The sequence below is a fragment of the Ischnura elegans genome, chromosome X (assembly GCF_921293095.1).
Source record: "Ischnura elegans chromosome X, ioIscEleg1.1, whole genome shotgun sequence".
Taxonomy (NCBI): domain Eukaryota; kingdom Metazoa; phylum Arthropoda; class Insecta; order Odonata; family Coenagrionidae; genus Ischnura; species Ischnura elegans.
In genome coordinates this window covers 104,867,883-105,012,061 of record NC_060259.1, presented here as the reverse complement: position 1 = coordinate 105,012,061, position 144,179 = coordinate 104,867,883, and the positions used below count along the sequence as shown (strand labels likewise).

At 37.0% G+C, this 144,179-nt stretch overlaps 2 protein-coding genes and 1 long non-coding RNA gene across 6 annotated transcripts; 2 read left to right on the top strand and 1 right to left on the bottom strand.

Moving 5' to 3' along the window:
* The first annotated feature begins 38,466 nt into the window (after nt 1-38,466).
* LOC124170526 (potential E3 ubiquitin-protein ligase ariadne-2) lies at nt 38,467-59,580 on the top strand. The gene is made up of 8 exons (XM_046549302.1): nt 38,467-38,681; nt 39,177-39,386; nt 40,466-40,763; nt 41,262-41,493; nt 46,518-46,635; nt 52,682-52,906; nt 53,876-54,088; nt 56,816-59,580. Exons 2-8 carry the CDS (start codon nt 39,177-39,179, stop codon nt 56,969-56,971), a joined length of 1,452 nt encoding a protein of 483 aa, XP_046405258.1. The 5' UTR covers nt 38,467-38,681; the 3' UTR covers nt 56,972-59,580.
* A 5,174-nt stretch (nt 59,581-64,754) lies between these two features.
* On the bottom strand, nt 64,755-66,850 carry LOC124171693. Its single transcript, XR_006867911.1, has 3 exons — nt 66,674-66,850; nt 66,475-66,570; nt 64,755-65,151 (listed from the first exon to the last, which is right to left on the bottom strand). It is a non-coding gene; the product is annotated as an uncharacterized LOC124171693 (long non-coding RNA).
* LOC124171692 (isocitrate dehydrogenase [NAD] subunit gamma, mitochondrial-like) lies at nt 66,849-108,825 on the top strand. Of its 4 annotated transcripts, XM_046550948.1 has the most exons (11): nt 66,851-66,972; nt 67,489-67,545; nt 75,122-75,225; nt 83,197-83,312; nt 83,875-84,065; nt 84,148-84,281; nt 85,738-85,969; nt 95,048-95,234; nt 95,329-95,410; nt 103,910-103,956; nt 107,975-108,825. In XM_046550948.1, the coding sequence occupies exons 1-10, from the start codon at nt 66,895-66,897 to the stop codon at nt 103,917-103,919; spliced, it is 1,191 nt and encodes a 396-aa protein (XP_046406904.1). In that variant the 5' UTR covers nt 66,851-66,894; the 3' UTR covers nt 103,920-103,956; nt 107,975-108,825. The 4 variants fall into 4 exon arrangements, with proteins under 4 accessions (XP_046406906.1, XP_046406904.1, XP_046406905.1 ...); XM_046550949.1 differs by lacking the exon at nt 103,910-103,956; XM_046550947.1 differs by lacking the exons at nt 103,910-103,956; nt 107,975-108,825 and adding an exon at nt 99,524-100,698.
* Nucleotides 108,826-144,179: the final 35,354 nt, after the last annotated feature.

The following is a 144,179-nucleotide window of genomic DNA, read 5'->3' as shown; positions in this document are numbered from 1 at the left end:
TTTGATCATCTATCGAAAAGTTATTATTCAGCTGTATTTAAAATTTAATGCTTAAGAAAAACGTAAAATATATTTCGTCCTAACTGAAGGATATAGTTTTAGGCATAAAACTATACCAAAAATCAATTAAGGACGTGTATCTAAATTTCGAGACTTTCGAGAGTCTCATGGAGGTAGTATCGTCTCGTCTCGTCAAAAGGTGGTCTCGTCTCGAGTCTCGTCACGAATTCTACCCTACGGTCTCGTCTCGAGTCTCGTCTCGAAAACGAGACGAGACTCGAGACGAGACGAGAAAGTCTCGAGTCTCGCGGCAACACTAGAAACGATAATGGAGTTGTGTTGACAAACAGTTCCAATAAAGCCAATTTATTAAATTCCTACTTCAAGAGGGTGTTCAGAAAGCCTTCTGAGAACTCACCCGAGACAGTGTGCAATCTGTGCATACGAAAGATGTCGCTTATTGACATTTGCGCGCACGGAATAGAACATATATTGAAATCGCTCAGTCCAAATAAATCACCTGGTCCAGACGAAATCCCTTCTCGCCTTTATAGAGAACTAGCCTCAGAATTTGACCCCTTCTTGCAGTAAATATTCAGTAAATCCATCAAGCAACACGATGTAACCCCCTGCCAAACACCCTAGAGGTGGCTTGCAAGGTATTATGTACATGTAGATGAGAAGTACCTAATGACTGGAAAATTGCCAATGTAAGGCTAATATTCAAAAGTGGAGACAAGGAACAGCCATCTAATTACAGACCGATATCTTTAGCGTCCATCTCATGCAAAGTCCTTGAACACAGTCAGCTCAGAAATGAAACACCTAGTCGCGCAAAACTTTTTAATGAGAACAACATGGATTCAGGAAAAGTAGATCATGCTAAACACCGTCATCTTTTTTTTAGGTTTTCGCCCACGATATTTTGGTCTCCGCAAAGGGCAACATTCCAGTGGACGCTTTTTTTCTTGATTTCAAAAATGCATTTGATAAAGTACCCCGCGGAAAGTTAATACCTAAACTGAAATCTTACGGCCTATATGAGGATGTCATTTCCTGAATAAGAGAAATTTTGAGTGACCGCGTCCAAAAAGTAGTATTAGACGGCGGTTTTCAGATGATATCAGATTTATTCAAGGAAAACATATAAATTTGTTACCCAAACACGTACTTGTAAAAGCATAATGAAACTTTCTATGATGTAGAACGAACAAGTACTGAAGGACTCACTGCAACCGTGGAGGGTTAGCTGAACCGCGTGAAGGACGGCTGCGACCTTCCGAAGATAATAACTTGTTTTAACGCTCCATTTAATAAACAAAGGTCCCTAATTATAGTATTTTTGAACGGAGTATTTATTTACGCTTCAACAAAATGTAATGACTACCCTATGAAGTCCTAAGTACAAAATGAAATTTAAGTGGAAACGCTGAACATCGCATTACATCAGTCAATTTATTTCGAGCGCTGCGTTTTTTAATTGGGTGAATGGGATGTGAACGACAGAATAACTGAAAGACATGCTATAAAATGAAGGTATTTGGAAAGAATGACGGGGCAGTAAGGCGTGTCATCACATTTAAAAAATTGTAATTACATTTGTAAAATACGTTTATTTGCTGACGACGGTGTCATCTATCGCGGAATTAGTGATCACTCTGACTATGAAATTCTATCATCTGACTTAAACAACGTTCATTTGTGGAGCCAAGAGTGGGGACTCAAACTTAATCTGAGCAAATGCATGGCGGTACATTTCTTGCGGAATTCGTCCAACTCTAACCACGTTTATGCAGTGGATGGCATTAATGTAAAGGCAACAGACGAAGTGAAGTACCTGGGAGTTTCGATAACCTCGAACCTCACTTGGGGAACACATATAAAGAATATTTGCGGCACAGCCCTGAAGAAATTAGGATTCTTCAAGCGTATTGTGGGAAGATTTTCGGATGAGAAAGTAAAGGAAAGGTGCTATTTCGCTCTCGTCCGACCGCACCTTGAATATGCAGCGAGCATATGGGATCCGGTGCAGAAAGACTTAATCCGCGAACTGAATAAAATTCAAAGGAAGGCTGCGCGTTTCGTCAAAAACTGCTACGGGCGTACAGACAGTGTTACCCAGATGTTAAGCGAGTTAGGCTGGGAGCCGTTGGAGACTCGGAGGCTGCGCGCTAGGCTTAGATTGCTTGAACAATTGAGAATAGATATCTTTAAGAGCGACACAGAGAACATAATATTAGAGCCACACTATATTTCCAGGTCCGATAGAAGTGATAAATTAAGAGAGATGTTTTGCCGAACAGATAGATATGCGAATTCGTTTTTCCCCCGAACCATAAAGGACTTTAATAAACGCTAGTCCCAACTTCGTTTGAGCACTTAATTTTTTTTTTTTTTAGCTGTAAACGGCTGGTGTCCTAACACCCCCTGCCACACGCCTTTTAGGCGGCTTGCGGGGTATTATGTAGATGTAGATTTATCTTTACAAATATTCACATTTGTATTGTGAATGGAGACGAAGTATACGGCTGAACGCTCAGAATTGGAATCATATTAGATGAATACAAACTTTAAGCTCATACCGTAAAATACTCCACGCGCTACAGGATGAAATCGACATGTAGGAAATACTTATTTTATAAAAAAAATTTGAATGAACCTGAAGAAAACAGGCAATGTACAATTAAGTTATTACAAGAAAGAACAGTACATAATCAGATCAGAATCGTTCGGTATTCGAGTCGCGGTACAAAATGTGTAAAATAGTTCATTGCGTGCATAAAAATAATGTATAGAGAATTAGAAAATGTGATGCGATTTTCCCATCGTTTTCATCATTATATAAATGTTGAAATATGACATGAAATATCATTGGCATAGAGTTTCCTCCACAGCAAAGGAAAAGAGGTTATTGACTATATAAGACTGCTACACAACAGATGGCATCTTGCAGCACTTCAGAGGATTCATCAGTGCTCCTGCTGCGTGAACTGTTGGAGAAGATATCGGTGATGCAGAATGAGCAGAGTGAGTTAAAACAATTAATTAATTCGTGGAATAGCGTCATTCATGATCACACGAAGACGCTAAGTGAGCAAACAAAAGCTATAGAAGCAGTCCAATGTAACCTTAGTAAAGTGAGTGATGGATTAGATAAATTATTTGGGGAAAACGTTGCCTTGAGTAAACGAGTTTGTGACCTTGAGGACAAGTTGAATACTTTGGAGCAAGAGTCACTCAGGAATACTATCGAAATACATGGTGTTCCGATGTCAAATGACGATGCTCCTTCAGCAATCGTGTGTAAAACAGGTCTTGCCTTGGGTATTAAACTCGATGGGAGTGATATTGAAGCTGCGTATAGGGTAGGGAAGAAGCATTCCACCCAGTCTAAGCATCCGCCGCTAGTTGTACGTTTTGCCCAGTCAAGCATAGCGGAAGAATTTGTTCGATCCAGGAGGGTGAAGAGAAATCTTTCACTCTCGGACCTTCACCTGAACACAGGGAATGTTAACGCGGCTAGCCCAATTTTTGTAAATGAAGCTTTAACACAAACAAACAAAAGGTTGTATGCCCTAGCAAGAGACCTTAAAAGAAATGGTAAGGTGAAGTACTTATGGGTGCGCGGAGGTCGTATATTTGTTCGCAAAAGTGAAGGCGGGGATAGAAAAAGCATTCGAAGTGATTCTGATATAGAAACCTTACAATGAGGAAGCGAACCTTGTTTACCAGGGACGGAAGATCGGAATGGAACAATTTGTGCATTGAATCAACAACTTTCGATCTATTATCAGAATGTGAGAGGTTTGAGAAGTAAGTTAAAAATGTTCAACATCTCGTTAGGTGATCTTGACCATGATATAATATGTATAAGTGAGACATGGTTAAATAATTACATAAGTGATTCAGAAGTATGCATGAGTGGCAGATACAAATTACACCGGAAAGACAGAAATGAGACTTTGACTGGAAAAAAACTAGGTGGTGGAGTAATGGTAATGGTGAAGGATACGTATAAGTCAATGAGGTTAAGAGAATTAGAGACATGTGATGAAAATATTTGGATCAAGGTGCAGGTGAAAAATAATAAATGGGTGTATTTATGTGTTGTCTATTTCCCTCCAGATGCTATGCTTGAAGTATATACTAATTTTTTTGACAAATTGACCTATAGTGAAATTATTAATAATGAAATATTTATCCTTGGTGACTTTAATTGCCCCTCATTCATGTCATCTATTGAGACGAAAACGCCATTATGTATTGAGTTGTTGATGTTCATGAACTTATTGGGTCTGAAACAGAAGAACAATGCGGAAAACAGTTACGGAAAATTTCTTGATCTTGTTCTTACTAATGTGGCCGAGAGTAATATTGAGGTGATTCGCTGTACGTTGCCGGTGATTAAAGAAGATCACTATCACCCAGCAGTAACCGCTCATTATGTCTGTGGTATTACAAAAAAAACAAAAGATGATTTTGCCAATTCATATAACTTTAAAAGAGGTAACTACTTGAAATTATATGAGGAGCTGCGGAGTAAAGATTGGAACGCAATTTCATCTACTAGTGATGTCGATATTGGTTTGGAAATGTTTTACAGTTACCTAAATGAAGCGATTGATATATCTATTCCAAAATGTAAAATATTAAAGTACAAGTATCCTTCGTGGTACAATTACGAGGTAATTAAAAAAATAAAGAAGAAAGATAGACATAGACTACTGTTCAAGAAAACTGGGTCAAGTTATCACAAATCAAAATACAATACTTTGAGAATAGAAGTTAGAGAAGATATTAATAAAGCTCTAAGTGTTCACTTGGAAAATATCAAATATGAAGTTGTCAACGGGAACTATAGTAGTTTTTGGAAATTTGTGAGAAAAAATAAGGCTAGTGGTCATATCCCTGAAGTGCTTACACTAAATGGTTGTGAATTTGCCTCACCAAGAGAAATAGTTAATGCATTTAAAGAATATTTTATGTCTGTTTATGTCACTCAAGTAGATCCCTCTAAGATAAAGTATGCTAATGAAACCCTTTCCCAAAACAATGATAATATAATCATTATTAGTATTAGCATGGATGAAGTGCTTGAAGCAATCCAAAGTTTAGATACCAAAAAATCTATTGGTCCTGACAATATCCCTACGTATATTGTGAAAGGCTGTAAAGAGATCTTAGCTCAACCTTTATGTCAGTTGTTTAATAACTCTTTAAAAAGTGGGGTATTTCCCACAAAATGGAAAACTGTCAAGGTGTGTCCTATTTTTAAAAAGGGAGAACGAAACGACATAAAAAATTATAGACCTATAAGTATATTGTCTGTTTTTTCAAAAATATTTGAGGGTATTTTATGTAAGCGTATTAACTTTCTATTAAAAAATCGGATAAGTGATACACAACACGGCTTTATAGCTAATAGGTCAGTAACGACCAACCTAGCTATCTTAACTGATTATGTTATGAATTCCATGGATAGCGGTTCTCAGGTGGATGCAGTCTACCTAGACTTTAAAAAAGCCTTTGATACTGTACAACATAACATATTGCTAAGCAAACTGAAAAGTATTGGCATTGCAGGCTCTTTGTTAACTCTTTTTAGTTCATTTCTAAATGAAAGAAAACAATACGTAGTGTATCGAAACGTGGTGTCTGACAAATACTCTGTTGTATCTGGTGTGCCTCAAGGCTCGAACCTGGGTCCACTTCTGTTTTTGATATTTGTTAATGACTTGCCACAATGTATCCATCATTCAAGATGTCTAATGTTTGCAGATGATGTTAAAATATATAGAAAGGTGAACAACTTACAACATTGTCTCCAGATACAGTCAGATTTAAACAGTCTGGTCACCTGGTCTCATGAAAATGGTCTATTTTTTAATGTTGATAAGTGTTTTGTTTTATCTTTTTCACGGAGAAAAAATGTAATCAAATGCAATTACCATATGGAAGAATCCAAATTGAATAGGACTAACGAATGGAAGGATCTAGGGGTCACCTTTGATAGCAAAATGTATTTCACCACACATATATTGAATATTAGCATAACTGCATGTAAACTTTTGGGCTTTATACACCGTATGTCAAAATATTTTGACTCTGAGATGGTACTTAAGACATTGTATTACTCTTATGTAAGAAGTAAGTTGGAATATGGGTCAGTTATTTGGAATCCCTATTTAAAGAAACATATTGTACTGCTAGAGCAAGTTCAAAAGAGATTTTTAAGATTTCTATATTTTGTATTATATCATGTGTATCCGCTTTTCGAGAATTATGTCTGTTATAGTGATTTGTTAAGAGTATTTGGTCTCCATACCCTGCAAAATAGAAGAACCATAAACGACCTGCTATTTCTGCATGATGTCATTAATAAGGGTCAATGTTATGAATTGCTTAAGGAAATAAAAATAATAGTACCAAATGTTAATAGCCGGTTCAAAAGAACATTTTACATATCTAAGGTTAAAACAAATTATTGTTCCAATACGCCAATACGAAGGATCTGTGTACTATATAACAAAAACTTCAATGATTTAGACCTGTGTCAAAAGAAAAACTGCTTTTTAAAAGATGTTAAGAATATGTTTCGCGACTGTGATAGTATTTAGTTAATATTTTTACCATTTGTTATCATGATTGTTACTTTTTTTGTGGCTGTGACCAATTTATTTTCTATTATTTGTAGTTATAATCATGTATTGTTCGCCCTATAATTATGTACATGTTGGGCGAACATTAAACATAATAAATAAATAAATAAGATTTTGAAAAGTATTTTTTCAGGCTTATTGGACCCTTTCGAATGCTTATGTCATCTGTGAAATTATGATTGTTGTTACTAAAAAGTGGTTGAAGGTTCAGCTGTGGAATAAAGAGTCAGTGCATCTAGCAAGAGGAAACTTAAAAAGTGAAGGAGATATTCGATCGGTACATGACATGACGAATAAATTTTGACAGTCGGAAAGAAAATTAGCGACTTGCATTTTTTTAATCTTTTGGAAATGGCATTGATTGGTGATTCTTAGAATTGTTTAATTGTTTCCTGATAACACAAGGGAGACTAAAACAAATTATGTATAGTGAGTGCGAGGTCATGTGAGCATATATAATAATCATTTTCGTTGTCCATCTCACGAAACTACGTCGAGGGCAGGGGAAAGTATGAAATTTTTTTCGTAAAATCTATTTTTGGATGGTTTGTTTCGTAACGTAATAAGTAAAACCCCACCTCAAAAATGCCATAAATAACTGTTTGCATAAAATATCTTTCATAAGGAAGAGAAATGACCCATATGGCATCCATAATTCTGGAGGAGTGGAGTAAATGTTAAAGGTCTGTCCGGAAAAAACGGGAAGTTTCCGCCAATTTCATTTTTACGCGGGAGAATAGATGGCAACAGTTTACTTTTTATGAATTTTAATTTAGTTTTTCATATAATTGCAAAGTATAAAAGTATCTGTCGAGTAAAAGTCACGGAAATCCGTTGCACTGAAGATAGGGGTGAATTAACGAACAAACTGAACGCAGTCCAAGCATGTTGCGATGCGTGCTAGTTAAAGTTAAATTTGAAAAATTGGCAATGGTGAATTCTTGAAAATAACCTGCCCGCAACGAAGATATTTCATTCAAGGTACAAAATTTGATACTGTAGACTCCAAAAGGTTAAGGAGTTAAACTCAATAATGATCTATAGTGCAGCAAACATATTCGGGAAATGACAGGTCAAGATAATCGTAAATTAGGTTTTTTAAAGGGATACTAGGAGAGTGTGACGACTAAGTGAGAGAAATTAGCTACTTATCTCCCGTTAGACCCCATTCGGAATACATCTTCATGTATTTGATACCCTGCGAGCCACCACTAGGCTGTTTGGCAGGGGGTGATCAATAACTACCAATGTTGTCATCCTCATGAAATAGGCTTTAAGCATAGAAGTTAGAACGCGTAGAGAGAAGAGCTGCCAGGTTCTTAGTGTAACTAACCTCTTAGAACAACTCGAAAGGAATCTCTGTCTGACCGTTGACTGGAAACTAGATTTAACCTAATGTGTTAATCCAAGGGCAGTTTATTTTCCAACGAAGGTAGCCAGAAGGTAGCCTCTTGCTTACTGGATGCGGGTGATTGATCACCCCCTGACAAACACCTCTGTAGAAGGCCTGCAGAGTAATATGTCGCGGTAGATATTGGCTTCATTCTACTATCTCCCTAGGCCATAGAAGAGCCTCGATAATAGCGTCAATGATATAAATCTACTTTTACTACGGTTGAATGTGCATGTATAAAAATGATGTAGATTATATGCTTTCATTTATCCATTGCTCCATTGGGGAGCGCGCTAGTGGGGATTCTTTTACATGCTGCATGCTGGTGGTTGGTCATCCCCTGCCAAAGACCCGAGAGGCTGCTCGCATGGAGTCATGCAGATGTAGAAGAATAAATAAAGTAGTACAGGTCGGTGAAAACTCACACCCTGCCAAACACCTTTGAGGAACCTCGTAAACAGAATTTCTGAAACACGTGGACAAGCTAAAAATTGGAGTGGGGGGAGAAAAAGGAGCTTTTCGCGTTCCCCCCTCCACTCACAAAATTTCGGCGTTGCCAATTCAGCGGAGGCAATGGGCGTAAATTTGATCACTTTTCGTAAAATCCTTATTTCTCATCGTAGAACCTCGATCAAAAGACGCATTTAATCGCTCAACGGCAATGAGTATGATAGGTGTAATTGTTTACCTCCAAGTACTGGCATTAGTAAAGTAAAAAATGCACTACGACAGGTCATATCGGCAGCGGTTACCTCATACGGTGACGCCCGTCTCCCGAGGACCCGGATTATCTCTGAGAGCCCGAGAAAGGGTTCGGAAAAGGGTCGCCCTTCGGTCCAGTATACCTGACCAATACTTGGCCCCACGAAACTACCACTAACCGGATGAAATAATAACAATAAGTTTTTAATGATAATGTTAAACGGTAAAATCCACACTTTGATGAGAAAAAAAACTTTTCTCATCAAAGTTGCTTACTAGGCTAACAGATGAATGCCCATTTGTAAGAATTCTTTTCACTTGGTTTTTATCTAAAACACAACCTTTCTGTGAGTGGTTAGTTTTTCCTACTCATGTGAGTTTTTTTATATCTAGCACTTGCCTTTGGATGATTAATTTACCAGGCTACGGATATTGCTTCGGGTTGTCATTTATATACAGCCGTAAATACTATGCAATGATAGGGCGCATAAATTGAAAGACCTTCGTAGAATTTCTTTCTGGGCTTGGGCTTGGCTCCTTTTGATTTCAAAAATCGTTATTTTTTCAGGAGATGGCCTCAGTGGGCTTTGACACTCATTCTGGGAATAAACAGTGAATGAATCGTTAGATGCGTGATTTTTTTACTTGAAAATTGGAGATTTGGAGGACTTAAATATCGACTGCTTATCGTAATAGCATCGCAAATAATTTCAGGATCCTCTAATCATCGACCCAATTGCTCGAGCATCTCAAATTTTGTCGACGAATGCAATTAACTTGTTGGTTCGCAATAGCCCTCATATAGCCCCTTAGAGAAATAACCTCGGTAGGTACTGACTTTCTCAATCCTCACTCCTGCAGACGAGAGATAAAATACCTCCTTATTAAAATGAAACGGCGTGTATAAGAACGACGAGGACATTGCGACAGCGAGGCCAGCATCATCTCTGGGGAAAAAGACAAACTACTTCACAAGGAATGAAACGCGTAGCAGCATTACCGCGAAGTTCAAATATAGATTTTTGATGTCCCATTGCAATAGCATTAGTGCATATTTAACGCATAACATTTCAGCATCGATAAATGCCTTTTATGACTAAATATTTTTTATAGTTTATTATTTGGACAAGGATTCCGAGTGTGAAACTATTTCGTGTTTCGACTCATTATTATTTATTGGCTCTGTATTTACTACTAAACTATTTATCATTAATCATGATTTAAAAATTATGGATTCTTAAATGTTTTTATTTTTTACGCTTAATCCTATACCTTATAGCATTCCATTATTTACCTTCATTGTAATTGTCATTCTTGTGATGCTTTTGTAGGGCCACGATTTGTTGTATTCCTGAGTTCCGAATCATTTAGTTTTAATTTACTTCTAATAATGTCAATTTTTTGCTAGAAACTCCTGTTGATGCCGTAATAAAAATACTTATTTGCAATATTAACGCTTATTCCTAGGTGGATGATTGATTAGCTCCATCTCAGTCCAATAAAGCTCCAATGATTACATTATTCGTTTCGTGTTGAATATATGAAACCTTCTCAGTCCTATAGGTTATTAGAGAATTTTCGATGAGTAAATATCGGATTAATACATTTGGTGCACCGTCAAAAGCCGCAATTTCGGTTTCGAGAGGAAATTACGCCCGATGGATATGTTAGGGAGGAATTTCCCACCAGAGGGCCACCAGCTATTTCTCATCGTTTCGGGATTCCCGCCGTCGCATATTCACAATGTGAGAACTTTCGGTAAGATATCCAAATAATTTATTTTAATATGAAAGGGAGACCATACATGTCTTCTGATCACTTTTCAAACCACTAAAATTGAAAATAAAATCGAATTGATGAACAATTATAAAAATTTAAACCGATTAAGAAAAATATTTTAGCAGTCCAAAATGATAGGGTAGTTCCCTTCATCAAAGAAAACGAGAGGCATTGATTGCGATTCGTTATCCACCATAAGTGTATTCATAATATGAAAATCATTTGGTTTTAGAAATCCCAGTTTAGACGAATGGCAATGGTCAATTTTAACCGCATTTGAAAAAGTTCAGGTTGGCGCCCTTACGATGCCACTCCACGTAACGTCACAGAGACCTAGTTTTTATACGAGTAGATAGGAGTTTTACATAGTCTGAGATTGCCAATGCATGCATGAGGCACAAAGCTCAGGGAAACATGTCTTAATAATCACCTATTAAAACTGCCTAAGGTCGGAAAGTTTCCTTCGTTTGATAGGGTATTAATAATCCTTATTAAAGCCAAGTGCTACCAGCTAGCGGGGTACTTGGTTACCTTCTAGCAGCCTGCGTCGTATCAGCGCTCAAAGCCTTGCCCAAAGGTCACACCACACGGCGACAACTGGATCCAGAAATACGTCGCGCGGACTTTTCCCAGCATTCCTACTTATTGTTAGCCGTCGCGTTTCTGCGCGCTTGAATATTTTTACTTTTCATTTAATCGCGAAAAATAGGTATCGTCATTAAAAAAATCTAAAAGCGTGAAATGCGTACTCCAGGAGTAATAATTTTTCGATTTAGGCAATAAAAAATAATATGAAACCAGAATACTTTTCAAAAAATAATGTTTGCATTCAAGTTTAACATGCGGTTTGTTACAGCCATCTTTATCAGGTGATTTTCTACTTATGTAGTTGCGAAAAATGTGTTCATTGCTATGCTATTCCACAAAATTTGCCTTAAAAAATAGGGCCGGGACTACGGACATATTGACAAGCTTTATTTCGCTAGTGTTATTAGAGTCACCTTGATTTGCGTGACTGGTGAAAAGATAAATTCATATTATAACTGTATTATAATTAAATCATTAATTTGCTCATGAATGGAAACCCAACGCAGCGTTTAAAAAATAGAGATTTATGGTGTATAGAAATAAATAAAATATCGCTAAATGCAATATCTACACATTGATACAATTACATACAAAATAGGATCAGTATTAAAATTAAATAACACATAAATGGTGTCGGAATAACGGTAGGAACATCAATCGGTAGGTTTACCAATCGACAGCGAAGATAAGGGAAATGCAAACATGGGCACAAAATTAATATATTTATGAATGATAATCTAAAAACCATTAGCTACTCAGACAACTTTTGATTATTTCTTTCTTGTATATCTGTATATCTCTCCATACTGTTTAGTTGTGAAAAGAATGGATAGTTAATTCTATATTAATTTAAATGAAAAGTATAACAACTATTAGCACTATAACAAGATGTATTTAAAGATGAGGTTAGGTCTTTAGTGTCTATTTAACTCTTAATTATGATATAAAGTCTGTTCAGTTTACATGCATCTTCTTATTAAGTTTAAATACATCTTCGTTATCCCAGGGTAACAATGTGTAATTCAGATAGCAACTCATGGCAGCTGTAATCACTGACCATGTAATTCATTTATCTGCTCATTGATGTGATTAATGCCCATTGTTGTGTGAGAAGTAGCAATTTAGTTCTTTTTTCATTTGTTAAGCTAAATTTCCTTTTTAAAAGTTGCGTTATTTGTTTATTGGCATGTTTAACGTTCGTTTTTCTGTTAGAAAAGAAATTCAGTTCTTTTCCAATTCATTGTTAAATGATAACATTGTAAATGCCTGTTGTTAGCAATGCATATGACCACTTCCCTTATTTGTTTGGTTGATATGATTGCTATATTACCATATTAATAGGGAGGTTACCTATTATTTTTTTATTGCCTAAATCGAAGGATTACTACTCCTGGAGTACGCATTTCACGCTTTTAGATTTTTAAATGACGATATCTTTTTTTCGCGATTATATGAAAAGTGAAAAGTGTATATATATTTTCAAGCGCGCGAAAACGCGACGGCTTAGTATGAATGCCGGAAAAAGCCCGTGTGTGGTCATTCTGGTTCCTGCTGTCGCCGTGTGAGGTGACCTTGGGGAGAGCCTTTGAGCGCTTATACGACGCAGGCTGCTAGCAGGTAGCAGAGTACCCTGCTAGCTGGTAGCGCTTGGCTTAAATAAGGATTATAAATACCTTATCAAACGAGGAAAACTTTCCGACCTTAGCCAGTTTCAATAGGTGATTATTAAGACATGTTTCCCTGAGCTTTGTGCCTCATGCTTGCATTGGTAATCTCAGACTATGTAAAACTCCTATCTACTCGTATAGAAACTAGGTCTCTGTGACGTCACGTGGAGTGGCATCGCGTGGGCGTCAACCTGAACTTTTTCGAATGCGATTAAAATTGACCATTGCCATTCGTCTAAACTGGGATTTCTAAAACAAATTAATTTGAATATTATGAATACACTAATGGGGGGTATCGAATCGCAATCAATGCCTTTCGTTTTCTTTGATGAAAGATCGCCAGTTACACAAGTCAGCATCACCATTTTTGCATAGATGGAACACTCACTGACAAATAACTTTTATATAAGGTTATAATTAGCTAATACATGTAAAATGAAATCATTTTATGGTTTAAGATTTTCAACACACCAAAATTACAAGCCTGTAATCCGTGTTGTTTCGAGTGCTTCTCTTTAATAGGGTCCGGGATTCCAGCAAGAGACAAATTTCGACTAGGGAATCAACCTATAATTTCTCTGTTAATAAAAAGTATTCAACGCTCTTTTTTTTAAATAATGCCAATGATTTAGCAATAATTCGTCTCACTGCTCTTATTTCATCTCCAAAACCACAATTTGTAGCACGAAAATTCAATGGTACGCGATAAAAAATATGTTCATTCCATCGATATCATATGCTAGCTATTCATTATATCATAAAAATGCCAAACAATTTATATTTTTATAATACTTACTCATCTAAGAAGCAAACAACCCACCGATGCAAATATAGAACGATAATAGATGGTTTTTACTTACATGGGTGTTAGGGCGGATCGCAAAAATCGATTTTTTTCAAATCCATCTGGCCCAATGAGAAAAAGTTGTGGGACCGATCAAAAATAAGGCCTGAAAAATTTGAGACCTGTACGTGAACCCCTGACCCTCGCTCAAATGCAATTTAGGAGGGGAGGGTCAAAATTCGAAAAATATAATATTTAATGGTCATTCCCTATAGATTTTGCCGAGTTACTGCCCTTTTATGATAAAAATTTCGTGCATTTTGACGTATCTGCCACTGTTTAGCCACAAAATGCCTAATTTGAGTCCGCGTCCGCGAAGAAAATATTCCAACGCCCACGCAGCGTCGCGGATACCAGAGCCGCAGGCCGATCCCTTCCCCTCCACGCTCGCTTCTCCCCCTCTCACGCCTCTAATGCAGCAAAATTCATCCCGCGCATGCTGCTAGGAGGTCGTTTATCTTTGATAATATAAATCAGAAGATGGTAGAAGGTAAAAAGCGATCAAATGGGGAAAGAAACACTCCAATGGCCGTAACAAGGGACCTCGTCACAGGCGATGTAAAAAACGATGCATAGTGAGACGACTTGTCCCTTATTTGGCGCCTCGTCGGCGTTAAAAAAATCGATGTTACCAACTTTTAGAGAAGTGATGAAATATTTTTAGATCTGCGCACGCAGGAAAGGAGACTACGGTCTATGAAGACACCTCTCGAGTGGCTATGAAGGTTTGGGAGCTTAGGTTATGCACTTCTATTCCGGTATTGTCTGATAGCTGTGACTAAATGGATTAATAAGGGTGAAGGCCGCCGGTGTACCCTCCCCGCTACCCTCTCGAACACCCCAGATGCACCTAAATTCACACCAAGTGCGTCTTTCTTCGTTAGTCTTACCAATATTTGATGTATCAGCATCGTCCAGTGAGGAACAATCACGAAGGAATTACTCAATTATTTTCCAGTTCCATTCAATTCAATTCCAGTCTGTATTTCTTATGTTAGTGTCATTCCTCGTCTTTTGCTGCTGTCAACGAAGTTTTGGTAAATTCTTTCGCGAATCTCTCGTCCGTATGTATAATTAAACGAATATTGAAATTCAAATTTGAACTTTCATCAATAGATTTTTAAATTCCACAGCGCTAAGCTCAGATATAGCCGAAGGAACCGGAGTCTCTCTCCAATATATCATCAGCGGGTAGTCCTTTACGTCGATATTAAAATCCAGCATTTAAAAAAATCTCGGATTGGTCGCCAAACGCATCCTTGCAGGAAACGCAAATTGGGTCCCTAGATTACCCTCCCAACGTTTATGTCGCAAATCCAAGTCAACATAGTGCAATTAGCAAATAGACCACTGTAAGGGATGAAATACGATTTGATGCTTTCCCGGCGAATGATGTGGGTAAACTCTTTTCGGGGTTCAACAAAATTTATCCCTTAGGATGAGCCCCCAGTCGGAGCTTGAAATGTTGGCCATTATGGAAAAATTAACCCGGTGGGAATCCCACACTGCAGGGGATGTTGGAATTATGCTTTTAGCAAAGGGATGATGCCTCCTTTTTGGGCGGTATTCGCTTGGTACCATCATAATCGAATCCATTTTAATTCTGTGTATCTAATTTTCACTCGGAAAGGAATCGATAACCGCAGATTTTATAACTTTTTCTAATCCTCCGATGGGGGAGGCAAACCTCCAAAAGTAGGACCCTGTTTCTTCAACTAACACCACACATTCCCCTCCAAGCTTGTATTGATAAGTCCTCTTCCCTTTTTTCATCAGACAAGAGTATAGTCTTTCATTCCAAAAAAATAAGGCCCTTTGATGACACCTCTCTTTTCTTATTCACAGTAATTATCATCTTTTTCTGTCTACGTAAGTAATTCTGGTACACTAGCTTTGATGTATCTTACGAAGTTATGACTTTTGCGTCAGCTAAAGTTGCGGGAACGATCATTGCTGTTGCTGGTTCTTGCATATACCTCTATCACAGTTGGCAGACGCATTTTCCCCGAAGAAGTTCCAATTTGAGATTATAGTCCTTAATGTTTATTTCATGAGGAAAGTAGAGATACAAATCGGCTAATTTCTCGCCAGTTTAATTTTCTTCGGATGAATCGATGAAGAAAATTTTTGATACTATTTTTCCGTACAAGAATTGACGATGATGACTCAATGCTGTCCTACAATTCCCTTTTTTCCTCAGTTGTCGAGTTTATTTAGGGTTCAATCCAGCAGCCATCATCTTTCTTTTCGTCAGATTGTCTCTCAAAATACTTCTTCATTGGGGGGACCTTATGCTCCTCCATGCAATTACACGCAAAAATATCGCATAATTTAAAATGTTCCTTTAAAATTGTTTGAGTCTTATACTTCAATAAAACCCTACTTTTGGCCTATTACGACTTTCCGTAAGTTTTAGTACTTCCTGTGGTACCGCTAAATCCATTTAGTCACATTCATAATGGAAGAGAAGGGCGTCACCATAGTTCGCACACCTTCATAGCCACTCGAAAGGTGTCTTCATAGATCGTAGTCTCCTTTCCTGCGTGCGCAGATCTAAAAATATTTCATCACTTCTCTAAAAGTTGGTAACATCGATTTGTTTAACGCCGACGAGGAGCCAAATAAGGGACAAGTAGTCTCACTATGCATCGTTTTTTATCTTCTACCATCTTCTAATTTATATTATCAAAGATAAACGACCTCCTAGCAGCATGCGCGGGATGAATTTTGCTGCATTAGAGGCGTGAGAGGGGGAGAAGCGAGCGTGGAGGGGAAGGGATCGGCCTGCGGCTCTGGTATCCGCGACGCTGCGTGGGCGTTGGAATATTTTCTTCGCGGACGCGGACTCAAATTAGGCATTTTGTGGCTAAACAGGTCTCAGTTTCAAACCCAAGGTGAAGCCATGCGAAACCCATTAAAAGAAATCTTCGCGGTGCGAATTACCCCTGAATTCTGTGCAGAAAGCTTAAGCGTGGTCACTAAAATGTGATCTATGAAATCCAAAATTAGGTGCATCATTGAAAACCAATTTAATATTTTACCTTTGGCTACTTTAATCTTGTAATTATTCTTTCATGTGTACCGTTTTCCTCCTATTACAACGATCGACGAGTAGTGATGGGCAACTTATTTCAGCAGAAAGAGAAGATAATTTTGGTGTTCAATCTTCTCTAGCATTAATATGAAATTTGAATCGTTTTTCTATGTTACAAAATGTTTGTTTGGCAGCCATAGTGGTCCTGGGCATTGAATCCATAAAGTGGCGTGATCTCAGAAGATGCTCAGCCTCAATGAGTTTCCATTCTTAGGCCCAGTGCAGGATTAACTTCCCTCAGTTTTCGGAATTCATACCTTAAGGTGACTTTCAGAGTAAAGGAAGATGATAGCAGCATTTTCCACTCTGCCTTCACGTGATATATTCCTAATCCTACGGCGCCACCCTCAAGCGCACGTTCCCTTGCTGCCTCATTACATCTCGTATTTGTACATTTTATGCATTAATTCTTTCATTGTAAATATTGGCCGTCCTGGTTTTCAAAAAATCTGTTATCGCTATAATATCTTCCCAATTTTGTTGTTGTGTACTTCGCTCAAAACTATCTCATGGCTTTCCTTTGCTTGCCTTGGTGATTGCGAGGTAGTGTCCTGTCGTCTGCCAAATCGGAGGTTGAATTCTGCTTGACGGGTATTTCCGCTATCCACAGTATGGATGTACGCTGTCATTTTTTTTATTTTTACGCCCTAATGTATGTATATGCCAACACGAGACGCATGGACTACTATATAAAATAAGAAATATTACTGATGACTTCAGCCTTGACTTTGGGAAACCCCTCCATATTGGAAATAAAGGAGTAAAACTTCGTCGTGATCACTATTGTAGTGAACCTGACAAAATTTTTAGTAATAATATAATAGTGAACCTGACAAAGTTTTACTCATTTATTTCCTAAAATAAGAAAATTTCCATTTTAGGCTCCTGATTAAATCATTACATAGTGATTGAACTATCATAATTTCGATAAGAATGGTGCATCATCACTAAGCTGTTTTTATTTTAAATTCTAAATTCAGTTTAACAATTGCTCCTATAGTAATTTTTGGGTATTTTCTGTTGTTGACTAAGTGTTACCCAAATTTCACTTTTTTATTATTAATTTAAGGCATTTTCACGGTGATATTTGACTACCGAGTTTGTATATTTTTGTATAGTTACAGCAACGTTCTAGGAGGTATTCATTGCTATTGAAATCTTTCTAAATTGTACTAATTTATTTAAATTGTGCAACTACCCCTTTTGTAAGAAGGTGCTAACACCGTATTGTACTAATGTTCACAGCTCGTCGGGAATGTAGTTTTTTGTATTTAAATGAATTAAAGATCGTAGCACTTTTCCACAAGATTTAATTTCCACAAATTTTCCACAAATCTTGTGGAAAAATGCTACGATCTTTTATTTATTTAAATATGTCTAACTTCCACCAATTGAAGCCTGAATCTGTTGAACTTAGTTTTTTTATATTTACTCATTTTATTGGGTAATATTTTTCAAATATTATGCGTTACACGAGCGTTGCGAGGAATATGGGATGAGGATCAATCACAAGAAGACCAAGGTTATGTGGTTTTGTAAAGCCTCAAGAGCGAGGAATGTTAGACTTAAGATAAAGGTGGGTGGTGAAAAACTTGAGCAGGTTGAGCAGTTCAACTATTTAGGCAGTACGTTAGAGGAAAACGGATACAGTAATAAGGGTATTAGGAAGAGAACTGCATTGGCAAAGGAGGCGTTCATGTACTGAAAGGAACTTCTGGGAGGTTCGCTATGTAAAGATTTAAAGAAATGGTTAGTGAAGAGTCTGATCTGGAGTGTAGCGCTTTATGGTGCAGAAACATGGACACTTAGGAAGGAGGGCGAGAGAAGCCTGGAGGCATTCGAGATGTGGGTGTGGCGAAGAATGGAGAAGGTGAAGTGGACGGAGAGGAGGAGGAATGACGAAGTGCTGGACATGGTAGGTGAGGAGAGGCAGCTTTTAGATGAGGTACGGAGGAGTCAGAGTGTATGGATGGAGCAAATGCTTAGCGGGGATGGGATGTTGAAAACTGTGTTGGAGGGAAGAATGTTAGGTAAACGAGGGAGGGGAAGGAAAAGAATAGGATTTTTAGATAGAATGAGAGGTAGTAGGTCTTATTGTGCACCGAAGAGGGAAGTGCATGATGTAATGCGGAATTCTTCTTAAGCGCTCCATGGAAACCTACCTTAATCGGTAGAATACCCTATTCCAAACCATTTACTGTGATTTCATGTTTGTGGTATCATTCCGGGTATACCAGAGCCTAATTATACTATCCGTCTGCTGATCAATTATCCCATTATGATGCTCATCTGCTGCACAGCCATCTACATCTTCAGGATTTCCTCTAATCTCTTTTATTGACAAGATGCATGATATCTGTGACTGGTTTTTACTGCAAGCGTGCTGCCAGCCCATTTCAAATGAGAAATGCGACTCCCACGGCTGTTTTCTGGAAGTTTGTAAAATACCATATTTTCAACCAATTCTAATTCTTGGTTTAGCTAAATGCACATAGAAAATTAACAATGCTGATGACATTTTTGGATTTTAAACTATGCAATAAATACGGCGTTTATCATTATTGTAAGGGAGAAATTATTTTTTTCATTTTTCAAAGCTGAGACCATAAATCGGTCTTTGGCAGTTTTCGTACGTCCATGGAGGGCTCATGTATCTGACAGTGGAAAAGCAAAGATACAATGACACATAAGACAACTTCGTTTAATTTCTGTGCTTTTACCCATTCTCATTATTCTCGAAAAATTGTTCTTCCCCTGCCAAATAATGTCAACAATCATAGAATAATTTTCAGAATGGAAAAAAATTAAAGATTTTTCGGTGTAAGGGTGCCGAGTTTCGCTTTCCTCAACCTTGACGCCCTCTCCCAAGCAAAAAATGACAAAAATGGTGATCTTTATTCTCTTCATGTTTTTTTTTAATTTTCATCTTTGGAGGCACATGCCCCGCACTTGCAAACCCGTTTCTCCATTATTAGCATTTTTCATAATCAATAATTATTTCCAGTGCTACATTTTGAATCATTGCATTGATAATACAAATATATTCATAGCGGTCGGACATCTTCCATTTTAGTTTCTCGTGCATGGGCTAAAATATATTTATAGAGAATTTGGATCGGCGCGTGTTCAGTGATAACCATGGACATGAATGGCATTTTTCACTTCATCATCATTTGTCAACAATCCAAAGATTGGTTTGACGCAGCTCTCCATTCCTCTCTCCCATCCGCTAGCCTTGTCACAGTGACGTATTCCTCTCTTTCACATCCTTAATAACCTATGTATGTAACGCATTCGGGGCCGTAGGAGCCAGACTCCCCCCCAAATTATTTGGTAATTTGTCAGAAGAAAAAAAACAAATTTTCCAGGGGAGGACCCCTACACCCCGCTTCACTGGAGGGGGGAGGGATTTCCATAGCCCCGAATCCGGACTGCTGGCCCACGCAACGAAAAACTCGAAACTCCGCCCATGGCCGTCCCTCACCCTTCTTCCCTTCCACCTGTCCCTCTACGATTGCTTTTATCAGGTCATCATGCCTCATAATTAAGCTGAGGACATTTAGGCACTAAAATTTCGAAATTGGCACTTTAAATAGGCGCTAAGAATGCTTTTTTTTATCATTTCGGACAATACTGTCGATTCTGGAATTGTAAAAGGCTAAGCCCTGTAATGAAGTTTTCCGGGGGCCAAACAAACAGAATTTGGCATACGCCTACGCCTTTGGTGGTGAAATACCCACACAGGTGGGACTTGAACCCGTAATCCCAAGATTATCTGGGGAAGAATTTACCCCGAAGCCAACAAGGCAGGCGAGGAAAACGCCTAAACACACGCAACCTGCATCGCGCCAATGGCCCCTTATGTGTACACCGGTGCTTGGATGAAGAGCACGGGGGAGGGGGGGGGTGTTGTTGTGTTGCATAAATTTATGCGTTTTCCTGTAACTTTCTGTCGCTAATATCTCGAAAAGTATCGAGCGCAGGCAGCTGAAACAAAAACTACATCTCATGCGTACCCATTTCCTATCACGTGGCAAAATTCGAACGAGATCTGGTGGTGACACTTGAAAGACTTCCCTTGCACGTATGTATTTTATTAACATGCACTAGTAACTGAAAGTCGTGTTGCACCGGTAAATGCGAATGCGGGGTATAAGAATGGGGTGAGGCCCATGATGAAATTGAAGAGCCTCGGCGCCTACATTTCAACTTCATTAAAGTGTTCATTTATAAGTAAAATGAACATTTTAAAGTTCTCTTGCGCTAGTCAGAAAGAAAGGCGGGCAAAAAATCGACGAATTAAAAACTTTTGTTGACACAAAAATAAAAAATATGGGACGGTAAGCGCTTCTTACAATTTAAGGCCTTCGCATCGACAATGTAAGCGATAAAAATTGGCATTAAAATTCGGTTACAACTTGATTTTTTCTGTTATAAATAGCCCTGAATGGATTTCTAGCATCGTAAAAATGATTTCCCTAGTGAGAAACATTCAAAATTATTGGTAAAGTGCGTGCTGCGCCCGCTCCCAGTGGGCTTTCCCCGCTCTTTTCAATGCAGGTCCATAGAGGGATAGGCGCGTTTCTAATTTTAAAATTTAGAAAAAAAGACAGGGTCTTATGTGCAAATTTAATTGGAATGTTCATGTATAAATTGAGATCAGAGGTCCTCTTTAAGCACAACATTGGAAGTAATTACACTATCCTCTGTTAAACGCACATGATGACTCACACTTCCGTATCAACAGGAGACTTGAATGTGGAATCAGCCGCATTTTGATAAAAGTTATTTAAAGAATGCGAGATATTGTTGCAAATGAACAAATGTATCAGTTTGTGCGCCGTTAACGTCAGGAATATTTATTTATATTATCGTTTATTTTTTGTTTTTTAAATTATTTAAAAACCAATTTTAGGAAACAATAGCAATATTTAGGAAGTAAGATATGCCCTCGCATGTTCTCTGATAAATTCTGTGCATTTTGGTACCTCATTTGTAGAGTTTGGATGTGTATAAGTTGAGAAAAAGGTATCTATACAGTAGAAATAATATAGAAGATATGTCGCATCAGCAATGACAGTTCGTATGGACTCTTTTTTTAGTAATAGAGCCACATAGTTTTCCCATAAAATAGCTTCAACCTAAACCAATGTACTACCATCCAGGGTTTCTATGGATAACGTCTTAAAATTCTTGAGCGAAGGATTGTCCCAAATCACTTGATGTATCGAAATGGTCACTCTCCACAGTTCAGATTTTCCCGTAGCCGTTGCAAGGAAGTGTTTTCTTGCCTTTAGCGATGACGTGATTGATGGTAGTGAACCAAAGTTGCATCCGATAAACCCAGGTTCTGAGTCGACATCGACATTCTACTCTGCAGCTTTGGATTCGAGAATTCAGTTTGGTTCTTCTTCATCCAGATATTCTGGTGCCCACAGAAAACCTACTCATACACCATGATAGCTCATTTTTCTTATAGACAGAGTAGATACGGAGCATAAAAGATGAGCAAAACCGGTTACAATGGTGTACTTTTAAATTCGAACTGATGTATCGGAGGCGCACATTATTTCTGTCACATATCTCGCGTATTTCTAAAATTTTATCAGCCGAGTATAATGCAGCATATAGTCATGCTCCCCATACTATAAACACTGGCTGTTAAGGCAGAGCAACTTAGGGCAGAATCTCTTTAAACTCGGTAATACTGAGTGGTGCCTTAAAAAGACAAGTATTTGGCAACCAAGATATTCGCATGTAGGCACCACATAAAATTAACATAGTTGTTTTTCTCCTCTTCATACAATAATTCTCTGGGTAATAGTTCTTTAATGTTTTGATGACATTATTGCAACTTTGATAGATTAAAAAAGAAACTGAAATAACAGACAAGCTCCGCACTGAAAAGAATTTTGGCGACGTTGGAAAATGCTTGCTTTTTTAGGCCCTTAAATAGGCGATGTTAGCAGAAAAAGGCACAAAACAGGGAAAATAGGCACATTTAGGCCGTGAATATTGCCTTAATTTCGCTATAAATAATCCTAAATGCACTTGTAGCTTCATAAAATTGGATTCCTAAGTAAAAAAATAGATATTTAAGGCAATGTCCTCAGCCTACTCATAATGTAGCCAACAAAGTTGTTTTGTCCACTTCATAAGGTTCATAGAAGACTTCTCTTTTCTCCCACTCTTCTGTACTTCCTTAGTACGCATTACTTAAGCGGTCAATTCATTTTATCGTCATCGTTCTTCGCTAACACTACATCTCGAGTGCTTCCACTCCTGACGTCTCTACTGCTGTCAACGTCTCCGCTTCACACCCATAGAAAAACATACTCATTACTCCCAATCGCCGAGGGCCCCGAGCCTAGGGGGGGGTGGGGGCACAACAGTGGCGTCTATCGTGAAGCATATACGAAAGGCGTAATTTAAAAAATACTCCGTTTACTTAAAGCAAGGTTTTTCGCCATTGTAAAATTCTACGTTTTCATTATTTGTTTTATTTGCAACATACAGAGTGTAAAAAGATAGTACAAAAATAAATAAAGTAAAGGAGATAAAAGAGTACCTGATGCTTTTTCGAAAGGGTTATTCGAAAAGGTTATTTTAGAGGTCTTTTAGATTTCAGTGCAGTTTCAAGGAACAAGTTCACTAAATAGATAATAGATCCATAGTAATTAATTAAATTTTATAAGCAGTGAAAATCTCATTTTTCATAGTATTTTCTCGTACAAAATTGCTATTTTTATTGACTCTTGTCTAGTTTTTAAGAGCCAGAATAGCGTCAAAATCCGTTTCCGAAAAAGTTCTATTCTAAAATTTTCCGGGTAAGGATCCCCGAATCCCCGATAAGGCCCTTTATGAGCCCTCAAACCACCCCTGCATACTCCATGTGTAGCATCTGATGGATTCTTTCCCTACTTCTACGCTTGTATTCTTAGCCGTGAGAAGATTTTTCTGTTTGTACCTTAGCCTGCGCTATTCTATTCACCATTTTCTTCTTGCTTGGTCCATCGTTTGTAATTCGGCTTCCTAGATAAGAAAGATAACTCTCGATAAGAAAACTCTTTCCCCTCTTTAAACTCTATTTTCCTAGTTAAATATTTGTCCTTGCCTCCTTTCTTGCACTACTTATTAATATCTTAGTCTTCTTTTTTCATTTTCGATTAATATGAGGTCATTTTACTTACCATATTTTTTCAGTCTTTTTCAAATTTTTCCGTCTCGGCTTTGACTGCTATGTCGTCAGCAAATCGCAGGATACTAATAGGGTGGTTTCCTAATATTTAATTATTGCCTAAATCGAAAGATTATTACTCCTGGAGTACGCATTTCACGCTTTTAGATTTTTAAACACGATATCTATTTTTCGCGATTAAATGAAAAGTGAAAATTTTCAAGCGCGCGAAAACGCGACGGGTAAGTATGAATGCCGGGGAAACTCCGTGTGACATCGTTCTGGTTTCTGCTGCCGCAAGTGAGGTGACCTTGGGCTCTGAGCGCTGTTACGACGGAGGACGCTAGGAGGTAGCAGAGTACCATGCTAGCTGGTAGCGCTTGGCTTAAATAAGGATTATTATTACCCTATCAAACGAAGGAAAGTTTCCGACCTTAGCCAGTTTTAATAGGTGATTATTAAGACATGTTTCCCTGAGCCCTGTGCCTCATGCATGAATTGGTAATCTCAGACGATTTAAAACCCCTATCTACTCGTATAGAAACTAGGTCCCTGTGACGTCACGTGGGGTGGCACCGCATGGGCGCCAATCTGGCCTTTTTCAAAAGAGGATAAAATTGACCCTTGCCATTCGTCTAAACCGGTATTTCTACAACCAAATAATTTTTATATTATGAATACACTAATGGTGGGTAACGAATCGCAATCAATGCCTTTCGTTTTCTTTGGTGAAGGAAACTACCCTATTCTTTCTCCGTGGATTTTGACACTCAAAGCCTTTTACTTGATATCATTGATGGCTTTCTCGTTGTAAATAATAATTATAACGGGGGACAGTACACACCCTCGCCTCACTACTTTTCCTATTCTTGCTTTCACATAATTGGGTCCACATTTTGTCACAGCTACTTGGTTTTTATACAAACTGTGCACAATAGGGAACTTGCATATATTTCAGATATAATCAATAGCCCCAAAATTATATAAAAATATATGTTTGCATACCTCGGTGAAAGTTTTTTTATTATTTTATGACGTGGTTTGCGATATTTAATGCATCAAAGTTCACGAGAATTTTCAAATGCAAGTGAGAAGCGAAAACGCCCGATGATTGGCTGGTAGAAAAGTGACGTCATAGTTCAGTACGAGGCACGGCGGCACGGCCATAGTATAGGTTGCATACTTGAATGCATGCGACGGCGTGGTTATAATTCATTTATTGAAGTGCAGACTTATCGGAGTTGTTCATTGTGACTTCAGGGCTATTATTTGATCTATTTCTCCTCCATTGAAAGCGATAGATTGCGTAAAGATGAAGGCATATGGTTATTCTTAGGCTGATCCTAGCAAGCTTCCTGTTACTGATTCCATCATGATAACAGCCCAAGGAGGAAGAAAAGTCAAAATGACATCACTTTGACCTCAAAATGACCCACGAAAAGTCACTATTCAGTTATAACCGTGAAGGTGACTTTTTGCGGGTCATTCTGATGTCAAAGTGACGTCATTTTGACTTTGAATTCATTTGTAGATGTTTTCATTAAAAGTGAGAGCATATAAAAAAATTATCAAATATTGTCTACGATACTCGCTCTCCCTGAATTCCAACCTGAACGTTGGTTTGGAAAGGTGAGGGTAGAGCTCACCCCTGACACTTAATCACACAACCGCGCATGCGAATATCACACCGTAAGGAGGGGGGGCAGTTCCTTTCCATGGGCTAGTTCTACAGATAATTATTAATTTTGGGGAGCCCAAAGCTTCACCCCAGGTTTGAACTCTTGGGACCCATCTCCCAATAGCTAATGGCTACATCCAATAGGCCACTAACTCAGTGGCATAGCCAGGTTTTAGGTCTAAATTTAAAAGCCTTAAAATTCTCCCCTCCTTCCTTTCCCCTATTGATACCCCAAGACGTGATTGCACCACTTGCCCAGGGCGATATGTATCGTGAAATATCGCGATAATTAATCATATCGGGCATACGAATTCGAGTTTCGTACATTATCGAAAAATCATTGTCCGATAAAAAGGGCCCAATAAAAGTATTGGGACTGATAGAATATCGGAACCGATAAAATATCACGATATATCGTCCAATAAAAATATCGGGTGTGATAAATTAACTGAGCCATTAAAAATATCGGAATCGTTAAAAAATAGTCTTCCGATAAAATACTACGGAACTACTATTATAAGGTAGATATATCCTTTCGATAAAATATAAAGATATATCATCCGATAAAAAATATTGGGCCTAATAAAAATCGCCATTTGATAAAATACTACGCTTGATAATCCGATAAAAAATCGCCACTGCTAAAATATCGCGAAATATCATCCAATAAAAATTGCTGCTCGAATAAAATATCACGATTTATTGTCTTATAAAAGCCGCAGCCGCGATAAAAATCGTGATTTATCACCCGATCGCATCGTCGCGCGCGATAAATTATCACGTTTTGGCATAGGGAAATTAGTTTGGGAAAATGTTTATGGCTGGAATATGTATAGGGTTGGCCTTTGTTTAAGCTAGACCATAAATCGGTGCGTTAAAAACTTACTAATGTATGGTATATCGCGATATTCAATAGGAGGTATTTTTTCGTCGAATTATAAAACGTGATATATTTTATCTGAAGGCAAATTTTTATCGGGCTGGAGATTTTTTTATGAAATGATACATCGTGGTATTTTATCGGTAGGCGATTTTTATGGGCCCTGACATTTGTATCGTCCGATACAAATATTGGTTTAGGATATCGTCATATTTTAATGGATATCGGATGATATTTATGATGATTTTTTTGTTCTCGATATTTTTATCGAATTTCGTCCGAGATTTAATGACGATATATGATAATTGTTCCTTAAAAATGGTCTATTACTCGCTTTTACCGCAAGAAAGTCCCCGGGAACGAACCTATTTCGCCAAAATATTTCGAAGGAAATCCGTGACGCGCCATTTCTAAACTAGAATGCGCCGCGGTTTCTTTAAATAACTCATCGTCGCTGATTGCTGTATTTGCGTAAGAAATAATTAAGCTTCTCCTCGTTTTCAATAATATTTTCGGTGAGAGCCCGTGCGTACGTCACTTCGGGAATAATAGCCAATAATAAATATCCGTCTTCATTTCAAATCAACAATGGAGCGTTCGTTATCTGCCATTTCTTGATTTATTTACGTTTGTTTTTACAAACGAGACAAGAGATTGCAATCATACAGGAGAGGAAAAGGAAATGAAAATTTGCTTTATACTACTCCAGAAGATGAGATGTTTGAAGCAGCTAATATGCCAAAACTTCTCTGGATGACAAGAAGGATTTAAACAACTTTGAAGAGCTCCTAAAAACCTCATCTCTCTCCAAATCATTTGTGAGTAAATTGACTGTTATCCGCTCTACACCATCCATCAAATTAACCCTTCTATTTTTCCTTCTTGTGCCATATGTTAAAGTTAAAATGTATTTCGGTTTCCTTTCTCACAGGTTTAACATCTTAGACAAATTGCAGTTGATCATACTGATGGAGTTTTCAGCCCATGTGACCAGAAATATGTGTACAAATGAATTTGCTCGCTGCATCAATTGGGATGGAGAGCTTGGAAAAATTATGTTCAACAATAAGGCTATTTGCAGTTAGTATCAATTTTTCTATTTAATGTATCATCAAAATTAGAAACTTTCAGCTTCTTGATGTTATTTTTTCCTTTGTTTGCAGTCCCACGATGGAAGAATTTCCCTGAGGATAATGTAATGAAAACGAAGGCAAAGATTCAGCGGTGGTTCAAGACAATTGCTTAAGCAACTAGAGGCAACTGAAGGGAAAGGAAATGCAACAGAATCAACTGAAATGGCCAATGTAGATGATTTTTCTCGATTTGTATTTGAAGAGGGAGAAAAGGAACCTTAAAAGGAAAATTAAAAACAAATCCCGAGGAATTTCTTCTTGTAAAATCTATCTGTTTTTTGTTGCAATAAACCCTAATAAAGGTTGAGTTTCATATCTGAAGTGTTTAATTATCCCTAAATGACAATCTAAATACAAAAATTATAGTATGAATTGTCATTAGAAGAACAAATAGATTTGGTCACAAATAGTCAAAGTGAGGTCAAAATGAGGTCAAAATGATAGGTAGTCATTTTAGGTCATATTGACATCATCATGAGTCACGAAGGATGTCATTTCAAGGGACCATTTTGAGGTCACCGTGACTACCAAGCCATGACTTGAAAATGACATCAAGATGATGTCATAATGACTTTTCATTTCTCCTTGGGAGGGTATTTTAGTGAAACTGTAGACTTCGTCGGCTCGGAAAGTCGATGCCGAGAAATGGAAAGGTAGCTGATGTGCATCTGTAATGTTTTATAGTTCATGACAAAGTGAGACTTGCGTATAATATTGGCGAAAGCGTATACTCATGTGAAATGTGTATTCTTTTGGCAGTCCGGTAGAGTCTAATGGTGAACTTATTTCCACCTCGAAGCTGTCGATGATACTTTCAACTTAAAAATACCTTGCCCGGAGGGCGACAGGAAGCTCTGAGGAAGCCAGACTATTAATGTTGCAATTTAGTAGCGATAATATAGACGAACTTCCAACACAATCTACCATCTTGTGACTAAAAACCCCGAAGCCACTTTCTATTCTGCAGAAAGAATCGGTTAATCGTACTTCGATCAATATAATAAACACAACGTCTTCAGGTGTTAATAAGTTACTTTTGAAATGAAATACTTCCTAAATTAGCATTAAAATGTGCATGTTTCCTAAACAGAGTCTTTAATACATTTTGGGAGCTTTTCTCAGGATATATCTGAAACCTTCTCTAAAGGCGAGCTCATCGTCATTGCGATCGGTTGTCACTTAAATATTTCGTATCGGAAATCCTAGAGGGATAACTTCCGACGATGACCGTGATCACCTGCACTCTCACTATCACTGGAACCCGTGGTGAAAATATCATCCCAATCCAATTTCTATTTGGTTTTAACTGGGGAAAGAGCAACATAGAACTGCACATTCTTTGGGCAACTTTGGGTTTGACTTTCCCTCAAACACACCATTTCCCCTGTGGTGCACATCAGTCCTATCTTTATACGATGGCCTGACAACCTTTAAATGGATCCTTGGTTTATCCTGACAACCAACTAAATGGAAATTGCTGATCCACACACGTCCATTCTTATCTCCATAGTTTCCAAATCAAAGGCCGCGGAACATTCCTCTTGTGACTCAACTTTTTTTTGAAAAGCAAGCAACGGCGCAGAATAAAATCAAAGAATGCTGCGATTCATTTTTTGTGACCACCTCTGGATTCCATTCTTTTTCCATCTACAACTTCCTTTATCTTTCGGGGTAAACTATGGGACAAGATAATGTTTAAATATTTTCATTAATTTATAACAAAATATAAGTTCTAAAAATATCCAAAAGCCATTTTATTAATCCGCACTGATGAGTGTAAATTAATGTGGAAGATGAATGATTTAGACGTAGTACTTTTCCTTAGGTTGAGTTGCAAAGTTCATGAAGTTGACAAAACGGCTAATTTTTCGGTGCGCGGAGTCATTTATTCCACTGACCGTGTCTACATTTTTCAATTTTTTTGTAATAAAATAAATCAGAATTTAGGATAACATTTCCTTTAAAATGACGTATAGTTCATTATTATAGCATGTAGTGAAGCCAGGATATAAATTTGCAAAGTACAGCGGCACATCATTTTGACGCCGACAGAAACTTTTTGAGCTTTTGTATGTGTGTGCAAAGTCTTGTGAAAATATCTCAAATAATAAAGTTATAGTACAGCTGTGAAATCGCTTCAATCATTTGTAATAACCCTGTATAAGTATTAAGGTTTATATGAATTCTATCTCCCTCAATGCAGAAAATTCATGGCCGATAAAAAATGAAATTTTTACATATTATTAACGTAAAAACTTACCTTTAACTGGCGATACAGGTCGTCTACTACAACAAAATTTCAGTAAAAATAAGGATCAGAATTTATTTTCGAAATCTGTGCTTTCTAAGGAATAAAACCAGTCTGGAAATCTCTTTTATTTAAGTCTGTTCAACCGTCTTATCCTCATTTTCTCTCCTGGTAGGGAAGAAATAATCTTAAGGAAGTGAAGACGTGGAATTGGGTATAGCCTCAACGAGGAAGCCATTTTTGGTGAAGAAAACTGCTTCATGAAAGTTCCTGCAGGAACCAATGTTGAAATCAACATATCTGTCTATAAGATGGAGTGATGACGAGAAACGAATTGGTAATTGATGTAAACGGTTTTCTTTATAGCATAAAGATGAAATAAGAATAATTTTACATCCGTGATTCTTCTAATATCAATCATCGTCTATAGAGCGGGGAATGGAGCTAAGTCCAAATTAGCAATCGCCGTCACACACGCCTCAGAACTGCGCTTGTTAAGAGATGTGAAATAATTCGGCGCACACGGCATTCAGGAGAATGTGACCTAATTCATGCGAAACTATTAATATTTTTCGTGGATATGGTCTTAAATCCATCCTCTGATAATAAAACCCCAAATTTCAATCTTCCTCCAAATGCACTTCTCCTTACGAAAATTTTTTTCTGGTCGCTGCGTTTCATGAATTTGATCGAGAAAATCGAAATTAATAAAGGAGAGGAGTATTCAATCAGTGAAAATAAAGCCTCAAATACATTCCTCTTCAGTAAAAGGCCGTTTTACACGAGGCATGTCATTGCGCAGTCTGACGAATGTATGAAAGCGCAATCAAAATTGCGTCGTGTAAAGCCGTGAGTTGCCAGAACACGTGCGAGAATGCATGGATGCGAGACGGCAAAATAGCCCCCGCCCTAATTCCAAGCTCGTATTCTCGCAATTTTAATATGTTTTCAGAGTTAACCTGCGCCATGACGTGCTCCTTATAAAAGGTCTTAAGAAAGTTTCCGGCTCAAGACTTTCTAGATAAATATAATTGATCGTGATAAATGACGATAGGTCTATTTGCATACCACCTTGTTCTTATTTCTTGAACGAAAAGAAGAATGAGAAGAACACGCAGAAAAAGATGTTGAGAGACCTGTTTTACAATATCATTACATTATGCCTCTCATTATCATCATCACTGGTAAACAATGCTAAGATTGATTTGATGATCCATTTTTGTGTTTCTCTATTTCTATGCTACTCTTGGCTTCTTCACTTCTGCTGCGTACTAACCATGCCTCTATCAAATTAAATTTCGGATCTGATATAGGACAGATAAGGACTTCGTTACAACGGGAACGCTTGGGAACCAGTTGGAAACCTATTTGACTAACTGAAATGATATTATTATTATTAGAGTATTCTACCGATTAAGGTAGGTTTGCATGGAGTACTAAAGAAGTGATCTGGGAGCCTTCCTTTCCTTCCATTACCGCCTTCTTCAATTCACTATAAGGCCTAATCCCCTTCAATCTATCTAAAAATCCTATTCTTTTCCTTCCCCTCCCTCGTTTCCCTAACATTCTACCCTCTAACACCTTTTTCAACATCCCCTCTCCGCTGAGTACTCCCTCCATCCACACCTTCTGTCTCCTCCGTATCTCATCCAAAAGCTGCCTCTCCTCACCCACCATATCCAGCACTTCGTCGTTCCTTTTCCTCTCCGTCCATTTCACCCTCTCCATTCTTCTCCATACCCACATCTCGAATGCCCCCAATCTTCTCTCGTCTTCTTTCCTCAGTGTCCATGTTTCGGCACCATAGAGAGCTACACTCCAAATCAAACTCTTCACTAACCTTTTCTTTAAACTCTTACATAACGATCCTCTAAGAAGCTCCTTCCTGTTCATGAACGCCACCTTTGCTAGTGCAATTCGCTTTCTGATGTCTTAGCTACTGTGTCCGTTTTCCTCTAATGTGCTGCCCAATTAGTTAAACTGCTCTACCTGTTCAAGTTTTTCCCCACCTACTTTGATCTTGAGTTTCACATTCCTCGCTCGCGATACTTTAAAAAACCGCATTACCTTAGTCTTCTTGTGATTAATCCTCATCCCATACTCCTCGCACCGCTCGTATAACGCATCCACTAGAGCCTGTAATCCCCTCGCTGACTGGCTAATCAGCGCCTGATCATCCGCGAACCGTACCGATTTCAACATCATTCCTCCCACTTTCACTCCAGCTTCCAACTCGTCCCACGCTTCTCTTACCATCTCCTCAGCGTATACGTTAAAAAGCAGGGGCGATAGAGGACAGCCTTGCCTTACACCTCGGCCAATGCTTGCCCACCCAGATTCCCCGCCCGCTACCCTCACTTGCGCAGTCTGGGCCATATAAAGATTACGAATCAGTCGTCTATCCCTCCAATCTACACCTATTCTCTTGAGAATATCCATCAGCTTAACCCAGTTCACCCTATCAAATGCTTTCTCAAAGTCCACGAAACAGGCATATACGTCTTGGTCATATTCTAGGTTCCTCTCGACGAGGGACCTCATTACTGCTTTGCCTCACGAGTTGATTTCCCTTTTCTGAAACCAAATTGATCTTCGCCCAAATACTCGTTTGCCCTTGCCTCCATTCGTCTGTTCAATATCCTCAGTACCACCTTCGCCGCATGCGATATTAGGCTGATAGTTCTATAATCTCCGCATTCCACAGCTTTTTTCTTTTTCGGAAGGGGAATTAAAACCGTCTTCAAGAAATCCTCCGGCCTAAATCCCTCCTCATAGATCCTGCGCACTAGTTCGAAAAACCTTTTCTTACTATCCTTCCCTAGATTCTTCAGAAGCTCACACGGGATATTGTCAACTCCTACTGCTTTCTTAGCCTTCATATCACGAAGTGCTCTCTCTATTTCCGAATCTAATATCCCCGGTCCAAGATTATCCTCCTCCACTGCACTTTCATCCTCTAAACTCAATCTCTCCGGCCTGTTTCTTCCGTCATACAGATCCTCCACGTATTCCTTCCATCTACTCTGTACCTCTTCTCGCTCGGTTAGCACTCTCCAATCTTTAGCCTTAATTTTAAACATGGGTTGTCCTCTTTTGCCGCCCAAAGCGACTTAACTTTGGCGTACAACGCGCCTACTTCTCCATCCTTCTGGAACTTTTCCATTTCCTCGCACTGTCCTTTCCACTAAGCCTCCCTTGCCCTCTTAGTTTCACGTCGTAATCGATTATTTAGTTCACTATTCATTCTTTTTCCCTCCTCTGTGTCCACGCTCTTCCACTTCCTTCTCTCCTCCATTTCTTTTACCATCGCCTCCGTAACCCAAGGTTTCTTTATCCTTCTGCTGTCAACGTAGCCAATAGACTTCTCCGCCGCATTAGCTATTCCAGTTTTAATATTATCCCATCTTTCCTCAACAGACTTCGTACCTTCAATCTCCCGTACACTGATGTCCTCTAGTTCCCGATATTCTCTCCTCATACTCCCCTTCAGTGCTTCTACATTCCATTTCCTCACCCTCCTGCCTTTCAGGAGCCTTTTGAATCTTACATTGCATTTCATAAGTACTAAATTGTGGTCTGAATCCGCATCTGCTGCTGGGAAGCTGCGCGAGTTTTTCACACTATTCCTAAACCTCTGTCTTACCATAACGTAGTCTATTTGATATCTGCCTACATCCCCTGGACTTTTCCACGTGTACCTTCGCCCTTTATGATGTTTGAACCACGTGTTTGTGATGAATAATTTTTTTCTCTTGCAAAATTCTGCTGCTTTCTCGCCCCTGTCGTTCCGTATTCCTAGACCAAAATCTCCTATTTCGTTTCCATCCCTCCCTTCCCCTACTGAAGCCTTCCAGTCCCCCATCACTACCAGATTTTTCTTACCCGGTGTGTCTCTAATTATTTCCTCGAGCTCTTCATACACCTTATCTACTTCTTCCTCCCTATGATTGCTAGTGGTCATGTAAACTTGGACCACCACCAGGTTGGTGGGCCGCGCCTCAATTTCTACCACCAGAATCCTATCGCTTACCTGGTCTATGCCTACCACACGCTTACCCATCTTACCGTTTAATACTAAAGCTACCCCTCGCTGGCTTTCCTCCCCTCCACTTTATATAACCCTATAACCATCACTCCAATAGTCCCCCCCAACCCTCCACCTCACCTCACATAATCCTAAGATATCTATCCTCCCTTTATCCATTTCCCTTTTGATATTTTTTAACTTCCCCGCCCTCATCATTGTCCTCACATTCCACGTCCCTACATTTATAGCCGACTTCTTCTTCTCCATCTTCTTCGTCTTCTCATCTTCTTTCTTCATTGCTGCTGCTGATGGTGATGATGATAAGTCGAACACAAAAATAATTTTTTTATATTTCCACAAGTATATGTGTGCTCCTCATATATTCAAGATCAGGAACTACAGTTCGTATTCCTATTCCAGATCTGAGACTTGGCCAATGGAAAAATCTTACTTTTATTGAGTACTGTTGCGAATTTTTTATTTGGAAGAACGCACTTCTTCTTCTTATTTATATGTGTACCCATTATTGAACTTCTTGCTTCAAACATCACTTTCTTCCTTACATGGTGCCATTCTTAAATAGTGCATAAGACTGTTCAGCAAAAAAGTTAAAAAATTATCGGCTGCAATTTAGGGTGTTTCTGGCTAATTTTAAGTCGCTAAATCCGAAAATGACCTCCGTTTTTTCTATCACCCTCCATTTTTACGATCAACCCCTACATTGGGGAAAGCAACACCATGTCTAAACTCATCGCTTTTAAAGGGACTTTAACTAATGTTATCTGCATCTGATTTTTTTTAAACTGGCATTTTGTCGCTATCAGGTTCATGAATGGGACAAAATTGACGGGTTGAAACTATTTAGGGGGTTAAATTTGAAAAAATCTTATAAAAACCACTGAAATAATAATTTTTCTTCGCTTTTATTGTATATGATATGGTAGCTAAAAGAAAAGGGGTGAATACACTGTTCACTTTTTGCAAAGGATTAATATTACATAAAATATAAGAGGGGAAGGGGTGTATAGTCGGGTGTATAAAGAGCTGCTCAAAAATCTGGATACAAAAATAATTTTTTTTTATAGATTACATACTTGTGAGTAAGAAAACATTTCAGTGATTTTTTCCAAAAATGTAATGCGTGCGGGTTCTTACCCTTGGTGTCGGGAAACGAATAATCACACACAAGTATTTTAAGTTTTTAACCCAAAGTTTATTTCCATTAAAACCAATTTCCAAATCAATTCAAGCAAAAGGCATGAAGTAATAGTGAATATGTGCATCCAGAATAGCCAAAAGTTAAGATATTACCAAAGTCTCGGGAAGGAGAGGAGGTGGTGATGGCACGGGTGGATAGCGAGGCGCTTAGGTCGCACGGGCCATACGGCCCGCGCTTCGACTCCAACTGACGGCCACATTGCTGCCTGACCGCTGACGAGTGACCCGTGACAGTATGAGTTACTGAGTGGGTTCCTGAGTGCGTCCTGAGTCCCTGAGTGACAATAGCATCTCCACCGTGCCATTATATAGGGAAGTGGAACCAGGATGTTTTCGTCCAAGAGGAAGGGGAAAGGAAGGGGAAGAGGAAGGTTACGCGTTCTAGAAAGTGAAAATGTGCCAATCCCGAGGCATAGTTTGTCATAGCTGGCTATTCTGAGACTTCGCACAACAACATATTGATAAATATTTTGGAAATGGAAATCTTCCATTTCCGGGTCACTACATAAATATCCTTAAAGTGATGTAAAAAAATAGCGAAGCTGTATAATTTAACTAATGGGTTGTTCGTTTCCTTATGTACTGCTCCTCTGGAACTTCTCTGATGATGCGTGCCCAACAGAAATCTCCCAACCTCTCGGTGTCCATTTGCCAGCGTGCCTCTTTCCCATGTTCGCGATTTCTTGATGGAAGCGTTCCTCCTGCTCGTCTGACACTTCGCCACAGTTTTCTTGAAAGTAATCTGAATGAGAATGCAAGAAGTGAACCTTCAGTGATATTACATCCAAGTGACATATGCCGTGGCGCCGACTCCATGGGGCTTGAGGAGGCCCGAGCCTCCTCAAAAATTCGTTATGGGTGTGAGGAAAAAATGTTTCAGGATTGTCGATTTTCCCCGGAGTGTCCAGATATCGAGATTCGAGTTATCAGGGTTCTAATGTTGATCATATGACTCTTCTAAAATGCTTAAAAAAAACTTAAAACTCACTCCTTATAAAATTTCCCGGGGCAAGATCCCCGGTTTGGGCCCCCCAATATTTTTTGTAAGTCGGCGTCCCTTGGCATATGAAGACAGAAGTTCTTGAACTTGTTTTCGATGGTCAGCTGATCTGTTGTTACCAAAAATAATTGTAACAGACGTTAGAGAATGCCAGCCATGCCTTTTTTATTTTCTACCTAAACTTTGAACAAAGGTACGTTTCGTCGTGAAAGAGTTTTTTGATTTGAGGTCCCACGAATAGACCTTATTTTAATTTCGCGTCACTGATCATCGGAAATTTCGTTTTCAAGTATTAAAATCCTTTCCCTTCTTTATTCATAGCTTTCACAAATTGCTTAAAGAGGCCTAATTTTAGATGGAGGGGAGGAATAAGAATTTTACCCGGATTCACTAAAGCCTTGTTAGAGATATTTTTTCCCCGATCACATGACTATGACGTAAGGGACAGTCTTTTTCCTTGTAATGTTTCGCGTATGCTCTGCTGTCCCATTCGCAAATAAAACAGGGATGTTTTGTATAGTCTCCTTGTAATCCTACAATAATAACTACAACTTTCAAAACTGCACTAATATACCACTGGTGCCTTACGTATTTCATTTTTTCCAGAGCTCTTTCCAAATTTTCGTAAGTTTCTTTGAAAACAGTGACATATCCAACAGGAACCGAAGGTAAATCGTGGCCCTTGTTCTGTAAAACAACCTTTAAACTTACCTTCGACGAGTCGATGAATAGCCTCCATTGGTTTGGATCATACGTAATTGTTAATTCTCTCATCGGTCCTTCAACATCAGTGCAGTAAATCAGATTACCATTTTCACCATCGGTTGATAAAAATGAAGTGAGTGTTGACTGTCTGCCTCTGTCAAAATAAATATTCACACCATCGGACAAAAGATTTCACTGCCTTAAACGCCAGCCAAGAAGTTGTGCTTTACACTTTGGTAAAACAAAATCTCGTATTAGATCACTTAGCTCCTCTTACGTTATTGCATGAGGTGCCCTTTTTTTTGACTAGTCTGGGGTTCTTTCACATCAGGGCTGCAGTTTGTAGCTGGAGCTTTAGGGATAGGAAGAGCATCACTATGCTTCAGCGGGCGAATTACTGACGGTACATTCGGATAAATCATTTGAGCTTTGTTTTTTTTTAAACCCCATAGTGTCGGTTTGGCAAAAAAAGCAATCCGTTAAATGGCAAATGGGTCCACGCCAAACCATAGGCACTCCGAAATTTAGGGAACGATTACCCCCGTTTAACCATTCACAAAGACTTCTATGACATCCACTGCAACAGAATTCAGCAGCCCTCATTTTTTGAACTTTTTTTTGAAGAACAGTGTAATCACCAGCTCAGGAAGGAGTGAAATACTGGGTAAAATTCAGCTTTTTTATGGTTCTTGTTTTGTACCTACTAAATGATTTGTTATGTAATTTTCAACATCATTTTCTGGAGCGGTTATCAACAAAGGGGTAACCAGGAATTTTGTTTGAGGGGTTTAAAACTAGGAGAGAAAATTAAAAAAACAGGGTGCAAAGTAGAGGGTTTTAAAATAAATTTAACAATTTTCATAATCGAAAAAACACAATTTTTCAAAGAAATAATGTGTGCATCCATATTTTTTTTAATATTTTGGTTTCTTTAATGAAGAAAAGTAATTGAGTTTTTTATATATCGGGAGGGGGAGGGCGCTCCGGATCCCCCCTATTGCTCCTCTGGTTATCAATTCCTACCGAAAATTGCAGTACCTGCTGGAAGAGGATAGTAGGGTCCTTGTGGGAGTGTAAATATCTCTTTTTAGTTCAAAAATAGGTAACTATGTGGTTCTTTCCGCTATTCATTCGATTTTTTCATCTTATCATACTTTAACAGAAGAAGTCAGCGTCATAGCGCTATTCAAGGGAAATCCAGACGGATCATTAATGAAGTGGTTCTTTTCATTAGATTACAATCCCTTTAAGAGAATTAAGCCACTGATATACTTAAGCGGTGCCGCACATCAGTTTTTGCGAAGCTAGTATTTCCACAATTTTTTTGAAACAGGAACCCAATCAAATCTTTCCTAACCACTCTCAGCTAGATTATTTATTTCATCCTCAGTTTTCCTTGGAAGATCGCAGCACTTTCTTTTCCTGATATATATAATTGATATATATTATATATATATATATATATATATATATATAATTGATATGAAAACGCATTACAAGGAATTGATGCAGTTATATTTAAAAATTAAGATTCAGAAAGCTAATTAAGTGATCAATTCCGTTCCAGACCCTCAAATACAAGTGGCCAACAACAGCTGTATTCAAAACAGCTGGCGGTAAACAGTAGTACGTAATTTTGCCTACTGTGGCGCTGAGAAATGTCAGAATCCGCCAAATGGTAATGACGGTAATGACAAACTCCGACGTCTCAGGAGTCCGTGTATGTCTGTAGATTTATCACGGGCCATTAGGCTATTCTGACGAGGAGAATGTAGCTGAAAGGTTTACTGTAGGGAAGAATTATTTTTCAGTTTTAGATATAATACTTGGAAAGTGTTAACGTTATTAGGGTAAAGGCGCCTCATCGTTTATACAATTGGGAGTACAAGGTAAGCAGCATTGGTGTATGGAACTTTCGTCCATTATTTTGTAACAAGTGTCCATTTAGCCAATTTAGTTAATATTTTACCGTATGTATATTTTTAGCAGTAATTCATAATGTTGTAATTTTTGGTTGATTATCTATTTGTGTCTAAGCGTATCGTAGTTGTGTTCAGTTTTGGTTTATCATGGTGGATTCTTTTAAGTTCTTTCTGTTCGTTAATTGTTAACAATAGCGTTTCTTTGTTCGGTTATTTTGTCTTATCTTATTGTTTGTGTGTCTTCTGCTTCATTTCGATTGGCTAACATTCTTTGTTATTGCTGCTACGGTAATAAAAAGCTGTTATCGTGTTTTGATATTCTTGGAATTTTCTTTTGTTTGATGTTTTATGTCAATTTTCAGCATTGTGAGAGACAACTTGTACATTTAATAGGGATTTAATTCGTTAATTCGTGGTTTAAGCTCTTTTGCTCATATGTTAATACAACTTTTCTTTCTTTAGATGTCGGGCGATGAAGGAGATTCTGATATGGAATACTCGGATCAAGAATGTGGCTATGATGATTACTATAACAATGCCGAAGATTGTGACATAGAAACTGTAGACGCCAGTAAAACTGATCCTGAGTATTTTGTGTTTGAGTGCCTCAGTGTTGAAGAAGTAGAAAGACTATTAAATGAATCTGTCGAGGCCTTAAGTACGTCTTTACAGGTACATAATGGAACTAGCTCTTATCCTTTCTTGGCATTTGAAGAGAATTACTAAATGTATTAATGAGTGCTGATTCCCAATGTGTCTTACATAAGGGCTCTTGTTGCCTCAAGGTCTTGATTGCCTCTTATTGACCCTGGAATGTGTTCGAAGTATACTCTCTGATTCTGCCTCCTGGGTAGATCTTTCTTTGTTTAATCCTGATATTCAAAAGTAAATTTAGTCGACCATCTTGATCTACCTTTCTAAAACAATGCGTTGTTGACGTAGCACCTTAAATTTAGTAATGATGAGGCTTATTTTGTGGTTTCTCTACGTGAAAACGCGTTTTCTGCAGTCGTTTATATTCCGTGGCGAAGTTATTTTCTCCCATTGTGCTGTTGTCTTCCATATTTCAGCGCCACACGTCTTCTTTTTAACTAGTCATGAGGTCGCCGAAAGTGCTGTTTGTGAAACGTCATAATAATACCAGACGGTCGCAAATCTGGGAAATTAGTCAGCCTATATGACATGATTTTGGCTGTCAGCAGTATTTTGTAATAAGGAATTTGGTTGCCGGTGACAATTTCTTTGTCCTACACCATCTTTAATGATATTTAGTTATTTGCTTGAAATTATGTTTTGAAAAGTGTAGCAGCAGTTAAAACGCAAGTAATGCTCTTACGTCCCATGAATCGGTATTAAAAGACCTTACGGGATTTTTTCTAAATTCCATTCTCTCGATTAACGAGGAGCCTTATTTTTCTCATGCTTTTGTGTCTAGATAAGTAATTTTTCTGCTCTTGTTGGTTCCCAAAAAGGGGTGGTTGGTATGATATTTCCCATGTGGTTTTGTAGCTTCTCACTCTGTGGGGCCCTGTTGAGATCTTAGCAGGGGCAGAGGTTTTTCAGATATATTTTTTTAAATACAGCTCTCTTTCCGATGGAATGAAAGTCCATGGTCACCTTGGTGTCTTGTGGTCAGAGCAAGCTAATGTTGTCATCTGGTTATTCCTAATTCTTCCTTAACTACCTACCTTCCCCAGAAATGGAAACCTATATGCCATTTCAATAATAAGTGAACTTTTACTTCCATACAGATCATACCTTCTTTAGCAAAAGCACTGCTTCATTCTCATGGATGGGCTGTTGACGAGATTTGTGAGAAATACCGTGTGGATAGTTCACGTCTTTTGGTGGCATCGAATATCAAACCAGTGCATCTAGCAGACTCCCCTTGGTGCCATTCATCATCGCCAAGGACTTCTTCTCTTTGCCCTGTCTGTGCCATAAGTCAATCATTGGACAAGTTTCGTAATCTTACTTGTGGTCATGCTTTCTGTAGAGATTGCTGGGCCATGCACTTTGAAGTGAAGATCATGCAAGGAGTATCAACAGGCATGTATTTTTGATTTATGCTCATCTAAGGCATGGTTGCTGGTGTAATTATTGCTAGGTGGTATTGTGCAGAAAATTTAATGTGCTTCTTCTCTACCTTTGTGGCAGTATTTTCCATTATGTTGATTATAACTTGTGTGTGGTAAAGGGTTAAATAAAGACTTTTTATTGGTGCATTTTAAATCTATGCCAACATCATCTCTTGTGATAAATTATTAATAAAATATAAAATAGTGGGAATTTTGTCATGCTTGATTGTTTGCTTTAATGCCTCCCTTCCTAAGGAAAAGTGTTTTGAAAATTTCGATTGATCATAGATTTTTGTTATCTTATCTTTATTGATGGCCTTTACTTTGCTAAGGAGTGAAAGCAATCAAGGGGGAAAAATTGCCCTCTATTTTGATGTCGATCTCATTGCAGCATGTGATTTGTTTGGTGCTTAATGGTGGATTGTACTTTTTGTGATCTTTTTTAAAGGATTTTTGTCTTATTTCCTAGGTATTGGCTGTATGGCACAAGACTGTGAAGTACTAGTTCCAGAGGATATGATTCTAGATCTGTTAACCCGTCTTAACTTGCGAGAGAAATATCAGCAATTCGCATTTCAGGATTACGTGAAGTCTCACCCAGAGCTGCGATTCTGTCCTGGACCTAACTGCCAAGTAGTTGTCAGGGCAAAAGAGGCTGCAGCGAAGCGTTCTGTGTGCAGCTCTTGCAAAACCTCCTTTTGGTAAGGATGTTTTTTTCTTAATCTCTCTCGATCTGTGGCAAGGAAAGATGACACAAGTATGGTGCTAGGCCTTCTAAATATCTAATCTGGCCTTGAGGATCTGAAGATTAATCAGTTTAATGAAACTCATAAAAAATATAACTTGTTTTAGTTCACATGAGTTGATAACACAAATACCAACTTTTCATGCCATCAAATCCGCCATATAAACAAATTGAAGTTGTGACCTGAGACAGTTTATCGGAATCACTATGCTTTCTGGTGTGTTTGGCTTGTGTGTGCTGCTTGCCAAAATATTTTTTAGAGATCACGTCTTAACTTTCGAGCAAGAGCCTTGTTGGGGAAAACACTTTCCCAGTTATAGGCAGGGACGCCGACTTACAAAAAATATTGGGGGGGCCCAAACCGGGGATCTTGCCCCGGGAAATTTGATAAGTAGTGAGTTTAAAGTTTTTTAAGCATTTTAGGAGAGTCATATGATCAACATTAGAACCCTGATAACTCTAATCTCGATATCTGGACACTCCGGGGAAAATCGGCAAGCCTGACATATTTTTCCTCACACCCATAACGAATTTTTGAGGGAGCTCGGGCCCCCTCAGGCCCCATGGAGTCGGCGCCACTGGTTATAGGCTTGGTGCAATTTCTTTTCCCTATACCGAGCTCTCTGATGGCATAATATAGTGCAGTGATGCTCATTGCTCGTATTAGGACCAACCTCAGCATGGCACTGGTAACTTACCCCCGTACACCCTGTCTCAACCCGTCGCCAGCGGTTTAGCAGCCTTTTTTGCAACATGAGTAGGCTGTAAATGTAATACAATAGGAGTCTATTTTTAATTTATGGGTCTTTCCATTGTTTTTAGTTTATATGAGGTCTTTGTGTTTTGTTTGTGTCTAGCTTTTTAAAAACATATTTATAGCATTCTCACTATTTTCTTTGACCGTAGAAGAAAACCAAACTTCTGATCCTTCTTTTTCATTTTGGCTCTGGACTTTCATTGTGGAATTTAAAATTATTTGTTTTCATTTTTTGGCCATGTGTATTTTCAACTTTTTTAAAATCCTTTTCTGATTGAAAGCTTTACTGTTTGCTGTCATACAAAAGGTTCTAAGGGACTGGTGAATTGTAAAACGTGGATATACATGCAATCCTGCTTCACACTCCAGTCATATGAAATGGCTCTGGCCAGTGTGAGAATTATTGCCAATATTGATAAACACACATTGTGTTATTCAGGATTATTTTCCTATAACAACCAAAATAGTATTCCTAATAATTGTGAGAGAAATATGTAACACTAAAAATTGAAAATTCAGATATTTTATTCAAGTGCACTTGTTAAATTTTAAAACCATGCATACATGTGTCCTGTAGTGTTGCTTTTTTTAGGTCAGTCAATTGTTAACTCATGAATTGCAGGAACTCAGCGGAACCTCAAAATATCTAGGTTTTGTTCTGAGATCAAATTGCTAAGTTAACCTAAGACTTGATTTTTTTCTTAAATTAGTAGGCTATATACATTTTCATATGTATATAATGCATTTCATTTAGATACATTGATCTTTTAAAAGAGTTTCTTCTTTTTGTCTGCAGAGTATGTTTCAATATTTGGCAAGTGAGATGAAATATTAGCCCAAATTATCGGCAAACTGCATGAACAGGAGAGGGATAGTCAAAAGTTGAGTGTGCAAGCAGAAAATATTTAACATGTTCAAACCTGTGCAGATCAGGAAAAATGTCTTGAAATTCACTTGTTAACATGTTGCGTACGGAGGGCGATAATTCTCGTCATTTTTGTTCCGGACGGATGACGAAGATTCTCGTCATTTAGGTGCGTCAACCTAAACAATTTTAAAGTGTACAATACGTATTCGTTAGTATGTTTTCAGTTGTTGTTCGTTATTCATAATGGATTGATGCATCAGAACGTTTGATTGGGTAAAGTTATATTCTAAACATTATCTTTTTAACCATGTTTAAACCAAAGGCATTATGCCCCAATAGGCACATATTTCCAAATCGGCGTTCCTAGGAATTTATATACCCCGGTACGCAATGTGTTAAATCTGATTATTGTTGTGTTAGATCATGGAGAAGCCATGATACTTGTGAACAAATGTAATACAGTAAAACCTCTATGTAGTGAACCTCTTTACATCGTAAACCTCTATACATGGTACCAACCCTCTGGTCCCGTCAGATTCACATGTAAATTTATCGGCAAACCTCTCTATAGTGAACCTCTTTATATCGTAAAACCTCTACATATCATAGCAACGAGACACCCCCGAGACGGCCTAACTACCTCCGCATTTCATACCGAGACAACTATAAAGACCATTAATGCAGCCGCGAAAACGAACATGGAATGGCATTTTCAGCGATAAATGTTTCATGCTTATTATTTTCTTGTACACCTTTACTATACTGTAATTTTCACGTTAACCATTAGCTTGTGCCATTTTGTTCCATATGAGAGCATACCTAACAGTAAATAAGAAAAAGGCAACAAACTATCCTAATCATTTCAAGTGACAGTAAATGACGACAGAACGCATCGTTTTCTCTCGAATCATGGTCAAAATCGCGCGATAGCACTCACTTTCTTTTACTGATGGCTTTATTTTCTTGTAAGTGCCGACATACTATGTTCAGTTAATAAAAGAGGCGACCAGCGCAGCCTATAATCACTTACTGACGGAAATATTTCAACTAACTTCACTTCCATCCATGGAGACAGAATTACTCGACCACATTGCTACTACTTCCGCTTCTAAAATGAAAATATTTCATGAATTTTCCGCGACTTGAAATAAATCAAATACAGTTTCGCAATTATTTTATTCCCATATTTCCCGGTGTAGCACTTTCTTACTACCGCCTTGGTAATTTTTTCGATGCTTTCGTGAACGATCGTAGTTTAAAATTTATTGCGCTTAGCGACAGTCATATGTCTTGCCTGCGTATTTATGCCGCGAAATCTGACTCTTCCATCGGGAGTCTGGGACATCAATTTCTTGCAATACTGAACGAACATCAATCCATGCGCGACAGTGTTGGGTGAAGGAGACAGCTAATTAGCTGATATGCGGTAGGGCAATGAAATTTTTTACAGTCGCCGCCGCAACCTGAAGTAGTTCGCCCAGCATTCTCACTGAGAAATCACGTCGTTTTGCAGACCTAACGTTTCTTTGTGCCCTCGACAGAGTTTTTCTACGGAACTCTACGAGCATTGTATTTTAGAGAAAGGGAATTTGACAAAATTTTCAAAATTACGCTCAATTTCTTGTTTATTTTTTGCAATAGTCACGTGTTTATTTATTTTTTATAATCTTTAACAAGGCATACGTTATAAGAATGATAAATCAATTTTCTAAAATATATTATTAGGAGTATTTTCAATTATTTGCCATAAAATATGAAAACATACGAAAATTACTTAATTAATTATAAGCTGATGATGGATTCGACAAATAAAACAAGGCGGCTGCTTGACATTACCACATTCCGAGGAATTTTCCGAGCCATCGACGAGGGCAGGCAGAAGAAAGATGTAGCAGTGACCTTTGGAATACCATCATTCACCCTGACATCTATTTTAAACAACACAGGATAAACAGAAGAAACTGTACATCTAGGCTGCACAAATAAAAAACCCGGGCAGTGAAATAAGAGGATGAAGGAATTATGTTAAGAAATATAGAAGTTGTGTACTTCCCTCCAAACACTACTAGTAAATTACAACCCTTAGACCAGGGAATTAATTCTTTGGTCAAAAGGCATTATCGAAAACAGCTAGTGATTTATTTTTTATGGAGAGTGGATAGTGAAAACGACAATAGAAGTGCTCATAGAACATCCTTCAGACCATGCACAGGCTGTGCCTTTCGTGGAAGGAATTTATATCTTCAATTTTTGAGAAATACTTCATCAAGGCTGGGATTACGGGTGGTAGCAAACAGGAGGAAAGTGAGATATTTGAGAATGAACCTACAGAGTACGATAAAATCAACAAAATAGTTGACACAAATTCAACATTTGAAGACTTTGTAATGTTGATAATGATTTATTCATATCTTCCCCACATGAGTTGGAAGATATGGGTGAAGGAGATGTATATATATTGCAGGATACAGGAAGAGATGGATTTAGAGGAAGATGTTGGTAATGAGGAATCAGTTACAGTTCCCACCAAAAAAGAGGTTGAGGATTCATTGAACGTAATTGAATGGTTTTTATTAAGCATGGAGGAATGCGATCATAATATGATTGTATTCAATAGAATTATATCGAAAAAGTTTTAAAAAAGGTTAAAGCAAACCCAATAACTAATTTCTTTCCTAAAAAGCCCTCTTGAACAAATTACTTTTACCTTTGTGTAATCATTAAATTGTAAATATATGTTCACTAATGCACGCATATATGTTTAAATATATTAATATTATGGTTTATTAATAAAATGGTGCCTATCACAAAAACCTCTCTATAGTGAACCTCCATACATCAAATTGCCCAAATTTTGGTCCCCTCCATTACGATGTAAAGAGGTTTTACTGTAATATGATTCGTTCATTCTTTTTTATTTGATGCTCTAAATATTTTCTTTTCGTCTATTTCTTTTAAATTCATGTAATTATATGTGTTATTTTCCTTTTTATTGGGGATGTAATTGTTTGGAAGTTGCTTATATTACTTTATTCCTCATTTGACCCTTCTACTTTTTTCACTTTTTAGAGTTTTCTGTCAGGGGTTTTCTGTACATAATCTTTTTGTGAAGTTTAAATGATAGGAGGAACTAAACATGTCACTTCCCCATATTTTAGGTTCATCAGGCTCATTAGTGAATATAAATCAGTTTCTTTTATAAATGAGGTAAATTATGTGCAAGGTTGTTTCTTATCATTTTGGGGAAAACCTCAAAAGTTGTCTGGAACTTGAGATAGTTCAGTATCTCATTGGAATTAATTGTAATCCCTGGATACTTTTTTTAATTTCTTTACTTAATTTTTATTCATTACAGTTTCAGGTGTGGCACAGATTACCATGCTCCCACTGATTGTTCAACAATTAAGAAGTGGCTGACCAAATGTGCAGATGACAGTGAAACAGCAAATTACATCAGTGCACACACGAAAGATGTGAGTATACCTAAAAATTTGATCATTTGCATTAAGTATGTTTAGGGTAAATCATGAGTCACTCTCATCATTTAAGTGCTTGATTATCATATTGAAGGAATAACTTGTGAATAATTTGAAACTTTGCAGTCTTTTATGATTGATTTCTGTGAATCTTATTTGTTGATCTGCAATGGTATCCTAAATTTGTTTCTGAAGCCGTTTTTGGTGATCCTACTGTTCTTGTGGAAAAATGTTGGGAAGACTCAATCTTCACCAGCCGTTACATAGACTCAAACTTATAGGAGCCCATTTCATGATGTTATATCTGATGATGCTGGAGGCCAGTCTCCAGTCTGTATGAGCAGGATGGGTTAGAGGCCTCCCTTGTTGCATCTCTTCTGACTCCTTGAAGCTAGGAAAGAGAGTCTGTACTTGAAGTCTTAATGCTTCCTTGTTAGTAGACATGAAATCTCCCAAGAGAAACAAAAAATATCTTACACCTCTAGGTGTTCTGCCATTATTTTATGAAATCTTGATGTTGTGACACTTGACTCCTCGCACTTGTAGAAACATCTTTAAAGGGCATTTTACATAGTGAATTTTTATTCAAATGATCATTCCAATGATCTTGCGAATGACCATCATTAATAACTATGATATATAATAGTGTAGTGTATATCAACCTAAATGCCGTTGCTTATCCGTGGAACTTTTTGATAAAGTTTATTTTATAGCGAACGGAACCAAGGTTCGTAATAACGTTTCTTATATGTACTATAGATTGGATTAGCCTTTTTGTTGGGATCAACAATTTGCTTAATTAAATGAGAACTTCATAGTAATATTGTTTGTATGAACGAGAGTTAACTGTATAAACTTTATTAAACTGCTTAAATTTCATGAAATTATCAACTTATTATCTTTCTCAATTAAAGACCTTTAAAATGAGCCATTTTATGCTTTTTTGTCTTCCTTATCCGGTGATTTGACTTCTAATACCAAGGAACTTTCGTGAAATTTCATATTTATGACATCGCAATGTCTTATAAACCATTGTGTATATTGCAAAAAGACTTTTTGAAGGTATTGTTGTTAAAGAGTTTGTTGAAAAGGTATTGTTGTCTAATCAAATGAAGTTGATATGTCAAATTTGGTTGTAGTTAGTGACCCAAGGGGCAGTCACCTGGTTGATTTTGGGTGGAATAACCCCATTATGTTTAAATAATTTTTCTGTTTTACATCCTTCCTTACCTGCCTCATTTATCTCATTTAAGGCTTTCTTTTGCCATTTTCCCCTTCCTCGTACCCTTCAACAATTGTTTTCATCTGGCCATCATGCCTTATGGTGTGTCCTATCAAGGTTTCCTGTCTACAGTGAAACCTCGATATAACGACACCCCACGGTGCACTAATAAACACTCGCTATAGCGAATTGTCGCTTTACCGGAGGTGGAGCAAATAATAGCCAATATACCTGTTGCGAACAGATATACAGGAACAGGAGTGGTGCGGCGACAGATAAACATCTATCCGATAAACGTAAGCATAAATCCAGACGAAAGGCGATGTTTTTTTGCATCACTAAATTTCCTTACTCAAATAACGACTAACTATTCAAACAATTTATAAGCGCCGCACTGAATAAAAATCATGCAAAGCATTGTTTCGTCATCATTATATTTATCGAACGACAGTTTACCACATACATTTGAGACTGAGCACTCCATTAACTTCATTTCTAACAGATCGCTAGCAATTACAGAGGTTAAGGAGTCTTCATGAAAGTCTTCCGGCGGTGAAACCCTCGCTATGGCGAGAGCCAACACCGAAAGGGTCTCGTAAAAACGAATTCTTTAACACGCTTATTGTAGGGTAAATTGACGGTGCATCGGCTATCTCTCGTAATAGCGGGGGTGTCGCTATAGCCCGTACTCGCTTTAACGAGGTTCCACTGTACGTTTCAAAAGTCTTCTATTCCCTCCTACTATTTCAAGACGTCTTCAGCATTCGCATTTGGATCCTATGAATCTTCATTACACTGCTGTATCTCTTTCATTCTTTTTGTTTAAAATAGGGATGGGTCGAATAGTAGATTTCTCGAATTCGAATATCGAATTCGAATATCAAATCATTGCTCGAATATTCGAATACCTCGAATTTCGAATACCTCGAATACTAAACTATGAATGTGAGAATGTTTGACTAGGTCGCCTATGCAGCAGGAAACCCAAGATTTTGGCGAGTAATTGTGATTGCCTTTAAAGGATTCAAACAGGAATTTAGCTGATTAATGGAATATTTTAATTTTATGTAAACAATAGGGTAGTTTCCTTCATTAAAGAAAACGAAAGGCATTGATTGTGATTCGTTACCTACCATTGGTGTATTCTTAATATACAAATTATTTGGTTCTAGAAATACCGGTCTAGACCAATGGCAATGGTCAATTTTATCCTCATTTGAAAAAGGGCCGGATTGGCACCCATGTGATGCCACTCCACTTGACATCACACGGACCTAGTTTCTACACGAGAGGATAGGAGTTTTACATCGTCTGAGGTTACTAATGCATGCATGAGGCACAGAGCTCAGGGAAACATGTCTTAGTAATCACTTATTAAAACTGGCTAAGGTCGGAAAGTTTTCTTCGTTTGATAAGGTAAGGTTTGGTAAGGTATCAGCACTCTGAGCCTCGCCCAAAGTCACCTCACTAGGCGGGAGGGGGAACCAGAAATGCGTCACACGGACTTTTCCCCATCATTCCCACTAACGCGTCGCGTTTTCGCGCGCTTGAAATTTTTCACTTTTAATTTAAACGCGAAAAATAGATATCGTCTTATAAAAATCTAAAATCGTTAAATACGTACTCCAGGAGTATTAATATTTCGATTTAGGCAATAAAAAAATAAAAGGAAAGCAGCCTATTTGAGCATTACGCCAAAATGCTAAGCCTCCGTCGTATTTCTTCGTCTTTCCGGCATTTATTTTCCTGCGTAAAATGCTTAAATAAAGTCAGAAATATGTCGTGTTTGGTCTTATTCTTTCTTAAATTACGCGCATGTTACTAATATTTCAATCCAATAAAAGTGTAGTAATAATTGCCGAAAGTCATTGTTAGACACCTTTCGGGCTAGTAGATGACTCATGCAGTAGTTGACCTCCAGAAAGGGGGAAATTCTAAGCAGGTTGGTAGAAAAAGGTCAGCGGGTGAGAAAAGGGGGTGGGTGCGAGACACGTTTTTATTTTTCTCGCGTAACTTGATATTTTTTTCGAAGCTAAGGTGCTAAGGTCTTCGTAATATGATCCCTGCGTGAGGTCAGATCTTTTGTCTGATATCGGAGAAGAGGAAATCGTCAGAGTGGGTGAGGCGAATGATGAAGGGAGGGGGATAGCAGATCGTGGGAAATGCGCCAATGTCACTATCCCACGGCACTGAGTTCCTCCTTGTGGTAGTTTCATCTCCTGGGGAAGATTCAAAATTAGTGCCTGTCGTTATTAGCCACAAAGGACACATGGTAAACACCTCGTCTTATTTTTATCAAAAGATGTATGCAGGAAAATGGTCAGTAGGGGTGAAGGGTGAAACGCTATTCTATTATTTTCCGGTAACTTTATATTTTTTCGAGGCTTAAGTCTTCGTAATACGATCCCTGCACGAGCTGGGACCTTTTGTTTGATTTCGGAGAAGAGGAAATCGTCAGATTGGGTGGGGTGAATGCTGAATGGAGGGAATAGCGGATCGTGGGAAATGCGCCTATGTTGCTATCCCACGGCACTGAGTTACTCCTGACACCTGGTATTCTCGGATTTTTTCACCCTATCAATTTCGGTTCCCCATGTCGAACTCTTTTCACCGCTCTAAACCGCGAATTTGATATAGTTCGTCAGCTTGCCTAAAACGGCGCTGCATGCAATAAAAACGACTAGAGTTCTCATTTTTCTGAGTCAACTACCAATGACGTGCGAGCGAAAGCGTATGACGCGAAATTCAAAGTATTCGAGACGGTACCTTTGGCATAACTATTCGAGATCTCGAATATCGAATACTTTCCGGTATTCGAGGTATTCGAGTATTCGCGGATACTATTCGCACATCTCTAGTTTAAAACCGTATAAACGTGTGTAAGAGGCGCACCTTTTTTCCCAGAAATTGCAGCCGAAAATGGGGGTGCGTCTCATACTCAAACTTCTTATCTTCCCCCCTCCCCTTCGCAAGTCCAAGGGGCATTGAGTGGCCTTGGTTTTCAGTGTGAGTCAGTCATCTCCGGTCAAAAACAAGTGGCAGGCAGATGATTTTCTCCTTTAGTGACATATTTTTAAAATACTCCTGTTTGCTTTTCTTACTTGTAAACATTGCGCCGTCACTTAGGTGCCTCAGAGGTGAACATGCTAAAGATCATGCAGGGTTTTTCCCTCCGGAGGGCATGCTAAATTTACTGCCACAAGTAGGCATCCGGTGGCATTTATACTGCAAATAGTAATCGCATATCAGGTGTAGAGCAACGCTTAGTTTTGAAGGATAATTAATATCTGGTTAATGGTCAACATCTGTCTTGCCGAGTAATTTCCATTATGCTAAGGACCTTATTTTTCAAAAATCATCTTCAGACGTTATTATGAGGATTATTGCAAGAGAAAATTAATTGGTGTCAATACCTGCGGTTTAAAAAATTCGACTGAGGGTGTACATTGTTAGACTAAATGGCGAGTAGAAGAAATCGGAAATGCTTATAAGTGAAGAGTGCCGAAGGAGAGGTAGAGGGGAAGGAGCGTGCTCCCTCCGTCTTTCAAGCAACGAGGCTGCAAGCGAAGGAGCAAGGGAAGAACACGTCTGATCTTGCATGTGACGTAGTTGCCTTCAAAGTGAAGGGGCAAAGGTTTAGCAATGTGAATTGGGAGAATTGAAGCTGGTAAACCGAAAAAGATCAGTTGGTGAGATGGGGTAGGGATGAAACACGTTTCCATTGTTCTTGTGTAACTTGATATTTTCCATTGAGGCAAGTGATTCATAGTCTGTTGGGTCGTGGAAAGGAAAAAAAAAACGGCAGAGGCATTGTCTGATGGAGGGCCGAGTGTTGTTCCATGAAATCTACGACGTGGTTATTATCCTACGGTGCTGTGACTCCCCTGATTGTTGTTCAATCTCCTTGGAAGGTTAATGCTATGTGTCTCTCGTGTTTTACCTTAAAATTTTCCATGGCTGCAATTCTTTGCAGTACTCCTATGAGAGCTTTTAAACAAAATTGTTCGTGAGTAGGACAAGCATGATATAGCAACGGCGTATGCAAAGAGAGGATCGCAACTCTTTCTACTCCCGCTAATAGGACGTTGCATTCACAAAAGCATTGATTTAAAATTTCAAATTCAATTTCTTCGACAAATTTGGATCCGGAGTATAAGGTGAAGGGCATTATCGGTGGATATTTGGATCCAAGGTATCTGATCCGACCATCCCTAGTAAGCATCATAAAGTTAAGGCTACAAGTGAATACCTACTTATCTCTGAGCGCCATACATATCGTGTAAATTTAGCTGAAAAAATGACTCATAAAGTTTTAGTTTTTTTATTTTGAAAGAGGAAATATTGATCGACAGTCGACACACTGTCAACAGTCCAGGCGTACGTCTGCAACACCGTGTGATAGGATTTTAAAAAATGCCACTAATTTTTTTTCTTTGGCTATGATGCTCAGAATACGGGTGCGTCTGTTACACATGTGCAGCTCTTACTCGCGCTTATATGGTATCTTAATGTCATCCAACTGAAATTAATATAACTTCATTTAACATAATTGTTAAGGCAAGGAATTCACTTTTGGCTTTTTTCAGACTAGAGTTAAAAGTAAAGTTAACGATAAAAGCATTTAGGAAAAATAACAAGAGAGGCTTACAAAATTGTTTAAATCATAGTCAGTTGATTGAATCCAATTATTTCTGTAGTTGCATGAAGTAATGTAGTATATTCCTTAAGGAGTGCCTAATCTTATATGTTCCACTTATTTGTTTATGGTTTGATATTTTCACTGTCTTAAAGGTGATTAATTTTTGCAATTTATTTATTCAGTGTCCTAGGTGTCACATATGCATAGAAAAGAATGGTGGCTGTAATCACATGCAGTGCTACAACTGTAAGCACGATTTCTGCTGGATGTGTCTAGGTGACTGGAAAAACCATGGCTCGGAATATTATGAATGCTCACGGTATAAAGAAAATCCAAACATTGCCCATGAATCTGTGAATGCTCAGGCTCGGGAAGCTTTGAAGAAATATTTGCATTATTATGAAAGGGTAAGACATTTTTATTGTTTCTCATTATATTTTCAAGTCTTTCAGTTTTAAAACTTTGATCATGTCTGCTCATGTTTTATTATCCTTGTGAGTTCAATTCTGATAGCCATGTGAATAATAAGGGTTATATTTGCATGTGGTTCGAATGAAGTTTTCTTCAATAAAACTAGTGATGGGTTGATACACTTTTTGTGCAATAGAGTTCTGGTTTGGCTCATTTCTTTAGTTCTCAATTTTGGTTCTCGGTTCCAGTTCTTCATTTAGCACTTTATAAGCTCAATTGTCAACAGCTAAAGACATATTTTGCTTGAATGTTAAGCTTATCTACAATAATATAAATTTCATTCAATAGGTCATCTAGTTATCTTCAAAAATATCCCGGAGACATCAGTTCTTGGTGTTTGTTTATGATTCCGGGTCCCTTTTAGTATTAAATATGATCAATTGTAATTAGCTAAAGGCGATTTTTTTGCCTGAATGTTAATCTTATCAATGTTATGTCAAATTCATTAAATGGACCATCTAATTGTTGAAAAAATTCCAAAAGACATTGGTTCTCTGGTCTGGGTACTTCCTCAGAACTTTACTACGCTCAATTATCTATTGCCTAAGACTTAAATTATCCTATCTTACCTAAAATAGCATCAAATTTATTCATTAGACCATCTAATAAGCAAAATCATCATTCAAAAGACATGTTGCTGTTCTTTTATTACATTGAATTATCTATAGCTGAAGAAATTTTCATTCCATAACTTCATTGAGCCTTGGTCTTGTAATATACTCATTGTAATTGTTCTGGAAAGTTTTAATACCTGTTTAAATATTCTACCCTCATTTTGTTTTTATTTCCTTGTGCAAAATCAGAAGTATCCATAAAAACCCTCAGTTGTGTATATTTTCAGGGTGCCATTTCTCCATAGGTTAATAAGGCATATGAAGTATATATATTATAACTTTTATTTTCAGTGGGAAAACCATTCCAAAAGTCTTAAGCTAGAGGAGCAAACTTTGCAGAAAATTATGGACCGAATTAATGCAAAGGTCATGAGGTCATCAGGAACTTGGATTGATTGGCAGTATTTACTTGATGCAGCTGCTTTGCTGGCCAAGTGTCGGTATACGTTGCAGTATACCTACCCTTATGCCTACCATATGGAATCTGGGTCCAGGAAAGTTTTGGTATGTCCTTTTAATAGAACATAATAGCTATTTTATGCAATCATATTTCATAATTGGATTGAAATTTTTTGTAGGAGCTTATTTTAAAATGAACATTTGGGTTTTTGTTTAGATGCTTTTTCAGAAATGATGTCTGGCACCCTTGGCAACCGTCACTATTTATTTTTTGATGATATTATGCTCAACCATTGAAAAATTAAGTGAAGGTTCGGTGCAGACATGACATTAGTTTCTGAATTGGATGGATGAGGCAGATACTTTGTGGAGATCCATTATGAGATATGAAGTGAAACACTTTGCACTTTCCACATAAAAATTTATTACACTAGAGTCGACATGTTTCGCTGCACTGCAGCATTATCAAGACTCCTCCTCCTAGAGTCTTGATAATGCTGCAGTGCAGCGAAACATGTCGACTCTTGTGTAATAAATTTTTATGTGGAAAGTGCAAAGTGTTTCACTTCATATCTCATTAGTTTCTATTCTGAAAATTCAGAGAATGGGCTGAAAATTGAAAAATGTTATTGTAATTGATGTACATGTATAGGTGTGATCATTTAACAGAGATTCCGTGATATATAAGACAGGCAAAACCTTGTAGTCATTTAGACTTACACCCAGGTGGCCTGCGTCAGAAGTCACAGATGATTGGCAGTTCTCTCAGTCATGGCGAATTGATGTAGGAAGTCAGTTCTCAATGGAGATATGCTGTGCTGAATCTTTACTTGCATTTTTCTGAAGAAAGTTTTGAAACTTTTTACATTTCTTCTGTACTTCTGGAAAATGACTACTTCATTGGTTTCCTGAGCACCACTTGTGTGTGGACTTCTTCTCAACCAGCAGAATATGTTTGATGTTGTACGACTGAGCTAAGCAGACATTATTGCTGCCTGTAATGGAGGGAATATCCTTAGGAATCACATACCCCAATAATGAAAATTTTGACGTCGAATGATGCAGCTTGTGATTTTCCCATTGTGCATTGGAATGTATTTCATGGCAATAATGCACGTTTTTTGATTGTCACTTATACCAACAACCCTGGAATTTTAAATCTATAATTATCATTTCGTTAATAGCACTTAAGCATTAATATCATGTAAAACTACAAAGTATTTACTCTCTGATTCATAAAAATGTCATGTTTTTTGATGTTTCTGAAAAGAAATGTTCTTAAGAAGTTTGTTAACGTAAACTTCTGCATATTTGGTCCTGTGAACTTTGTAATAATGAGAGTCTACTGATCATAAATGTCACCTCATTTTCGACAATTCTGGGGACTTGCACTCGGTGAGGCACTCCAGCGATAGTCGGTCACTAACTTAAGCACCATAAAAAAGGATGACCATGCACTGTGTTTAAATTTCCCTCATTGTAAATTAGGCCCAAGAGTAAACAGAAAGGATATTGAACAAACTTCCCAACAAAGGTGGCACAGTCTTTGTTGGGAAATCTGTATTCATATTTGTTTCTTGAAATAATGGGTGCAGGAACCAGTAAGTGTAAAGAAGGCCTTGAGGCTATGGGAGTCTCTGTCCACATTTATTCCATGCATTTGCTGGTGCCAATTTAAAATTTTTGGGAGGGGTCTGCGTTTGGAAAGTATTTCTATGATGGAGATGAAACAATCGGTCACTGTTATTTTTAGCACGTAAAAAACTCGATAACTATTCGATATTTTTTCTACCATAGGTACGAATATCTACGAGCGAATATCTACTTCTTTGCGCTCGCATTCGAAAATTAACGTAATCATTTGAAATACGGTTATCGCTTATGTAAGTACAGATTTACGAAAGTCGAGACATACGTAACTCAGGGGATGCCTGTAGAGGGGAACCCATGTTTAACAAGTGCTCATAATCCACAGAAAATCGTGCAATATATCAAGTGCTTGTTATACTTGAAGGTGAAGGATGAAGCCCCACAATTCTGGTATTCAACTTTTTTCCACTTTCTTTTTGTATCCATACTATGAGGAACAATTTAGTATTTCATGAGGAACAATTTTGTGTTTTCCGTAACTTGGGTATTTGTGTATAATTTTGCAAATGTAATGTCGCAAAACAAGAATTGGGCTCGCTTCCAAAATCCCACACATCTGCAGCTGTGTTGTGTGATGCAGCGGCATGATCTCAGATTTCAGATCATCCAGCATTGGTAAGATGTGTCAAATTGCAGTCCAATGGCAGACACCATATTCCAGACACTCTTCTAAACAGTCACATTGCCTAAAGTTGCACGAGCAGTAGTCGTAGTGGGACACGTTTCTGTTTGCAAGCGGCACCATCACACCATCCTTAACCATCCAAAACAGAAAGCATAGAGCTCCTGTGAAGGGAAATAATGAGCAATCCTGTCTTGTCGCATCATGCAGCCTCAGATGGTTGGTTCTTGGAATCAAGCTGCAGGCCCAGATATTTTAATATTTCCCTTGGCCATATTCTAATACGGGTTAATCCTAACCAGTAACCAGAATATGACCAAGGGAAATTACCCTGAATGTTGATAATGATAATTGCCTACCTTGCAATTTTTAGAAATTATGATTCCATTCTTTGTTTTTTGCTTAGCTAAGAATGATTTTTTCGTCAGGGAACGACTATAGTTTTTACAAATTGATGGCTGGTATTCCAGAAAATGCATTTCAGAGCAAATAATTTTTAGGCTAATCTTATTTAGAGTAAAAATTATTCATTAATCTAAACAAATAACTTTTCTTTTTAGTTTGAGTATCAACAAGCTCAATTAGAGGCAGAAATTGAGAATCTATCCTGGAAAATTGAAAGAGCGGAGACTACAGACCGTGGTGATTTAGAGAATCAGATGGACATTGCTGAAAAAAGAAGATCAACTCTTTTGAAAGATTTTCTTGCAGTATGATGCAAACAATTTTCTAGTTCAATTGTTCCTTAGAGTTTTTTAAAAGTGTATTACATTTAGAAAGAGGCATCTGAACTTTATTTCTAGGTTACTTAGAGTTAAAATGATATAGTATAAATAAGTTCAGGTTCACTGCCTATTTTTAAGTGGTATCATAACCTTGGTCGAGTACGAAGAATTTCAAAGCTAAGGCTGTACATGAAAATCTATTTTATTATTGGGCATGCTTATGACTTGTTATTTTTTTCAAATTTTCTTTATTTCATTTATTATTGTGCAATTCAATGCCCAATCTTATTCTTATGTTTATAAATGGTTTGACCTCAGTGCTTTAAGGCAGCTTTTATAAAAGTTTCCTCTTGGTTTTTGCATAGATAAAACCAGATTTATATGGAGTGGGCTCAATGAAGTTTGAAATTGTCATTTGAGTGAAAGAATGCACAGTCAAATCATTACTCCGGATAATTTGAATACACTACTGGATTTTATTTCAAATCAAATGGAACTCAGGTTTAAACATTCATAATAATGCCATTGGTGCATTTAATTTTGAGTTTATTGTCAAAATCATTTATTGGAAGTAGGCTTAGTATTGTATTCATAATTATCGAACTAGATTTTTTAAGGGTTAATTGTAGGAGTGCTCAAATGGTTTGATGACATTAAATCACGGTTGCCTTTGTACCGATTAGACTTGAAATTCAGATTTTAAAAATTCCATTACTGTGTTACATTCTCAAAAGATAACCATTTCCACTTTTCTGGCATTATTGTCTGCCACTGAGAGAGTGTTTGGCTGAAAGTGATTTCCAGTTGTAAACTAGGGCTACCAAATTCTGCTGATTCTTGCGAAAAAATTGGCCTTGTTATACTGATGATGTTAATTTTTCCATAAATATTATCAATGCCTATTTTCAGTTAACCCTCCAGGTATCTTAATGCTCCAATAATTTTCTATGTACGTCTTGAAACCAATTATGGTTTTGCATCGATATCAGGATCTACTGCCCTGATTGTCATTGGAGAATGTGTGGATTTTAGAATTCGTTTTGAATAAGCCTATGTGAAAAACATATTGTTTAATGATGGGTGAGTGAATCTTTGCCAGTTCTTCTCAGGTTTCCCTCTGGATTTTATTCTCCATATTGGTGAATCACTCTGATGTTATTCGCCAGGAGAGCATGGAATCGAGTGGATGCTAGATTATTTAATCATGCTGAGTTTAAAAGCTGAATGTGTAAAGGGGTGTTTTTCAATGATCATCCATTAACTTCTTGACAAAACGCACAGAACCTTAGGATTTAGAATCATTATTTACGTTTAAATCAATGGTATATGTACAGAAATTGGTTGTATTGTTTTGTATGAGTTTTTGCGGAAGAGATATCAATCCTGTTAATTCTATGCAAATATAAGTAAAATCTCAATCTTATTTCTAGATATCATTAGAATCCAGTGCTTTTCTTCAAATTGACTCAATTACACTCTTGAAGATTTAAGTCCAATATTGACATCGCAGGATTCAGGGTTTTGGCCGTGTATTTGTTAGTGTGTGTGATGGTTTCACCAGCTCTTCTGGTGGCATTATCATGTTTTTCTGGAAAGAAAACATTCTTTGTGTGAAAAACATTCATCGCACCAAGATACCTTTGAAGGGGCTCTTGAAACTGTTTACAAACATACAGATATGCAGTCAAAATCCTGAAGCCAGCAATGCATTGACAGCACTGGTATTGGAGCCTAAGGTTATGCAATTTTTAGATATCATTAGTCTCCAGTGCATCTCTTAAACTTTGACGTACCTACATTTGATGGTAACCTCACCATCAAAAATTTTGTTAGTGTTCACATACCATGACCTTATTTTAGGCAGCTTTACATGGAAACATGAAAGAATTTTACTGGAAGGAACATTCTGTAAGCAGTAGCTGCAAATTACTATGCATAGTCACGTAAGTGATCTAGTTGATAAAGGCTTTGCCTGATATGAGCCCTAATTGATCTGATGTTACTATTCAATTAGGGTTTGAAAATTCTTGTATGAATTTTTGTATTTTATTTTTACAATCCAAGTAGTTGACACCAAAGGAAAATTAGGCGTGTAAATTATTTTTGTCCTCTGAATTTTAAAATTCACATTAGCTTCAAATAAAATTAATTTTTTTGCCCAGTTTTGGAGATAGTGTTGCCTAATCTCCAAGTGAAATTTAATTGTCCTTTATAGTCATGCTGACATTTCCATTGTTTGGTACATACATTAAAATGAATATGTTGTCATTCAAAGTAGAGAATGGTTTCCTCTTAGACTTTGTATATTGTCTTAGTCTGCATAGAACTTAAGTATTTTGGAATGTGTCTCTTTTGAAAATGTAACATGAGTACGATGTTATCTTGGTAGTGAAAGGTCTTCATAAGTAATGGAAAGATCCGTGTAACGTGTGCGTGTGTGTGTGTGTGTGTGTGTGCATGCTGAATCCAATGCCTCAGCTAATTTGGTATGTGTTGTATTCACAGAATTATGTATTTGCGTATTGATTGAGGAAGAGCATGTGTATTTATTTTACATTATTGCTTTTGCTTTAATGCTGAAAATAAAGTTGTTCTAGATATCTCTTTTTTGTTTTTTAGTCTTTCATCTAGAATGCAAACTTTCATTTCCCTAATTTTAACATTTTAAATATTAGTTCATCATTTGATACATCCTTCATTAGGAGAATATATGTAAGCATTTTGCATATTATTCTCATTTATGTCCTGAAAAATTATATTTTTTACCCATGAGAAACTTCTTGGATATGGAGAAATTTACTACATATATGTATATTATTCTTCTGTGATTTATCAATCACTCGTTCCTTCTTGGCATAAATTTTGAAATAAAATTTGATACCCTCCGGGTAGCAGTAGGCAGTACATGATTATCGAAGTACTAGCTAGAAATTGGAAAACCTGGAGCTAATTCTTGAGAAGTGACCTTAAGGTAGCACCAGATGTGATCTATAATTTATACATTTTCCATTTATTACCTGTATGAACTGAAATCATTTTTTATCATTTGTGATTTTTTTCTGTATAGGATGACATTAGTGTTGCTTCTAAATAAAATAACCAAATAGTGGGCATGATTTCAAGGGTTAAAGATGTTTTGAACTAGATTTAATTTCTAAGTGTGATAGCATCCATTGATGCATCTGCTATTTTGATAGTCAATTTTGTCAATTCATGGGTAAATATTTGTTACATAGAAATCGGTTTGAAGCCTTAGCTATGAAAAGGCATGATATTTTTTCCATCAGGTGCAATTCATGTTCAAAAGGAGTTTACTAAGATGGGCCAGTGTTAGCAATAGTATCTGTGGTTTTGTTTGTTTGCCTATTCGTTAATTACATCGTAATTATCCAAATCATTTCACTAATATTTCTTTTGCATTTTAAACATGTTTGCAATTGATGTAAAGGCTGGCTGTAACCATTTATCTCACTTTTCTTGTAGGTTATTGTCGTATAAGAATTAATTTGGCATCATTTTTTTGAATAAAACAAACATGTACCAGTCAGGAGTTGTGAGTATCCAATCTTTGTGAAATTATGCCACTTTTTGTGGACTCGGAATCAAAATAATTTTTTTTCATACTGCCTACGCCTTATATAGCCAATGGTTACGACATGTATCAATCCATACCTTAACATAATGATTAGGTGAAGTGAAAATATGTCATCAAAATGCACTGCAAGAACCTCAGGCAATAAAAGGAGTGGGCAGTTGTTAAAAGTTTTATTTTGACTCGCCTTGTTGTTCTCTCACCCGTTGAGCTGAACGTAAATGCACCTCTCTTGCCTATCATACTTCCTGGAACATTTCAAAATTCTTTTTCCTCTAACCTGCCTTTATTTTCTAAATGCGTAACTGAAAAGTTATATATTTGTCTTGTCCATTGTATATCCATATTTTAAACTATTAATTTTTCTTCTCCTCATTCCATGTTTAGTGCACCGTAGTGTGTAGCCTTTTCATTTTTAAGTTTTATCTCTGTCATGAATTTAAGAATTTAATGAGCATGCATGCCTTCCTTAATCATGGCTTTTTATTAAAAATCTTTCTGCATATCATACACTAGGGAAAATTTTCATTTTGAATTCGTATGTGTGTGATAATCCACATGCTCTATTGTGAAGTGACACTTTGTATTAATCTAGTACCAATGTGTACTGAGCCATTTGCTATGAAATTCATCTTGTTACCATGAAGATTTTGTATTCAAACAACTGATAAATCATTTCAATATTTTGTATTGAAAACAATAATCTTTGGGCTTGAATATGAAAAATAAATTCTTAATAATCGAGTATTCTTCTTCTGTGTATTGTAGTATGTGATGCATTTATTTTAATTCTCAGTAAAAGTTTCATATGTTATTATCATTACTTAGAGTCATAATTTGTCTAGAAATAAGTGAAAATAAGATCCATGGGCTATAAGCTTCTCTTCATAGGAATTGATTTACTGTTGTTACATTTTCTATTGTTCTTCAAAATGAAGTCTTTTTCTTGATCGGAAATGGGTTGAAAAGATAGGAAGTGTAAGATTGTGAACATAGTGCATATCATGAATTTAAGATTAAATGCAAACTCTAGGTGCGCAGTATCATTAGTTATTTATGCTGGGTAATTACAGCACCTACACATCAGGCATGTAAAAAGTATAAGCTTTTTCTATGATACCGATAAGATTTTTTAACTCTTTCGCGCCGGATGTCGCGTGGAGCTGACTGGCATTTTCATATGCAGAACACCTTACGTTGGGTATGGCTGTCGCGGATTTTTCATCGCAGATGACCGGACGTCGGCTCTGGCCGATGCGAGGGAAGGGAAGTGACCGCTGAAGTAGCAATTGTCCGATGCATTCAGGCCCGGCCTGAGACCCAGCTTAGCGTGTCCTTAGGGCCACTCCTAGGCAATAAAGCCCGACCCTCCCACTCATTGATGACCATCCTCACCGCATGAATCCGTTGCATAGTAGTTAAGTTTTCAATAGTTTTTTTCAGTGATACTTTTTATTGCATACTACTATGTTCTTATACTTTGAAATGAATTCTTTGTTTTGTTCTGAGCCCAAGCAATTTTTAAATGGAATTTTAGCATTAAAAATAATGGACTTCCGGACTTATAGTCTTATTACCTTATATTTACTGACTTTGTTGTTATTAACATTAGAAACCTGTTTAAAATTCCACAATGCTTAAAAAAATGGTATTAATTCATTTAGAAGAGTAAATCATTTCAAATCAACTACAATGTTTGGTTGAAAAAAACACTGGTAACGCAATAAGTTGACCGTGGATTTGTGCTATAATAGGGTTGGAGGGTGAAGTCCAGTGGCTGGGGTAAGGGACGGACTTGAGCTGGGCCCCAAATCTGAGGGACGAAAATACCCAGGCAACTCACCCCAACAAAGAGCTCCGTAGAGAGAGGTTTAAAATATTCTCATGCTACTCGTGGCACGAAAACGTTTTCCTATTGTAGGCACCGGCAGGAAAGGGTTAAATGGTCAAAATTGTGTTTTTAATCTAAAAAAAAGAAATTGTGTCTTTGTCAGTGGAATGAACAAATATTTAAGTACATACATACATATATGCAACTGATTATATTTTACTCTGAATTAATAGAATAGAATCTGATCTGGTAGAAAGATGTCCATAACCTGCACAGGCCTATTTGGTTTCCACCTGTGACTTAGATGAATTCCATTTTATGTTTATTCTCTGCTGTGAATCCATTGTGCAGCTCTGCTCCATGTACAAAAAAGTGCTCTTGCTACCAATTTGCCCAATACTCCACCTCTTGACTTAGATTGTAACTTTATGCCAAACAACAGTCAAATATGAACTAAATTTGGAACAACTGCCCTTGCTGATTAGCGAAGGCTGCAGGTTACCCATTTGGCATGATAATCCAAGGATGGAAAGTTAAGCTCAAGCATTGAATTGAGAGTTTCTTTACTCATCAGCATGGAGAAGCCAGCAATATTTGAGAAAACCTTCCCTGTAATTTATTTAACTTATCAGGTTGAACTAAGAAGTGGTTATTAATTGCAATTATGTACCTCTTCGTGGGGAACTTAAATATCTTTTTGATTTTGGTGTGTCATTTGTCTTCAGTGTAGTTATTGTATTTCTTTGTATATTTTAATGGTCATCAGTCAATTTCAGTATTATTTTGGGTAACTGCATTTTTTATTGAAATACCAACCATTGGACTGACCACTGTAGTTTCAATCGCTCAAACTTCTCACACTTCTATTACTCACGCAGTACTCATTCGTCAATATTTTATTATATCTTATTATTATTATTATCAAGCCCTCTTATCTCAAATGGTCATCATATGAAAAATCCAAGTAGTGAAATAATAAAATTTATTTCCGAAGGTTACCTACTGTGTAACATAGAAATACTTTAATACGAAAATGACAGGATTCAATTGAGATATGTAAGTACAATTTACCTAAGTAGTAGTAAAATACATGACACAACATTCATTTCATCACTGGCAGTATTTACATTTTCTTTCCAAAAATTCAACAATGCTGTAATTTGCATTCCTATCAAGGAATTTTTTTAAATTAACATTTAATGATGATACATATATGTATAGCTTTGATGTAGGAGTAATTACTATATAAGTATATGGGGTTTAGAAAAATTATGCCTCAAAATTTTGAGCCTTGATAGTCGAGGATAGTAGGAGCGGAAATTGCTAATTATGTTTACGTTGAAAATGCACCATTGGTCATCTGATTGGCTGCAAGTTTGTCCTGTTGCTGGATGCTCAGGGCAACTCATGACTTGGAATGCTTCACCTGCGAGAGATTGCGATGTGTTCAAGGGTTCTGGCAACTGGTCAAATTTGTGGGCAATCAGAGCGCTTTGCTCAAAGTTTCTTTAGTTAAAAAATGATGCCATTTCAACTCTAACTCTTTATATATATTTGGTTCCTACTGGCATCAGCTATCCAGGGTTAAAATTTTGTGATATAATTTTTTCTCCAACCTATATTGCTGATGAAGCATAGGGAAGTGGTGTGAAGGGAAATGGTTGGCATGAATTTAATTATAATTGCATTTTATGTATGAGAACATATTTGATCATTTATGGGGAAGTCGTCAGTAACAAGGAAATATTCTTGACCAAGGGCAATACCGTTTCTGGTTAGGTGGCTATTTGTTTAAAATGAGGGTGAAAATATCTTGTTTATGATAGGATTTCCTAGGATTTTTTTGTGTAGCCATTGAAGCTTCAATGAGCTGGTATATAATAATGAGGAAGAAATAAAATAGCGACAGATAATTATTCTTATCAGTGTCTTTTACCAGATAATGTCATAATTTTAACAATTCAGGATTATTCTTCTTCAGGATTTTGTTTGAGGAATATGCCCCAGTTTTCTGGAGGCTGCTACCTGGGGAAAGCTTAAGGCAACCCTCCTGAATTTTTCTTTGCAGCTTCTGTCTTTGACTCATTCATTTACATACGTATTCCAATTACTCTCAGTTTTTGCAGGGGAATCCTCTGTTTAGAAGGCATGATTCCTATTAAACCCTTTTAGTGCTATCCTCCTTCCCGGGGTAGAGTCGAAAAATGCGGAGGGTATTCTAATAAAATGTAGCAACTAGTAAAAATAAACATTATATAGTTAAATTTTTTAGATATAATGAAGCGTTTTTTTTAATTAATGAGATTAAATTGGACAATAATCACAACATTTTTATACGTTTACTGATGTATAAGTTTTTTATTTCAATGTCCTCAAATTTAACAACAATAACGTAAAAGCCGATATATCGGCATGCCGCACTTTTCAGCCGAGTGGTTAAAGCTGATATATCGGCGCGCTGCACTAAAAGGGCTAATAATCAAGAAGGCTATTGAATGAATCCAAATTAAATAATTGTCATTCAGTTGTTGACTTTGCCTTAAATTTGAACATTTTTGTGGATAACAATAATTAGCACAGGGTGGAGGTAGTGCTGTTAACATGGGTGTGGCAAGAAGGCTTCTGGCAACTGTAAGAAGCTGGCCTTGAAGTTAAGGTGAGGAAACTGAAGATGATTTGTGTGCTCAAGGTCTCATAACCAGTCTGAAGGAATAGCACATGGCACCAGTCACCTTTCGATGATCCATCCTGAAAGTAAGCAAAACAGGTGCATTGCCACAAGGGCAAACATTAGGAATACTGAATCAGTGCAGGATTCACCTATATTATAAGCTACAGAGGCAATAGCTTGGGCCACCAAAACACAGTCTGATATTACCATACCTTTATAATCAAGTATGCTGCACCATTTTTGTCCCTTAATTATACTTAAGCTTAACCATCAAGATTTTGAATAATCACCTTTGCCTTTATTTGTCTATGTAAAGGTGCCCATATCTCTAGGTAGTATAGTCTAGGGTCTATCAAGACTAAAACCTGAACTGACTGGTTGCCCTAACACTTTGAAGCCCAAGCATACCTCAGGATGTATATTTCCTCCTGGGGACCTGAGCAGAGCTCAGGCTGTCCTAATCCGAGGAAAAATGTCCAGTGAATTTTTCTCGGGCTGAAACTATGTAGCTTCTTTCGTTAGCTATCTGGTCTTCTTGTATGGAAGGTGCGGCCATTTAGCAGCTCCTAAATGATCTGGATTTTATAAAAATACATAAAAATTCCTGGGTTTCACACAATTGTGTGAAACCCAGGTTAACCTGCACACGAAAATACCACAGGCTTCAAAGTGTCAAGATGACCATAAGATCTGTCTCTATGGAGGAAATTTATTTCCCTTACTCAAGTTGGAAAAGATTACATGTGATGCGAATGGAGATCTCACAGTCTGACAATTTCACTTTAGTCCTTCACCTTCCATACCCATCCAGGATGTCAACTTTGATTCCGAGGAAAAAACCAGCCTGGCATCACATCCCAGCATGTCCCCATTAGTGGAGTGTCTTGATTATTGTGATTTTCTACAGTTAATTTTGGCATGGAGGAGGGGCCAAACAACTATAGTGCCTCAATGCCTGTAGAACAGGCAAGGCCGTAGCCAGAAAATATTTTGGGGGGGTTTATGGAATAGTAGACAAACATAAAATTATTTTTATAAGTTAAATAAAATAGCGTATACGTATTTATTATAAACCCTTGAAGGAAAATATAAAAACATTATAATAAAATTGAATTTAGCCTTCTAGCTTTCGTTGCAGGGAACAAATGAATTAACACACACTGCACTACAACTACACGCACTGCACCTACAAATTTTAAGTCGCATTAGACTACTAGATGTCTCTACGCCACTATATAATATCGTCGTGTGAGCACCAAGCGAGCATAAAGTATCTATTTAATTTTTTTCATTTCGGGGGGGGATCAATCCCCCCCTGGCTACGGACTTGAGAACAGGTGATCTTTAATATCGAGAAGAGATAGTATAGGAGTATGGGCACTGTGAAATTAAGTACTAACCTCTGAAAATTTTAGGAACCGATTTTAAACTGGCAAAACCCATCCCCGGAATCCAAAGCTGGCGAGTACTCGCGAGAACAATCCCTTGATAAGTGCCTGCCAAAAATCATGCATAAAAACATACATTGTCAATGACTGAATAAATTTTTTAAAAGTTTTGTAATTCAATGATCTTTCGCAATTTTTTGCCATTATTAACTGTTAGATAACATGTATTTTTTCTCCTCCAATAAAGGTACTTATTCTGACTACTATATTCACAAAAATGTGTTGCTGCTCATGATAAATACATATTTTTTCCCGCCTTTCGACACATCGTAATTTCCTTGCGTCGTTGTCAGAAATAGGGATTGCGGCAACACTGGCAACATTGGACAAAGGTGTCTTCCGTGGTGTCTCTGTTCTTGTCGGCTGCTAAACATGGCCGTTCGAGTGTGTGAGAGGCTTCGGCCGCTTTTGAAAACTTCCCATTTGTCGCCCATTTCTTTCGTACGGAAGGTATTGTAAATCACGGACAGTAAAATCTATATAGCATGCTTATTATGGCTGCATGCATTTCCTCTAAATATTCCGCATAAGAGATGATAACCCAATTTTTTCAGCACCTTGCTTTTTAGTAAGAATTCGATTTTACGATTAGAATTTGAGTAGTGAAGTGAGATTATTGTTAAAATTCTCCCATAGAATATTAAGCTGTGTAATTAATAACTGATAGAGTTATTAAAGGTAGAAATGGATCTCACCTTACACAGAAGTATCATTGTAAAGAATTTGCTGATCCATAGATTTCGTGTACCTTTTCTCATAAGTGTACTTGCTGTTTTCAAGATACTAGAGTTAACACATTCATTTATTCCTAGCATTCCTATGTCAGTAGACAGTTATTTCCCTTAGCAAATTCAAAGACTCGGAATGATTTTAAGTTTCTTTTTTCCACTTTGTGTCCCAGATTTTTCTTTTAAGTTGCAACTTAATTGTATGTTGCCATTGATTTGTTTTTGACTATTTCTTTAGGCCTCTCTTGCGCCAGACTATGACTCGCAGCACAAAAATCCTACAGCCAAACGAGTGGTAAGTCTTTATTTTGGGTTTATAAATTAAATTTTATCATCATTTTTTTTTCCTATTTTGTCACATTCAGACGTTATAGAACTCCGCATACTATTAATCACTTTTGGTATTCTTTAATTCACCTGTAGATAATCACACCCCATATGTCGTCATGAGATAGCTATTGGTTTTTAAACAATTATTAGGTTTTATCATAGTTACAGCGATTTGGCTATTAAATGTCAATCGAAATGCAGCTAGAATACACGTTGGTTTTAGATATGATACATTTTGGGGCAATTTAACGATTGCTGCCCTGAAAATTGTCGAAGAAAGGTAGGTTGGAACGAATAATAGGGGACTTCATTCAAATAGCAGTGGTAATGGTAGTTTATATAGTTCTCAATCTAGTTGTCTTGCTTTTAAGCTGCTGCTGTAGGATAATTAAATTTAAGTGTCACTCTTATAACGCTCTTACAGTCGGGATGAGCTTGACGGAATCTTAGAGGTGACTTAGTTCTTTGTCCCTCAAATAAATAAAATGAAGTCTTCCATGATTTGAGTCATATTTAATCAACTATTACAAACATTGACAGTTGTAACCGTCTGTTTATTTGATTATTAATACTCTACAATGGTAGTAAGGTGATTCTGCCCATCCATTAATGGTTTATCCTTTGTTTTAAAGAAATACAAATGACATGCATACGTATGACTGGAACTCATGTGTATCACCTGCTCCACCACAGAGTATATCCCTCCCGTCTATAATGTTATGAGAAACACTTATTTATATTTGCCAACGTACTGTGTCATAGTGATGATCAATTCCGAATTTAATTGTGTTGTTCTGGCATGAAATAAACCTAGTTGTGTTAAATTTGGAGTCAGTGCTAGTGAATGTGATTAACATATTTTTTTTTACTTTTAGCTTCTTTTAACTGTTAGGATATCTGCATTAAAGCTCTGTGAATGCGAGCGAGAGGATTGTTTTTAGGTCATGATTGTCTTGCATGTTTACATAATTGCTTGCTAACCTATGACCTTAATCATGGTATTCTGAAGTTTTTTATACTTGTGATTCATATTTGTTTAAAACGTGGTCCATTACTAATTATTGTTACATGTATGAAAATTAGAGGTTGGTAGTTAACACATACACAATTGATGTTTTGAGGGGATGATGTCAAAGTCCTTGCTCTAAAGTGGCAAAGACATAATCTGTTTACCCATTTAATGCAACTATGTAATATTTTCTCAGCATAAGTATTCTTCTATGGGTTCTTATTTGGAGGGGAATCTCACCAAGTGACTTTGTTTTTCACTTGTAAAGTAGGATGTGGATGATGTTAATTGGCATCATCTGTCATGGTTGTGTTTATGGAAATAATTTTAATTCTGATTCTGTGTTATCGAGAGTGTGCAGCTAGAGTAAGGGTTCAGGGAGTAAGCATGTGTGGCCTCACTATTAATTGGAATGGAGTTTTTCAAATGAAAATCCTTCCTTGTTACCTTCTGGGTTTGAAGCTATAGAAAGATGATTGTTGGAGATAGTTATTTTCAGTTCATACGCTTTGTTTAACATGATAATTTTGTTGCAATGATGGAATTGACGATATGTTTTCCTTTACCGTCTGCAGCTGAGGTCAACTACTACTTATCTAATGCACTACTTGCTCCATGTCTGGGCATAGCTTACTATAATATATAGTTAGGGTAGCTAACTGTATAATTATGTAATCTATATTGAGAGTTATCCTTTAAAGCCTATAATATGCATGTAACTTCTGAAGTAACAGTTTAAAAATGGCTTTTAAACTAATGTGCTTATGTTTAAAAGCCTCTTATAGAAAACTTATCAACTTTTTTGTCTTGGTTGTTTACTTAGTGAGCGCGTGAGCTTAAAAAAATTTCGACTTTAGATGTGATGTTTCGGTTGAATTTCATGCATCTGTTTATTTTCATGTCCAGCTGATAATTTAGAATGTTTCAAAATTAATTTGGAGGTATCCTCTTTCAGAATTTCTGTTTTTAATGCATTTCTACTTCATTCAAATGCAATGAATGATATTATCAATGAAGGTCGTTGTTAACACATTTCATCCTTCATCCCAATGCCAAATTAATTCTTTCGACCTTCCTAGAGACACTATGATTCTTTAAGCAACACTTAAACTTAGATGCATGTACAAATCATCATTTTTACCCGTAAAACTTACTCATGTCCTTGAGTATTACCTAGTGCTAAGCAATTTGTTTTGGTTTGTAGTTTGCTGACGGCTGCATCGGTGGAGGAGCATTTTGTTTGAATGTAGGTTCCTTTTGGTGTCCTGATATGCTCTGAAGGTGTATTACAGTTAGTATGTGACTACTAAGGTGGTATATGTACTTGGATTGGAATTTGGCCAAGTCCTAATGGACTGTTCATAGCTTCAATGCATATATTCCTAGCTGTAAGGAGACTTTTTTTGAGAAGTGCTCTTTCTGCTTGTACTATTCTGTTTCCTTTTTGCTTCGTCCATCATTGGTCTCTTGGCAACTCAAGTATCAGAATTTAATTTTATGGTTTCCTGGCCCTGTCCCAAAATGTTCCTAGCCTGCCACTCCATCAGGCTAGAGACTGATAGGAATTAAGTTGGTGCAAAGGCTTTCATGGTTTTGTGTAATGATGGCAGCATCTTCTGGGGTTTCCAACCATGTTCATTGTTTATGGTGACCACAGTTTCACCTGCATTCCAGCAGGTATCTTCAGGTCTAAGTGGTAATGATGCGGGTGGTCTGCCTTATATAGGCCTGTCATCTTGATCCTTGGTGCCGAATTTCTTCCATCCTTCTGCTTGGCTGGCGGTTTTAAAAGCCTCTTTCATTCTCTGTGGAGCTTATATTCGTCTGCTCAATGGAGATTTTGTGGATGAATCCTTCACAAAACTTAACCGGTGGTTACTCCTTGTATCTCTTCAATGTGTCTTCATTTTCTAACAGAAATTCTCTGTTTTTGTGCCTTATGAAATTTGGTCTTGCCCTCTACTCCTGGAAATGGTTCCTCACTGTCCTATAATTAACCTCCTCTTTCTTTGCGAGAGATGTTTGTGCACATCTTTGCAGGTACTCTTCGTCCTATTTCTCTAGCTTTCCTCACTTTGCAACAATTTTCATTCCAGATTTCACATTGCATACTTAAATTCGTCATCTTTGGTTTTTGCATTCATATTCCTTCTTTTTGCTGAATGAGTTCTAAGAGTTAATTTTTCACAATCACAAGTTCACAATCCATGGATTTTTATTGGCAGCCTTCCTTCCCCAAAGAAATTCTTTATATGCCTTGTGCAGTCCATTTTTAGTGTCATTTAAGCTGTTTGCATCTGATTTGTCGGTAAGATCCTCTTCTTTTTCTTCTTTATGGCTTCTGAAATTGCTAGCTGATGTTTAGTTGACTTTAGTTGTACTATTTGCCATATTTCTCTTCAGTTTCTTGAATATTAGGAGTTATTTCATCATTACTAAATTATGGTGGAGTCTATTTGATATTTTCTCACATTTCCTGGCATTTTCCATTTGTAGCTTCTTCATTTTTGATTTTTAAACTCTATTTGTTCCACCACTACACGCATTATTTGAATTTTTAAATTTTTATTAGGTATAGCATAGTTATAAATTTTAAATTTATACATGTTGAGGTATATATGTACCAAGTTTGCAGATAGTAAAGTTAATCTATTGTAAAGCTGGGGTTGATGAGGATAATATTGTTAAATTGTGAGTTGATATCAGTTTATCTTATTTCCATTATCAATGGCAGGATGTTTTTTAAAAGGGATTGTCTGAAAGATGCACGAGGATAGCATTAGTGACAATTTCTGGTCTATAAATTCTTAGTTTGAAACTTGTCAGTGTAGGAGATAAGTGAAATATTGACGCATCCTTTATTTCTGGATTTTTGTAAACTCTTATTATTGAGGCGGTCTATTGAGCCATATATTTCAGTTTTTTTAATCCAGGGTTATAACAGGAAACTCCTAAGTATGTATTGCTTCTGAATTTAATAACACTAGGGTGATAATCCACATTTTGAAGATAATAAAACAAATAGAATCCTTTTATCTTGTTAAATGATAGGTTTTAAATTGATAAATTGTGGCTGGCAGTATAAGAAACATAATTGAGAATAAAAAGGGTTGCAGCATAAATGGAGCATTGTTTGATGCATGTGCGGTCATGCCTGCCGATAGTTAATGCCTGAGAAGGTGTTCTGCACTCCATGTGAGGAAATGGTTGTTCACCCAAATTTATGCTTAAGTGATCACCAAATGCTATGCTTTTTATTTACTTGAGCTGTTACGTTGGTTAAAGACTCAGCTTGGACCTTAATGGTTTCTTTAGGTGGGTGTGCTATATGTACTTGTATCACTAGTAAATATTTGGTACATGCAGTAAATCACAGTTTTCTTTTATAATGTCTCCATTGCTTTGGTGTGTTATGGTAAGTTGAATCCCTTAGTCAGGATTTTAACCTTATGACTTAATATTTAAATAATGCTTTGCTTTTTATATTCATTGTTGGTATTAAATATCCTTTTTCCTGTATCTCCTGCTATATTTATGAGAAACGATGAAATTTTGTGGAGGACAGATTGCATGAAGATCCATCGTATCATTATCCACTAAAATCAGGTAATTCGCTCTCGTGTTGTTGGTTGAAACTTGAGGAAAATTGTTTAATGCTGCTGATGTGACTTTAATTCACTCTTAATTCCCCTGCACTTTACACACACACAGTCTTGTAGAAATGCCAAACCAGTAAGAACCACATGTCATGTGATTAAATTTGTGTAAGACATTATGCTTGCAATTTAATAATGGTTTTTGAGTCTTGCTCAAATTCATATGTTGCTCAGGTATTATCACAAATATTGAATGCACTTATGCACTTGTAGTTATGAATTTCATTTTCAAAAGGTTGAATTTTATGCTTGCATGTGCAAATTGGATTTGGATCTCATTACTATATTAAAATTAATGATTCATGGGAATCAGGGGTGGTTTGTGTAGTACAGCAATCCTGCCTTGTAGGTATCAATCATTTAAAAGATAACTTCTATGAACATGCGTTTTCCCATTTTTCTGACTGACACCACTGAGTGATTTGAATATTTAAACTTGATTGCTTGAGGCTTGACGTGGTGGAAATTGTGGTACCATATCAGTAGCATATAAGGTAGAAGAATGACAACGTGACACTCTGTGATGATATTTGAAAGAAAAGGCCATCTTGGACATTTGACATCCATACTGAGTTGGTAGCTCTCTATGGACAACTTTAATTGTAGGTCAGTGTTGTTACAGGCATTAAGTGAGTTTCTTTGCCTAAAGGCGAACAATGGCTAGGATGTAGATAAGATGGTGATGTTACCAGGGATGAATATTATGTTAGAGTTAAGGGGATATGTTTGTGAATGCGAATAGAATAAGGAGAGATGAGAAAGGTGATGGCTGATGGAATCCTGCTGAAAAGCTTACGCAAGGGCTGACTAGATTGATTATAAATATGTGACAAAAGTTGTTTATGGCCAATTATTAACCAATAGTTGTCAACTTAACAAATTGCGCTTGACTTTAGCTGAAGTGAAGTTAAAGTTACAGCAAATTATTTTGAGTGGAAACATTTGATAAAGAAAATAATGTGACACAAAGAATAAAATAAAAAGTATGTGGTGTAAGGGTTAAAAAACTTAATCTTTGAGGTATAATAATTCAATTGACAGTTGGTGCTCGCAAGCAGGAGGATAATTGAGGAGGCACCATCTACTCGTTCAGGAATCTACATGCTGCAGGTGGAGTTTATCATGAAAACTAATGTAAATGGGAATTATAGCTGAACATAAATTTGTAGGCAAAATGAGTGCTCCGAGGGTGATGCAAGTTCATCAGTTGAGTTATACATTGAAGGGAATAAGTCTACTTTAGAGACTGGTTGTCATATATTTCAGGAACAAATTTTCATACATTGAGGAAATCAACACGACTGATAAAAAATTACAGAATCTGTTGGTTTACACCTCAACCTCAGTAAGGAAAACAATCGCATGATTTTGTGGTGCAGGGGATAATGTTTTGTATCACCTGAGATATTCCTTGAGATTTCCTCCACGTATAGTAAGCCTTGGTACATATTTGATATTTATGTTTTCCATTTTGCAATAATTTATAAAGAGAGCCTGGGGACATGGTTCTTTAAATTTTATGAAACCCTAGACTAGCTTGCAGTAAATCTTTTCCGAGTCACTTGTTAGTGCAAACTGAATGCAGAATTTCCACAGAGGCAATAGTTTGATACTTGCCTGACTAGGATTGAAGTGGATTATCTGAACTTGCTCCTCAATTTCTATTCAATTTTTGCCAATACAAAATCTCTCTCCTCTGTGGATTTATATTGTCTTAAATAAGAAAAATTGTATCTGCTGTAACTTTGTGTGAGAAGAAGACTGGAGGCGGAGGGATTTTCTGTCTGGTTTTTAAAATTTTTAATTATAATTAGTTGTAAATTTGATGAAAAATTTTACTTTCCATAGCAAATAAGATAACAGATAACTAATTTCACAGCAACAAAGTCACTACTTTTTTGGTTCCGTGAATTTTATTATATTGAGGTTATACTGTGTATGAGGGGTAGTCTCTGGCTCCCACTCTATTCTTAATCCTGTACCAAAATTTGTGACTGCACAATTTTTCTCAGCTATTCTACCGTTTCCAATGTTCAAGTATGCCAGGACTGGCCACAGTGATAACTTTATGGGGTCACCCGTGATTTTTACACATTTTTCGATGTTGGTTGGGTGGAATGCAAGGTGCAAAAAATGGAAGTATAGTCATTTCATGAGTTGCTTCTCCTTCTTTCTGCTTGCATCTTCATCATTCCCATGTTCTCCGTGTGCATTAGAGCGGCAAGTTCAAATGCTGATCAAAAGGCACATGAGGGGAGTTTAACTTCAGATGCAGAACGTCTAATAATGAAAAAAAGGTTCGGGTCTTCAATATGTTCCCACTTTAAAGGAAAGGAAATCAAGATTGTAAGCTTAGCTATAAAGTAATTACTCAAATGCTCTTGTAAGAAAGGGACATTTCTTAAGGTCCATCTACATATGGAATAGCTTCATTGAAGAAAGATAATTTCCGTATTTTTTTCTATTTAAAATATCGTATGAAAAAATACTTTTAGGTGAATTTTGCAGTCGTTTGTGCAATATATCAGTGCCATTCAGTTTTTCATTTTCAAACAATATTCATCAGCTTAACAATTTTTGTGCTATTAATGTGATCTTGTTTGATTTATCAGTACTGTGTGAGAAAATAATTTGAAAATTTTATGTATCTTTTAACCATGGAAGCAAATATCAACCTGAACAATATCATTGGATGTCAAGTGGAAAATCAGAATCACTTTCTCACTCAGCATAAGTTATTTTGTTTATTCATTCCAGTTTTATTGTTCAATTATGTTGTTTTATAATGTCTAGATGCATTGATTAGTATCATGCAGGTTTTACTTAATCATTTTTTATTTTCATTGTGATAAAATTTTGGTTTATTTTCTTTTCAGGCAGCAATTGCCAAAGCCAAGTATGGAGGACGACATACTGTTACAATGCTCCCTGGCGGCGGAATTGGTCCTGAATTGATGGCATATGTGAAGGAGGTTTTTCGGTAAGGGTTCCTCTTTTCATTTGCAAGCAAGTTGAGGTATTTAGTATTATAAATTACTGTAGTTATGGTATGGTAATGAAATGTTATTTGGTTATTGGTACTATGGTTTTTCCATAAGATAATAAAAGAAAGTAATTCAGGACTGATGTTATCATTATGTAGCAAGGACTCAATCACTCTCTTTAGAGAGGGATATTTTCTGACTATCCCCCTACATATGCGGTGGAAAATTTTAATGGCTTCCTCTTAAATGTGAAGATGCTGGAAATATAACTCAGGAGTGGCCTCGTTGAAAGGATGTAATTTTTCACATGCTTCTTTGCCATTGGAACTTTTGGCTATATAATGTCTTTTAAGTTAATTTTGTGGTTGCTGCTGTTGGAACCTTGTTGCAGATGAATAAGTCATCAAAATCTTATAATTCAGTTTGAGTGACAGAATTTTCTCTTTTGTTGAGAGTTTATTTCAGAAGCTAGGCCAAGGCTCTGCGAAAAGGAATGGGACTTTGTATACTGTTAATGGGTTTTAGGAGAATATGCAAGTTTAAGTTCTGCTATATGGTGTAAACATTAAAGTCAAAACTTTAATGGTGTATCAGAGTCGTAATTGTGCATGCATGTGCAAATGAGCTGCCTTCATTTTTCAACTGAGACTCTTCATGTATCCACTGCAGGCTCCTAATTTGTATGCTTTGGGTAGGTGCTTGAGGTGGATCATCAGGTTGAAGTTCCTGAAAGAAAATTGTATGAAAAGTAGACTATTTGATTCATTTCATTTTTATTGGATGCCTCTATTTAATGGAGTATCTTTTGTTCTTGTATGGCACAGGTCTTATTCATAATGTTTTATGATTTTATAAATAAAAGCTTAAATTAGAACTTACTATTATCCGCAAATACTGTATGTCCATTATTACTTTTATCTCTAGTCTGCATGATGAAAACATGATTGTACCAGCCATTGTCATGGACATACTGTTAACTTGGGTTGATAGCTTTCTTATATTGGAAAAATTGAATATTCCCAATTATCTAATAATTCTTGTCAGCAAGGGAAAAAGAGTGCTCCTTTTGGATGGAGTGCACTATCAATTAGAATTGTGACTGAACTGGCTGAGTTAAGTTCTATATAAATTCGCTATTATTGATTTATTACTCTGTGACATGTGATCTGTTGTAGCCTGTGGCAAAGATTTCCACTGCCTTCCAATCCCTCTGCACCCAGTTGTTTTGCTCATCTGATGTGCAATTGTAGTCCTTGGGTAGTTAATGAAGGAATTGACCATGCTCCTGGCCCTCCCACTCTGAATGGTCAGGGAACTGTGAACTTAAGTGTTTGGGATCACTATCATTTTCCTGACTTAGCAGTGAATGGAATTTTAATGTGATTGTTTGTAGAATAAACAAGGAGTGTGTTTAGTTCGGCTCGTATGAATTTTCTGTGGTTTTAAAATTACATACTTCAATTTTTATCTAATGAATTTAAATAAAAATGTTATTCAACATTTTTTAATTTACCTCATGCATGGTTTTTGTTAAGCTAAAAGCACATTTTACTCGGTGTTGGATTGGACCTATCTTCTTTTTATTCATCAATGATGGCCCTATTTGTTAGTCTAATTTTTTATTCTCCCTTTTCCATGGTTCTTCACCCTTGATATAGTCCCGCATTAACAGTTATTATTTGGTATAATTTCAAAGTCATGTGTATGATATATGCGATTAAATTATGCTTAAATACTTATAAAACAAGCATATTCATTTCATTTTGTCAGTAGAAGAATGTGGGTGATTATCATTTCAAGTCCTCAATCATAACATACCATTTATAAAAAACTAAATAACATATAACTGTAATTAAACTAGGAAAATTGCATTTACCAGAGATAGCTTGATGGAAATCAAATTGATGAAAGATGGATCTGAAATGACAATAGCCTCTTATCATAAAAAAAAAAAATTAAGCATTATAAATGCGATGGTGGTAGTAGTAGTAGTAGTAGTAACCTTTATTTGCCCAGCGGACACTGAACACAGTAAAAAAATACATGAGTTGAGTGTATAGGACACGTCATATACATATAAATGTTGCAGACAATAATAAAATAAAATACACAAGTGTATGGCACCATAATTTGACCAAAAGAAGTTCATAAAGTGCATAAAATTTATTCCATATTCAATATGATTATTTTTTCCCCAAAAATTCCTTTACGGAAAACTGTTCTTTCCTTAAAAACGTTATTAATTTCCTTTTGAACAGGACTGGGTCCATTTCGTACTTAAAATCAGTAGGGAGCCTGTTCAGCACAAGAAGGCCCATGGATTTAGGCCCCAAGGATGCATTTAAAGTCCTGCAATATGTTTGATGCAGATCTCTACAGGCTCTAGTTTGGTGGGAATGAACATTGTCATTAGACATATAATTAAATAAATTTCTTTTAGCAAACATGCTTACAACATAAATGTAAATGCATGGAACTGTCAAAATATTTAACCTTTTGAAAAAGGAAAGACAAGGTGCATTAAAAGGAGCATTACATATTAATCGTATTATACATTTTTGAGCTTTGAAAATTGAATCAGAATGGGTGGAAGAACCCCAGAACAGAATACTATAGATAATTAAAGAATAAAATTCTCCGTAATAAATTGAGAGTAAAATATCAAGGCTTACAGTTTTCCTGATACTTCTGATAAGGAAGCAAATAGAGTTCAACCTGTTACGAAGATTGCATATATGTTCGTCCCATGACACATTTTTATTTAAAACAACTCCCAGAAACTTGGAACTAGAAATCTGGGGTATGCGTGATCCCCCTAGATCAATGGTCAATAAAGCAGGGGGTTTATTTTTATTGGATAAGTATATAAGTCCAGACTTGTCAGGATTGAGTTTCAAAAGATTTTGTGTACACCATTCACACAGGAGTTCAGAAACTCTAGATGCCCTCAAGGACAAATTGTTTAACGATGGTGCTGATACAATTACATTAGTATCATCAGCATATAAAATTGGCTCAACTCCTTGAACCGTCTGCAAAATTTTTGGCAGATCATTAATGTAAAGTAAAAATAGGATAGGGCCCAGGACTGAGCCTTGGAGTACGCCTAATGTAACTTCTTTACTGGGAGAAATAAAATTAGTGCCATTCTTTGATAAAATAACCTGTTGATGCCTTGCACTGAGGTAAGATTTTATCCAGTTATAAGGGATACCTCGAATACCATAGTGTCCTAATTTGGACAAGAGTAACTGATGATTGACTAGGTCAAAAGCCTTGGAAAAATCGAAAAATAGCCCCAAGGTTTCGATTCTGTTATCAAGATTTGAAAGTATTAAATTTACCAAATGATAGGTGGCTGTAGATGTAGATCTGCATTTCCTAAAACCATTCTGTGAGCCAGACAAAAGGTTGGAAAATTCAAGAAATGATACAAGTCGATTATGGAAGACCTTTTCAAATAGTTTCCCTATCTGATTTAGTAAGGATATTGGACGATAAGAATTCATATCCTGTTCGCTACCTTTGCCTTTATATAGTGGTACAACTTTGGCAGATTTAATGGCATCAGGAAAAACTCCAAGTTGTAAGGATTTGTTAATTAAAAAAAGTATATGTTCCTTGATAGAATTAGCTGATTTTTTTATCACAATGCCTGGGATGCCATCTATACCAGGACTACTTTTGTTAGGAATTTTTTTAATGATGTTCATCAGTTCCAATTCAGAGCAAGGGAACAGGTACAAAGAATTAGGCAGGCTTGGGTTTAAAGAATGATTGACAGGAATTGAAGTATTTGTAGTAGTCTGGTGGGACAAATAAAACTCATTTAAGTTAGATGCCATTTGAAAATAGTCAGAAATAATATTACCAGTGGAGTCCAGTAATTTGAAATCATGATGATCATTAATAGAACTCTTAGCTTCCTTTATGATCTTCCAAATTTCTTTAGATTTATTATCGGCATTAAGAATTCTACAGTTGTTAAATGTTTTCTTAGCCAATTGTAACTTTTGACGGTACATTTTTTTTAATGTTCTATACTCCAAGCAATCAATTGAGTTATATTTATTTTTACAGGAAATAGCTAGTTCCTTCATTTTCCGAGAGAGGTATCGTATTTCGTCAGTAACCCAATGGTTTCTATTACTTAAATACAAGTTTCTAGTTTTTTGGGAGACCAGGGGAAAACAAATGTCAAAATAATACTGATATAAAGAATAAAAATACTCAAATGAGTCATTATAGGATCTGAGTTGATATAAATTAGACCAATCATGGGCCTTCAACATATTATTAAAGATATTAAAGTTTTGCTCTGTAAACTGCCTTTTATAAATTTTCTTACAATAACTAGGAGATAAGATTAAAATCTTGCATAACAGAGGATAATGATCAGAAATGTGGGACTTAATTACTTCAGTATTTACATTTCCCAAGCCAATGTTCGTTAAAATATTATCTATAATAGTAGAAGAATGGCCATTTACCCTAGTCGGTTCTGCATTAGTAACACAAATATTATAAGAAGTAAGGATAGCTAAGAATTCCTGTTTAGCTTTGGAATTACTTGAGAAATCACAATTAAAGTCCCCAGTTATAATTAAATTAGGTTTTGGTATAGCATCATGAATTAACTCTAATAGTTTAGCAAGTTTGTTAAGGAAAACATTAAAATCACTCGATGGTGAACGATAAATAGATAATAAATGATATTCAACATTGTTTACCCTGAGACCCACTATACAGGACTCAAAGGACAACTCTTCATTGAGAAAATCCTGTGAAAAACAGGTCGGGAAAAAGCATACACACTGTGAAACTAAAACTAATACGCCTCCGTTTCTATGCTTCGACCGGCAAAATACATCAGCGATGGAATAACCAGGTAGATTTAAAAATTTCAAATCACTTAATTTCAACCAGTGTTCGTTGATACAAATCACATGAGGTTTATGTTCACACATCAGGACCTCAAGATCCAGAAACTTGTTACTCAAACATTGTATATTAATGTGCAGGATCTTGAGGAACCTCGCTACCCTATCGGTGCTGTCGGGCGTGCCTTCCAAAAAGAATAATTTCCGACGTGCACATATTTGGGCCAAAATGAAGGCTTTATAAGGTGGTTGGCGTAACATGGTGAAACTCCTTCATGATGCACAAAGGTTAAGGAAACACTTAGCTGTTTCACAAAATAAAATATATTGCGACCGGTTTCGATACAGCGTATCATCATCTGGCCAGATGATGATACGCTGTATCGAAACCGGTCGCAATATATTTTATTTTGTGAAACAGCTAAGTGTTTTCTTAACCTTTGTGCATCATTAAGCATTATGGTGCTCTCTAAAATCTTGTGTGAAAAGGAAAATTTCTTACAAAATATTATTGTATTAAAATATTCTTATTTGGCTTTGAAGGTATTTAATTCAAAACTGATCTGAGGAAAAGCAATTTTTGACTGCCTAGCTCTTGCCCTCCGAATCCATTCAGCAGTTTCTTGTCATCCTCCCATTGTCATGACCTTCCAGCATCAACAACATGTGTGAAACAGAAACTCCATGACTGCTGCATGACACAATCGAGGCTTGATAAAATTCTGAATGCAGTGAATCCTGACACATGAACGAGATGCATTCTGAGACCATGTTTGTAAGTTGATAAACCTATGCAAGGAATCCAGAATTGTGGATATCCTGCATAATGCAACACTGCATTGCAATGTTGCATTAACTCACAATCCTGACCAACTGATCAAGCTGCATGTTGGACGCGGCTGGAGCTGAAACAAATTTGCTGTTCGTGGGAAGGAAGAAGGGACAAAAAGCTTCATAGTTCCAGTATTCACAACAGATTAATTGATAATTTGTTCAGACAGTGCCCGAAGTCCTAGTTCCTCTACGCTACTCCGCATCGCAACGACCAACTACAGAGGCACCAAATTTGAAATTTTGGGCACGCTTGAATTATTCATATGTTTTTATCTCTGAGAGTTTGGAAACCGAACGTTCGTAAGGAGAGGACTTACTGCACGGCCAATTTACGAGCAGTAATGAGTGGGTCACCATGATTCAACGGGAATGGAGCTTAGATGAAGTCTGAAGATTCCAAAGGAATGAAGAGGGTCTAAGGATACTGAAGTATCTTCTACTGAAGAAAGAGCCATAATTGACCCTCTTGGGCACAGTGCATGGGGAGAACTTAAGTGTAGCACAATGAATCAGATGTAGCATAGTGTATATCCACCTAAATGATGTTGCTTATCCATGAAACGTTGCAATAAAGTTCTTTTTGTAACTAATGGGACTGAGATTCCTAATTTTGTAATAATGAAAATTTCACAGTAACATTTATTTTACATAGATTGGATAAGCCTTTTCATCGGGACCAACGATTTCCTTCGTAAAAATGAGAACTTCGTAATAGGGTTGTTGGTATTAACAAGGTAACTGTATCAGCACACTAGAGTTGGGGATTTCAGTTCATTCTGTGCATTTGTTTCATAGGTTTTGATTCATGGCAGTGAATCTGTTCTTTAAGTAGTTCATAATGAACTGAATGAACCGAGGAATATCGAATCCATCGGAATCTTGAATCTGCGTGAATCTTGAATCCATGTGAATCTTGAATCCATGTGAATCTGTCAACTTACTGCATTTAAAATATTATTTGGGGTTGCAATTCACTGTGATTATTATTTTTCATTTGAAATTCATCTTTAATTAATGGTTTTCACTTAAAACCTCTCTAATTTGTCGGAATATTATGCTAGACAAAAATAGTCGTCCACAAGTAATTTATCAGAAATGTAAATACATACTCTTAGAGTAATTAACTCTCTCGAAGTTCAGTCTGTCAAATTGCTGACTTTTTTAAGTGTTCCATAGCATGCAACTATTCCTTTCATAATAATGAAAAACTTTGTGATAGTGAAGAATGCATTTTAATCCCATCTTTAAAATTACCTAGCGTCAAGAATTTTCATTTCACTGACATTGTCAGAATATTGATTACTGCATAATAAAGATGTTATCATAAATGTAGGTTCTATGAAATCAGTGTATATTTTCTTCCATCACTCTAAAATACATGCTGCACATAGTAAGAGTCATATCAATAGTAATGAAGGTGACAAGTTCATTTTTATTACCAACCTGTATTACCATTAGTTAGAATCTAATGATAATTCTATGCCTTTTGTGGGTAGATGGGCATTAATGCAGTCAAGCCGAATTTAAATCATTCTTATTGAATGTTTCGGATTCGGTGGATTTGAATATTCCACATAAATCATTCATTTTGAAAGGTTTGGATTTGGTAGATTTGAATCTTCAATCAAATAGGGTAGTTTCCTTCCTCAAAGAAAACGAAAGGCATTGATTGTGGTTTGTTACCCACCATTAGTGAATTCATTATACATATATGTACAAATTATTTGGTTTTAGAAACTCCACTTTAGACTAATGGCAATGGTCAATTTTAACCTCATTTGAAAAAGGCCAGATTGGCGCCCATGCAATGCCACGCCATGTGATGTCACAGGGACCTAGTTTCTATATGAGTAGATAGGAGTTTTACATCGTCTGAGATTACTAATGCATGCATGAGGCACAGATCTCAGGGAAACATCTCTTAATAATCACCTATTAAAATTGCCTAAGGTCGGTAAGTTTCCTTCGTTTGATAGGGTAATAATAATCCTTACTTAAGCCAAGCGTGACCTACTAGCTTGTTACTCTGCTACCTGCTAGCAGCCTGCATCATGGAAAGGAGCTGCAATTATATGTACAGTTGGTGCACAATTAATGTGTAGTCTCTCTAAATAAATAATTGTGGTTTCAGCAACAACATAAGTCTTCACTACGAAGTATATTATCTGAAAATTGATGCCAACTCGCTATGCTTGATTATAATTGAGCTCTTTTTTTATGGATGAGATAAAAGAATTGATTGCTTTCATCTAGGTTTGCTGGTGTTCCTGTCGATTTTGAAACTGTATCAATTGATCCTCAAAGTGAAGGGAATGAAGATCTGGAGTATGCAATTACATCCATTAGAAGAAATGGTGTATGCATCAAAGGTAAGGAAAATATATCCTATATTTTACTTTGGTTGGTGCTCTTCTATGAAAACGTTGTGTTAATAATATCTCTAGATATGAATATTCTGTATGCAAAAATATTTCCTTCCATTATAAAAGTTCAGGTAATGCAATATTTTGGTAAAATAGTATGGATGGCCATAGCATGGAATATTGGGTTCATTGATTTTTCCCATTGCCATTGAAATGTTACTTTTAACATGAATGCTTAGTAATAGTTTGATTTTGATCTACAAATCATTAATGCTAGTTTCATGCCTTTGTATTAATTTTTACATTGTTAAGATGTATAAAAGGCTGGCAGTATTTTGCATGATAGTGGCTTCAATTGTGGGTTTGGAAATGCTATTTATCAGTTAATTCTGTACAGAATCATTCCATTTGATTTCACTCCCAATTAAAATTTGATACCACTTCAATTAGCCTTCTCTTTTCCTTGTTAAATGGTGGCCACTTCTCTTAGCATTATATTTTGGTCGTCTCTAGATTTGATTCTGTGACTTTGATAAGAAATTTGATTTTCATTGTTCATTTTCTTCAGGAAACATTGAAACAAAAAGCTTAACTGCTGGAGTTCAGTCTCGTAATGTTGCCATAAGAAGTGAGCTGGACTTGTTTGTCAGTGTTTTACACTGCAAGTCTTACCCTGGGGTGCGCTGCCGGCATAAGGGCATTGATGTAATCCTAGTTCGGCAAAACACTGAGGGAGAGTATGCCATGCTGGAGCACGAAGTGAGTTTCCCCCTCTTCGACTTGGTTATTCATATTGTTGAATTTACTGTGTACTCATTGTTGCCCTTGTGTTTTCTTTCAGAGTGTTTCCGGAGTGGTTGAGAGCATGAAAGTCGTCACGGCTGAGAATGCAGAGAGAGTGGCAAGATATGGTTTTGAGTATGCTAAGAAGCTTGGAAGGAAGAAGGTGACCACTATTCACAAGGCTAACATCATGTATGTCGCTACCTTTGGTTTTGAAATTTTTTCTCTAACTTAATATTGCCTACTTCTTTTATGATCCTTTGGCTTTCAATCGTTGAATTTTCTTTTCTGATTTGCATCATCTTGAATGTTTTACTCTCTTAATTTGTCTATTATTAGGGTTAAAGATATGATTTTTCTTGTTTCAAGACTTAAATTTTGATTTAAGTATGTAATTAGGTATTATGTATGTACTTCAGTTTTATAAATAGCAGATTTTGTTTCAAATCAGCTAATTGGCCAACTTCAAGGGTGTATTTCGTTCTTTTTTTCTGTAGAGGTACAAAGTGGCAATTAAGAGGGTAAACTTAAAAGTAAGGTCTCCCAATTTTTTAAATCACTTAATATGATATTTATTTGTTGGAAAGGTCATGGCTTCAGCTATTTTTCAATGTAGTCATCCTGGCACTCAATTACTTTCCTTATCCGCACAATGAACTTTTGAATTCGGCCATCATACCTCCTTCTGTCAGCGTTGCTATGATGGACGTTGATCTCCTCTAACACCTCGTTGTCCGTTGTAGGTCTTCATTCCTCCTAGGTGTTTCTTCAGGGTGAGCAACATGTGGAAATCACTGGGAAATAGTGCCCAAAAAATCATCCCTTTCCTCTTCAAAATGGTGCAAAACTTCTTCAGCACATTCCACATGCTGTCACTGGTAGTCTTCGGTGAGCTGTTTGGGTACCCACCTGACAGTGGACATTTGTGCGGCCGGAAAGGATCTTGTAGCACCACTTATGAACATTTTTAACATCGGTACATTTTATACCATAAACCTCAACCAATTGGCGATTAATGTCGATAGGTGCCACCTTTTTCCGGGTCAAAAATTGTATGACAGACTGGATTTCAAACCTGGACAGAGACGTGAAGCGAAGCTCCATGGAGATGGCTGCTATGCCAACAATAGGCGATCAACAATGCTTTCTGGTGGTTGAGAGTAGTAGTGGAGGAACCAAGGAACACCGTGGTGTTGGTAGATTGCGCTTAGCGCTTCATTTGGCAATTTAACGATTTAGGAGACCTTACTTTTAAGTTTACCCTTGTACATGTTGGGCCATTCCATCTCAGTTCATCCAGGCATGACACCCACCGACTTGGATTTTGAGGAAACTTGGCAGTTTTCATCCTTCCATGTAGGAATGAAACAGTGTTAAATATATCTTGGTTATCTGTACTAGTTTATTTTTCACGACCATTTGAAGTGCGGGTGAAACTGGGGTTTTTTAATGAATGCAGTCTTCAGAGGCTGTAACATTACAGCTGTTAACCTTTCCTTCTGTATGATGTTGGTCCACCCTATTGTGGCTGAGACTGTGCCAAAAACTGTCTACATTGTAGTATGATAGTGATTGTTATGCCTTTAAAAAGTTTAGGAAGATTTCCTTCAGGATTATGTTACTCATTGCTGGTTTTTTTATCATTTAGGAAACTTTCAGATGGTTTGTTTCTTGAAACATCAAGAAAAGTTGCCAAAGACTACCCCAATATCCAGCACAATGACATGATTATTGACAATTGCTGCATGCAGCTGGTATCCAATCCCCACCAGTTTGATGTCATGATAATGACTAATTTGTACGGTGCTATTGTGTCTAATGTTGTGTGTGGTTTGGTTGGAGGTGCCGGCTTGATTTCTGGAATAAACTATGGAGACCATGTGAGTATGCTTCAAAAGATGCATTTTTATGTAAATATTCTTGTTTGACAAATTTGAAGGAGCTTATCAATTATTTTCATATTTAAAAGGAAAATAAATTTGACTGAAAAAACATCGTCAAAACTACTATGGTGTTGGTACTTGATGATTCTTTTGGAATTAATTTGGTATACTGCAAAGGAAGCATTGTTCATTGCACCTATATTTTGCTCTCTTCAAGCTGCAAAATCAGGCTTGACTTATCATTGTAGTGCCCGAGTTGTAGAAATAATATCTAAAGGGAAATATCTGTTTGAAAACTGAGTCAAGAGAGAAAGGCAAAGGCACTCCCTGTTTTCTTGTTAACCTCTTTAAGTGGTACATCCGGAAAAGTTCCAGGCCTTGCCCCAAATTAGAAAATAGAACCTGTTCTAATTTGATTCATGCATTCGAATATGTTCTGTTCCAGTCAACCAAAATCATTCGCGCAAACATACATTAACTTGTACGTGTTATTGTACCATGTAACCAGGCCTTTAAGTGCGGGAACTCACATCATTGTGAAATCCCCTCCATCTTTTCCAGTGTGAGGTATGGAAGTTGAAGGGGCAACATTGTCATGGTTAGATCGGCACCCTTACGACTTACTAGAGCAACATTAACTGCCATTGCATGCTATCCAGCGATGCGTATTTCGATAATTCATATACAGTAAAACTTCGATTTTACACACTTTGATTTTACATCAAGTCTCGTTTTTACGCAGCGACCCTCAAGTCCAGCCGGAAAGCATAGGGAATTGCAATGGTGAAACTTCGATTTTACATCTTTTCTTGATTTTACGCAGTTTTTCGATTTTGCGCAGCATAACCCCAGCCCCAAAGAGGCCGCTAATCTTGATTTTACGCAGTTGTCTTTCGACTTGTTTTGAAAAACCCGACTGGAGCAATATGAAGTTAGGCTATTATTTCGTCTCAATGAGTTGCAAAAATGAATACAGGAACGGTTGAAATGACATCGCGCTGTTGAGCGTGAAACTAAAAACATCGCGAATCTAATTACTGCTTCCCCCTGCGCCCTCTCAGTAATATTTCAGGCTACATTACGAACGCGAATATCGCTCTTCGTTCAAATTTGCCGTAGAAGGATATCAAAACTTAAAAGATACGCCAATCGCCATGTATACGTAATTACTTTTCATTAAGACAGATGATCGCCGGAGATCTTAACATTATCACCTTTCGTGATACCACTTTTTGCTCTTTCTTTGTTTTACTCTCCTTAGAGTGGAGATCTACCAAGACCTACCGATAGACGACTACTCTAGATCAAAGACGCAGCCGCGACGCGACTTATTGAAGGACGCTGTTAATAACATATTTATTGTAATTACAGTAGATGGTCGCTAATCCGGAATTATGAACTACGGAATATCTATCCCTAACTGAAGGATTTCTAGAATTTTGCCAACACTATGTTTTCCGTCGCCCCAGCGAAATATAACGGCGAAATGAGCCGTTAAAAATCCTTACGTGCCAAAATATTGGCTTCCAAGGTGATTCAAAAAATATAGTCGTACTTCTAGTATGGAAGTAATTCGATGGTGATTCAACACGAAGGTAAAAGCAGCATGCGTTGTCTCACTCCGCGGGCTAACCCCACATCTGCGGGACGAATGGATGCGAGGGAGAGTTGCTTGCGCGGCGCGCTTATCAGAACTGACTCAACTTGTATCTCATTGTCAGTGGGTTTGAATGAAGCATGGTTGGACCTTGAATAGCTATTAGCTTGACTCCACTAGGTGGCAAGCGTTTATTTTTAACGGAACGGGAGTTAATGCCCTCGGAGAATAACTCGCGTCGTCAATCGTCATATAATCATTGAAGTCAAATTCTAGACATGAATGATAAGGCAGTCCCTTTAAACTCAGTAATGGCTTAACACCATTAAAGCGAAATACAAAAATTGTCCGCGTTGTTGTCAGATATGGGGAAGCAAAATATTACGTGAAGATGAGTCACACGGCTTGTGAGTCGAAGGTCCCGGCGCTGAATTCTCGGAAGAATGCCGACAGAGAAGAATGCTAAAATTTCATGGGAAAATGCTTTTTTAATGCGTAAAAATTATAAAGAGGGAAAATTATTCCGGACTATTAATCATTTTTTTTATTCATCTCTGGCGGCATGACGGCAGTTGCGCGGTTATTTAAATAGCTCACTTAAAAAAAGTGATCTTAACACCGGAAAAATCTGAATTTCCGAATATCCCGGGTCCTATGTGCTCTGTATTATCTATGGTGTGATATTTGGAAGGAGGTAACCGACAGCTGGGGTCATTAGCGCCATTAAGTAAAGTTTGGGGGGACAGGAACCCTATGTTGGCATTAGCCAGGTTGTAATGATAGGCTCCAAAGGGACCAGGACTTAACGTCCCATCTGCTGGACAGAGTGGTGCACTGGAAGATGGCCTCCACATTACACTCAAGTAGGGATAGGGCCATCTCTGATAAGTTTCTGCAATTGCCAGGACTTGAACCCAGGCCCACAGGGTGTAAGGCCTTTGTGATGTATTAGCAAAATTTTACTCTCTGTTAATGGGGTTAATTTGGATGACTATACTAAAACCGTAAAACCTCACATATGAGACTTTTTCTGGTTCCGGTTCTGGCTTAAATAAGAACTTTACAAAAGTGTATGACTAAGTGTTCTAAAAATTATGAGCAAGTGTTATAGTGAAAACTACACTCCTCCTCAATACCAACTCTTGATTTTACACACTTTGATTTTACACAGTGCCCATATTTCGGTCCCTCCAACTGCGTAAAATCAAAGTTTTACTGTATGCATCGGAATGTTGTTAGATCAAGACATCGTCAGCTATTTCCATGTAGGAAGATCACAATTATCACCAAGATGGTAAGATAACAATAAACGCTAGGTTAGCGAACGAGGACGCAGCACCGCCGAGTAATCAATGGTAAAAAAATTTGTAGAAGCAGAATTACTATGCTGACACTAGAAATCCTCTTCTTAGTGACCAATCATAGTGTATCTTCAATACCTCTTCTTTGTACTCTCCAAAATTCTTAATTATTCAAAATTTCACATCATATCAGCAGAACTGTGATGCACTTCTGTGCAATCCCTGAAATTTGTTTAAACTAATGGCTTAACTTAGATGTGGGTTACCCTCAAAGGCTATGTACTCTGCGAGCAAAATTAAAAAATACTATTTCTTACACCAGATCCTTTGAATCTCTTGTGAATGATTAAAAGCTCCTATAAAAGACTCCTATGTCAAAAATAATATTCCGTTCCGAATTTTGCAAATCAGCACATACGTCCTCGCTAATCCGTTCCCATGCGATGCTTTTATTGTAGGTATATGAACCACCCAGGTTTATTTTTTTCTGAGGAACTGAAGGTTTTGTACATGAAGTAAAATATTTATATTATCGCAATCGCTCTCCAGAAAACTCTCTGACTACAGTCCGGCCAGCGAGAGTTATCCAATGACAGCAAGAAGGAGGGCTGGAGAACCCTTCACCGGCATGGATTGCAGCCAATCACTGCCCCCAAAATGCACCTCACACCACCGCCTAGTCATACAACAGTTGTCACATGCATATGCAGCAAATAAACAAGCCTGAAACACCTAAACAAGCCTGAAACACAAAACAAGCCCTTTGTTCGAATCACCAAAACAAGGGATTGTTCCTTTGGGTCCTTCAAGGTCGTCGTCCCTTCCAGCTCCTTTCTTCATGGAAGCATTTTTTTTACGAGTAACATGTGCGTTTCCCTTTCTTACCTGGCAACCTTACCCCCTACCCCGAACTAGGCCCTTGTGGCTGTCCTCAGACAACTCTCCTCAGACAGGCCAGCCTGTATAGAGGGGTGGGCTCAATGCACCCGATCCTTTGAGCACGATCCAAGGCAGAGGGCTGATCTATGGGCATTCAGCATTCAGCAGAGGAGAGCAATTGAAAAACTTCTACCATCCCGTGGACTGGATGTGCCCAATCACACGACAACGGAGAGTTGGGGTGTGGGTAAGGGGTGGATCTTACTCGCTTGGAGGGGCGGAGTGTATGTTTTCAGTCTTTGGGGCGTAGTAGTGTCAGGTTGTTTGCACGAGTCAGGGTTCCCACTCAACCGTGGAAACCTTAAAACCGTGATTAAGCCGTGAATTTCGTCTACCGTGAAAAAACCTGGGAAAAGCCGTGAATTTCGCCATGTAACCTTAAAAATATCTCAATCTTGATAATAATACTACGATTGACTGATCAAATTCAATATATTTTAATCATGTTTCATGGTCAGGCACGCGCAGACTCTTAGTCTACGCATTTCTCTACACACGAATATTCGAAGTGTAGTAATTGGTCCGTACTATACTACGGCATATTGACCGATATTTTCCATTTTAATGGCGGAAGTCTGTTATTTTATCTAAGCGTTTCGATTTCAGTGATAGCTTGGGATGGACTTGTATTCGAAAAAGGACGAATGAAATAATTTGTATTTCTAATGGACCCAGAATGAACCATTTACGAAAATAATCTGATTTGTAACTCGAAGTTTCGTTCCCACACAAAATTAGGGAACATGCCATATGCTTCGAAATATGAGTTTGCCATTGGAATTTTACTTAAGGAAACATTTCTACGGCAAATAGGCTTTCAATTTATGGCAATGGCTCTCAATAGACTACGCTCACCTCGTTTGAATTTATGTGAATAATAAAGTAAAAGTGTAAATAATGTGTTTCAGCAGGTATTTATTTTGTCTTTATATATTTAAAACCAAGTGCATTATAGAGTGGAACCCCGATCTATCGTTCCCGCATTGATCGTTCACCGTTCCTGGTCCCAAATATAGTTCCATAAAGGCAATGTAATTTTTTCCCGCATCCATCGTTCTCCGAAGTATCGTTTTCCCGCATTGATCGTTTGAAGATCGTGGTCCCGTCGTATAATTTTCCCGCATCCATCGTTTGACGAAAATGAGACGAAGTGTTTACAACGTGTTGTTTGTTGCTAATAGCAACAGACACCCCCTAGAGATTGAATTACTATAGGGAGAAGCTGAGTGCCGTGGGATAGTTACATTAGCGCATTTCCCAAGATCCTCTATCCCCCTCCACTCAGAACTCGCCCCCTCCCCCCCTCCGAAGCTTTCCTCATCTCCGAAATAAAAAAAAGGTCTCAGCTCGCGCAGGGATCGTATTACGAAGACCTTAGCTTCGAAAAAAATATCGAGTTACACGAAAACAATAGAAACGTGTTCTGCGCTCCCCCCTTTTCTCACTCACTGACCTTTTTCAGCCTATCTGCTTCGAAGTTCCCAGTTTCTAGAGGTCAACCGCTGCATGAATCACCTATTAGCCCAAAAGGTGTCTAACAATGAATTTCGGCAATTGGCATTATACTTTTATTAGATTGAAATATTTGTAAAGTGCATGCAATTCAAAAAAGAATGAGACCAAGCACGACGTATTTCTAATGTTATTTAAGCATTTAAAACAAGAAAATAGTTGGAAAAATACAATGATGATTTCTGGCGAAACTCGATATCCTCGTAGCTGAGCTTCTCGGCAGTTAATGTGGCATTTTTCCAAAAACAAGATACCAGGTTATTATAAGTTATCAATTTAAGAGTTATTCTATAAGTCTCACTTGTCAGAGTTACTGACGAAGGGATATCTTCTCATGATTTTTGTTTCTCCATACTAAAAATCGGAATTCATCTGCTCATCTGGCGCTATGCTAATTAGAAAAGAATGGGTATCTTTAGGATAAAAAATTTCATGACGCAGTCATATTCATAACATCCGACAGAAATCCATAATAGCAGTGTAAATGCCGAGTGGAGAGCAAACTTTTTCGTGAGGAGGCGTTTTCCTTCAGGATTTTGAAAGAGATATGAGTCAAATCAACAATATGACCTAAGTGTCTTGATAAAGAACTATTATTCCTGTTATTATCTAAAATATTGTTTGAAACCTTTGATGAATATCATAATTACTCGCCAAAATCCTGCGTTTCCTGGGACATAGGCAACCTATAAAAAAATAAAGCATTGATCGTTTTACCGCATACATTTAATAATCCTATCGTTATTAGGAAAAAAATTTTTTTCCCCTGGTGGAGTTCCAAAAAAGGAGGGTAGTCTTAGAATCGTGTTCCGCTTAGATCGTGCTAATACGGTGTATGTAATTGTTTTTTGATTTATTATGCTCTATAAACAATTTTAATAAAATATTTTCCGTTAAATAAGAAAGATTGGGTAAGGTAAATTTGGTTACTGTGCAGTAATAACAACGTGTGCAATAAACAATCTCTCGGTGAGGAATTAAAAAAGGACTTCTTGTGCCCGGACGGCAGAAGGTCCGAAGGGTATTCGGCGTCCGGGCAAGAGCGCGGTTGGGCTGGTCCTTTAGTCGGCCCTGAATTTTGCAAACGATAGATGACGTCATAACAGATATCACTTTTCATTGCGGCGTTAGCATCCACGGCCGTTTGTCGCGTACGTTAATTTTCTGTTGATATACGGCCAGTGATTTTCTTATTGTTGATTATTAACGGACCGTGAATTTGACGAAATTGAGACCGTGAAAACCTGAAAAACACCGTGAAAACCTGAAAAAAACGTGAAAACCTGGGAAAAACCGTGAATTTCATTATTCAGGTAGAGTGGGAACCCTGCGAGTGCATTATGTCCAGGAAATGTAAATATTTGGGTCTTAATACGAAAACTAAAATGATAGACGAGTGCGAAAGTGGCTGGACTTAAAAGACTGATATCGGGAGGTGGCTTGGTGTGTCGTCATTTAGGTTGTTCACAATATTAAAGAAAGATAAAATTTGTGCAGTAGTGAACGAACTAGGAACACCCTTGCAGCCAAAAACATTTGTGGCATGGGACCACAAATGGAATCTGCACTATTCAAGTGGTTTTGTCTACTAAAGTCTATAGGACTGCCCATAAGCGCTGCGATGTTAAAGACGAAAGCTGACTTCATTTTCAATGGCGAGAAATATCTTCGACCACCGAATCATACCATATTTCACTGAACGTTGCGGCCAATTTTCCAACTGACATACTCGTTAAAGATTCGAAAACTCGACAAAACTGATATTGTCGGCATGATGTATTCGCAAAATTATCCACAAACATCCACCTCATACCAAACATATGATTGAGACGAGTTACGCTGTTTGTACAGGTTTATTCAGCAATCAAAAAATACAAGAACAGGAATAAAATCACCGAAACTGGGTAGTTAATATTTTATAAAATTGAAAAATTTCTTTCTTTATATATGTTGATAATCAACTAGGTTGTGCCTGATAATGACTCTTACGCTGTTTTGCTTCGTTAAATACCGGGGAAACAAAAGAAAAACTGTAAATACGAACTATTATGGGACTTTGGTCAGTTTATTCAACGCCTTCGGATGCATCGAGTGCTCAGTTTCGTGAGTAATTTCCGAGGGATTATAAGCACTCGTAAAACCGGGCTTTTACTGTATTATCTTCGCGTAAGATGCTTTCGCTGGAATAACTATTTTCGTAGAAAATATTTTGCCATAGTTCATATAAACGAATGCCATTTGCTCAAGGGGTCGAGCCCGAGGTTCGTAATTTCAAAAAATTTTGCACTATCAAAACTTCGTTTTATCGAAAAGCACCGTGTATTTACCATGGGCTTTTCCCTGGGACTACAATTTCACTTCGTGTTATCAAAAACTTTGTAATATCCTGCTTCGTATAATTGAGAGTTTACTGTTGCTAGTAAACACTCAAAACATGCGGAATGCTTAGAGAAGGCACCAGTCCTTCCCTTAGAAGCTTGATTGTTATTGCCACCTAGGATGCATTTCATTTGTTTGCGCATGTATCTGCAATGAGGCAGCAATATGCATGCTTGCAACTACATATATTCCTTATTGTTTGGGAAGGTGATCTTTGATGATGCTATGAGAAGAGCGCTGCTAATTGGCTTCTGTACTTGCCCACAATGTCTGCTATTAGTGAGTCATTTCCCATTCCACGTTTTTGACGGAGAAATGGGTGGAGAGGCCACACTGGTGGAGTAATTGGAAAACTGCAGCCGAGTATCGTTACACTCAACGGTGAGGACAGTCGTACTCACGTGGTAGCCTCACTTTTTGCTGCTCCTCAGAATGCTAATGTTAGTTCCAAATTTGGCTGAGGCAACTTTGTAAGCAAACTCCCAAGTAGCTGCTGAGTCTCTTGAATCCATTCATATTCACTGGTTCACGGTGGACTTGAGGCAAGTGAGCAGTTGGGCACTGCCACTCTTGGTATACTCGAGGCTCAATTGTATAGTATGTGAAGTCAATTCTGTCTCCAGCCAAGCGAAAGTTGGCAAGTTTGGGAGGTACTTTGCTAGGCTCTAGTTTTGTGCTCCTTTGTAAGGTGGTTGATTTTTCATATCTATTAGGTGGTGGGGAGCACATGCACTCCTTGTGTGGGATAAGGTAAAGTTGCTTGCCTCACTTAAATCAACATGAGGGCTGAGCCTACCCTAGAGAAAAAAGTATACTTGGGCTAATATAAATGTGGATAATATAGTTTATAATGTTAATATCTGTAACAAGGTGATCATATTTTAGGTTCATATTAAAAGAAGAAATTAGGCATCTAAACGATCTCAGTTAAAAGTGTTATGAGCCAAAAAGCATTTTCTGGCATTAAAACATAATATTATCCAACTATCAAGTGGATGAGAAGAACAGAATGGAAGGCTTCGAACAAAATATATGGAACAGGTAAAGAAGGATCTGAAAGAAAAGAAATAAGAAGGTGTGGTTGGGGGGGGGCTGATAGGGGAATTGAGTGGAAAGCTGTGTCAAACCAATTTTAGGATTGTTGACCCGTGGTGATGATGATCTAACTATGCACAGTTCTATTATGAACCACTGCCAACTGGATACAAGTTTTGTAATAGTGTTTCAGATGAGTTTAATCTTCAAAGGGAATCAAATTTCAAGGCACACCGCTGAAAAATTAATGTTGTTGTAATTTAGTTGTTATCTAGACCTAATCGTCCATCTTCCCTTTTTACATGTCCGCAGTATGCTGTGTTTGAGCCTGGTACCAGGAACACTGGCACAGCTATTGCAGGTAAAAATATTGCCAACCCAATTGCCATGTTAAGTGCATCTGTGGATATGTTGGAACACTTGGGATTCCACTATCATGCGACCAACATCAGGAAAGCCATTGAGTACACCATCAATGAAGACCGTCTTCACACACTAGGTGAGACGAACACGGGTGCACGTTCATTGCTTTGCATATTACGTTGAGATTTTAGCTTCAATTCATTAAATGTCTTCAAATTTAAACTTTTCAGACTTGGGGGGAACATCATCCAGCACAGATATTGTTCATAATGTCCTAAAGAGGATTGAGAAGTTAACTGAAGGCCACAATTGGTATGAGAGCATTTTGATACTTCCATTTACTTTTTCTGTTTTTATTATGCATTTGTAACCTCGATGTTGGTGTTTGATATCTGTAAAGAATGGATATGGATTAATATTTGCTTGCATTGATAAAACTAGCCTGAAAGATTATTTTTGGCTTTGAATGGTCAAAAATGTTTTCATTTTTAAATCACTTTATTTTGGAATGAGAAGTTTATGGTTGTGGTGCATTTATGTTTGTGCATGGAGTAATTCTTTGAAGTAATATTTCCTTTTCAATTGCATCTCCATTACTTATGCAACATTTTCAGTTGTGTTGCAGTGAAATAGTTTCAAGCTTCATCTAAAAATGTTAATAATATTTATGAATAGGAATTGTATCGAGTCATATCAAAGGCCAAAATTAAATTTGCTGTTGCATTAGGGTCTGCACACTCTAAATATATGCACTAAATTTCTTGGCATTGGTATCCTATTAATCCTTACCAGCTGGCTAAACTCTTTTTTCGAAGAAGAGCAGACTGATGACTTCTTAAGTATTATGCTAGCTTATTTGTTGATTTCCTACTACATATTTCTGACAGTATTTAATTTAATTTAATGATAGCAATTTTTCTGGAAAAAAATATATGATACTTTCAGTATAATTGATGTTGTGGAAATGATATCCTATCATGAACATGTTTGCTCAAAGTTACAAAAAATCCATGTACAAATGGTGATTATATTTCTTTGCAAGTTTGTTGGCAGCACATCTGAGCATGGTAAGGCTCTACTTCATTTGCAAAATTAGATATTAATTAATGGCCATAAATACGTGTCATAGTAACATGCACTTTATATGTATTATTAAAAGCCAAAATCGTATAATTTTTTAAGTTTGATGTGGAGTGTTAATGTTGAAATGCATACCTTTTCTTCTCAATTGACTAAATTTTACCGACTGCCTGTTGAGAAAATTTCGTGACGTGTGTGATTTGTATGCATTTGGAATTGGGGTTATGTTGTTGTCAAGAAATATTAGTTTATATTCAATTTTTTCAATTTATGGCCAGTATTGTGATCATTTTCTGTTGGGAATGAGAGTAATTTAAGTTATTTTGTGAGTGAAGTGCTGGGCCATGATATGAGAGCATTTCTTTATTATTTTTTTATGAAGGTACTGTTACTGTGCTCTTAGAAATTTTGTGAGCGAAGGGAGGCAAGCTGGAATGGTTAACAAAATTAAATTTACTAAATAAACCTATGTAATGAGCAAAATAGCTTTTAATGGCTATGCTCTTTAGTTATATTTTTTGTTGACCACCAGCTTATTTTAATAATTCATGGATGGCGTGAACATAATGAAATGGATACTTCATTTATGCAGTAAAAATGTTTGATAGCAACTATAATAGATAATCTGTCCTATTGAAATTGAATCAAAAGTACCAAAGTCTAGTCCATACTCTTGGGCTTATGCTGGTTATTGCAATACTAATAATTTATTGAAAGTTGATGCAGATCTGGGAATTAGTCAAGACTTCTATGTATTTCTAAGGCACATACAAATTACTATATTTTTATGTAAATTTTTGATGAACTAGTGAATTGCTTCCAAAAAGGATGAAGGTAAAATTATTTTGGGTTTGAAGTCACATTTGAATTAGAACAGATGTGAGAGCCAGCAATCATTGAGCATTAGTATGATCAATCTCTTTGGGCAAAGCTTGGTCGTGTGTGTTCTACCAATGTCAATTGAATTGTTTATGGTGATGGGGCCTGAATTAGTGTTGCCTCTTTTGGTGATAGTGCTTCTGGAAAATGTGACCATCAGTGGCATTATTATGTCTGTGAAGAAAAGCTAAATGAAATATATTTTCTCATCTTTGAAGTAAAAGAAAAAAAAATTATTTGAATAATCATGAGTTCAGAATCAAGACTAATGAGTTACTTTTAACATTTGCTTTCTGGTCATACTTAAGCTTTATCAGTGCTTGAATGGTTACTTGAAATGGGGATAAATCAGCGCAACAGCAGGCACTCAAAGTTATTGCTAAGTACATTTTACAATTAAAACCCAACTCCTAAAACTAGAAATGCGCGAATAGTATCTGTGAATACTTGAATACCTCGAATACTAGGAAGTATTTAATATTCGAGATCTGGAATAATTATGCTAAAAGTGCAATCTGGAATACCTCGAATACTTTGAATTTCGCACCATACACTGTCGCGTGCACGTCGTTGGTAGCTGACTCCGAAAAACATAAGAGGACTCTAGTCATTTAGTGCATGCAGCACCATTTTAGGCAAGTTGACGAACTACATCAAATTTGCGGATAAAAGTGGTGAAAAGATATCCTTCGACGTGGGGAACCGAAAATGATCAGGGGAAAAAATCCAAAAATCCCTCGTTTCCCCCATGGAACCCCTCTAAAAATTTAAAATGGTGGGAAAAAATATCAACTTTTGGGGTACCTTCTGTTTTGCATTGAGCTACTGCTCCAGAACCGTTCCACTCATCGGAAAGATCATCACAAATTCGAAGATTCAAGGATGCGAGCTGCCTCTGACGTCAGTTTTGATTCTTTATGCTGAAAGGCGGCTCCGCACTGACGCGTAAAAGTTGAAAAAGGGTAGAAATTTTCATTAATATAATAGTAAAAAACAGCATATGCATGGGCTCCTGGCTGAATTCATCAATGCACTAACATTCAAAAAATTATTTTCACCACTTCTCATTCGAAACTCATCCAGGATGAACCCACAAGATGGAACTCCCTTTTTTAAACGATGAGGAGCAGAAGCAAGGAATAACATAAGCTGCCTCTGACCTGGGTTTAATGTAGACATAACTCCACCACAGTGCGATGCCATCTAGCAATTGATTGATGTTCTGGATGTTTTGAAAGACTCTACATTTCTTGCTAGTGGAAGTGCAGTCACAGTTTCTTAAGTATCTCTCTTGTAAATAGCATTATTCATTTCCTAGAAACTAAGAAGTTTTGGTATAGTCATACAAGGTTTCGTCGATGATTTGCAGTTTTCCATTAAAAGTTGGTATGAATTTCTGGAAAAAGAACAATTATTCACTTTTGCCACAATTCTTGATGTACGATTCGAAATCAGTGATTTCCAAGATTCAAATAAAGTTGAGATGATAAATGAATTGGCTTTGGAGATGACAAGTGTGTCTAAACAGTCAACCCACAAAAACAGATACATTCAGTAAAGTGCAACTGAAAATTGCCAATGTAAAGCAACAACAATCAATGTGGGGAATTTATTCAAAATAAAAAAGTTGATTTTTAGATATATTTGATGTATACTTTTTTATTTATACAATCATCGAGCGACATAGAAGAATAATGTTTGATATACTTTGCGCAATTCTAGTATCTGAGGTATTCGAAATTCGAGATAATTATTCCACCCATCTCTACCTAAAACCTATTCACTTTCAAAAGTTAGAAGTCACTGGTGGTTGGAAAAAGTGAGACTTGTTGATTTTGTTATTCTTCACTTTTAAGCTGTAAAACATTCAATGCCAGGGTATTTGTTTGAAAGTTTGAAATTTTTTGAATTTCAGAACTGTTATTGAGGAATACTTTAGTGCATACCCTTATGGTTAGAGCAGATTATATTGGAGTTCTTGTTGTCAAGTAATACTCAAGCTTTGATGTCCTCTTTTATTGACGCCTTACTTCTGCTGAAAAGGCAGGTTTTGGGTGTCTCATTTGGATGAAGTTTAGCTCTTCCAGTGCATGCCATACCTGTGGTAACCATATCAATAGACATGTATATTTTTATGATTACACTTGCACTGTGGCTTAGTTGTTCAACACCGCCACCACTCAGTCTTTGATAGCCTTTCAAGCCTAGGGTAAATTTGAAAGCTATTGAGGGAATCAGATTGTGAATGAATTACTTAATGAGCCGTTATACATGTGTCCTAATACTTGCATATGTCAGCAAGTGCTTTTTATATTGGTGAAGCACTTACTGTGATGGAAAAAAGCAGGTGAATTTGTTTGGAAACATTTTATTTTTTTTTTTGGGATTTAGAGTAAGCAAAAATGAATGGCTATCAATTTGCATTAATACTAATATTTAGTTTTTTTTTATTTTTTCTTTAAACAGGATGGGGAAATCTTATTGATCCTGAAATTATCTTCCGGCTTGGGTTCATTTAGAGAGTTTTAAAATGAAAATCTATCTGTAAAACTAATTTTTCCTGAACATTTATCTATCTCATATTTGTACTCTTGTTTGAAATTTTTGTTTGGTTTGATGTTGCTTAATTGTTGAGAACTTATATGTTTAGTTCTTCTAATAATTGTAATTAGTGATGGGTTTGATGCAAATTTGATCTGTTTATGTTCATAACTGTGTAATCATTGTAAACCCTTGCTAACTGAATGTGTAACATTGAACCATAGCTAACTTAAAGAATGTGGTTTGAGGGTTTTTTCAGGCTTGATGAAGTCACAATAATTTGGGGATTGCTGCAGTGTTTTGCTATTCTTACCAGTGTTTTGGAAACAATGGGTTTATTATTGATAGTAAAGTGTTGTTTTTAGCTGGCAATACTTAGAGCAGCTTTAGTTTTTAGTAATACTCCTCTTTTAAATGTATGTATTATGTTGATGCATCCTGAATATGTCATTATAACATTTCATAAGTGAGTTCCTACTTACAAATGTGTAGCCAGAATCTCTTTCTTATATGTATTATATTTAAAGTTTTTTATGCCACAGTAAGATTTAAGTGAGCTTTTTTACTCAAGAAATTCCTCAAGAAATTTATTTTTTTCAAGAAATTCCTTAAGGGTTTTCTGTTGATATCTTTTATCTCATTCTAAGAACTAAAGTTCTGGCAAGAAATTTTAAAATCAGGGTTAATAGAAGGCATCAGATCTGGATCATAAATTTTAAATTTATGTTTCAGTAAATGCAGCGTCCCATGCGAGGGAGTGGAAAGAGTTCCGATCCTACCTTCGCTTGTGCCGTTGCACTGCGATGCTTGTCCTACTCCTGTACCATTTAGTTTAAAAAAAGCTCTCGTTAGGGTTATGCAACAGAATTTCAGCTATGGAAATTTTTATGGCAAAATATGACAGGCACATAGTGTAACTCTTACAAAGAGATTGAACAACCATCGGTAGAATCTCAATGCCATAGGATAACAACCACGTCATAAGTGACTACGTCGCAGATAAAAAAACACCCTTGGCCCTCCATCACCCCTCTGATGTATTTTTTCCTTTCCGAGACCTCACAGTCCATAAATCATTGTCTTCAAAGGAAAATATCAAATGACACGAAAAAAAAGGAAGTTTTTTTCATCCCTACCCCATCCCACCCACTGACCTTTTTCATCTTACCTGCTTCAATTCACCGTTTCTGGAGAACAAATGCTAGGTTAGTGACTTACTGGACTCGAAGATATCTCAATAGTTTTTGCAATTGGATGATGCGCACGAGATTCAAAAAAGAATGAGACCAAACACGTTGCATTTCTAACATACTATTTAGGTTTGTTAAGCTCAAATTGATTGAAACAAAAATTTTATTAGTCACAACAAGACAATACAAATGTTCAAGATTGTCAAAACAGCACAATTTTCAAAGAAACAGGCGTGGCATCAGTGCTGTCAAACAAGAAGATAGGGCCAGGAAACGCCAAGTGTATGTCACATAGGTTGCCCTGCATCGCTTTGAAGGTAACGACGTCACTAAGTAGCAATATCTGACATGTTCGTCCTTGACTCCCTCATTCGTTGCCTCATTGCTCGAAGGAGCGCACTCCATCCCCTCCACCTATCCTTTATGCACTTCTGCTGCCCCCCCCTTCCTCTCGCTGAGCAGTTGTCTCGTTCTGCTCCCTCAACTCGTCGCACGTGACACTAATATTGTTCTAAACATTGTTAACTGTGTTGCAAATTGCTCAGTTGCAATTTAATTAGTTGATATACTGATGAAAATGTCTTTCCTTATCTAGAAACATTTTTATTGAGATAAAGAGAACCATATGCGTGCACTGTGACGTTAAACTATTGCGAGGAAGTGCAAAATCCTCCTCACCGCAACTGAAGCATTAGCGGGTGTAATGCAAGTCAATATGCGGTGAGAAAGCGACAAAATTTGGGGGATACTCATATGAGGAATATTGAAATTCAGTCAATGGTTTATTCAGAGATTGAAACCTATTTTCATTTCCAAACACAAGCGTAGCAGTTTAGATCCTGAGCATGTAAAGATTTTATCATTTTTTGAAAATTATTTGAAATCTTATGAAAATGATATTTAATCAGTAAAAATATTAAACGTGTATGTAAATCTAGAAAGCATTCCTTTGATTATATGTTCCCAGAATAAACTTGAATAATTACTTTGTTTTATAGCAGGAATTTGAAAATGCATTGTGATCTGAAAATATCTGAAGATCTGGCTCTGAAAATCAAGGATCCTATCAGGATCCTGGTCTGAAAAATATCCTGGATCCGTCTACCCCTAATTATGACCATTTAAATTTCTTATTACTCTTACCTTTGTTTAGAAATGTTTATTTTAACACACTCGGGCATAGCAACTGTTTTCTTTCTTATTTGCATTAGCCACAGCAATGGCAGAATTTCGTTACAGTATCTTTTATCTCTTTGCCTGAACCCACATGCGTGATAAATGCTCTATGTGTTTGAGTGTACTGACAGTGTTTTGTTCATCAAGTATATCTCTATCATTGTAATAATTCAAACTTATTTCCTTTTATGTGTATGCATTAGTTTTTCGAGCTAGGTATTTATATCATCCACAAGCCTTGTACTGCTACTCATTCTTGCCTCAAGTGTCAGAAGACTGTTTTCATCCATCTTATGCATATTTGCAAGTTTGTACACCATGACCAGGTCCTCTAGTTTACCTTTGTCTTTCCAATTTCACAAAGTCCCCATCATCAGCTGTCTTCTTTTTTGTCTTCATAGCCGAATCACTTTTAGTAATGTCATTAACCCTGCATCAAACTTCGTCTGAAATATGTACATACTACTGAGTCAATTGCTGTATGTCAGTGGATTTGAAGTCCTGCTACCTCATTTTTATACTGTTTTTTGTCTTTTTTTCTTGACTTCAATCACATTTTTGCTTGTTTTACTTCACATATTTATTTCTCCTGGCTATTTTACGACTTCAATTTGTCTGAAAAATTTGAGCAAGCAAGCTGTTGGTCATTAGCAAATGTAACATACAGTCTTCTGTACATTCCCTAAGATTCTGGCTTGAAGATTTCTGACTCCTTTGCCTTCCAATGCTCTTATCGTTTTCACCTTGATACACCGTCACCTTTCACTTGAGCTTTTCTCACAATTTGAGTTACACAAAGTTGATAGGGAAATGTCCATGGTAAAAACTTCAAATGGTCATTTCCACACATTCATACAAAACTCTTCTACCAAGCATGGTTTCAACATATTACGTCATTTTCATGGAGTAAACTGTGAGTTAACCTTCCACCTTGAAAATTTCATAATGTGTTGAAACCATGGTTGGTAGTTGTTTTATTTAAGTGTGGAAATTACGACTTGTAGTTTTTGTCATGGATATATCGAATTTTCGCCAAGTGAAGCCTGAAATAATTTTAATTGCTGGTAGGGAAAATTTTTCAGTGGCATTTCAATTGAATTAGATTCCTAATGGGGAGAAAATTTTTGCTCTTTGTCATTTTTGATGGTGCATAAAGGTTGTTATGGGAAATACTTGGTTTTATTTAAAATCATGAATTTCTGCAATACTAAGCCGTGATATATTTTCACGTGGTGCATTTCAGCATCTTTATTCTGGTCTAAAATGACCTCAGTGGTTTCTAAGCTGAATATAGGCATGACTATTTGGGCAGTACTATTTAGCACATTTTGGCAGAGAACTTCTCTGGAAGATAGATTATCTGTAGGAGCAAGTCTATTTAGGCGTAAAGGTGGAAAGAGAGAATAAGAATAGCCATGAAAATCTTCTCATGCCTTACCATACGTGAAGCATGAAAAATGCATGCATGAAAATTTTCTTATCATCGACCAGATTTGTTCATTTCAATGACTGTCATTCCATCTACAACGGGTATTTGCTACAACCAAAGAATTAAACCAACCCATCACTAATTCTAATTGATATTTTGATGTACATTGTGGCATTCATGTTAAATTAAATTTGCACTTAAATGCATATATTTTGTGTTGCATCTCTTATCATTTGAGTTTGTGTATTGTGTTTTGCAAGCATGGTTATTTTTTATTATTCTCTCTCTAACTGTAGAGAATATTCAGTTGTTTGTTACCCTTAGACAAGTGATTGTTTGAAAACCATAATTTATTGTAACTAGTAAAATGTTTTGATGCATTTTAATTAATTGTTTGAATGTATGCAAAGTCTAGTGATTTCACTTTATAGTATTCTCATGGATTGCAAGTATGAACATCCATTTAAGGGATAAGTGTTGTGTAATTGTTTCCTGATTTGTCTATTTATTTTATAGGGTCAAATAGGTGTTGTGTCACCCCTTTTCATCTGAACTTGGTATAGGTGAGTCAATACTAATATTTTGCTGAGCTTCTGGGGGACTTCTAGTGCTCTTCCTTTCCATCATTTATTGATGCTCCATCTTTTATTTCTTTCTTTTAGCTGATATTTGCTGCACTTTATTCATCATTTCTTTTACTTTTTCTTACTCTTTGACATGAAAATTTAATTGCAACCACAGCAAGATCTTTAAAGTCTGTGCTGTTGTTATTTTTGTGATGTGAAAACTAAATCTTGGATGGTGGTTGTCAGTCTGGGCTGATAGCATTTTTATGGTTTGTGAGTTAAATACCTCATATTTTACCACTTCATCCAAGTTTTAGTATAATATTTGTACTCTCATGAACTAAATGATTTCAGTATAAAATGTGTGTTTTTTGATTGATGAATGTTTATGGCATCATATTAATAAATAGAGAATCTATACTCATTAGCATTCTCATGGCTGGCTATCCAAGAGTTGGCTGCACTGTAATTTTGCACTACTTTTTCTCTTCATGGCTGATTTTTTCGCTCTTTTCTTATCATCACTTTCTTTTGCAGCTCTGTGCTCATGTTATGTTTATGGCTTTTATCCTCTGTATTTTCGAAATGAAATGCCTAAAAATTTCATAGTAGAAGATGCATGAAGTTATTATATATCATGGTATAAAATGCTTATTATCATAAAATGTACTTCAACTTAGTCGTAGGCAGCTTAATTTGAATGGCATGAGATATTTCAATGCATACCTATGGCATCCAAGCATATATGTACCAATGATTCATAAAAATAAAAAACAGAGGTACAGCAAACTCCTGATTATCTGGGCTTATGATTGGGAGAGGCGACTCAAATAATTAGAAAATGTGGGTATAATAAACTTTCAATTAAATTTCTTGTAATGTTCATAACTTATGTAAATCAAACAGTATAGGTATTTTTATTTTTGCACATAGCCTGTTATTTCATTTTGTTTACCAAACTCATTGTGAGCTTTTTTCACCCGACTGTGATCTTTTTAGTGACGATTAAGTGATTGTACTCATATTCCCAATACTCCATATATGTACTCCTGCAATCTGTCTACGTAGGCGAGTGCCTGATTGTAAATGATGCAATCTTTACCTCATTCTTATGCTTCCATTTGACCCATTGCCTTCACTTCTACTATTCCCTTCCTATCTAGTTTCACCTTGATGGTTGCTGTGAAAATATGCCCAAGTGTGACAAAGTCTCCAGTTCCCTTGGGCTGTATTTAACTGCATGCGAGGATGTTGCAATAATTGCACTTTTTTTATATGAAAATACATACTAAGATGGCTGATAACAGTTTTCTTAATTTACAATTTGTTAACCATTGAAGAATCTCTGTAACTGCTATAGTAGATGTCTAAGTAAACGATACATTCCTTATTTGCCAGTGAATAAAATCATTTTATGAAGGAAATTGTAATGGAAATAATGAGCTCAGTGAGGCCTTGCGTTAAAATGCAATAATCCTGGTGCTTTTGCGTCCTGTTTTATTTTTCATAGAGATTGTGGAAAGCATTGAAGGAGTGTGGAACTCGTGCATGGTTTATTTGTATTTGGATAATCGGGAGTCTGCTGTATTGTATTATTTATTTAAAAGTAAAAAAGTTGTCCCTCTTGAAATACAAGTTTGCAAGCATATTTTATGAGATTTTTAAGAATAAAGGCTGAGGTATTCCCTTCACAGTGGGTGGTTTTCAAAATATTTGAAACCTCATTGTCACTAGAGCTAAATCCTATTGTGGCATCCCAATAGTGTTTTGGTTTTTGCTCTACCTGGCATATTTTTTCTCTTCTTTAGATATTTGTCTATGCTATAATGTGGATCTGTACCTTGTGATCATTTAGCCTCATAACACTGTTTTTAAAGGGCTAATAAAATTTAAATTAATCAAATTCAAATTTCTCAATTTTAATTACTGTGTGTATTTGATGGCATATAAGAAACACCCTCGAATCAGTGTGGTACGCACAAGAAAAAAAGTCTGTGTGAAGGAGTGGCACCCAACAGCTTAAGTGAGGCCCTTTTAGATGTTATACGATTGTATGAAACAAGATATTGAATGTGCTTGATTACATATTTATACAATCAAGCTCGTTTGATATCTCACTTCCAACTCCTTCGAAATTGCAGGAGGGAGTTAATTCGTAGTAATTTATAATTTAATTAATAAATGATTAATAAAGTCATTTAATAGCAATGAGCTTAATAGTAACAAAGACATCAACAACATTCTTAAACTTGATTATAAATTTATATTAGTAAATATAATGGAGTCAGTATTGAACATTAGACCATGGACATCGGACCTTGACACACAAGACGGAGGTGGTTTTTTGAGCTATGAAGTATTTGACCATTACCTTTTTCAATAATGTGGAATATTTATTAGAAAGTAAGTATTCGATATTCGAGATCTCGAATAATTATGCTAAAAGTACGATCTCAAGTACTTTGGATTTCGTGCCATACACTGTCGCTCGTATATCGTAGGTAGTTGACTCGGAAAAACGTAGAGGACTGTAGTCGTTTAGTGCATGCAGCACCATTTTAGGCAAGTTGATGAACTACATCAAATTCGCAGATAAAAGTGGTGAAAAGATGTCGTTCAATGTGGGGAACCAAAAATGATCGGGGGAAAAATCCAAAAATCCGGTGTTTCCCCCATGAAACCTCTCAATAAAATTATAAAATTGCAGGAAAAAAATAGATTTATGGGGTACCTTCCGTTTTGCATTGAGCTACTGCTCCCAAAACGTTCCACTCATCGGAAAGATCATCACAAATTTGAAGACTGCAATGATGCGGGCTTCCCCTGACGTCAGTTTTGTTTCTTTATGCCAAACGAGGCTCCGCAATGACGCGTCAAAGTTGATGAAGGATCGAAATTTTCATTAATAAAATAGTAAAATACAGCATATGTGCGGGTCCCTGGCTGAATACATCAATACACCAAATTGCTATTCGACCCATCTCTACTTATAGTCCAATCATTGGAGTCCTTTCATTTCAAATGAATACTCAGTCCAGTGAAAAACCATGGACCATAGATGTCCAGTGATGTTTCTTTTGGGTTAATTCCAGCATCAAGTGTTAAAAGACCAACATTTTGTCCCTGATGGTGGAGACCACCTCAGAGTTAATGATCTGCATTAGTCGCACGTGGAGTTTGTAGAAGATGACGGGGGAGGGGTTGAGGGTAGAATGGGCCTTTCGGGACTTATCTTTCTTTTCTGGGGAGTATTGGTCATCAGAATGAACTAATCTGTTTTCCTTCACCTCTGATGAAATATTTAGCTTGCTTCCTTACCTCCTACATGAATAAGTAGTTGGGTGTTAAAATGTTTGCCCCTGGTAAGAATACCTATTTGCTTTGTCACTTCAGCATCATGGCTCAAGGCAGCGTGCTTGCTGACTACTCCATGTGATCCAATAGATCCTTCATTTTTGGCCTGTATGTGATTTACATATTTGAATCCTATCCCAGTGAAACGGGATAGTGTGCTTTTAACAAGGCAGTGGTAAATCCAGCTTTAAATTATGCTCCCTTAGTATTTAGTGTCCAAAAATATATAAATTTAAAAGTGAGTGAATCTGATCCATTGATTGACTTTTATAATAATGTGCTTGCTCAGAATATACATGAATTTTGTGATTGTTTATTAATTTTTGTGTTTGCCTTTACAGTAAATGGTGGGACTTAGATGATTAAGAAATTTCATGTCGTTCTGTACTGCTGCATTGTGATCGAAGTCTTTTATGGCTGTCGTATTATTTTTGAAATTTCTGGTGATGCCGATTTTGTTTTATTTTATCAAAAAAAGTTGTATGCAGTCTTTGCATGATTTTCATGAAAGTCATAGAAAATTATTTTATTAACATTTTTAAAAACATTGCTAGTGATGCTGATAACTTTTGCACATGGTATTAGAGTTGAGAGTTATTTTTGTTAATGAAAATCTCTTTACACTAATGGCTGAACATTATTTTTTAATTTGATTTTTCAGATGCAGTCAGGATTTAATGAGATGTGGACCGAGTTTAGTACCATGGCTTTCCTACAAAAGCCAAGGTGGTGACCACATTTTGAAAGTCTGATTCACCTTATTTTGGTGATAGGTACTAATAGTATTTCAGTAATGAATTTAAGCCTTACATGTTTCTGAGTATTTCAACCTGATGTCCAGCTTAGGCATTGTTTTTGAGATTCATGAACTCTTTCCAGATTAATTGAAAGGTAATGCTACTAAATCCTTATTAACGTTCAAATTTCAGTGTTATCCCATTATTTATTATTTTGGATAGTTTTTATGATCTTTATAAGTATCAGATGTGTCTGATGTACTTGAATCACTATTTATAATTCATGAGTGACTTGATCGTTATACAATATATATGCATTATTTTGCAACATGGTATTAATTTGTGCAAGAGTATTCACTGAAGAGGTGTTTAAAAAATATGCCTCTATTATACCACAGGAAAAAATATTTAGGCTATTTATTATCAATTCCAAACCTTCATTTCAGTAGTTTGTACCTATACCTGTGACTTTGTATTAGATGCATAATAATATGGAAAATGAAGTTCCAAGCATGTTTTATTGCGCTGCTAAAGCTAGATTTTTCAGCCAAGACTCATAAAAGTGTGATATATACCGCCTGAAGCAAAATTAAAATTGTCAAGTTTTGCTGTGGCAACTAAAACCTTACTGTATCTATTGTTTATATATTTATTAAACAAATGAATGTATGTAGTAATGTTTAGAGATATATATTTTCCAGGCAAATCTGTTGTATCTTGAATTGTTGATACTTAAGTTGAATTAAATTATTGAGGTAAGAAACCTAAAAACATACAGAATAACTTGACATTCATTACCTGAATAATTTTCCTTTTTGCATATGTCAACTTTGGAGGAATGAAGGGGTCCTATTTTCTCTTGCTAACTTTATACTGCATCGTTTTTATCCCTCTCTGAATTGGCCCAAGGATTGATGACTTTTCATTAATTATGGTCAACTTCACTGTGGAATGTAGTGCAGTTGTTTCAAAAACTTCATTAGCATTTCAACGTAGGATGGGAGAGAGTCTTTAACCAATTCTCATTTTGGTCTCAAAATGGTCTTTGCTGGTCAAATTCGGTCGCTTCCTTCCCCACCCAATCTCCTTCCATGGCATTCAGGGCTCATTCTTTTTGCAGTTTACCAGAACCTCATTTATGATCACCCGTGAGCCACTAAGGGAGGATTTCCTTTCCCAAGCCTTGTGGGGAACATCAACCGTGATCACGTTCCATTGAAAATGTAGCTTATCCTGCCTACTAGAGACGAAGCATAAGCATGGTTGCTCTTGCCACACTAACTAATATATTTTGTGGAACATAAAAATATTGCCGATCATGAATAAGATTTGACTAAATATGTAAAGGATTTAGGGTTCTGAGTAAAGTCCATTCATTCATAGCTGAACGTTTGCCACATCTATGTGAATAAGCCCCTTTGCCCAATTGTGCGTCCCGCCCGTTTACTCTTACCTGGGATTTTTCTACCTGCATTGGTTTCCTGCTCCATTGTTTCCATTGCTCCATGAGGTCCCCTGCTGCGTATTCCCTCTTTGTGAGCCTTTCTTCTTAACAAGCCTGCGGAATAAGTAACCTCGACTAATGTCTGGGAAATTTCAAGAAATGACCTGTCTTAAAGAAATCTCCTTACAAAACTCTGTAAGGTACCTGTGGAATTGGAATTATTTTTAAATTATCGCATGCCGGAGCTAGGATCATCACATATCTACTGAGGAGTAGCCACTATGGAAGCTTGAAAATGTGATTACATTCTCTTCTTCTGGTGACAATAATGCCTCTATAAAATAGTACATGTATATTAATTTTTTTGTATTTCAATATGTTTTATAACAAATGCGTTACTTTTAATTGACTTTGAAAATGAAAGGTGGTCTTGGGAGTGAAAAGGTGACTTCCGAATTCAGTCGACTTTTCAAACTAATCGGATGCAGATCAGCAAAAAGTCAGAATGAAACGGTTATGAAGACGAATTTTATGAAAATATGGGGTAATGAATAATATTAAAGAGTAGATACATGTTTATAGTCTATAAAAATGAAATTTGAAGTTTATTTGTAAAGGTTGCTGTCAGGCTATGTTGCAAAGAAACAATACTCTTCCAATGTACGATTTTTATCATGTACAAAAATCGGTTTACACTTGAGGTGGCACAGTTCTCTCTAGCACAGCGTTCTGCTAGCACCTTCTCTTATATTTCTGCCTCTCGCGGTGGCTTCTCCGCTGGTCTTATATACGCTGGATATACTGCTTTTGGTTCGATGCGGCAGCCTCGCCGCGTTGACCGGTCTCGCCTGGTTGACTGCGCTGATCAGCGTCGGTGCGTTGTACTTCCTGTTTGACTCGCCACATATTTGACGAAATCTATGGTTCAAACAATGTCTATGAATTAACATCAAAATTAGAGTATAGACCACCCGCACAACACAACTCATTTTTGCCTGCGTTTCTGAAATACCATTTTGGGGCTAAATCGCTGATAAAATAATATTTAATTTGATTGAATTTTATTTTTTAGCAAATAAGTCATCATATGGTAGTAAATAATCCCACAAAAAGTACTAAGGCAAATTATTTTAAATTGACATCAATCATAAATGACTTGATGATCTTTGCTTAATTTGACCATCACACACTGGGAAGTAGTAATCATTAATCGGATGGAATGTGCAATTTGACGCTTTCCCTTAGCCAGCGACTGCGAGTTTAAATTCCATTATTATTTCATTCACCTGGATCACCTCACCGTGCACATACTTTTTGGCATGTTAGTGCAGTAAAGTGATGTAATTGAAGTCACGGTAGTTGAATCAAAATGGCGCATTGTTTGCATCAAATAGTTAATGGCAGTGTTAACTTAGAAATATATTGGTTGAATGAAATGCATTCTATGTACTCTTATTTTTATTTTTGACCTCAATGGATGTTGTCAATGATACATTAATGGATACAGAAAAAAACCTAAGGGGGGGGGAGGAGAAAAAGATATTTTAGGCCAGTGGGGTAACTATGGGGGATGAGGGGATGTATCCCCCACCAAAGCCTTGGAGAAATCAAAAAAATATTTAAAAATCTTGTCTGGATTTGATGTACAATAACAGCATCTGCATAAAGTTAAATTTTAATTGCGGAAATGATGCATAATGTATTTTCAGGTATGTTATTTTTCTTGAACTCCCCGTTTCCTGGCGGTGTAACCCCCTCTATCCTCCCTCATCCTCCTCCCAAAGCCCCCTCCCTCATCCCCCCAAAGCATATTCCTTGTTACGCCACTGAGGAAGTTACTTGCAAAATTTAAGAGAGTTTCATTTCAGCTGACTATACGCATATACAAGACAAAGGTATCTTATATAAGATACCGTCCAATAATATATAAAAGTTACAATTGTGGTTCTGCAATGTTCGGCCTCGGAAGGGGGGCGTTCCCTGCGCCCCCATACGTATCCACCACTGCTATGATAGGGAAACTTTTTCTCGATTACTCACGCTAAAAGTATTTGTTTTGAACCTTCCTGTGGTGACTCCCCTACCTCCTTACTTTGCGCACTAGCTCGCCTTAATGCGCGAATCGTTCTGTTTACGGATGTTCTATTTAATCTCGAGGGAAGACTTATACCAATTTCTTATTAAATAATAGAACTATGCGAACACGCAAGGAGTAAATAAGTCTGTGTTCCATCCAAGTATGAAGTTAAAGTTTGTTTTTATGTATAGTATTACGTCCTTACTTTACTTCTACGATTATAATTTTTTGTTATTACATTTTCATGGAGGCATAGACCTTTTTTATGGATACAAAGATACGCATCGTGAAAGCTAAATCATCATTTCATTCGCGTGGATCGCCTCAGCGTTTTGCCCTTTTTCAAACGTTTGTCTGAAACAATTGCGTCAGTAGAGGGGTGAGAATATATGGACGTAAGTGAATGATAAGACTATGTTATCTCTCGAAGAATTGATCAGTAGGTATATAAAGCTTCAAAAATTTAATGTAGATAAATAATTTTATACCAAAGAATTATAAGTAACGATATGTGTCGTAACCTTTCAAAATAATCGCAAATAAACGCATTATAGGAGAGCTAAGATATTGAAAAGTTTCTAATTATTTCACAATTGGAATTCAAAATTTACAAATTCCATCCACTGTACTTAGGAAAACTTGAGTTCGATAGGCTGGATTTAGCTTTTTACTCACGGTTAGCTCATTATCCGCCGGATTATGAGGATGTTTGAACTTAATAAGTTATAGCTTAAGCGGGATTAACCTGATTATTTATTATTATCTGTTATTAATGATTTCACTTTTCCCAGCATATATCGGCACTGATGTATTACAGCCATGCTGTGAAATCTGCACATTTCATTGCTTTTTTCGGCATTGCTATTGCTGAGCGCTGCATCGGCCATCTGATAGCATGATATTCCATCGCACCTACCGCTTATCCTGGTGGGTATTCCATACACACCCCGGTATTAGTTGCACCTTCCCCCCCGAGCCTTAATTCGTGGCTGCTCCCCTGCTTCCTCCTGTTGAAGCGGAAAGAATAGAGATATTCGTTGCCCTATTGTCCTGCTTAAAGAAAAACGTGCCGTTTGACACGTTTTGCTAGCAAGTGAGATATTTTACTAGAAATTAGATTTTAGCTTTCCTGTTATTTGTTTAATAAGAAAGAATAGAGATTAATTGAATTCCATCCTGAATTCTGATCCTGTTATTTCACTTACTTTTTGTAACCATTCAAAATAATCGCAAATAAACGCATCATAAGAGAGAGCTAAAGAGATTAATCCACTCGCCTCTCATTCTCTTCCCAGAATTCTCTTTTCTTGACATTTTGTCATTGATACGATTTCCGAATTTGGACACGAATGCCGTGGTGCAATAACATTTTCTTATGCTTATCACAAACGGAATCAGTTTCGTTTACGCGACGGGAATAATTTATCGGTTTTCCAGTTTGTTTTGACTCCGGCAATCACGAGGAAGCATCTCCTAGCCATCGCGATAAGAAGTTAATTCTTCTGCCGACTCTCGGGAAGGTCACCTCCGTATTTTTTTCAGTTTTTGCCTGCGCGAACTGCCTTTGCTGAATGAGATTTTGAAAAATATTTTGGGGGCTCACCTCCCGCTCAACCCATCTCTTTAAGTGACGTAATCTTAGCTCGTTTTGAACTTTCGGAATGTTTGCTAATCTAGTTTTGTTGTGAAATAATAGTTAGCGTCCATTTCACGCTGATTTTTTTCTATGTATGCCCAGATGGTAGTTTTTTTCGTTCTTCTCAATTTATATCCGTATTTATCGCCAATTTTTTTCCTGTTAACGTACGTGGACACCTATCGCCAAACGCCATTGGGACGACTTGCGGGCTAAAATGTAAATGTGAAGATAAATAGATTCAATGGCTAATATTCAATCGTAGCGTGTCATGTAGTCGATATTTCGGTCACTGCTTGAAGGAGGTGAGTTGAAGGGCGCACTGAGTCACAGTGAATTTTTCTCCGCGCTTGGACGGAGCCTGTGGGCTCGGTGAGGTGTCGCCCGCGATGCGATCAGCTCTGTTCAGGCATAGAGTAAGTATGTACTCTATACTCTGCCTATATCAGTACTTACTCTATGTTTCAGGCAACTTCATGGCTACGCAATGGTTGATTCGAGCGGGCGGATATTGCTTTTAGAAATTTACAAACTGCATAAACTATCCACCTCTGCGCCTTGCATTCTCTCCCTCGCCTAGATTTTTGCGTCGAATTCAAACTTACCATCATTTTCAAATTTTCTGGGCATTTGTCGCAGAAAGTTCTTAAAGTTTTAATATTTTTCATCTGAGAAAATGATGAGGTAAATTAAAAAGATAAAATTTAAGAAATTTTTGACAGGAGACGTTTATCTATCCTGAAAATTTCAAGATGACTCACTCCACCTAAACCACAAAGCATTATACTTACTCTGTGCCTCGACCGAAGATGTAATGGTCGAAAATAAATGGCAGCAATATTTCTTCCATATTCGTATGAAACCGATATGCGGTGCTGAATTTGTAATAGAAATGTACAATATAGAGTTTACGAGCGCACTGTTCGAGTTTATTACCAACCCCACGCACACGTTAGTGTAAAAATTCCAAAAATACATTCGTATATTCCATACTGTAACTTAATAGCAATAGATGCAGTATAGCAAAACAACGAATAAAAGTACAAGTATTGACTGTTATTACGTGGTATTTGTCCTTTTTTTATTAGAATATGCGCGAAAGTATGTTTATGTGAAAAAACGTTACTTTGAAGAATTTTTTCCTCTCGACTGGAGCATTAAAATTTATAATGCTTTGTAATGATTGCGCAGATCTATCTTTTTCCTAAAATATTTTGAAAACTCTAGAGCTCCAGGGCCATCGCTTTGCTGCGAAGAGGGATATTGTGATGGTCTCCAGCAACGCTTTTCACTGAGGCACCCTCTCAAGTTTGAAACCAATAATGCTCGACGAGAAAGGACCAGCAACACTGAAACCACTATGGATATTTACGGAGGAGATAGACCGTGAAAAAAACTTTCACTCTCGGGTATTCGAGCCATCACGTCCCATTTGAATGACTTACAAATCAGGGTTGGATTCATGGTCAATGCGAACTACTCGTTTTCCCAGCGACGCTCAAACTTGCTCTTGCCAACGAGTAATAAACTCGAACACTTAAATGTCCATGAATGATGATATTTTCAATTTTGCGCGAAATTGCATACATTTTTGCTCGTTTAATTCAGTGTTTTTGGAGTATGCCATTGTCATTCATGTGAACTGTCATGGAGCTCCGTCCGCCATTTCGGCTTGCTACTGTATAAATATATCGGCGTTACTCTGGAACGAGGAATCTTGAGTTTACACGAAAGGAGTACCTAGTTCCATCTGAGATATTTTGGAAACTTACTCTTCTTCCATCGTCAGGGATTGAGAGTGTTCATTCCAGATAATACGGCGTCAGATCAGTATTACAAACGTCGGAGGTGTCAGCACTTTCTCTGATGTCATCAACGCGGCACAAACGGGAAACATGTTACTATTGACGGAGATTTATTGATCTTTTTAATCAAAAATATATATATTCGTTTTTATTTTGGAAGTAGATCACTAATTTCTGTTGCAAAAGTTGTGCAGATTTATTTTCGCATCTTCCTGACTTAAGAAGTTTTAACTAATGACCCATTCATCTCAAATTTATCGTAAAGCTTGCCTGCAAACATGGTATTGTCCATTTTATTTCTATTATTGTAATTCCAAGTTTAGTAAAGTGTTCGATGATTTTGATTGTAAGGGGGTTAACAGTTAAAAATGCTCATTCCCAGAAGATGCGAAAAGGAATTCGCGAAACTTTGGTAAGAGGTTTCGTTTATTTTATTATTTCCCTAATTCTCAAACAGCAAAAAAGTTATATTATTTATCTCTATCGCGGAGTGTTGAAGCAAGCATTTGTTGTCATGTTAAATAGGTAGTTGATCAAGTTTTCAGTTTGAATGTCTACCGAGAGAAGCGTTATTGGGGTGTGAGGTCATTCTGACCACGTTTCAGTTAACGAAATGCTGTCAATGTGTGGGAAGGAAATTGGCCACGGCGATTGCTTGTCAGTGCTCCCGGGCACCATGCGACCTCGAGAGATCACGACGCACGGCTCTTTGTCAAGTGATTATCGGGTGATAAGGTGATTAAGATTTTCATCCGTTGTGTGGCCTCGATGACAATCCTTGGTATCTAGAAAGTGAGACAACTGTCACATATTAAAAATTGTGATTGCACTGTAGCTAATGCACGTAGAGAGCTTCAATGGTTGGCTATGCTCTTAACTACATATTTCAAAATCATGGAAAGGCATCAATTGTGTCTAGTGTCTTCCGTGATTTTTGAGATTTAATGGGATAGTATTGAATGGAATTGTTGAAAAGTTTCATCCATTATCAGCTGTTGAGATTGCTTGAAAATTATGGAGCGTATACGTAACTTATTTACCAAGAGGAGAATGTGATTGGAGAGGTATCGAACCTAGAACATCAGGCTCACCAACTCAGTTATTTATCCTAGTGAATCGTAACTTTTGGCGGAAACTGTTACATGCTACTCAATATTTACATGAAGTTTGCTCAATTTGTGTTTAAACAATAGTTTTTAGCCTAACTCTGTGAAATCACTTCCCGTTGAAATGGAAAAACCTCGTTGAATGTCACATTTATAATTTTAAACGACCGGTTTGGTCGCGATTCGACATGGATTTCCCACCGTGATGAAACCGGCCGTTGTAAATTATGCATGGTAAATTTGCATTTTTTGAAATTTCCTTGATTTTTGATCGTGGTGTAGACAATCCCTGACTTAACCTATCCTACTACTGCGAAAATGATTTACCAACAATCCTCTTTCTATCATGTTGCACTCTCTTTAAGTGTTCGTATAAATAGGACTGTGGCTTTTTCTTTAAATATTTTTTAAATATTTAGACGACGTAAACTCAGAAATTAATGTCAAGACCATAGCCGGCCAAAACTATTACAGCCATCTCTTCTGCTGAAGTGACTGCCCCAATCATTTGATTATGAGTTTTCTGATTTGAAAAAATATTTAATTTCATTCAAAGCGTTACACCTGAAAGAATACATTTCTAGGGATGCATTCTCTTGGTCGTGGTAAGTATTATGGAGAATTAATATACCTGGTCCCCATGACCAAGTGTTTCTACAAATGTTCTTTTATTACGTTTGTATGCTTCCCATTCAATTTACATCGCGTCGTTGTGTTAAGATACGAGAAATTGGACCGATAGATCGGAAGATAGCCGTAATTTTATCAGTGTCATCGTATTTTCTTATTTCTCTCGCTCAATAGCTTTTAACACGGATACGTCAATCAAGCTTATCTTTTGAATTTCCCGTTTTTTTATCGTGACGGTAGAGCATGTAGTAAAATATGTTTTGGAGTTTGGCGTTCAGATTCACGCCACTGATGGGTGCATTTTCTTTGTTCATTTAATAATCTCCCATGCCTCTTCCGGAGTTAAATTGATTGACATAGTTAAAGGTCCCACTGTGGTCCATCGACCCTTCAGGCCCCATAGCCCTGCCTGCGGCTAAATGTTAATCCCAAATGCCTTATATATGATATGGTTTTCGCAGTATTATTGATCCGTAGATATATTTCTAGGCAATTCTACTTTCAAGGTCATCTAGTCGTAGGTGGCCGCCGCAGCCGGCTCTCTCTTGATATTTTTTAACCTCCGTTGTGTCACGCACAGTAATCGTTATTCTGTAACCATGGAGATCAGGAAGGGAGAGATCAGTGGAGTCGCTCCCAAAATAGGTGGTGAGGGGTGTTCTTGAAAAATTCACCGTTTAACACTTATGAACTTGAAATCCATGGTCTTGGTATAAGTATCTGATGAATACGAAAAAAAATTATTTCAATGGATGCATTTTCAACTTCATCGAGCATAAGCAAAATGCAATCCTCGCAGGATGATCTGATATTTAATCGTCGATATTTTCACACTCCGTTGTAAGAATAATATGCTATTAAAACCAATACGGCTATAAGTAATTTCTGAATGAAATGTTGAAAGATTTTTGGAATGTAACCTATGCTACAAACAATGGTGATAATTTACTCACATTTGCCCTTAAGACTAAATGACAATTTATGCAACGCAAAAGAAAGCAGTATCATATCCTGTGTTTTATTTTTGTTCCAAATTCAGTTAAGGATCGTTTTTAATGGTAAAAAATTGCGCCAAGTCTGGAAACCCTTGGATAGGAAAGCTATTTCCCGAAATACATGCCAATAGTTGTGGATATTGAAAATGCTGGGAAGCGAGCTTCATAGTTAGGGACGTAGCCTTATCTTCTTCGTTACTGGGCAAAGATACATATATTTTTAAAACGCCCGTGAGTGATGTAGCCTCATGCCCTAGTTTTAAAAGAAGAATTGGCTACTGTACTAGTAACTCCAAAATGTGGTGAATTATCAAAATTATGAGGTAAAATGTATGAAATTTTGTGTGATAATACAGCTTAAACCAGAATCACCAGCAGTTTTGGAATAGAAAATGTATTTGCTGTTGTTTTACAGTGAAATAATTTCAAAAGTGAGTTTAATGAACTCTTGAATACAACTTTCTGTACGCGCGAAGTACGACATAAATTTTCGTATAAATTTTACTTCTTTTCACCTTCCAGAGTTACTGTTGGTAGCGGATATATTTTCTAAAGTAAAGAAATTCCGTTATACGGGAAATAGCTCTCTCTAAGGCTCAAAGAAGATAGTCGCTTAAAATGTGTTAGATTTCAAGAAATGAAAACCCATTAGGTATTGGAAGTTATGGCTCTTTTTCGTTCTTAAAAGTGAGGAACGCCATTTATTTTCATGTTTTCACTGACTAACGCATGTGTAATTTCACCGACCTCGTATCGAATGTGCAATGAAAATCTACGAACGTACGCGGGACTTGCTGTAATATATCCTTACCAACGTTATTCAAGAGGATAATATCAGGTGGATTCCGATATCTTATTTGAAATATAATAAATGGAAAAACTTTGCTGAAAATAAAATCGGGGCTCAAACGACAATAGCATCGTTCCCCTCGCATTCAACACGAGGCCAGCTAATGGAAAAGAAGTTGTGGTCGTATGACGTAGGCTACTTTTATCTGTTATATCTTTTAATCAAAGAAAAGTATATAATTGTAGGGAATCAAGATAGGAAATGGAAAGATTTCTCAATTCTAAGTTTCCGCAAGATAATGAGTCCGTGGTTCAACCCGTAGGGTTGGCTTGTGTTAGTCACACCCTCACCCCTGACCAACCGTGAGGCTTGTCAATTCCACGAACTCAGGGAAGGGGTGCCAATAGGTTACCTAGCACTTCGCATTTGGGTGTGTGCGAAGGGCTCACCTAGGCATCGAACCCGAAGCACTCCGATCAGCCAAGCATTCTACACTCTAGGCCAGGGGTCTCTAATTTACTAGGCTACGAAGGCCATATTCCAAGTCCCGAATCGCCCCGCGGCACAGTGGTCCCACTTGCGAATCTAGCGGGACAAAATTATTTTTCCCAAAAAACTTAGAGCTGTTGTCGTGAAAACATTCAGAATTGCCAAATTATAGACAAAAACACAAAATAACACTATCATAAGTCTATTCAAGGTGGTTTTTATGAAAAAAATTAAAATTTATATTGCAAAATAATTTCGTGATACTCAACACTTAGAAAAATATGCAGAAAATCATTTAAAAATCCATAGTATGTAATGCCCTTTTCTTAATTAAATGAACTAATTACGTAAAAAATATACTCCTAAACACAGGATTTACACATAAAATCGTTTTTCACAGATTGTGAACTGCGGAATATTAGTCACCTTCATCATTATTACTCTCCCAACTCCCTTCATCTCCTAAATTTACCGTCACCACATCCTCCATCTCTTTAACATTACTCATTTCATTAGATACAGGTAATATTGGTTCCCTGAGAAGCTGTCTGACATCCATCAAGAGGGAATAACAATGCCTTTGGTGCAACGAACTAATACTGGAAACATAAGTTGATGCGTAGTTTTCCGCGGTGTTGTCTAGATGATGTCTCCATGTTCCTGGGTTTCATCGCGTGGATTTTCTTTGTGACGACAGTTTCGCCGGTATTCCAACCGGCGTCTTCAGGTCGATGTCGGGATTCAATTTTTGGTGACTTATATAGTTCATTTTTGGCGCCAATTTTTTATGCTGGATGCTGATTGATCCACCTTCTTTTCTCTCGTATGACCCTCTTCCACGAGCTGTGGAGAGGGTAGCCGTCTTCTCTATTCATGTTTTCCGGTGTCTTGAATATTTCGATAGCCTCCTTTATTAGCCTGGGATAATATCTATTTTCTTTTGCAACAACTGATGCTTCGTCAAACAGTATCTGGTGTCCGGGTTCGCTCCATACATGCTCCGCAATGGCGGAGAGCTGAAATTGCTTATTTCTTGTGGCTCTTCTGTGTTCCTGGATGCGCACTTTCATTGATCTACACGTCTCTCCTATGTAGTCTTTGCCGCATGAGCATGGCACCTTATAGAGCCCTTCTTGAATGTCGTGCGGCAAAACGTCTTTTGGACCCGGTAGCACATCGCCAGTCTTGGTGATACAAGTGAATCTTGTTACGACGCGACGTTGTGCTGTCGTAGAATCCTAGCAATCTTCTCTGAATTGCCAGATACAAACGGAATTACTGCGTGTGCCCTTGCTTCCGTCTGATCCTCCTTCTCATTGGTGGTTTGATTAGATGTTAAAACGTCTTCGTTTAACTCCTTCTTTCTTCGATGTTCCGCTTCAAAAAAAAAAAAAAGGGCCGCTGAAGCGGAACATCGAAGAAAGAAGGAGTTAAACGAAGACGTTTTAACTGAAGTATCAGTAATGGTCAGTTCTTGTGATGGGGGATAGCAAGACAACTTTGAGTTCAAATTTATCTTGAGGGATAAATATCGCACCGTCTCTTGGCCTCTCTTCTGATGTTTACGCACTTTTGTTTAGTAGGTTTTTTCCATGGAAAAGGACAAAGCCTCTAATGATGAATATGGTATTGGAATCAAAGGTGAAGACAATTAAGCCTACTTATAGTTGGTAGCTCTCTTTGGCATGTTTTCAGTTATGTCTTTTATAATTGCAGCCGCATCTTTTTTCCCAGAGCTTGGCAATGAAATCTGGCTTTCAGAACAAGCTTCTACTTTCTATATATCCTTCAAAAGAGACTGTACACATCTAGCAAAATCTGTCGTATTTTCTGGAGCACTGTTTCAACGTTTTATCAAAATTACTTTTAAAAGCACCATAATTTTCCTGATGTCTTCTGAGGTATCTTCATCACAACTTTCAAATCCTAATTTATGTTCTACACATTTTATAAATCATCTATAGTCTTTTCTCCCTCAGCAATTATAACAATTCAATGCGATTTACCGCAATTGCTCTGGATGCGACATGATTTTCCCTATCGATATAAAAATGTAAAAAATTGTAAGCCATGTAATAACTATACCATAAATATTAATAAAATTTATACCGTACTAAACTACAATAGTTAAAATTAAAAATATTTCTTCTCTAGCGTAATTTATCCCGATATTCCAGGCGTCGTCCGAGGAAATGCCCCCAGGCCCGCGTGTCAACGGCTCTCGTTTGTGAACTTCATGGAACAAAAAGGGCATTATTGTCAAAAAGCGCAAGTAGGCGCAAAATGTGATAAAAATATCTATAACTATAAGGAAGTTTCCACATTTCTTTGAAGGTTTCGCAATCCTACCTCGACACATATTTTTTATAAGTCAATTTAAACAATTGAAGTCGATAAAAAACGAGGTTTTAGAGACTGAGAGATTGCCATTTGAAATCTAGTATTTGAAAGCAACCATATTTGAAGAAAAATCAATCTAAATAATGCTATATACCAATGGCTATAAGATTCCGTTAGAAATTGTCGTTCCTTGCGTTATTGCTATCTAGCAGGTACGTGTTAATGCTAGCGAGTCAACCACCGTCTGGGTGTAGGCGGAGGGTAGGCAATCTCAACGCGTGACTTTCCAGCTGCATAACATTGTTATAACTTATATAAACGTTGAAAAAATTACCAATCATGATGAAGCATTTAATTGCGGATATCCCTACACCTACGGCAACTTTATTTTTAAAAGTTGCAAAACTGACTTTTGTCCCGCTAGATTAGCGATTGGGACCACTGTGCGCGGGCCGGATAGCAAATTTGCCGATGACTGAAGTATTCGATACCAACGTCTAGTGAAGAATTCGGTGGCGTATTTCTTATTTACGAACAGTTGAAGGCGACTTCAAGGTGCAGTACAGCGCTGCAATGCTCCTAGCAGCGTCTCACAGAGTTAAACGAGCGAGAATCGCGCGCTACTACGAGTACGCGGGCCGTATTTTGGAGACCCCTGCTCTAGGCCATCCGTATGCTGGAGGGGATGGCCAGGTGTGTTGGGAATAAGATGGATACTTCGCGCACGCTAATGCTGTGGCCCGAGTCTTTGAGTCCTCTCAGGATTAATCATGATTGGACCAATCGGCAAAATTTTCACTATCTACTGTTGCTTTTTCCTGTACATAAATATGAGCGGGTTTATGCGCATCATTTTTTCAGTCGTGAAAGCGTGAAAGGAGTTAATTTCGTAATGGATATCAGGTGCTCGTACATCTCTGTGCTTTATTCTTTTTTGTTTAAGTTTGATTTTCTGATGTTACTTACCTTTCCGGTACATTCTCGGATGATGCTTGCGATGCGATCTGGCGGCACCCAAAACATCCGATAGCCTATCCCAAACAGCCTTCACCCTCCGATTTCAGCCACACCTATGCTGGAATGAAATATCCTTGTTTTTGGAGAACATAACTATGTAATTATACGCATTATAACTTGTTAATATCATTATAAAATACTAATTCATTTCTGTTTGCATATGGTCACACCCATGTTCAGATAAGGAAAATAAATTCGAGAGTGCCCTTCAAGCTCCTTGAGCTTCGTCGAACATCCTATCTCCTTCTTTATACTACTATTAAGGATTTTAACTCGAAAAGTTCAACTTTGAAATACATCAATGGAGGTGAAGACATGAATTTTATTTGCATTATGTATGATGATTTTTATTCGTACCAGCTGTCGCGATTAAAATATATGATAGTAATTTCAAAACTGTAAAAAATTTCAGACGTGTGTGTGTTTTCATGTAATGACAGGATTAGAAGTAGGATAAACGGAAAAGTATATAAAACTGTTGCGCGGCCAGCACTGACTAATGGATGTGAAACCTGGCCTGCTAAGAAAGCCCACGGAAAGAAAATGGATGTGGCTGAGATAAGAATGGTGACATGGATAATGGAAAAAACAAGAAGAGATAGGATTAGGAATAAGACGATGAGGGAGGTGGCAGGAGTCGTTAAGATCTGGGGGAAGGTGCGAGACGGAATGATGCAATGGCTCGTCTTTTACGAAGAAATGAGGGGAGCAGAATTCAAAATATGCCAGTAAGAGGAATAAATTTGGGAAGAGAGCGAGGGGAAGACCAAAGAGAAGATGGAGGAACTGTGTCGAGATTGATTTGAGGGAGAATGGCTTCACTGAAAGGGATATCCAGGATCAAGTGACTTGGAGGCGACTAGTCGGGAACAACGACTCATGATGGGAATAGCTGCAGAAAAAGGAGAAGATGGCAAAAAATTATTTCCTCCGCCATGGAGTATCAACTTCAACTATTCGCAAAGTAATGAAAAATGAAAAAGCAGGAGCAATTTCCACAGTTTTACATTTATTCATACTACCGGTTTCGCTTTTCAGCATCATCAGGTATCTGATGTACCTGAGGTATATCAGGTACCTGATGATGCTGAAAAGCGAAACCGGTAGTATTAATAAATGTAAAACTGTGGAAATTGCTCCTGCTCTTTCATTTTACATTATGTCACGTTTCCACTCCATCTCGCCTGAAACCTCAGACTATATTCACAAAGTACCTCTATAAAAAAAACCTTGGCGTGACATTACGCCAGGAGTTTTGCTGGCGGTGGCAGACAGGAAATTTGATGATTAATATACGCCATCAGCTTTAAAATAAGTTTTGTAGAAGGTGTATCTTTGATCCATCCACGTGTTGAAGTGCCTAGTCATTGATTGGAGCTGCTCTGAACTTCTTTTACATTGTAATGGAATAATACAATCAAAGTAGGTCATTCACTTGCACACTGTGTTATCCAATAAGGCATCTCGGGATAATAGTTTGTGATTTTTATTTTTATCACTTTGTTCTCAAAGTCGCTTGATCTCCGATAGATTCCTAGCAAAGTGAATAAAATATCCTAATTTTCAGAGGATGTAGTAGTTTAGTTTGACGTAGCGTTACTAGTTGCGTAATAATTTATTTATGTTTCATATTGCATTACCAGTGGTCAGAGAAAAACTCAAATAATAATACTAATGATAATTATTAATTATTATTATTATTTACTCCAATGAAGTAATGGCAAATTGCTGTGACACCAAAACGGTAGCTTAAGGATTGTCCCGAAGGTGGGTCTTTCCTGAATTGAGCCACCACAAATTACAAAAAATGCATGCCGCTAAAATAAAAGCAATAACTGCTAATGAGTATTGTTTCATTGAATGTACAATTTAAATAAAATTTCAGCAATGTTTTGAGAAAAAAGCCAGTCTAAGGTACGATGTAACAATTTTTTTCGAGAATTTCTGCTCTATAATTTCAGCGCGCAATTTGTAAAACACTTTTGGCCCCATGTAGAAAAAGAAATACTTACTTACTCAATGTTATCTTGGTCTGGTAATTACAATATTTACCTCATACCTAAAATTATGTTTACATTTATCAGGTACACTGGGCATTCCATCGCTTCTAGCATAAAAATTGTAATCTTTAAATACGAGTGCCTAAATGACAATATTCTGAGGGATACAAACAACGGAAAGGAGTGGCTCGATTAGGGTGGGCCGAAAAAAGACTATTTTTCAGCATCAAATTTGCCCTGTGCGGGAAAAATGCGAACTTGTATTAGGGTCTCAGATCCGAAGTTTGTTCCAAATCGGATATTATTAACCATTGCCGCCCTGTGCCCTAAAGTTTAAAATTTTGCGAAAATTCTGGTTGATTTTGGAGACAAAAACCAAATGAGAAGAAATTACTGCAACAATTTCCATTTCCTGAATATACAATGTAGATTATAACTTTAAACATTATGAATACGGCGTTAAAAGTTTATCTCAGGAATTCTATGGTTTTGCGATGGGTGAGAATGGTTAGCAAATGTCGAGTTTAGGCAACCCGCATACCATCCCAATCGTCCGACTGAGTTTGGTATCACTTCACATTTGGACTTTTGGAACATTGACACAAATTATTCCTTTTTAAATGTCTAAGCAATTATTCAGAGAGAAATAATTCCCATGACGAGGCCTAAAAATAGTAACTTTCGAAATAATTGTGTTATTTTGGCGTAGAAAATGCATATTTGTTGATTTATTCCGAGTAAAAATATTTGGTCTATTAGGATTGTGAATTGAAAAAAGTATGTGGTGATTACATATGTGGTGAGATTTCCCGGAAATCAGCAAGAAGAATAGTTAAATGGTTATTATTGTTGGTCCGCCCGAATAGTTGTTTCTCTCCCTCTACTCCATCCTCCATCAAGCTTTAATGATGCATGAGCACCGAGAATAAATGATTTTATTTTCATATTTATGACATTACCTTGGTTGACTCCAGCACTGTAATTTTTAATGTCGATTCGAACCATTAATTATATGACTACCAATCCAGTCCTGCTTCCGAAACCTTAAACTGCTTTTGACGGAACCGTATTAATTTGTATCATAGGTAATTCAAACTTTATGTTTCACGACCCCTTATTATATATATATATATTTTTTTAGATCACGAGATGTGGGTCGATATATATTGACCCACATCTCGTGATCTAAAAAAATATATATATCATAGGTAATGCTGGAAAGGGAATTTTAAAAATTCAAGTAAAGCCTCTTCCTCAACATTAAATAACAGAACATATACCTCGTTATTTTTGCTTAAACTCTTAACTTATGCATCCATTTGACTACTCAAACACGTGTAAGGAGTAAATAGTGTAAGCATTCCAAGTTGGTTGATTCGAAATAGCCTTCTAATCAACTGCACTATTATTCGCCTATTATCCTCCTCTAGCACGGGCAGGAATTCCCGAGTGGAAAAAACCTCGTTGAATGACATCGTGAAGAGAAATTCAGGAGATGCCGTTGTTATATCCTAGCACGTTATTACGCGAAATGTATTGTAATAATTGCATGAAGAAGGTAATCGATATTTTAATACTTTCGCCTCAAGTATAATGTGAAATAATGATTAGATATAATTTCATCACTTTACCAGCTTAATCACAAACTTTACCGGCAAATTCAGTGATTTAGGAGGCTTTGAAGCCGGAAGGAAATCAAAGAGGACTAAATCTGATCGTAAATCGTCGCGAATAAACTTTTTTTCATAAATCTCATTGAGAGGGCCTCGTCAAATTGCTCAACTTAATTAGTGATTTTACCTCGAAGACATTTTTAATCACTTTTCTGGTCTTGAATATCTCTGTCCGAGTGGTGATTACCGCAACCTGAGTACTTTTTTTAAAGAATAAAATTGCTGAAAATGCATTATATTTACTCATGGATACATTTTTTGATAACTTTCGACACGAATACTACCAATGAAGCGAAGGACCATCACTTGTGAGGATGCAACGAGGGAATATGAATCAAATTAAATGTCCTTCAAAATAATTTTCAATATTTTAGCTAATACAGAAAGTCTTCCGTGAAGGAATATGCTTTGGCATTATTCCGCATCCTATTGCTCTGACACCACAGAAGGAAATCACTTTCTACAGTCAAGTCATTCAGTTTAGCTGGCGAGAATGAAAAACCCCTACCATGGTCCATCTTTTCAATTATTTGTACGCCCACGTCATTTGATAATATTTTTACAAACTTTTTCTTCCTTTTTTCTAAGTAACAGCAACTCTCCCATAAGCCATTTACCATTTTTCCCTTTGGTCATGTTGATATTTGCTTTATGAAATCAGTACCGTAAGTATTAGTACCGATTCAATAGACATAGCCGAGCATGCGGCAGCATTGAATATCGTTTCGAAATAATTTGAAAAAAAAAACAAATTAAAATTACACGCTTTGTACCACAAATCAAAGAGAATTACTGATGTTTCCAGCTATTGAATATTTTATGGCGATTTTTGACTCTACCCGCAGTCGCGGATACAGAAAAATCTCAAGGGGGAGGGCACAAAGGATATCTTGAGCTATCTTTACCTTTATCGTAATAAAAGTAATATTAATCAAGCCACGTTGCGAAGTTTCATTTAAACTCATAAACGTATTTAAGACAATATCTTACGATATAAAAAAAGTTGCAATTGTGGTTCTACAATGTTCGGCAATGAGGGGGCCCCCCTAGCCCCCCATCTGTATCCGCCACTGTCAACCCGGCAGCTGGGTATAATTTTTTAACGAAACACTTTAAATTAGAGATGTGCGAATAGTATCCGCGAATACTCGAATACCTCGAATAATAGAAAGTATTCGATATTCGAGATCTCGAATAGTTATGCCAAAGGTACCGTCTCGAATACCTCGAATACTTTGAATTTCGCGTCATACACTGTCGCTCGCACGTCGTTGATAGTTGACTCGGAAAAATGAGAACTCGTCTAGTGCATGCAGCGCCGTTTTAGGCAAGCTGACGAAATACATCAAATTCACGGGTTTGAGCGGTGAAAAGAGTTCGACGTGAGGAACCGAAATTGATCGGATGAAAAAAATCCGAAAATCCCAGGTGTCCCCTATCAGGAGAACCTCAGTTCCGTGGGATAGCGACATTGGCGCATTTCCCACGATCCGCTATCCCCATCCATTCAGCGTTCGCCCCCCCCCTCTCAGACGATTTCCTCTACCCCGAAAACAAAAAAAAAGGTCCCGGCTCGTGCAGGGATCATATTACGAAGACCTCAGCTTTGAAAAAAATATCAACTTACCGGAAAATAATAGAATCGTGTTTCACCCTTCCCTCTTTCTCCCCACTGACCATTTTCCCGCATCCATCTTATGATAAAATGAGAGGAGGTGTTTGCCGTGTGTCCTTTGTGGCTAATAATGACAAGCACTTATTTTGAATCTTCCCCAGGAGATGAAACTACCATAGGGAGGAACTCAGTGCCGTGGGATAGTGACATTGGCGCATTTCCCACGATCTGCTATCCCCCTCCATTCAGCATTCGCCTCACCCACTCTTGACGATTTCCTCTTCTCCGAAATCAAACAAAAGATCCCAGCTCGCGCAGGGATTGTATTACATAAACCTTAGCTTCAAAAAATATCAAGTTACGCGAGAAAAATAGAAACGTGTCTCGCACCCACCCCCTTTTCTCACCCACTGACCTTTTTCTACCTACCTGCTTCGAATTTCCCCCTTTCTCGAGGTCAACTGCTGCATGAGTCATCTACTAGCCCGAAAGGTGTCTAACAATGACTTTCGGCAATTGTTATTACACCTTTATTGGATTGAAATATTAGTAATGTGCGCGTAATTTAAAAAAGAATAAGACCAAACACGACATATTTCTGACTTTATTTAAGCATTTTGCGCAAGAAAATAAATACCGGGTAGAAGAAGAAATACGACGGAGGCGTAATGCTCAAATAGGGTGGTTTCCTATTATTTTTTATTGCCTAAATCGAAATATTAATACTCCTAGCCGAGGTAGCCGAGTACCATGCTAGCTGGTAGCGCTTGGCTTAAATAAGGATTATTAATACCTTATCAAACAGACTGTGTGATTATTAAGACATGTTTCCCTGAGCTCTGTGCCTCATGCATGCATTGGTAACCTCAGACGATGTAAAACTCCGATCCTCTCGTGTAGAAACTAGGTTCCTGTGATGTCACGTGGAGTGGCATCGCATAGGCGCCAATCTGGCCTTTTTCAAATGAGGTAAAATTGAACATTGCCATTAGTCTAAACCGGTATTTCTAGAACGAAATAATTTGTATATTATGAATACACTAATGGTGGGTAACGAATCACAATCAATACCTTTCGTTTTCTTTAATGAAGGAAACTACCCTATTGTTTACATAAAATTAAAATATTCCATTAATCAGCTAAATTCCTGTTTGAATCCTTTAAAGGCAATCACAATTACTCGCCAAAATCTTGGGTTTCCTGCTGCATAGGCGACCTAGTCAAACATTTTCACATTCATCGTTTAGTATTCGAGGTATTCGAAATTCGAGGTATTCGAATATTCGAGCAATGATTTAATATTCGAATTCGATATTCGAATTCGAGAAATCTACTATTCGACCCATCCCTACTTTAAATGATATATCAGGCTTTAAATTTTAGGAACACAAGATACCAAAATATGTCAATATTTCAAAAAAGAATTTCAAAGCAGAGTTTGTGAACCTTTAGGTGTATGTATAAAATCTATCACTCCGGTGAAAGCGTCTTTTAGTTTTTCCATAATATTTAAAAAGACATTCAAAGTAGGAAGGAACTTATTTTTACCCCTGGCAACGCATGTGGCATAAGAATCTATATGAAACTTTTAGAACAAATGGCAAAAAATATTATCTTGCTGGTATTAAAAGGAAACACGTAGGTAAGATGTGAATCCTTGGGTGAAAACAAAAGTTATAGATCGTGATAATGACTTTCCTTTAAATTGAGGGTATAAACTGTGAGGAGAGCCGGAATGACGATGAGGCCGTCACATTAGAATTCTGTCACCTTCAGGTAAGAGGCGTATCAGCTCTTCGCTTGGCACGCGACCATCGTCATCGTCTTTACAATTGCACCGACTATCCCATTAAATAACCAAATAGTCTCTCAATATACCCTTAGACAATTGTTAATCACTTATAGGACATGGAGCGATTAGAGTTTCAATTCTTGAAACATCAGAGCACATCCTTCCGTCTAAAATAATTTAAAATCAACCATTGCACAATGGGCTAGAATCGAAAAAAGCTGGCCAAAATTTCAAAATCGATTTTTTTGAGCTAGGAAGTTAAAACTTCGTATAAATATTTTAGAAAAAATTATGCATAATTTACCAGATTATTTATTTCCTGTGTTTTCACGTTAACAATATATTTGGGGTCAAAATTGAACAGATTTAGCGAAAAACGACCACCCTCGATTTTTTCTGAAAATTGTCTAATTTATCCTCGTGTGGTGGTTTCACGAATGGTTTTATTGTCAAAAATGCTATACTATCTGAATGAAAAAAATTTTTTTCTTCCATTTGAAGTGTTCTTAAAGATTTTTATCATCACTAACTACAGATATACAACAAAATGGCGGAGTCTGTTTTCAGCCAATTTTTTTATATAAACGTAGAGAAAAAGTAGATACTTCCGCCGCCTTCCGCCAAGTGACTTATGCCTCGTCGTTCTATGAAGTTTCTACATGGTGAATGTAAAGTAAAATCTTGCACCAACGTGCAACCCCGAATTTCACATCGTTTTTTCGAGCGTGCGGTCGACCCCGGTTCTGGCCGGCGGCGGCGGAGAGTACGGCGACGCGGCAAGCGTGTGGATGCGATATGGCCACATTCACTTTTATATCTGGATAATAGTTATAAAAGTGATAGAACAGAATCACCAGAAATTAAAATTTATAAACATTGCTACGAATGGCACTTATTATGCAATCGCCGGGCACTGCAAGAGGTATGATGAAAGGCTTCTTTCTTTTAGTGCATTCATGTACTACTACGAAGAATGGACGTACATTGTGTGCTTAACGTTAGAAAATGGACTCTTTCATTAACAAACAAACTCTCTTTCTAAGCAATATCCGTCCATGATCCATTGCATCCACTTCCCAGCCTCCCATACCTATTTAAAGGCCTGCCGACAAGGGTAGTTTTGTAACACTGTTGAAGTGAAGGATGGGGAAGCTCGAATTTTTTAAATTTATGTATTCATTTATGCAGATCAGCGCGAATAGACAAAGTTCAGATAGCATTGTATAGTTACAACAAAAGAACATTTAAGGTGTAATATAAACAAAGTCATATATCATCATAAACAGTATGCAACTCAAACATACATATTAATATCGTCGAAAATTTAAGTCTAATGTGCACATTTACCTCTCCACTTGAATTTTGTGGCATTTTTTTATTTCAGAAGTCCTGTCTACCATAAAATTGGGCAAAGTTGTTATGTGCTAAATACTTTATCTCAGTCTAAATTTCATAGAGACCGAAATGTTCATTTCCTATAAAAATTCATTTAGTTGGCAATTTTTATTCTCTAATTTGACTCGCGTATTGAATAGATTGCGAATGAGGGAAGAGGTAATGAATAAGAGACGTGCGATTGGCGTTTTTACGTGAGCTCTGCAAGAAATAAGGGCTAAGGGCTTGAGTTGAGGTTGAGGGCGTCTATATAGTACATACATGCCTAGTGGAGTAGGATTGTGGCGCAGTGTCAAGTTGGTTACGAAGAGCATCAAGCCAGAAGAAGCGCTATTGAGGGACTGTGAATTCTTATTTGTGAAAGAGAAACTAAACGTAATATTGTACAGGGTTTAAAGTTATAATAGTGTAGTTCGCGGTAGCATTCCATTTGTTTGAAATATTCTTCTCAACACCACGTAATGTGATGAATTCCACTCTAAAAATGTAATTAAAGCCAAGGTGTAACTTAATACATTGAATGGTGCTTAGTGCTATAATTAATTTTGAATTAATAAATGAAAACAGGTGGGATCTAACACTCTTTAGCACCTGTAAATGACAGTATTGGCAATGCGGCCTTAATTACATCGTAAAAATCACTGTTTTTGTCTGGGAACTGGTATTTTCCGTCCTTTAGATTTATTTGTATTCATGCTTGGATACTGTTTGTTCACTGTACATATAACGTTCCCCGATCATCTGTCCTTTCCTCATGTTAAGGTGAGCTTATTACTTTCGCAAATGCATCTTGACATTTTTTCACCTTCAAGCATTACATAATCTCCTCGAGATTTTGTAATACTTATCGCTTTATTGCGGTGTCCTTTGCAATCCTTTTCCTCTTGTCTCGTATCAATGTCTGCCGTTCATTTCATCAAACCTCAGACTGTTTTCTCCGGCCCAGCTATTGTCTCTTTATCCTGGACGCTATGCCAATGTACAAGTCAAGGCTCTAATCCAAACGCTGGTGCGGAAAACGAAGTGTATTTCAAGTTTTTGAAACATAAATCACAATGTGGTCTTCAAATTGTACGCCATTGTCTGTCGGCCAAAATAGTGCAAAAATTCTTGGCAATTTCAATTGGAAATCCACATTTTTACACAGGCTCTAATGGCGGTAATTATCTGAGTATAGGGATACAGTTGATTACTACTGGAATATATTTGTAATTTTGACAAAAAGCTGTTACGATATACATTCATTCTTAATAATTATACGGCAAAAAATGTAGGCAAGGTACATACTACTTTGAGTTAATAGTGCTTGAATATGGTCAGATCGCGTGGATTACCTATATCAACATTGGCTCAAATGGCTGCAAAAATGTCAATCTCAAATTATAAGGGTTAAATTTTCCTTCGGAATCCGAATTCGCGGTGAATGTGAAACTTTTTTCAATTGTCTGGCGCCAAAAGTATTTTTTGGATCGTGCAGTCTCGAACCTACCTCCATGAAGTGTGAAACCCTTTCCTCGTTCATTGCTGTGGTAATCATCAGCAAAAGAGTCAATTTACCGGAACTCCTTCCTCCCCAATATCCAGTATAGCGCCCAGCATGAAGTATAAAAAATAAGCCTCCCAAAAATCCAATTCGGATTCCTGAATCCCCGAGGACAATGGGCGAGTTGCACATCAAAACGTCGGAACGAGAAGTGGAGGATCTTACCCGGTGTGAGACCCGAGAAATCTTCACTGCCATAGCGTGGCGAGGAAAACCCATACATTACACAAGCCTTCCCAGTTGTATGCCTAAATACGACAAATCTATGGTGCCTAATTGACAGCAAAGTGCCAGTATCGGAAACTCGCATACCCCCAAATCTCGCATACCCCCCCCCTTGCTGCGCCACTGACCTGCTTGAGAATATGCTCCTCGCATAACACTTATGTTACCGAAAAAGATGACCGTCATATTTGATTCAACGTGTTAAATAATGCTGCAATGCTGCTCTTTGTATCTTAATCTTTGCTCATTCGACCAGCCACGGTGAAAGCGACTCTTACTTATTCTATTTCTATACTTCATACGAAATGCGCATTTCGAGAAATATTTGAAATTTACGGGAGAACATTCATTAGAAAAAAAAGTTACCTTACTTAGTTTTAAATGAAAAGTATGAAAATATATCAATGTTTTCCCTTTTCAAATACTTTAAAACTCATATTAAATGGGTTTCCTTTGTTCTTGGAGATTAGCTATCTTCCTCGTAGCATTTTTCGACTATGGCATTAATAACTATCTCCGTATCACAATGATAACTTTCATTATTGCTATGTCAAATAAACGAATTAAACATAATGAAAGCCTATCGGTAAACGCTGAAATTACAAAAAAATACTTATTACTCTTGGTACTACTTCTTGTTCTTGACCTCTTCATTATATTTAAATATGAACTCTTGAGGTTTAAATACACCAACGGGTGAAGTTCACCATGAAAAAATATTTGACTTAGCCGGGATTCCCGGATCTAACTCGGATCTCCCGATTGCAGGTCAGGCGTATTAATCAGTTCCACCACATTCAAATAAATAGATAAATAATAGTAAAACATTTTAATAGATTTAAAATTTAAAAAAACAAAATTAATACAAAACATGTTGTTATCTAATTTATCAAAACAATATTTTGATAAATTATATTGCGACATATTTTGCTTAATTCATCTATTTCAGTTCTTTTATTGCAATCATTTTCCTGTTTCCAACCATTTCCTTGTATAATCAGGAAATTACCGCGCATCTGGTCGCAGCCGCGGCGCTCTTCTCCACGTAACTCCCCAGAAGTCTTGCGGGGAAAACCAGGAGTAAACCACAGGACACTGATTGTGAGTGAAATGGCTCTGCGATCATCATGCAGCAATGGTGGTGCAATAGCTTAGGGTTCCGCAAATAGTTATCCTTCCCTCTCGGTGTCACTGATTTACCACTCCGCACAGTGTGCTAGAATCGAAAAAAGCTGGCCAAAAACCTCTAAAACGAATTGTTTGAGCTAGGAAGTTGAAACTTCGCATACATATTCTCAAATAAATTGTGCATAACTTTCCGGGTTATTTGATTCCTGCGTTTTCACGTTAACAATATATGTGTGGTCAAAGTTGAAAAAATTTAGCGAGAAACGACCACCCTCGATTTTTTCTGAAAATTGTCTAATTTATCCTCGTGCTGTGGTTTCACGAATAGTTTTATCGACAAAACTGTTACAATATCTTAATTGACACTTCTTTTTTTCCATTTGAAGGGTTTTTAAAGATTTTATTCATCAATAACTATAGATATATAACAAAATGGCGGAGCCTATTTTCAGCCCTTTTTTACATAAACGTAGAGAAAAAGTAGATATATCCGCCGCCTTCCGCCAAGTGAATTATACCACGTCGTTCTATAAAGCTTCTACATGGTGAATCTAAGTAAAATCTAAGTAAAATCTAAGTAAAATCTTGCACCAACTTGCAACCCCGAATTTTACATCGTTTTTTCGAGCGTGCGGTCGACTCCGGTTCTGACAGTGGGCTGAAATCGAAAAAAGGTGGACAAAACCTCGAAAATGGTTTTTTTGAGTATGGAAGTTGAAACTTTGCACAGTTGTTGCCAACACATTAGTGCATTTTTTGACGCAAAATATTTTTCTTAAGCTAATTTTTTATATAAAATACATAGCCTCAAAGTTGAACAAATTTGGCGCAAATTGCCCGCTTTGAATTTTTTTCGAAATTCGGCATGTTTAAACTAATGTCACACCTTTAGTAGTAATTCCATAGCAACAAAAATTAATAAAATTGTTAAACGGTTTGTTATCATCGATTACCATCAACTTTCACGACTTAGTTGTTGTATTTGTGACCAATACAATACAAAATGGCGGACCCTGTTTTTCGTCGAATTTTTGTGTTCATGTAGGATTTTAAAAAAAGGATCACCGAGTTACCTCGAGATATTTACACCACATATACAACAAAGTATATAGATTATGATAATCGGAAGTACAGCTGTGACCACCTGCGACGCCGAAATTAAGATCGATTTTTCGAACGTGCGGCACCGCCCGAAGCTGGCTGCTGGCCGCGGGAATTGCCGTACTCGACTGGATGTTGGATAGTGAATCATTTTAAGCAAATTCATTGAATAAAAGCTATGATATATTATTACTACATTTATTTTCCTTTTGTTGTAACCTGATTTCTTTACTGCCTTGTAATATTTATCGTCGATGTAGTACAAAATGGCGGACGCTAATTTCAGTAACATTTTTGCCCGTGTGTGGCTGTATAAAAAGGAGGACACCGAGTTGCTCTCAGATATTTACATCGTAATTGCATCAAGCCTTTTAGAGTCTTCGTCCACAGAAATAATCTGCGACCGTTAGCTACAAACTAAATAAAATCGATGTTTTTACCGTGCCGCGCAGTCCGCGGCTGCTCCCTGGGCTCATGGATTGTCGAGACGCAGCGTACATCATAAAGCGCTATGAAGTCTTTGCTGTGTGTATGTTTCATTCCAACATAATTATTACCATTTCATTTCAAGTAGGTTTGTTGTCACTTTAGGTAAATGAATTCAATCCTCTATCCATTTTTACTGACTAGTGACTATTTACCAAATTTCCGAATGCAAACTAGTTGACTTGAAACTCTGACAATTCCGCTCGTGCATTTTACCCCTTGGATGGGTAAAACGGCTCTATTAGTCTTCTTCTAACCTCAAAGACGAAATAGATTTTACAACCGAATGCTAGATGGAGATCGTGATTTAGGTAAATGTTTATTAAGACAAATAGTTATTAGGGATGTGCGAGTACTCGAAAATTCGAGTCGAGTCGAGTAGTTGGTATTCGACTCGGGTGCTTGGAGTACCATTATGAATGTCGAGTGGAGTCGAGTAGTTTCGGTTACAGAGCTGTCGAGGCCAGTAGGTTCATAAATCTGCCGTCAGGAGGCGCTATCGTCAAACCCACGTAAAATATTGTTTGTAAATTCAATTAACCGCTCTATTACCTTGGCTTGGTACTTTCAGCTTGCATTACACGTGGCAGACAACGTCGACGTGGGTGCCAAATACCTTTTCGAAAGCGGCCGACCCTCTTCCGACCCGGAGGCTTATTGGCGGAGTGGACTGCTGCATCGCTCACACTTTCTTATGCGATTCTTTTTTACCCTGCCCTACTTTCTTTACTCAAACGACGAGAGAGTACGCAAAAATTGTTAGGATTATTCTATCCATGAAAAAATACTTAATTTTTAAGTTTACGTTTAGTTTCCTTCTTGAACTTATATAATAAAAGCTGCTGAGGTTAATTATACGAAGCGAGGAATAAAGAATTATTTATTTTGTTCTAAAAAGCTAAGTTCCATAGTTAGTTCGTTTCGTCCACATAAATTCCATGAAGATTCAATATCCATCAAAATCGTTGATATCAATAAAAAAATTTCAAGGTCTAGCAATTTGGGTCAGAAAGTACCTATTGCAGTTGATGGTGGGTGAATTAACTTTATGAAAGTTTTTTATTTTACCAATAAACAACCTGTCAATTCTAGCCGCACGAGTGTGTAACGAAAGACAATTTTCTGCATGCAGTAGTCGCGTAACACTTATATGAGGGCGTCAAAACCTGCTGCCTGAGCGTGTAGAAGAATTGGTTGTTCTGCAAGAGAATTTGAAAGCATAAAATATTAAATGATTCACTTACTCGCATAATATTTATGGTAATTATGAAAATGTAATTTGGAATACTCAGGGCTATTCCTAGCAGTTTGGACACATATTAAAATTAAAGTGTCAATTCATTACTAGAGGTTAATTCTTTTCAATTTTGTTTACGGAACTGTATCAGACATTACTTTTCATTCAGAACCAAATTCGTACAAAATTACCATCAACGTTTTCTCATTATCTTTTCATTTTTGCATCAACCTTCTGAGGTATAGAAGAGAAAAACATAAGGAGATGTGAAAAATGGGAATATGTCGGTGCATGTATTGTTAAATCGCCTGATCCAGAAATAGCCATACTCGACTCGACTCGAGATCAAAAGTACTACTAGCACATCCCTAATAGTTTATTTTAAAACACACAATGTCTGCAATAAAATAACGGACATTATAAATTTAAGTAGCAATTATTGTAATATGATGCATTAAAATTAATTATATCTGTATAGCAACAAAAAATCAAATAACTCAATGATTGTTCAATACGTGCATTTTCGCTGCTCAAAATATTTTTTAGAGCTGCTTATCATTTGTATGCCATTATTAGGTGTAATAACGCACATACTTAGTGTCCACATCTTCTTCAATTTCATAATAATTAATTGAAGGCCCGATGGGCAAATTGAAGTATTTTATTTATAGACCTACTCATCAAGATATAAATCTGCTAATTAATTTAATAGAGGTCAGAACACTTAACCATGTACCACTTTTTTCTTCTGTTATTTATTATTATTATAAAATTGGTGTATCTTCCACTAGATTACAACTCTGGTTCCCCAAAAGTTAATTTAGCCCTTATTTAGACATGAATAACAACATTTTCAGCGGTTGATGAAATTGTATAGGAAAATAAAATCTATATATTAAATCACATTTGGTGGATCATTTATCCAAATGAAGATTTCATTAATAACACGATTTAGGTATAGCACCAGCATATATAACACCCGCTAAGTAATAAATCTTCGGTATGGGAAGCCGTTTTAATTTTTATCAATGGTAAATTGATCTAGTGTATGAGTAAATCTGATTTGAATCAATAATAATAAATCTATCAGAAGTAATAAATCTGATTCGTTTGCCATTACTAATCTTTACACTATCGGATTATATTTAATCCGTTATAAAAGCACATAGCTATTGTTTCGTTGAATACTCATATATGGATTAATTATCTTCACTCCGAGTCTGGAGCTTACGTTCGAGGACTTAAATTCAAACTCTTTATCTTACCATCATTCATGATAGTAAATACGTTGCTCTTATCTCTGTCATCCTTCAATAATCAGGCAAACATTTTTCATTGAAGGTTGTTTTCGATAAATGACTTAAAAATTGTGTTGCGTGCTACCTTCAATCATATTACAATTTGTTAACATCAGGAAAAACCCTGGATATTGCTACTTTAAAAATTAAGCAGATTGGTGTTGGTATGGGGGCTAGAAATTTGGCTTTCTACTCCGAGGACCTGGATTCAAATCCCGTTCGAGAAAGAGATTTTCAGATTCCCTCTTGAGTGCTTTGTGGATGGCACTTCAAGTGCAGCGATGTGTCCGTCGGATGGGATGTCAAAGTGTACTCCCCTTGGAGCCTTCGTTAATAGCAGCCCAATGCCGACGCCGTGTTTCTCTCCACCCATACTCCTCCATACGGCGCAAATGATCAAAGCTGTCTCCTCCAAATAACAACCTGCCCACTACAAATGAAGAATTTCTTCTTAGCAAATAGCTGTGGGTCTCCGTGAAGTATTTTTGATTTGTTTTCTGCGCTCTAGTACGGCACTCTCGGAAGCTTTCGGAGCGTGGAATAGGTAACGATTTCCGTCTTCATGCGTCTTGGTCTCCGTTGTCATGCTCATCCCGTGCGTTGCGTTTGAAATTTACCGCAAGGGCACAGAGGTAGCCTTGTAAAATATTTGAATCTTTGAATATTATTGGGTAATTTCACGACACTTGGGACTCGAGTTGATCCTTGACCACTCAGACGTTGATGGAAGACGGTGAAATTTGGCCTTCTCAAATAAAAAAAATCATCGGTAGCGTTTTGCGGAATTGGGAAAAGTTGCCGAACGGCGATTATTTTCAAAATGGTGGTTTTGGCTGACACAAAATTTTCGTCGTCACGTAATATGTGAAGAAATCAACGTAAAAAAATGGTCGATGGCTTATTTTTATTTCATATTCTTTGAGAATTCGGAAATGCTACCAAAAAATGTATAATTGCCAATTTTTAAAATAATTTATTCATAAATAGTAAAAATTCATATTTAAAATGTGGCTGTGAAGACGTACAAAATAATCTCATGCATGGAAAATTAGAGGTTGCCTATCGGATAGTAAGAAACCACTTCAAGGAGAGGGGCATATGTTCTAATACCCTGAGGGACAAAATGGGAACTGAAACGAAGATAAAGCGAATGGATGTAAAGAATATCTCGAAGAGTTGTATAAGGGAAACAGTACAAGAACGAAATCTATCGAAAAAAAGTAAGTAGGTGAAGATGAGGTTGAAGCCCGTTTATCAGAATTTTATGCGACTGTAAGAGACCTGCGGATGAATAAAGCATTTGGTATTGAGAATATTCCTGGGGGGCTAATTAAAAGTGCAGGAAAAAAGGCGTTGAACCAGTTGCACAAAATCATAAGTGAAATGTATTCCACGGGTGTTATACTGCAGGAATTCGAAAGGAACATTAAAATCTCAATTCTGAAGAGAAAGAGAGCGGAGAACTGTGATGGACCGGAAATACTGACAAGGATCATCTGTTGAAGAATAGAAAAAAGAGTAGAAGAGTACGTGGATAAGGTCCGACTCGGATTATGAAAAATTAAAGGCACATGGGAAGCAATATTCACCCTTTGGCTGCTCGTACGGAAAAGAATGGAAAGGAACAATCCCACGTTGGTTGACTGTCATAGCAGGGATAGAGAGACGGATTTGAAAAATATTCTGGTTAATATGCGTAGGGTGATGAGTAGAATGGGGAGACTAAAATTAAAATATGGAGTGTGATGAGATTTTTGTTAGAGGGCAAAAATTCCATAATATTTGCAAGAATAATGCGAATAATTTGCTTGCCACTTTAATTCCAATTCCAAGTCTGAAGATGAAGACTTCTCGTATTTAAAATAATTTCCTCCTTTCACCAGGAGGATTTTCACCACCTCTGTTATTGGCTGATTTAACCAAATTTTATTTAACTTCACACATTTACTATTCACTCATGAGCACTCATTCCACCGGAAATATTGATGAAAAAACATTTTTCGAATTTCCGCAAGCGAAGTTTTAAATTTCTCGTCTCCTAAAAAAAACGTTTTTGTGTAAAAACTCTAATACGAATGATTTCTGCTTCATTCGACCTCTCAATTTGCCAATTTGCAAAATGCATCTTGCATTCCCTGATCATTTAGGATATTTGTTTTCTCAACCAACGTGTCAAGATGTGTGTCTATCCGACAGGATGTCCAACCGCAGAAGTTGAATGATGTGACGTAACAAACGGTGAGAAAACGACGCAAAAGATGCATCGGATGCAACCCAAAGTAGCACTGCCGGGTTTGGGAGCATGAGAATCACCTGTATATTAACTTGGGTCGCAATCATGGCAGCCGTATGGAAACGCATAGCGGACAGACAAACAGACATCCTCTTTCATATGTATGGATTAGATTTAACTTCGAAAAAAATCAAAAGAAAACTTAACTGAATTTTATTTTGGTACTTGAATTCTTTCACAGCGCATAAGAGCGCTTTTCTTTTTCATTTTTTCCGTTCTACGTTACCTTTCGACTTATAGTTTTCGTTACGTCAACAAGTTGATGGAAACAGGAAATAAATTTTCGTGATAAATTCTTTTACTCATGATAGGCATAATTTTAGCCAAATGAGAAAACAGGAGAAGTGTTCTAAGTATATCGATTACTTTATGGAGTTAATTCTCAGGAAAATAATGCTAATCATTCGGATCTCTAAAAGATTTTTTTCTCAATTTGCTCTCTCGTGCACTTTCATCGGCCGCCGCTAATACTCAGAATTTCGAAATTATTCTCGGAAAAGAAGATGAATGGGGAAAATCAGGACATTGATCAACCATTTTTTCGAAAGCAATCGAAATCTGCTATCAATGGACATTGCTCGCGAACGATTAATTTTTCTTTACAATGCATGTGGAACGGGAAATAGTATTTCCTCTCACCGTCAGTGGGATGGATGTTTGTTAGCGGACAGAAATACCACAATATTTGTTAAAAAAAATGCTTCAAGTATCCATTTATTTCAATGTAATATTTACGTATAACTGCTTGAAATTTCTGTCCCTATTGAAAATATTCATAACTAAACATGTCAAAGAACGAGAACGAACTTCGTGCCTCAGAGTAAATTCAGATTCAGGATCTCTGTTAGCAAAAAATTCTCTTTCGCTCCGGCCTGCAGCATTAGGTGCATTTCGAAGCTCGTATATTGAAAAAATTTAGTCGCTTATAAGATTGTATTGTATTAAATTTTGTGAAAACATTTTCTTCCCTCTGACGTTTGCGGAAGTTGAATGAAACTTTGGTAACGGCTGCTCCCACAACACGGGCAAAGCAAAACAATTGGCATTTAGGTAGCTGTAGGCACAGTCTTTCTGCCGAGTGTGTTTTTCTTACCTTTTAGAGGATTGTAACCTTTACCTTGCAGACATAAACCTATGCTCACCTTAGCGTTTGCAGTGACATCAATGGCTGAAGGCCTTATCCAAGAATTCATGGTTGGCAAGAAAAACGCCATTGTTGATGTTACGGATGTCGAATTATTTTGTAATTATGACTGCATTTACTAAGGAAAATATAGTCTTCGGCAGAATAAGATATGCAGTGTAATAAAATTGATTTATGTATCAACATAAATGTGAAGGTTGCAACTGCATTTATCAAATGAAAATGATTTCATGAGCTAATAAAGAAAGCCCTCTTTCATTATCTGGCACCAAAATTGCTATTCTAGGCGAAAATACAGTAATAAATGCACTGCCATCCCTTGAAATAAGGGTTGTTTTCCCCAGAATAGTTTTCAAATAAAATTTATTAATACTGTTCTGAAGTGTCATTGCACACAAATGGGATTTACGCTGGATATACTTAGGTGTGCATGTTTCTTTTCATTTTAGCTCCTAAAGGTAACACCAAATTTACCTCTTTTTAATCTATCTGAACGACCAACCCTTATCTTTATAATTGCAGCAATTATCTCGCCCAAAAAAGTGACAGAGTTCGGTCTTTGAAATTTGCTGAAAGCCGAAGCCCACATTAAATTCCCCAGCATAATTATTTCTCTGGGAAATGAAAAAAGTTTTGAAATTAACTTATGAAACAGATTTTATTAAAATAATGATGCTTTTGCTGCTTCATAAGTTTTAAATAATTTAATGGACTTCGATCGAAATAAACACCATGAATACAAAAGCTATCTTCGAAGCCAGATAATCAGACCATCACGTGATCTCAGATTTCCATCCTGATCCCATTCGCAGAAGCCGATAATCGCTCATTACTCTCACCTTTTTCCCGGCCACTGTGTTGAACTCACATTGAGCCTGCATGTTGTCGTAAAAATTGAGGCAGACATAACGTTACAAAACTTTGATTACTTTTATTCAGAACTCTTCTCAAGATTTTCACTGCCACGCGAGTTGAATTTAGTTTATATACAAATATACAATACAAATGTAGAATACAAAGTCTGCTAAATAATAACGAAGTTATGTCACGAAGTCTGGGTACTGTAGTTGAAATTTCAAATATCCTCAGAGGTTATCAGACAATTTCTGGATGTTTAATGGTTAGTGGTTTGTGTAAGAATCTTCTGGAAGCAACATTCGCCATAAATTGCAGATATTTTCATTATTTCTTGAAGACGCTTCCGTATGCAGCCAGGAAACAGCAACAAATTACTACAATCTTCCAAATCATTTTTTGTCGTATTAGATTCGTCATAAAAATTTGGAAAGCGTTAATCCAGATTTAAACTACTCATATATTTGCAGAAGTCATTTTCTGTCATGGCTCTGAGTTGGATCGGCGATTTTTGCTGAATTTCTGCTACAGCTAGGAAAATACGATTTATTTAAATGTACCCAAAAAGATTTGAATACAATTTAAGAATTGGAAATAAATAATACCTGGTAGCAACGCCCTTTATGTTAGTTTACATTTTGTATATATTTAATATGATACAATGCCAACAATTATTTGATGAACACCTTTGCTTTGTTTTTTTTTCGTCAGCTCAAGTACACGTACAACGTTTCAGGTTAGACGGACGCCAGTGCATATGCACTTCTTAGTTTAGCTCCTCCGTCGTGTCACACGAATACTTATCTCTGTCTATTCTCAGCTTTCGCGAGTTGAGGGCGCAACCTAAGATGCTGGTGAGGTTGTCGCCTCCCTTCAGCGAAGCCCGCTACCTGCACGTCTCAGCTACTCTAGAATGACTCTAGAATTTGCTTTATATGCGTGATTTACTAAATATTTACACGAAACTTAATTCTGAATCTCAGCAGCATTTGTAATTAATTTTGTTTTAATTCTCAGGTCCTAATAACGTTTTAAAAACTAAGTAGGATAATTAGATTTTACTTAGAAACACAGAAAATGTTTGCACACTGTCTGAAACAGTTTGCACGGAAACTGAAGAGGAATGCCATTTTTAAAATGGTATTCCTCTTCAGTTTCTGTGCATTGATGACACCATTTTGTTTTGTAAGGTTAAAAAAATGCTTAGAGATTCCCTGTTTAAGACGAAATTGTTAATATTTGGCATCAAACGGACGGAAATAATAATTATTTAATGTTTAATGCGTAGTTTCCATTGAGCATAAAGTTTAAATACACGTTTAAAATTTTTATGGTATCCCTTCACGTTTATATTTTAGCAAACGGAAATTATACGAATCGAATTCCATGAATACTTAACTAATCTCTATGTATTCTGTTTTGTACTATTGTTTTTCAATTATTTTCTTTTACTTCTAGATATGTGATTCACGTTTTTCACTACACGGTGTACTGCTCAACTAATTGGGATTGCACTGCACTGTCGAAGAGAGAGAGCGATGATATATTCCCCTGGTGTTATGTTTATTCTGCATATCTAATGTTGGTGCGTTATCTAATTTTTAAGCCTTATTTTCGGATTCTATAGGATATGGTTTACCAAACACTCTAATAAGTTGGTATTTTTGCTCATCATAGCGGCTACAGGGATCCGTCTAACATGGAGGATTCACCGTAGAAATGACAGTTGCGTGAAATCGGTTAATTTTGAAGAAGTTCAGCGTCATAGGGGACATAATTTACGCGATATATTGCGCCATAAAACATTTTCACCTAAAAATATAAACATTAACGCATATTGGAACATAAATTTTATTCGGATTCTACAATTTTACCCATTTTATATATTTTTTGTAACTTTTGGCATTTTTTACACGAATTTTTAAATAAATTGTACAATATCGTTTAAATTGTCGCGTTCCGTCACGGTTTATTTTGTATAAATAAAAATAGGATAGTATATGCAACGTAATAGT

What these genes read in the sequence shown, in the direction of transcription:
- LOC124171692 (XM_046550947.1), top strand. Translation starts at nt 66,895, where the DNA reads ATGGCCGTTCGAGTGTGTGAGAGGCTTCGGCCGCTTTTGAAAACTTCC. An exon ending in GAATAAACTATGGAGACCAT is followed by an intron (nt 85,970 to 95,047) that starts GTGAGTATGCTT and finishes ACATGTCCGCAG; the next exon opens with TATGCTGTGTTTGAGCCTGG. An exon ending in AGACCGTCTTCACACACTAG is followed by an intron (nt 95,235 to 95,328) that starts GTGAGACGAACA and finishes TAAACTTTTCAG; the next exon opens with ACTTGGGGGGAACATCATCC.
- LOC124170526 (XM_046549302.1), top strand. Translation starts at nt 39,177, where the DNA reads ATGTCGGGCGATGAAGGAGATTCTGATATGGAATACTCGGATCAAGAA. An exon ending in TCTTGCAAAACCTCCTTTTG is followed by an intron (nt 41,494 to 46,517) that starts GTAAGGATGTTT and finishes TATTCATTACAG; the next exon opens with TTTCAGGTGTGGCACAGATT. An exon ending in TCAGTGCACACACGAAAGAT is followed by an intron (nt 46,636 to 52,681) that starts GTGAGTATACCT and finishes TTATTTATTCAG; the next exon opens with TGTCCTAGGTGTCACATATG.